Source organism: Lotus japonicus, chromosome 3 (genome assembly GCF_012489685.1).
Source record: "Lotus japonicus ecotype B-129 chromosome 3, LjGifu_v1.2".
In the NCBI taxonomy this organism is placed as follows: Eukaryota; Viridiplantae; Streptophyta; class Magnoliopsida; order Fabales; family Fabaceae; genus Lotus; species Lotus japonicus.
In genome coordinates, this window is record NC_080043.1 from 71,716,730 (window position 1) to 71,859,302 (window position 142,573).

The 142,573-nt window shown below is 35.4% G+C and overlaps 14 protein-coding genes, 3 long non-coding RNA genes and 1 pseudogene across 23 annotated transcripts; 7 read left to right on the top strand and 11 right to left on the bottom strand.

Moving 5' to 3' along the window:
* Nucleotides 1–26,833: 26,833 nt before the first annotated feature.
* Nucleotides 26,834–32,267, bottom strand: LOC130745655 (7-dehydrocholesterol reductase). The gene is made up of 13 exons (XM_057598015.1): nt 32,053–32,267; nt 31,744–31,969; nt 31,609–31,664; nt 30,626–30,728; nt 30,479–30,544; nt 29,841–29,954; nt 29,213–29,339; nt 28,868–28,968; nt 28,559–28,684; nt 28,374–28,438; nt 27,959–28,040; nt 27,793–27,875; nt 26,834–27,131 (listed from the first exon to the last, which is right to left on the bottom strand). Exons 1-13 carry the CDS (start codon nt 32,151–32,153, stop codon nt 27,065–27,067), a joined length of 1,317 nt encoding a protein of 438 aa, XP_057453998.1. The 5' UTR covers nt 32,154–32,267; the 3' UTR covers nt 26,834–27,064.
* Nucleotides 32,268–34,258: 1,991 nt separating this feature from the next.
* LOC130745659 (uncharacterized) lies at nt 34,259–36,066 on the bottom strand. 2 transcript variants are annotated; one of them, XM_057598021.1, is made up of 2 exons: nt 35,213–36,066; nt 34,259–35,030 (listed from the first exon to the last, which is right to left on the bottom strand). In XM_057598021.1, the coding sequence occupies exons 1-2, from the start codon at nt 35,473–35,475 to the stop codon at nt 34,817–34,819; spliced, it is 477 nt and encodes a 158-aa protein (XP_057454004.1). In that variant the 5' UTR covers nt 35,476–36,066; the 3' UTR covers nt 34,259–34,816. The 2 variants fall into 2 exon arrangements, with proteins under 2 accessions (XP_057454004.1, XP_057454003.1); XM_057598020.1 differs by having other exon boundaries at nt 34,259–35,036.
* A 130-nt stretch (nt 36,067–36,196) lies between these two features.
* LOC130745658 (uncharacterized membrane protein At1g16860-like) lies at nt 36,197–41,192 on the bottom strand. The gene is made up of 5 exons (XM_057598019.1): nt 40,976–41,192; nt 39,482–40,436; nt 39,038–39,193; nt 37,318–37,529; nt 36,197–36,665 (listed from the first exon to the last, which is right to left on the bottom strand). The coding sequence occupies exons 2-5, from the start codon at nt 40,355–40,357 to the stop codon at nt 36,473–36,475; spliced, it is 1,437 nt and encodes a 478-aa protein (XP_057454002.1). The 5' UTR covers nt 40,358–40,436; nt 40,976–41,192; the 3' UTR covers nt 36,197–36,472.
* Nucleotides 41,193–45,924: 4,732 nt separating this feature from the next.
* On the bottom strand, nt 45,925–51,751 carry LOC130744648 (uncharacterized). The gene is made up of 2 exons (XM_057596816.1): nt 50,109–51,751; nt 45,925–49,990 (listed from the first exon to the last, which is right to left on the bottom strand). Exons 1-2 carry the CDS (start codon nt 51,749–51,751, stop codon nt 45,925–45,927), a joined length of 5,709 nt encoding a protein of 1,902 aa, XP_057452799.1.
* A 2,388-nt stretch (nt 51,752–54,139) lies between these two features.
* On the bottom strand, nt 54,140–56,265 carry LOC130745660 (ylmG homolog protein 1-2, chloroplastic-like). Its single transcript, XM_057598022.1, has 2 exons — nt 55,475–56,265; nt 54,140–54,411 (listed from the first exon to the last, which is right to left on the bottom strand). Exon 1 carries the CDS (start codon nt 56,160–56,162, stop codon nt 55,503–55,505), a length of 660 nt encoding a protein of 219 aa, XP_057454005.1. The 5' UTR covers nt 56,163–56,265; the 3' UTR covers nt 54,140–54,411; nt 55,475–55,502.
* A 5,461-nt stretch (nt 56,266–61,726) lies between these two features.
* LOC130745661 (uncharacterized) lies at nt 61,727–70,348 on the top strand. 4 transcript variants are annotated; one of them, XR_009021839.1, is made up of 20 exons: nt 61,727–62,206; nt 62,287–62,666; nt 62,777–62,821; nt 63,120–63,201; nt 63,298–63,366; nt 63,466–63,636; nt 63,717–63,782; nt 64,244–64,312; nt 64,401–64,508; nt 64,657–64,724; nt 65,024–65,254; nt 67,185–67,279; nt 67,445–67,539; nt 67,609–67,650; nt 68,626–68,766; nt 68,844–68,907; nt 68,990–69,039; nt 69,678–69,765; nt 69,840–69,891; nt 69,971–70,348. XR_009021839.1 is itself a non-coding variant. In XM_057598023.1 (20 exons), the coding sequence occupies exons 1-20, from the start codon at nt 62,003–62,005 to the stop codon at nt 69,974–69,976; spliced, it is 2,100 nt and encodes a 699-aa protein (XP_057454006.1). In that variant the 5' UTR covers nt 61,727–62,002; the 3' UTR covers nt 69,977–70,348. The 4 variants fall into 4 exon arrangements, 2 of the variants coding, with proteins under 2 accessions (XP_057454006.1, XP_057454007.1); XR_009021840.1 differs by having other exon boundaries at nt 68,844–68,892; XM_057598023.1 differs by having other exon boundaries at nt 69,704–69,765.
* Nucleotides 70,349–73,915: 3,567 nt separating this feature from the next.
* LOC130744649 (probable polygalacturonase At3g15720) lies at nt 73,916–76,215 on the top strand. The gene is made up of 7 exons (XM_057596817.1): nt 73,916–74,062; nt 74,181–74,318; nt 74,704–74,883; nt 75,088–75,295; nt 75,466–75,547; nt 75,633–75,741; nt 75,889–76,215. The coding sequence occupies exons 1-7, from the start codon at nt 73,916–73,918 to the stop codon at nt 76,213–76,215; spliced, it is 1,191 nt and encodes a 396-aa protein (XP_057452800.1).
* A 926-nt stretch (nt 76,216–77,141) lies between these two features.
* On the top strand, nt 77,142–78,043 carry LOC130742503 (uncharacterized). The gene is made up of 3 exons (XR_009021170.1): nt 77,142–77,402; nt 77,477–77,528; nt 77,608–78,043. It is a non-coding gene; the product is annotated as an uncharacterized LOC130742503 (long non-coding RNA).
* A 7,444-nt stretch (nt 78,044–85,487) lies between these two features.
* On the bottom strand, nt 85,488–86,057 carry LOC130744650 (uncharacterized). Its single transcript, XM_057596818.1, has one exon. It carries the CDS (start codon nt 86,055–86,057, stop codon nt 85,488–85,490), a length of 570 nt encoding a protein of 189 aa, XP_057452801.1.
* Nucleotides 86,058–86,812: 755 nt separating this feature from the next.
* LOC130744651 (protein FAR1-RELATED SEQUENCE 5-like) lies at nt 86,813–88,003 on the bottom strand. Its single transcript, XM_057596819.1, has 2 exons — nt 87,905–88,003; nt 86,813–87,787 (listed from the first exon to the last, which is right to left on the bottom strand). The coding sequence occupies exons 1-2, from the start codon at nt 88,001–88,003 to the stop codon at nt 86,813–86,815; spliced, it is 1,074 nt and encodes a 357-aa protein (XP_057452802.1).
* A 1,600-nt stretch (nt 88,004–89,603) lies between these two features.
* Nucleotides 89,604–90,495, bottom strand: LOC130744652 (uncharacterized; annotated as a pseudogene).
* A 2,135-nt stretch (nt 90,496–92,630) lies between these two features.
* Nucleotides 92,631–96,129, bottom strand: LOC130745664 (uncharacterized). 3 transcript variants are annotated; one of them, XR_009021843.1, is made up of 5 exons: nt 95,644–96,129; nt 95,477–95,542; nt 94,996–95,121; nt 93,224–93,320; nt 92,631–92,993 (listed from the first exon to the last, which is right to left on the bottom strand). It is a non-coding gene; the product is annotated as an uncharacterized LOC130745664 (long non-coding RNA). The 3 variants fall into 3 exon arrangements; XR_009021842.1 differs by having other exon boundaries at nt 95,634–96,129; XR_009021841.1 differs by having other exon boundaries at nt 95,477–96,128.
* A 1,384-nt stretch (nt 96,130–97,513) lies between these two features.
* On the top strand, nt 97,514–100,265 carry LOC130744653 (heat shock 70 kDa protein 15-like). The gene is made up of 2 exons (XM_057596820.1): nt 97,514–97,620; nt 99,508–100,265. Exons 1-2 carry the CDS (start codon nt 97,514–97,516, stop codon nt 99,866–99,868), a joined length of 468 nt encoding a protein of 155 aa, XP_057452803.1. The 3' UTR covers nt 99,869–100,265.
* LOC130744654 (probable polygalacturonase At3g15720) lies at nt 99,903–102,574 on the top strand. Its single transcript, XM_057596821.1, has 5 exons — nt 99,903–100,004; nt 100,532–100,556; nt 101,786–101,867; nt 101,953–102,061; nt 102,209–102,574. Exons 1-5 carry the CDS (start codon nt 99,903–99,905, stop codon nt 102,572–102,574), a joined length of 684 nt encoding a protein of 227 aa, XP_057452804.1.
* A 951-nt stretch (nt 102,575–103,525) lies between these two features.
* LOC130745666 (putative glucose-6-phosphate 1-epimerase) lies at nt 103,526–107,558 on the top strand. The gene is made up of 9 exons (XM_057598028.1): nt 103,526–103,716; nt 103,975–104,049; nt 104,500–104,556; nt 104,639–104,799; nt 104,960–105,100; nt 105,718–105,820; nt 105,918–106,017; nt 106,435–106,678; nt 107,207–107,558. Exons 1-8 carry the CDS (start codon nt 103,624–103,626, stop codon nt 106,647–106,649), a joined length of 945 nt encoding a protein of 314 aa, XP_057454011.1. The 5' UTR covers nt 103,526–103,623; the 3' UTR covers nt 106,650–106,678; nt 107,207–107,558.
* A 968-nt stretch (nt 107,559–108,526) lies between these two features.
* On the bottom strand, nt 108,527–110,575 carry LOC130745667 (uncharacterized). Its single transcript, XR_009021844.1, has 2 exons — nt 109,933–110,575; nt 108,527–108,928 (listed from the first exon to the last, which is right to left on the bottom strand). It is a non-coding gene; the product is annotated as an uncharacterized LOC130745667 (long non-coding RNA).
* A 2,694-nt stretch (nt 110,576–113,269) lies between these two features.
* On the top strand, nt 113,270–117,719 carry LOC130745665 (4-coumarate--CoA ligase 1-like). The gene is made up of 5 exons (XM_057598027.1): nt 113,270–114,378; nt 114,656–114,854; nt 116,803–117,016; nt 117,249–117,354; nt 117,450–117,719. The coding sequence occupies exons 1-5, from the start codon at nt 113,383–113,385 to the stop codon at nt 117,567–117,569; spliced, it is 1,635 nt and encodes a 544-aa protein (XP_057454010.1). The 5' UTR covers nt 113,270–113,382; the 3' UTR covers nt 117,570–117,719.
* A 10,752-nt stretch (nt 117,720–128,471) lies between these two features.
* Nucleotides 128,472–130,169, bottom strand: LOC130745668 (mitogen-activated protein kinase kinase 4-like). Its single transcript, XM_057598029.1, has one exon. It carries the CDS (start codon nt 129,744–129,746, stop codon nt 128,625–128,627), a length of 1,122 nt encoding a protein of 373 aa, XP_057454012.1. The 5' UTR covers nt 129,747–130,169; the 3' UTR covers nt 128,472–128,624.
* Nucleotides 130,170–142,573: the final 12,404 nt, after the last annotated feature.

Here is a 142,573-nt window from a genome sequence, read left to right on the forward strand (position 1 = left end):
TTCGGTTTTCTGTTTTTCTGTGTTGATACCTTAGGCTGCAAGTCACCTTATATAGGAGGCTGCACGAATGATCACAACTATTCGAAAATAAGTCACGATTTTTCAAACTAGGGTCACACCCGTTCGGGAAAATTTCTAACGGGGCGCTGCCCCGCACCCCGCCCGCTGGACCCCAGCCAGGGGCTCCGCCCCTTGGACCCCGGTTCGTATTCGCGGTCAATTATGCGTTGGCTCACCGAGCGTGCAATCCGCACTAACCTGACTCGATTCCGAGCCTAACGCGTAATTGCATCAGCCTATAGTAGATCACATTACTACTAAAATACATTGATGATTCTAAAATCACCAACAATATCTTGGTATCAAATACAGGATAACATGCTTTAGGAACCTGAGTCTCTTTGACTTGGACCAACATGTTGATTGTGGAGACATTTGAAAAGCAAAAGTAGTTTACTTTGGAAAGTAATATTTTATTTAAATTTGCGTACTTTGATCACCAACCCCAATTCCCTGAATGTTCATCTTTGATTCAACCACTTCATAAGACTTGGCCATCATTTAGTTAAGCTACAATTTTCTCATCAAGAGTTCAAGAGAATACCGTTCTTGAAAGGAGTGAATGCAAAGTGTGACCAAATTCATGAAAAAGCTCTTCCAGTTCGTCGTGATAAAGTCCAGCATCCCATGAAGTTGGAAAATGACAGACAATAGCTACAATCTGCAAAATTACATAAATCAAGCAAATTCAATAAGCATACAAAGCATGATATACAAGAAAATATGAAAATGAATCCTAAATGATAATCTATTGACCTAAATTACTCTATACATAATTTTTCATATATTCTTAACATTAATAAAGAAATTTTTACATACTGGAAGTTCATATTCAGTAGCAGAAATTCTGCGAGCTTGTCTAATTGAATAAGTACAACCGCTAGTACCACTCTTGTTCGCTCTTCTGAAGAGGTCGAGGTAGATATATCCTAAGTCGCCCTGAAATGAGAAAAAAAAAAGCAGAACAGACATAAAATCTAGGCAAACCAATAAAAAAATATAGAAATAAGGAAAATAAAAATGCATAAATCATATAAATAAATACCTCTTCAGGATGATGAAGAGATAATTTGACCACATCATCGTGCCAAGATTCACCAGGTGCTAGATCCATCCGATAAATCGTTGCACCAAACAGTGACTGCACTATCACGTTCAAACCGTCTATGCAGTTCCACATAGACAAATGTGATGAAACCTGCATGCATGATAATTGCATTACTAACAACAAAACAAACAAGTATGCATCAACGGCAAACTATTAGAGTATGTCATATAGATTTAGCACTATGAGTATTGAGCTGTCATAGCATTGGTTCTGTTAGTGAGAGTTTGGACTTAGTTATCTCCAAACTCGTCACCGACCAACAACTTTTGTCCTTCGGGTGTTTATTCCCGAACTTCTTCAGAAGATTCTTCTACTGCTCCTCCTGGATCTTATCATGGATCCACAGGAAGGGGTAATGGATGAGGACGTGGAGGCAAAGGATAATGTCCAGTGTCAGATTTGTGCTAAGATAGGGCACAATGCCACTATTTGCTATAACAGGCATTCCGGTGGTGATGGCTACGGTTCTGCTTGGCCACAGATGTACCCAAATGTTCCTTTTGATGGTCAAAGAGCACCTGTTCCTTGTGTTGGTGCTCCAGGAACTGAAAACTATGGCAGAACTTCAGTTCAATAGTAAACTGAAAACCATTCAGACTGATGGTGAAACTGATTTCAAACCCTTAACTAACTTTCTGCACTAACAAGGTGTTGTTCATAACCTGTCCTTATACTCATCATTAGAATGGATCTGTAGAAAGAAAGCATAGACATGTTGTAGAGACCGGTTTAACACTTCTTAGCACATGCTCAATTACCAATGAAATATTGAGATCATGCTTTTACTTCAACTGTCTATCTAATTAACCGAATGCCTACCTATGTTCTTCATGCCAAGTTTCCCTAAAGTGTTCTCTATAAAACTAACCCTGCCTAAAAAAATTTAAAGGTGTTTGTTTGTGCCTGCTTAACCGAATGCCTACCTATGTTCTTCATGCCAAGTTTCCCTAGTGTTCTCTATAAAACTAACCCTGACTTTAAATTTTGAAAGGTGTTTGGCTGTGTCTTCTTCCCTTTACTAGAGTGTGTTTTTCATTCAAAAATGTCTTTTCAATCAAAAGAGTGTGTTTTTCAAGGGTACTCCTCACAACACAAAGGCTCTAAATGTCTTGATGTGTTTGGTAAAATATATCTGTCTAACGGTGTCCTTTTTAAGGAATATAGGTTTCCATATCCAGAACTTTATCAGAAACCTACATCTGGACCAAAACTTCATCCAAGTTACCCTACCAATATTCCCTTTTTCCATAGGTACTTATAATCTTCCTCATACCCCAAGTGCCCCTTCTCTAGTTCCCCCAGTCTCTGCAACACAGCAAACTCCTCAAGACGGTTTGTCTACAAATCAGGGCTCCTTTTCCCTTCTCTCAGTTTCTGCAGCACAACATATTTCACCAGACAATTTGTCTGAAAATCAGAGTTCTCTTGCCCTGGTTCCTGTTTCACATCCAGGTCCACAACCCATCCTTTCTTCTCCTCTTTCTAACTCTGTGCAAGCACATGCTTCACAATCTCAAACACTTTCTGCAACATCATCACAGCCTGCAATATCATCACAACCTGGTAACTCAGTTACTATTACTGAAGTTCTGCCCTCTTCTCATGTTTCAACCTCCTCTAACACTCATTCTATGATTACAAGATCCAAGTCAGGAATTTCCAAGCCTCGAGTCAATCCTAATCTATTGCTCACACACATGGAACCAACTTCAGTAAAGGATCCACTTGCACAACCTCATTGGCTTTTAGCTATGAAGGAAGAGTATGAGGCTCTTTTAAGAAACAATACTTGGACTCTTGTGCCCTTACCCCCCAAATGGAGCTGCTATTGGCTGTAAGTGGGTCTACAGAATAATAGAGACACCACAGGGAGCAGTTGCCAAGTTCAAGGCTCGCCTTGTAGCTAAGGGTTTTCATCAGCAGCTAGGCTGGGATTATTCTGAAACCTTTTCCCTGTTGTTAAGCTAGTAACTATAAGGACAGTTTTGACTCTAGCAGTGTCTAATCATTGGGAAATACAGCAAATCGATGTTAACAATGCTTTTCTCAATGGACTTCTTCAAGAGGAGGTTTACATGGAACAGCCTCAAGGCTTCCAGCATCAAGATAAAACACTAGTTTGCAAACTTAATAAGTTCATCTATGGACTCAAGCAGGCACCTAGAGCCTGGTTTGAGGGGCTTGCTTCTACACTTTTGAGCTTTGATTTCAAAGCTAGCATCTGTCATCCATCACTGTTTCTTTTGCATAGGGACAAGCAAAGTCTTTTTGTCCTAGTCTATGTTGATGACATTTTGATCACTGGCAGTTCTATATCAGCTATTCAACAGTTAATTACTCAGCTGAATGTGAAGCTTGCCCGAAAACAGTTTGGTCCAATTGATTATTTTCTTGGGATAGAAGTTAGCAGACTAGCAGATGGATCACTTCTTCTCTCTCGATCCAAATATGTAAAGGATCTCTGATAGGGAACGACCCATCAGATTCTGGACAGCAAGGAGCAGCGGCAGTCAACACAGCGCGTAGGAAGAGTACGCGTGAACAGTAGCACGCATGAACAGTAGGAGCAGTTAGGAAGTTACTATTTAATTGATAGTTGCGTAGTTTATTATTAAAGCAGTTAGTAACTGTTCTGGTTTGAATTTAAGTTAGATAGTAGTTATATATTGGGGGTTGGGTTTGAACTGAAGGGTATTCTATTAAGAGGTTGTGCGTTTTATGGAGAAAGACTGGCTCTCGAACATCCAGAGTTTGTATAATTATTCCTAAGTATTCTGTTCCTATCAATCTCCTACACAAAGCTTATGACTGAAGCAAAAGGTATCTCCTATGATTGGGAATAGTAAACTGACAAAGTTTGGAGCAAATTATGTGCAGAATCCTACTTTTTTTAGATCTATAGTTAGTGCTCTGCAGTACTTGACCATTACTAGGCCTGAGATCTGTTTTTCAGTAAACAAAGTGTGCCAATTTCTCTCCCAAGCACTGGAAGAACATTGGACAACAGTGAAGAGAATTCTTAAATATCTCAAAGGCACACCAAGCCGTAGCTTGTTGATTCAACAAACCAGTTTACAAGCTAACAGAATCTCTATAAACACTATGTGTGTGCTTTTCACATTGAATGAAATACAAATTATTCAGAATTACCCTTTCAAATAAAAGCTTGGTATTTACCTTAGACTGCAAGTCAGGAAAATATGAATCTAACACTTTCTGCTTGTAATAAGCTTCACTCCAAGGCATAATATTTCCATCAGCTGTGAATTTTTTGAGAAGTCGTAGTTCCTGCAAGGGAAAATGGAAATCCATTTAACAAAATACACACCACTATACGCTCCTTAGAAAGTATGAAAAAAACTGAAATCTCTTATGTACCTCTGTAGACTTTGCTCTTACAATGTCACTCATTTCTGTTAAAAAAGCCCCAACAACTTCTACTGATGAAGCCATGGTATGTCTAAGAGCTGCTTCACCATACGACTTGCACCCCAACATCTGGATCAAATAATCAGAGGTTATAAGCAATGAGTTAGGAAGTAAAAAAAAAAAAAAAACGATTAGAGTCAGAGTGTCAATTACCTGAGCTTCCTCATTGAGACACGAAACAAACTGCCGAAGGACTTCAACATTTCCTAGTGGTTTGGAATTTACCTCAAAGTAGACCATTTTCCTAATCTGAGAGAACTATAAGTTAATTACGTACTCTAAAGAAAACTTGCAAATCATTAATATAAGGTACAGTACATCTTCATCTGGTAAATGCTTCAGCACATCCATTGCATTTTCTTCGTTGGTTACAATTCGAAATCCTTCTTCCACCGATAAACACGCTCCATATGACAACCCAGATCTTCAGGGATCCGTGAAGAGGGATAAACGTCAACATTACCAGGGTCTTGCTCAATATTATATCTGAACCTAACCAAACCAAACAAAATGCAAACAGATCAAGAGCACAGTAAAAAAAGACCTACTACAGCCATGTTATAGCTATTATTTAGGAGATCAAGCTATGATGCACATATTTGAAATATTTGACAAGTGTCATCAACTCCTATCAATTACAACTGACAGGAATAAAGCTAACAAGTCAAATTCAATTATTCATTATGGGGAGCATTCTTTTAGTCTATGTTTGCTCTAGAATTACTTACTCTCCGCATAGTCGAGAAATCTCAACCCGTAGACTGTCCCGTCGATGCCTTTTCTCTGCAAAATGCAAAAAGTAGGCATCATATGAAGAAAAGAGGAAAAGTTCCTCGCAATTTCTTTTGAGAACATAACATGGCACTAGGAATAATGTGGTGTTACCTGAGCAAAGCAGACACCCTCCCTTTTCAAACTCGCTCTTTAACTTTGAAACAAATCTCTGATCTTCCTCTAAAAGTGTATGGAATTGCTTCTCAAGTCTCTTTACTGCGTCATAGAGAGGAGAATTCCTGAGTAGCTTCTATAAAAAAAATATATTAAATATTTGACCATGACTTTTACATTAAAATAAAAATTAAAAATTAAACATCACCGGTGAACTCACACTTTGATATTGAGTCATTGATTCGAGTGACCTCTTAACCCGGGTAGTAAAGAACCTGAGGTATGACATGAGAAAAAATCAATATCATTCTCACGGCAAAGAAACTAGTTAATTTACCCACCACGCAAAAAAAATAAAAATACAAATAAGTTAAACGTTGAAACCAACTTAACAACAACCTGTCAGGATTAGTTGCTAAACATAAAGTAGCTGCCCGAGTAAAAGTATGCACCTGACGAAAAAAAAAGTAACTTAAAGTAATTCATAAGCAATAGCAAAGCTAAGAGTGAGCGTGTACAGCTACAATAAACGGCGTTACTAGTGTAGCTTTGATGGGTTCACACTCCCAATATCAATTGATTCAAGGTTATATTTTTTGAATTCTTATAATTCTTTTTTTATATGTGTTTACAGGAAAAACGTCTAATTTTTTATTAAGAACAAAATAAAAATCATTTAATTAGTAAGAAAGAAAATTACTAGTATCTTAATTAATAAAAAGAAAATTTACTAGCTAGTATCTGAAAAATGGGCAAACTTACAATGCTAAAGATGTCATCGAAAGCTCCAATGACTTCTGTTGGTGAAAGGTTCTCCGACTCAGCCTCACAAATGTGTCTCACCAACTTTTCTGCCCTGTCAAAGAAATTGAAACGAAGTGTCAAAGAAAGAAAGAAAAGAATGAGATTGACAATTAAATGTTGAAGAACTAATTAATACCTTTCAAGAGAGTATTGGAAAAATTGTCGAAACCCATCCATACCGTTGAGATGCTTTGAAAGACCATATAATCCAGGAGCAGAAAAGTGGTGGCCAGTACATTAGGTTCTCTGTGAAAAAAATCCATGTAAAAATTGTAACTCAGTGCAGATTTTTTGACAGAAGAAAAAAAAACAAAAAAGGCTTACAAATACTAGCTGTCGCCTAATATGCACTAGTATAAAATCATTCTTTTTACAATTTAACCACTTCCATGATCTAAACTTGATTAAATCCAAGGTCTTCTCAGCACACACCAAAACAGAATTGAAAATAGCATCATTCCTTTGGAGCCAGATTGACCAAACAATTGCAATCCATACTACCCACCAACCCCGTTTTGATCCATATGACAGATTGTGCACATGTTGAGCGAAGTGAGATTTTGGTTCTCCTAGACAACTGACCTCACTCCTAAACCTCCGTTCAAACTCCCCAAGCAAAAGTATAAGCCCTAAATCCCTCCACCACATAGAACCCTCACCTCACTTGCCTGATTTACCAAAACCCACCTCGACCAAACTTAGAGTGAGCTTGATGCAGGGGCCAGTGGAGACGAAGCAGAGGAGCTCTTTCTCCGACCACCATAGTCGGCCGTCATCGAGCAGAGCAAGCGGCGTGACGGTGCCGTTGACGGTGGTGACCGGAAAGATCCATTTGCCACCGTCGAGTTAGAGTTTGGAAAGAGGGGGAAATAGGTTTCACAATGGAGTGTGTAAAGATAGGGACTGTTTTGCAAATAACCTAAATAAAAGTAATGAAATCTACTCACTTACATCAGACAAATGTGTGTAGAAGAAAATAACTGACCGGACAACTTAGAGCAGGTAAAACTTCAGAGAAGATATTAAATTAAATGGAAACTTACCATGGTAGTGGTGAACAAGGAAGAAGCTCCATTCCTACTAGCAAATCCACTTTTCCACTTCTTCTCCTTCAAATACAAAAAATAAAATGTATCAAAATTTTAAAATAACAAAAAGTTTTTGTTTTTTTTATATTCAAGAGTTGAAAATAGAAGATAAAAAATGTTGCATTTTTATAACTTCATTCAACCCAGAACAACATTGGATAACAAAAAGGTGACATTTTTAAAACTTCATTCAACCCAGAACAACATTGCATAGTAAAAAGATTGCATTTTTATAACTTCATTCAACCAAGAACAACATTGCATAGTCAAAAGGTTGCATTTTTATAACTTCATTCAACCAAGAACAACATTGCATAGTAAAAAGTTTGCATTTTTATAACAATGAGAGAGAGATGAATAAAAGATTACAATAGCTCCATTCAGATGACTCAATAGAACTCTCCAACTCATTGCCCTTCTTCTTCTTCTCCAACTCTCTCACTCTCTTGTTAGTTTGTATTTCTATTTCTGTTTTGTTTTTATCTTTGTTTTGTGGCTGAGTTGTGGTAATGTGACACTAGAGCTCTAGTTTTACAATTGCGCAGACGGCAAATGATCAAGTTTGCATTTTTATAAGAATGAGAGAGAGAGATGAATAAAAGCTTACAATAGCTCCATTCAGATAACTCAATAGAACTCTCCACCTCATTGCCCTTCTTCTTCTTCTCCAACTTTCTCACTTTCTTGTTAGTTTGTATTTCTATTTCTGTTTTGTTTTTATCTTTGTTTTGTGGCTGAGTTGTGGCAATGTGACCCTAGAGCTCTAGTTTACCAATTGCGCAGACGGCAAATGATCTTACTTAATAAAAAGATAACTTACTAGCTCGTATCTAAAAATAGGCAAACTTACAATGCTAAAGATGTCAACGAAAGCTCCAATGACTTCTGTTGGTGAAAGGTTTTCCGACTCAGCCTCACAAATGTGTCTTACCAACTTTTCTGCCCTGTCAAAGAAATTGAAACGAAGTGTCTAAGAAAGAAAGAAAAGAATGAGATTGACAGTTAAATGTTGAATAACTAATTAATACCTATCAAGAGAGTATTGGAAAAATTGTGGAAACCCATCTATACCGTTGAGATGCTTTGAAAGACCATACAATCCTGGAGCAGAAAAGTGGTGGCCAGTACAGTAGGTTCTCTGTGAAAAAAATCCATGTAAAAATTGTAACTCAGTGCAGATTTTTTGACAGAAGAAAAAAAACAAAAAAGGCTTACAAATACTAGGTGTCTCCTAATATGCACTAGTTTAAAATCATTCTTTTTACAATTTAACCATTTCCATTATCTAAACATGATTAAATCCAAGGTCTTCTCAGCACACACCAAAACAGAATTGAAAATAGCATCATTCCTTTGGAGCCAGATTGACCAAACAATTGCAATCCATACTACCCACCAACCCCGTTTTGATCCATATGACAGATTGTGCACATGTTGAGCGAAGTGAGATTTTGTTTCTCCTAGACAACTGACCTCACTCCTAAACCTCCATTCAAACTCCCCAAGAAAAAGTATAAACCCTAAATCCCTCCACCACACAGAACCCTCACCTCACTTGCCTGATTTACCAAAACCCACCTCGACCAAACTTAGAGTGAGCTTGATGTAGGGGCCAGTGGAGACGAAGCAGAGGAGCTCTTTCTCCGACCACCATAGCCGGCCGTCATCGAGCAGAGCAAGCGGCGTGACAGTGCCGTTGACGGTGGTAACAGGAAAGATCCATTTGCCACCGTCGAGTTAGAGTTTGGAAAGAGGTGGGAAATTGGTTTCGCAATGGAGTGTGTAAAGATAGGGACTGTTTTGCAAATAACCTAAATAAAAGTTATGAAATCTACTCACTTACATCAGACAAATGTGTGTAGAACAAAATAACTGACCGGACAACTTAGAGCAGGTAAAACTTCAGAGAAGATATTAAATTAAATGAATACTTAATGTAGTAGTGGTGAACAAGGAAGAAGCTCCATTCCTACTAGCAAATCCACTTTTCCACTTCTTCTCCTTCAAATACAAAAAATAAAATGTATCAAAATTTTAAAATAACAAAAAGTTTTTGTTTTTTTTATATTCAAGAGTTGAAAATAGAAGATAAAAAATGTTGCATTTTTATAACTTCATTCAACCCAGAACAACATTGGATAACAAAAAGGTGGCATTTTTATAACTTCATTCAACCCAAAACAACATTGCATAGTAAAAAGATTGCATTTTTATAACTTCATTCAACCAAGAACAACATTGCATAGTCAAAAGATTGCATTTTTATAACTTCATTCAACCAAGAACAACATTGCATAGTAAAATGTTTGCATTTTTATAACAATGAGAGAGAGATGAATAAAAGCTTACAATAGCTCCATTCAGATGACTCAATAGAAGTCTCCACCTCAGTGTCCTTCTTCTTCTTCTTCTCCAACTCTCTCACACTCTTGTTAGTTTGTATTTCTATTTCTGTTTTGTTTTTATCTTTGTTTTGTGGCTAAGTTGTGGCAATGTGACCCTAGAGCTCTAGTTTTACAATTGCGCAGACGGCAAATGATCAAGTTTGCATTTTTATAACAATGAGAGAGAGATGAATAAAAGCTTACAATAGCTCCATTCAGATGACCCGATAGAACTCTCCAGCTCATTGCCCTTCTTCTTCTTCTCCAACTTTCTCACTTTCTTGTTAGTTTGTATTTCTATTTCTGTTTTGTTTTTATCTTTGTTTTGTGGCTGAGTTGTGGCAATGTGACCCTAGAGCTCTAGTTTTACAATTGCGCAGACAGCAAATGATCTTACTTAATAAAAAGAAAATTTTCTAGCTAGTATCTAAAAATGGGCAAACTTACAATGCTAAAGATGTCATCGAAAGCTCCAATGACTTCTGTTGGTGAAAGGTTTTCCGACTCAGCCTCACAAATGTGTCTCACCAACTTTTCTGCCCTGTCAAAGAAATTGAAACGAAGTGTCAAAGAAAGAAAGAAAAGAATGAGATTGACAATTAAATGTTGAAGAACTAATTAATACCTTTCAATAGAGTATTGGAAAAATAGTCGAAACCCATCCATACCGTTGAGATGCTTTGAAAGACCATACAATCGAGGAGCAGAAAAGTGGTAGCAAGTACAGTAGGTTCTCTGTGAAAAAATCCATGTAAAAATTGTAACTCTGTGCAGATTTTTTGACAGAAGAAATAAAAAAGGCTTACAAATACTAGGTGTCTCCTAATATGCACTAGTTTAAAATCATTCTTTTTACAATTTAACCATTTCCATTATCTAAACATGATTAAATCCAAGGTCTTCTCAGCACACACCAAAACAGAATTGAAAATAGCATCATTCCTTTGGAGCCAGATTGACCAAACAATTGCAATCCATACTACCCACCAACCCCGTTTTGATCCATATGACAGATTGTGCACATGTTGAGCGAAGTGAGATTTTGGTTCTCCTAGACAACTGACCCCACTCCTAAACCTCCGTTCAAACTCCCCAAGCAAAAGTATAAACCCTAAATCCCTCCACCACACAGAACCCTCCCCTCACTTGCCTGATTTACCAAAACCCACCTCGACCAAACTTAGAGTGAGCTTGATGCAGGGGCCAGTGGAGACGAAGCAGAGGAGCTCTTTCTCCGTCCACCATAGCCGGCCGTCATCGAGCAGAGCAAGCGGCGTGACAGTGCCGTTGACGGTGGTGACCGGAAAGATTCATTTGCCACCGTCGAGCTAGAGTTTGGAAAGAAGGGGGAAATTGGTTTCACAATGGAGTGTGTAAAGATAGGGACTGTTTTGCAAATAACCTAAATAAAAGTAACGAAATCTACTCACTTACATCAGACAAATGTGTGTAGAAGAAAATAACTGACCGGACAACTTAGAGCAGGTAAAACTTCAGAGAAGAAATTAAATTAAATGGAAACTTACCGTGGTAGTGGTGAACAAGGAAGAAGCTCCATTCCTACTAGCAAATCCACTTTTCCACTTCTTCTCCTTCAAATACAAAAAATAAAATGTATCAAAATTTTAAAATAACAAAAAGTTTTTGTTTTTTTTTTATATTCAAGAGTTGAAAATAGAAGATAAAAAATGTTGCATTTTTATAACTTCATTCAACCCATAACAACATTGGATAACAAAAAGGTGGCATTTTAATAACTTCATTCAACCGAGAACAACATTGGATAGTAAAAAGATTGCATTTTTATAACTTCATTCAACCAAGAACAACATTGCATTGTCAAAAGATTGCATTCTTATAACTTCATTCAACCAAGAACAACATTGCATAGTAAAAAGTTTGCATTTTTATAACAATGAGAGAGAGATGAATAAAAGCTTACAATAGCTCCATTCAGATGACTCAATAGAACTCTCTACCTCATTGCCCTTCTTCTTCTTCTCCAACTCTCTCACTCTCTTGTTAGTTTGTATTTCTATTTATGTTTTGTTTTTATCTTTGTTTTGTGGCTGAGTTGTGGCAATGTGACCCTAGAGCTCTAGTTTTACAATTGCGCAGACGGCAAATGATCAAGTTTGCATTTTTATAACAATGAGAGAGAGATGAATAAAAGCTTACAATCGCTCCATTCAGATGACCCAATAGAACTCTCCACCTCATTGCCCTTCTTCTTCTTCTCCAACTTTCTCACTTTCTTGTTACTTTGTATTTCTATTTCTGTTTTGTTTTTTTCTTTGTTTTGTGGCTAAGTTGTGGCAATGTGACCCTAGAGCTCTAGTTTTACAATTGCGCAGACGGCAAATGATCTTAGTTAATAAAAAGAAAATTTACTAGCTAGTATCTAAAAATGGGCAAACTTACAATGCTAAATATGTCATCGAAAGCTCCAATGACTTCTGTTGGTGAAAGGTTTTCCGACTCAGCCTCACAAATGTGTCTCACCAACTTTTCTGCCCTGTCAAAGAAATTGAAACAAAGTGTCAAAGAAAGAAAGAAAAGAATGAGATTGACAATTAAATGTTGAAGAACTAATTAATACCTTTCAAGAGAGTATTGGAAAAATTTTCGAAACCCATCCATACCGTTGAGATGCTTTGAAAGACCATACAATCAAGGAGCAGAAAAGTGGTGGCCAGTACAGTAGGTTCTCTGTGAAAAAAATCCATGTAAAAATTGTAACTCAGTGCTGATTTTTTGACAGAAGAAAAAAAAAACAAAAATGGCTTACAAATACTAGGTGTCGCCTAATATGCACTAGTATAAAATCATTATTTTTACAATTTAACCTCTTCCATGATCTAAACTTGATTAAATCCAAGGTCTTCTCAGCACACACCAAAACAGAAATGAAAATAGCATCATTCCTTTGGAGCCAGATTGATCAAACAATTGCAATCCATACTACCCACCAACCCCGTTTTGATCCATATGACAGATTGTGCACATGTTGAGCGAAGTGAGATTTTGTTTCTCCTAGACAACTGACCTCACTCCTAAACCTCCATTCAAACTCCCCAAGCAAAAGTATAAACCCTAAATCCCTCCACCACACAGAACCCTCACCTCACTTGCCTGATTTACCAAAACCCACCTCGACCAAACTTAGAGTGAGCTTGATGCAGGGGCCAGTGGAGACGAAGCAGAGGAGCTCTTTCTCCGTCCACCATAGCCGGTCGTCATCGAGCAGAGCAAGCGGCGTGACAGTGCCGTTGACGGTGGTGACCGGAAAGATTCATTTGCCACCGTCAAGTTAGAGTTTGGAAAGAGGGGGGAAATTGGTTTCACAATGGAGTGTGTAAAGATAGGGACTGTTTTGCAAATAACCTAAATAAAAGTAATGAAATCTACTCACTTACATCAGACAAATGTGTGTAGAAGAAAATAACTGACCGGACAACTTAGAGCAGGTAAAACTTCAGAGAAGAAATTAAATTAAATGGAAACTTACCGTGGTAGTGGTGAACAAGGAAGAAGCTCCATTCCTACTAGCAAATCCACTTTTCCACTTCTTCTCCTTCAAATACAAAAAATAAAATGTATCAAAATTTTAAAATAACAAAAAGTTTTTGTTTTTTTTTTATATTCAAGAGTTGAAAATAGAAGATAAAAAATGTTGCATTTTTATAACTTCATTCAACCCATAACAACATTGGATAACAAAAAGGTGGCATTTTAATAACTTCATTCAACCGAGAACAACATTGGATAGTAAAAAGATTGCATTTTTATAACTTCATTCAACCAAGAACAACATTGCATTGTCAAAAGATTGCATTCTTATAACTTCATTCAACCAAGAACAACATTGCATAGTAAAAAGTTTGCATTTTTATAACAATGAGAGAGAGATGAATAAAAGCTTACAATAGCTCCATTCAGATGACTCAATAGAACTCTCTACCTCATTGCCCTTCTTCTTCTTCTCCAACTCTCTCACTCTCTTGTTAGTTTGTATTTCTATTTATGTTTTGTTTTTATCTTTGTTTTGTGGCTGAGTTGTGGCAATGTGACCCTAGAGCTCTAGTTTTACAATTGCGCAGACGGCAAATGATCAAGTTTGCATTTTTATAACAATGAGAGAGAGATGAATAAAAGCTTACAATCGCTCCATTCAGATGACCCAATAGAACTCTCCACCTCATTGCCCTTCTTCTTCTTCTCCAACTTTCTCACTTTCTTGTTACTTTGTATTTCTATTTCTGTTTTGTTTTTATCTTTGTTTTGTGGCTAAGTTGTGGCAATGTGACCCTAGAGCTCTAGTTTTACAATTGCGCAGACGGCAAATGATCTTACTTAATAAAAAGAAAATTTACTAGCTAGTATCTAAAAATGGGCAAACTTACAATGCTAAATATGTCATCGAAAGCTCCAATGACTTCTGTTGGTGAAAGGTTTTCCGACTCAGCCTCACAAATGTGTCTCACCAACTTTTCTGCCCTGTCAAAGAAATTGAAACAAAGTGTCAAAGAAAGAAAGAAAAGAATGAGATTGACAATTAAATGTTGAAGAACTAATTAATACCTTTCAAGAGAGTATTGGAAAAATTTTCGAAACCCATCCATACCGTTGAGATGCTTTGAAAGACCATACAATCAAGGAGCAGAAAAGTGGTGGCCAGTACAGTAGGTTCTCTGTGAAAAAAATCCATGTAAAAATTGTAACTCAGTGCTGATTTTTTGACAGAAGAAAAAAAAAACAAAAATGGCTTACAAATACTAGGTGTCGCCTAATATGCACTAGTATAAAATCATTATTTTTACAATTTAACCTCTTCCATGATCTAAACTTGATTAAATCCAAGGTCTTCTCAGCACACACCAAAACAGAAATGAAAATAGCATCATTCCTTTGGAGCCAGATTGATCAAACAATTGCAATCCATACTACCCACCAACCCCGTTTTGATCCATATGACAGATTGTGCACATGTTGAGCGAAGTGAGATTTTGTTTCTCCTAGACAACTGACCTCACTCCTAAACCTCCATTCAAACTCCCCAAGCAAAAGTATAAACCCTAAATCCCTCCACCACACAGAACCCTCACCTCACTTGCCTGATTTACCAAAACCCACCTCGACCAAACTTAGAGTGAGCTTGATGCAGGGGCCAGTGGAGACGAAGCAGAGGAGCTCTTTCTCCGACCACCATAGCCGGTCGTCATCGAGCAGAGCAAGCGGCGTGACAGTGCCGTTGACGGTGGTGACCGGAAAGATCCATTTGCCACCGTCAAGTTAGAGTTTGGAAAGAGGGGGGAAATTGGTTTCACAATGGAGTGTGTAAAGATAGGGACTGTTTTGCAAATAACCTAAATAAAAGTAATGAAATCTACTCACTTACATCAGACAAATGTGCGTAGAAGAAAATAACTGACCGGACAACTTAGAGCAGGTAAAACTTCAGGAAAGATATTAAATTAAATGGAAACTTACCGTGGTAGTGGTGAACAAGGAAGAAGCTCCATTCCTACTAGCAAATCCACTTTTCCACTTCTTCTCCTATAAATACAAAAAATAAAATGTATCAAAATTTTAAAATAACTAAAAGTTTTTGTTTTTTTTTTTATATTCAAGAGTTGAAAATAGAAGATAAAAAATGTTGCATTTTTATAACTTCATTCAACCCATAACAACATTGGATAACGAAAAGGTGGCATTTTTATAACTTCATTCAACCGAGAACAACATTGCATAGTAAAAAGATTGCATTTTTATAACTTCATTCAACCAAGAACAACATTGCATAGTCAAAAGATTGCATTCTTATAACTTCATTCAACCAAGAACAACATTGCATAGTAAAAAGTTTGCATTTTTATAACAATGAGAGAGAGATGAATAAAAGCTTACAATATCTCCATTCAGATGACTCAATAGAACTCTCCACCTCATTGCCCTTCTTCTTCTTCTCCAACTCTCTCACTCTCTTGTTAGTTTGTATTTCTATTTCTGTTTTGTTTTTATCTTTGTTTTGTGACTGAGTTGTGGCAATGTGACCCTAGAGCTCTAGTTTTACAATTGCGCAGACGGCAAATGATCAAGTTTGCATTTTTATAACAATGAGAGAGAGATGAATAAAAGCTTACAATAGCTCCATTCAGATGACTCAATAGAACTCTCCACCTCATTGCCCTTCTTCTTCTTCTCCAACTTTCTCACTTTCTTGTTAGTTTGTATTTCTATTTCTGTTTTGTTTTTATCTTTGTTTTGTGGCTGAGTTATGGCAATGTGACCCTAGAGCTCTAGTTTTACAATTCCGCAGACGGCAAATGATCTTACTTAATAAAAAGAAAATTTACTAGCTAGTATCTAAAAATGGTCAAACTTACAATGCTAAAGATGTCATCGAAAGCTCCAATGACTTCTGTTGGTGAAAGGTTTTCCGACTCAGCCTCACAAATGTGTCTCACCAACTTTTCTGCCCTGTCAAAGAAATTGAAACGAAGTGTCAAAGAAAGAAAGAAAAGAATGAGATTGACAATTAAATGTTGAAGAACTAATTAATACCTTTCAAGAGAGTATTGGAAAAATTGTCGAAACCCATCCATACCGTTAGATGCTTTGAAAGACCATACAATCCAGGAGCAGAAAAGTGGTGGCCAGTACAGTAGGTTCTCTGTGAAAAAAATCCATGTAAAAATTGTAACTCAGTGCAGATTTTTTGACAGAAGAAAAAAAAAAACAAAAATGGCTTACAAATACTAGGTGTCGCCTAATATGCACTAGTATAAAATCATTCTTTTTACAATTTAACCACTTCCATGATCTAAACTTGATTAAATCCAAGGTCTTCTCAGCACACACCAAAACAGAATTGAAAATAGCATCATTCCTTTGGAGCCAGATTGACCAAACAATTGCAATCCATACTACCCACCAACCCCGTTTTGATCCATATGACAGATTGTGCATATGTTGAGCGAAGTGAGATTTTGGTTCTCCTAGACAACTGACCTCACTCCTAAACCTCCGTTCAAACTCCCAAGCAAAAGTATAAACCCTAAATCCCTCCACCACACAGAACCCTCACCTCACTTGCCTGATTTACCAAAACCCACCTCGACCAAACTTAGAGTGAGCTTGATGCAGGGGCCAATGGAGACGAAGCAGAGGAGCTCTTTCTCCGACCACCATAGCCGGCCGTCATCGAGTAGAGCAAGCGGCGTGACGGTGCCGTTGACGGTGGTGACCGGAAAGATCCATTTGCCACCGTCGAGTTAGAGTTTGGAAAGAGGGGGGAATTGGTTTCACAATGGAGTGTGTAAAGATAGGGACTGTTTTGCAAATAACCTAAATAAAAGTAATGAAATCTACTCACTTACATCAGACAAATGTGTGTAGAAGAAAATAACTGACCGGACAACTTAGAGCAGGTAAAACTTCAGAGAAGATATTAAATTAAATGGAAACTTACCGTGGTAGTGGTGAACAAGGAAGAAGCTCCATTCCTATTAGCAAATCCACTTTTCCACTTCTTCTCCTTCAAATACAAAAAATAAAATGTATCAAAATTTTAAAATAACAAAAAGTTTTTGTTTTTTTTATATTCAAGAGTTGAAAATAGAAGATAAAAAATGTTGCATTTTTATAACTTCATTCAATCCAGAACAACATTGGATAACAAAAAGGTGGCATTTTTATAACTTCATTCAACCCAGAACAACATTGCATAGTAAAAAGATTGCATTTTTATAACTTCATTCAACCAAGAACAACATTGCATAGTCAAAAGATTGCATTTTTATAACTTCATTCAACCAAGAACAACATTGCATAGTAAAAAGTTTGCATTTTTATAACAATGAGAGAGAGATGAATAAAAGCTTACAATATCTCCATTCAGATGACTCAATAGAACTCTCCACCTCATTGCCCTTCTTCTTCTTCTCCAACTCTCTCACTCTCTTGTTAGTTTGTATTTCTATTTCTGTTTTGTTTTTATCTTTGTTTTGTGGCTGAGTTGTGGTAATGTGACCCTAGAGCTCTAGTTTTACAATTGCGCAGACGGCAAATGATCAAGTTTGCATTTTTATAACAATGAGTGAGATGAATAAAAGCTTACAATAGCTCCATTCAGATAACTCAATAGAACTCTCCACCTCATTGCCCTTCTTCTTCTTCTCCAACTTTCTCACTTTCTTGTTAGTTTGTATATTTATTTCTGTTTTTTTTTATCTTTGTTTTGTGGCTGAGTTGTGGCAATGTGACCCTAGAGCTCTAGTTTTACAATTGCACAGACGGCAAATGATCAAGTCTGCTCGTTTTGCCACAGATATTGAGGTTGTGTGCAGTGTAGATGACTGTTTTATTCCTTTTTCAACCTATTTTTCCTTTTTGTCCTTGTCAAAGCTCTTTCATATATGAGGAAATTTCTTTTTACTTAATTTTGTCTCTTACACCTTCTTTTTTTTTTGGTCAAAGGTGTTTGGAATAAATACCCAAAAGGTTACCAAGCGGCACTTACATCATGTGAGAATAACTCTCAAGGAGCGTTACGCAATGCAAATACATAAGAAAGTGAGGAACAAGCATGCTCACTCAAATAACAAGCTGAAACATCCCAGCTAAACCATGATGCAAAACCCTAAAGGTCATACAAAGGCCCCTAAAAACCCCAAAAATTAACAGAAATAAACCAAGCGACTTCTAAGCGATTTTAATCATCTTTTACAAATGGCGCTTCCAAAATTACAACACAACCGACTCTGCCGGGGCTGCACATCGTGGGCTTTCAAGGACGCTTAGCATCAGCCACACCAACTGGGGTCAAACTGGCAGATCTGAGAACCTGGGGAGAAAAGGAAGACCTTTGAAGATTCCACAACAACCAACAGCTAGCATAGCTGAGAATGGAAAAGGAAGGAGACGATGGGGTGGTAGTGGAAGCAGCGGTCTTTACAACGGTAGCAACGGCGAGGCACAGCGGCGGAGATGAGGCGGAGACGGGGTGGAGGTGGCGGAGAAGATTGCAGGAGTAGTGGTGAGCCAGATCCGATAGCTACGAGTGAGGAGGGGAGGCGGTGGTAGGAGCTCGTCACAAGGGCGGCAGGGGTTACAGTGGAGGGAGAAAATGGTCACGGTGGTGGCAGGTAATGGTGGCCTCGCCGCCAGAGGTGGGGAACGGTGGACGGCGTTGGTAGCAGTAGATGGTGTGTTGGAAGTAGAGGAAGGAAAACAGAGATGAAAGGAAGAACAAAACCCACTTATTTGGGTAGAAAATCCACCTAACCTAAAGTGGAAGAAAATCCACCTTAAAGTGGAAGAAGACCCACCTATTGTGGGAGGGAACATCTACAAAGTAGAACAAAGATCACCCTAGAGGAGAAGGAACCCCCCAATGGGGGAGGAGACCCCCAAAGGGGGGTGGCGGCTGCTCACGGTTCTTGTGCCCTAGCAGAGATTTTTTTTTAGGAGAGTATTCACTCTCTTACACCTTCTATATTGTCTCAACTGGTTGGATATTTACCAAAAACTGTTTGGATAACAGGTTTGGGCCTATTGCGTGGTGTCTTTTGAGCTCAAAATTCTTTGTTGAGGGCTGCTGGATTCAATTGTAATGGGGTGGGGAGGGTGGATTTATGCTTTACTGTATTTTGTATCCTGGTTGTTGGTTGTGTAATATTTCAGGTTTGATGTACCGGGTTTATGAGATTGTGACTAGTTGATTTTTAATAAATTTGTTGTGTATGAGGCTATATTGTTGTGTACACTTTTAATTTAAAACTACATTGTAAAATAGCGAAACTTTTATTAAAAAAAATTTCTATTAATTTTTACATGAAAAGCATTTTCATGTAAAATGTAGTTTGAACATAAATAAATATATATTATACATGTATTAATGATTTTTAATCTCTACACAACATGTTTCCATCATCAAATTATCATACCTTTATATATATTTCCTTTTAAAACTTTTAAAAAGTTATGAAAAATGTAATAAAATTATATTGAATCTATATTTTAATTTAGTTTTAAGATGACATTAGTTTCATGTCAAATATTCCTAATTGAAGTTTATAATGATTTTCTTAATAAAAAACTATTACGGTATTTTAAGGTTTGATTCAAAATAATTATTTGTATTTCCTTAATATTTTATCTATTCAAAGAATTTTTTTCCGTTATAATGAAGACCAAATATCCCGTAAAGAGTGTGAATCCTAGTAAGTTTTTTTAAAAGACGACTCCTAATAATTGAATACTCATCCTAGAGGTTCAAACAATCATTTTTTTATTCGGGCGCAGCACAAAAAGTTTTCTCGTGTTTAAGACATGCATCAACACCTTACTTTTTTTTTTTGGTATATCTAAAAGATAAATTACATCTTTCAGTGATTGATCTCGAGACCTCTCCTCCCCAACCGATATGTCTCTGCAGCTCTTATCACTTGAGCTATCATACAGGAACATCAATACCTTACTTTAGCAATATCTTCAAATTCTAAACTCACTTTTTGTATAAAATTAGAAGTACTAAAATTATATAAATTTATTTTTCTATTAATTTTAACATGAAATACAAATAATTCAATATAAGATAGGCTACAACGTAACTTATTCATGTTTTTGGGCTTCAGGAGAAGATCATTTCTGCTTTGTAAGCAAAAATTGCCCAAAATTCTGATGCCAACATCCTCCATTACTCCTCCATCATCTTCAACACCATTAACATCTTTACCGAAAAGCAATTCTGCAAAGATGTTTTCTTCTTCAACCCAAACTACCCCAGAAAAAATCATGTCAAACTAATAGGCGCTGCCATATTGGAATTTTTATCATGTACAGTTGATAAATACAAAAAATAATTGCAAATGGCAAACCTGGCAAAATATTACATTGAACTGGACTTAGAAACTCACCACTCGCAAGACCTCTTTCTTTTCTTCACAATTATTGGGTTCAGAGATATTGACTTTCGAGGATTTCAAAATCTCCAATTGGAAGCAAAAACAATATATAAAAAGAACATATAAATCTTACACACACATCATGTATAGTTTTAAAAATTATACATATACACTTTATAATATAACCTCTCAGCCACTACATTTAAATCAGGCACCGTTATATACTTATATATGCAAGCAAAATGGATTTAAAAGAATGGATAAGTTTTTCTCACATACTATTTTCAGTATTTTGTCAAAACATCACAAAAAGAGCAAATAAATCATGAAGTTAATGCATTGAGGAAGCAAGTTTTTTTTTTTTTGAATAGGCATTGAGGAAGCAAGTTAATATCTAAAAATGAATTAGTTGAGTTCTCAATACATAAAAAATGGCATTGTCTAATTAAGAATCCTTGCTGCAAAACTTCCTTGTACTTCAATACATAAAAAATGACATTGTCTAATTATGAATTGTTTTATATAATAAATAATAATGCCCACACAATTTTTTTATTTTATTCAAGTAGTAGTATATATAAAGCATTTGCAACCAAAAAATGACATAAATCTGTCTTTGACCAGTGTTGACTCCGTGCTTCTAGTCGTTGGGGTTACTACTCCCTCCGGTCCTTTTAATAAGAAAAACTTGGACAAAATCACACAAACCAAGGAAACTAATATTTTTTATAAAATTAACTACTATGCTTAATTCCAATGATGTTTTTTCATTTTTACAAGAACAATCATGCTAATTATCATAAATGTTGATCATACCTATTGGGTGTTTGCAATTTCCCTCCATATTTTTGTATTGGGAATAAGTCCCTTTGCATTGGTATTGATTATTTGACTTAATTTTATAAGAGTGTCTTATAAAAAGGACCAAGAAAAATCTCTAAAGTGTTTCTTATAAAAATGATCGGAGGGAGGGAGTAGGTTTGAATCCCATCGGCGGACTTTTTAGAATTATTATTCCTTTTCTCTCCCTTTTAACTAGCTTTTAGATTTTTTATTAACAAGAACATTCATGCTAATTATCATAAATGTTGATCATACCTATTGGGTGCTTGCAATTTCCCTCCATATTTTTGTATTGGGAATAAGTCCCTTTGCATTGGTATTGATTATTTGACTTAATTTTATAAGAGTGTTTCTTATAAAAATGACCAAGAAAAATCTCTAAAGTGTTTCTTATAAAAATGATCGGAGGGAGGGAGTAGGTTTGAATCCCATCGGCGGACTTTTTAGAATTATTATTCCTTTTCTCTCCCTTTTAACTAGCTTTTACATTTTTTATTAACAACAACATTCATGCTAATTATCATAAATGTTGATCATACCTATTGGGTGCTTGCAATTTCCCTCCATATTTTTGTATTGGGAATAAGTCCCTTTGCATTGGTATTGATTATTTGACTTAATTTTATAATAGTGTTTCTTATAAAAATGACCAAGAAAAATCTCTAAAGTGTTTCTTATAAAAATGACCGGAGGGAGGGAGTAGGTTTGAATCCCATTGGCGGACTTTTTAGAATTATTATTCCTTTTCTCTCCCTTTTAACTAGCTTTTAGGTTTTTTATTAACAAGCTTGTTTAAATATGTATTTATTTTCTCTACTATTATCTAAATATTTATTCAAGTATTTATCTACATCTTTTTATCTATATCTATATATATGAAAAGAAGGTTTTCTTCTAGAAAACCTATGCCACATGGCACTCCCCAATTCATCCAGTTTCCCTCCAAAAAAAAATATATCCCACTTTTTTGTTACAACATATGATGATGACTCTCCCTATTTAATATCATTTAATGCTATGATAATTAAATTACAAAAATGCAGAAACATGGAAAATTTATTTTCAATTTGATTAATTTTTCTATTTTTTATGTAAATTTTACTTGAAATACTATTTGAAAATAAATCAAATATTAGGATAAAAATAAAGTTTGAAAATATAACATAAATAATCTCAAATTAAAAATTATATACATAGAAATTATTTTTAATTAATGTAATTAATATTTTATTTTTAAATATTGCGAAACTTCAAATTTTTAATTTTTAATTTCAATTTTTATGTAACCTTTACTTGAGACATATGGGTTAGGGTGATCAGGTCCAGAGATCAATCATTGAATGGCGCAATTTATATTTTCAATGTACTAAAAAAATAATAGACGAACAAATAAAAAATGTTTTTTTCAAATAAATAAATAAAAATTAATATTAAATTTGATTAATAATTTTAATATTATTTTGGAGGTAAAAACAATGTTAAATCTACGTTCGAATTTTGAATTTGTTTTGAAGTAGTCATTCAATTGAATGTCTCCAATCACAACTAAAGTCAAAGTAATTAAATTTTAATTAATGGACCATCGAATAATTACTCTTTTAAAATTCTGATCAATGCATACTCATAATTTTTGCATTTGAAAATTTATGCATTCTAATCAAATGCAGAAATATAATCCCAATTTTAGAAAAACACCATTTTGAGAAGAAATTTTCAGAAGACTACAAACTCAAATTTGGAATTGGAAATCAAAATATATTGCGAAATCAAATATTTTTTGCATGTAAATTGAATTAAGAACATAATTCCTTCATTTTGAATTGGGTAAAATTTTGAAGTTCATTATCATTATTATTTCCTTCATTTTTAATTTCATTAAAAAATATTATTGACTTTACAATCTTTTTTTAAAAGGCTACTTTACAAATTAATCATGGTTTATTAATGATAATGAAACAGATACGGTAATTTGCTGTAACAAATTATTTTACGGTTTATTATAAATAAACCACTAAAACTGAATTTCTTAAAAGCAAAGCATCATCTTTTTCCTTCACCTTATCAATGACTTTAGAGATAATACATAATGAGTTCAAACGTTGATCCTATACCTCCATAATCAAGATTACTAACGATGGAAAAACTTTGATGATAGTCCCAAACATAAAATATTCTGACCAACTAGACTTAGTCGGCATGCTCCTCATGGATGCTAAGGTTAGTTTATTAAAAAATTAATATCGTATGTATTTTAGTAGATTTTCTTCTTTTTTTTCCTTACTTGTGCGAAAAAAAATATGATGTGTAACAAGATCTGAGTTTGTTGACATTTTTTGAAAATTCTGATGTGTAACATGGTCTGAGTATGTGGACGTTTTTGAAAAAAAAAAACAATGAGAATTCTTCCATAAAAAGTTTTGATTCTATTACATTTGTTTAGGGTGGCAAAATTCAGTGCACGGTCTCGAGTATCCACATTGCAAAATTAGAGTCAACCTTATGAGAGGGGTTGTGCTACAAGATTCTCATGATCAACGTTGATATCAATAATTACAAGTATAAATCTTGCACTCATCCCTCCAGGTTGTACTTCAATTTGACCACCGCAGTTAAACCAATAGAAGGTTTACAAATTATCTTTTATGGGTTTAATTCACACTGTATCCTTCTATATTTGAACGATGAGAAATTGATCGGTATGTCTCAAACACATTTCTATTTTTTTCTAGAAAAAAAAGATCATCATTTTCAAGATTTTGATGCAAATGTTATATGTGTTGTCATAACCAAATGTGAACTATCTGATTTCAAAAAATGAGTTACTAACAATCAGATATACTTCTCTTAATCCTCTTCTCATCCCCCTCCTTCTGCTTCCGACCCCCTCTCAAGGAACCCATAGAATTATATATGTTGTTGTTGATTTGGATGCTCTAGAGTAAGTACTATACTTTAACCTTCTTGTGATTTTTTAAATTTAGAATATATATTTATTTACTTTAGCGATTAAATTTTAACGGAAGTGAAACTCGAGGTGTACATTTTGGGAAAATTTCGCTCAACAATTTTTACAATATGTTGCTGAAGAACACGATGGTCCAGTTGTTCTTATTTTGAAATGATTTGAAAAGTTAGGTATTATATTTAAATATACATCAAAAAATATTGCTAAAATATTTGTTGAAAAGTTGATCATATCGTGCGTGCCTAATGAGGAATTGCTTAACTGAAGTGAGAGATGAAGATGGAAAATATTTTATTAGAAAGTGCAATTAGGGTTACCATAGTGCTACAGTTAGGTGTCTACTTTTCTTTTATGGCAAGTACGACTTTCATTAAATCAAAACAACAAATACATCAACAAGAATAAGAGAACTAATAACTGGAGGGAAATTATCCCACCAACCCCTATTAGGAAACTCGTGGGCCAGTGAATCTAGCTTATGAGCCATTTTGTTACCATCTCTTTTAACATGACTTACATTTAGGTGTCTACTTTAAAATTATGCAAACATATATTAAATCTATCAATAGATTTGGTAACAAATAATATATACAACAAATTTACTATTCATGTTTATGTAATACATTATTAAAATATGAATTGTGTCTTTATCTTATAATTTTGAAAATTAGGCTAACAATTCACCCAAGCAAAGTGAATTGGACTATCATGTGTTGGAACTCCAACTTCAATTGGCATGATGATTGTTGTGAAAGCAAAGACTAGAGTTGATATTAGTAACGATACTCAGATATCTGTAAACAAGGTTCCAAAAATGATTAAACAACAAGAAGAATAAATTAAAGAGAGATGAGAAAATTTCAGTCTTTTAAATTTATTTTTAATAAATTTATATTTTGATTTAGCAGTTATCATTGTTTGGTGATGATTGAAGACAAATTGATTTTTACTTTACAAGTTTTGTTATTTGCACAATTTTAAAATTTGGGTTCATTTATAAATTCTAAGTTATATTATCTTTTATTATTTTGGTTGTTTTCAAGATAATAAGAACTTCAATATGGTTTATATTATTTGTTTTTATTTTTCTCAAGAATGAGATTAATTGTTATTTGATGTAAGAGATAGATTAAAATATGCAGATTATTTTATGGAAAAATAAATATAAAATTTTAACATATCGAACCCATTAGAGGTGGAGGCAGTGCCTCTTGGTTATTAGCATTAGAAATTTCCAAGGAAGCACAACCGTCCAAGACAAATGGTGTTGAAGATTGTTCATATTTTAAAATCTGGAGTTTAAACATGGTGAGAACGCTTAAAGATCATTTTCACGTTAACATCAGATAAGTTCCACCATCGCATCTACCCACACCGGTTCGCCTTGAAAGGAAGAAGCATGAAGAAATTATATCTTTTACCTTTAAAACAAAAAAAATCTATCTTTATGGATTTAAAAAAACAAAATTCTATCTTTATTCATTTAAAAAAATAGTTATATTCCTCATATACTTTATTTAAGTTAGTTTTAAACTTTTAATTTTAAAATTCAAGTGAATTATAAACAAATTTTGAGTTGAAAAGTTGAGCGAATTTAAGTTCTATAATTTAAAAATCTTAATTTTTTTCATATTTAAATAAGTGAAAATTTAGGTAGATTAATACACAATGTTCACTATTAAGAATATATATATTTAAAAATTTCAAAAAAAAGAATATATATTTTAAACAATTATTAAGATATATTTACTTTAAAGATAAAAAACTTAATATTACATAAAATTTAAATTTTAAATAATAAAAGTCACCTCGTGCAGGGCACGGGTAATTTCCACTAGTATACATGAAAAGAAAGTTTTCTTCTAGAAGACCTGTGCCACATGTCCTTCCTAAATAATTCATTTTCCCTCCAAAACAAAAAAATTCATTTCCACTTTTTTTTGTCACATTAATTGCTATGTTCAATAATACCTATGGCAAGTTTCAAAAAAAATAATTATAATACCTATGGTAACATACACACTAAATTAATAATTTTGAAAAAGAGTTTATAAAAATATAAACTTAAAAAAAAATTATTTTGAAACCGGTAACTTCAGTTATTTTATTTTTTGTTACGCTTAGAAGTTAGAAGTAAAAAAAAAATTAAGAATACAACATCAGTATTACTTATGAAAACTATCAAGGTAAGGAACATTAAAAAAAAATATCAACGTAAGAATATTAGTTCTTTTTCTAAAAAAATAATAATAGTTCAAAATCATATTATTTTCAAGTCCTCCAAATTCTTAAAAAAATGAACATCTTTAACCGTATTTCAGTTCATCTATTATTAAAAATTCTTTATTAGATTTAAATTTTTCGAAAATAATCAATTCTGATTTTATTTTCAAATTTTATTTTCTAATATCTAGTTATAGATAAACACAGCTCTAGAATGAAATAGAAGTCACAACATTTGCTAACAAGATCTCGCTCAATAATTCTCAGCTAATTCTAACTTGCATCTCAAGTGCACCAAGTGGAGGTGGTCAACAACAAAAGAAGTAACCATGGCGTCCTTAGCTAACACACGGCATAATCATTCTTCAGTATATTCCCGGAATGATTCTGTAAGGAACCTTGTCGCAATACAGTTTCCAGTACTTGCCATACCTGCAAACAAAGAAAATTTTCAACTCCATGTCCACGGTTGCTGACCATAATAGAATGCAGTAGTTTTGGTTTCTATTTAACACCTGTATCTATAGATAGCTGATATAATTAGAACTGAATCTGTTAGCATTGGTCAGACAGTTGTAACAGAGAAGCGGAGGTCACTCAGCTATAACCCATACTCTCACATTGGATAAATATTACTTGCACACTACCCATCAGTAACGAAAATCTGAGTTTCAAAAATCTTTCTTCTCTCATACTCTATCTACTTCAAACCAGAACCAAAAAATTTCTAAACCTTTGGTAACAAAATGTTAATTCGACTCCATGATAAATAAATTAGTGGTTTCAAGAAACCATACTTTATATTCTTTATAACTGTTCTGCACTCAATATTCCTTTTGGTACCAACATGAACAGAAACGTTCTTTAATTTATGCGTCTTTTATTAACAATGCCATGCGAAATTGAGATGTTCTAAAATTCTATTGCTTTACAGTTTACACTAATGATTTGTATACTTCAGAAACAGCCCAATCCTGGTTGATTGGTGGTATATTGTTCATTTCTTATTGATAAGAAAAATGGGAGACTGTATCCGACTAACAAGTCAAAACTCACAAAGCAAACCAATTAAAAGATATAACAGAATGCTTACTTGGATCTGCATCGATCGTCATCCCTTTTTGCTCGATCAAAAAGAAGGATGGTAAGAAATATCACATAGAAGTAAGGTAAAAACTGCACCAGAAAAAAGAAGCTAAGCTTAATATTGTCTCAAATTTTCAACTTGTACTGTTGTTCAGAGAAAGAGACACCCTTACATGATTGAAAAGAGCTGGCACTGTCCAGAAGAAAGCAGCTAGTATTTCAGGGACATAATGAAAATGACGAGATAATCCCCACCTACAGGTACTCAAAAAAACGTGAACCGTTATTTTCTAAGACAGAAAGCGTTTTCTTCTAGTCACATTAGATATCAAAATCCAAGGCCTCTTTTGAGTTTAAAAGCCACCTATGGTTAAAAATAACATTCACACCTAGATATAAACTATTAACATCAACTTAATGGAATCATAATATACTTCAAATCAAATGTCCGGAACCAGCCCCAACAAATGGTGAGCTTAAACTCGTCAATCACGGGAGGCATGTATGGTCTCAGTTCTCCAGTAATAACCATTCTCCCCCAATAGTTGCCACACATTTGTGTTTACAGAATTATAAGTGAAAACTTACCATCCAGAGGTTAAAAGAAGGCTTCTTTTTGTTTGCCCAGAACTAGTAGTATATGAGGCCTCTATCTGCAAGTGCATTTTCATCATGGTTACCTTGTGTAAGTCTACTGGAAAATATTCATGTAAGTATTCCAATCTCATACATTCCAAATGAAAATGAAATAAGTAAATTCTATGAATTTAGACCTTTGATGGAGCTTTTCCCCAGACCAAGCATTTTCCATTTGTCCGACGAAATTCTTGCCTTTGCCTGTCACAATCATAGTTGATGTATATGCAAAGAATGCCAGCCACTAAGATAAAAAGAGCAAGCTGGAAGACAAGAAAGAAAGACAACTTTCAGTAAAATTGGGGAAAGATTATAATATATATTAAAAGTAAGGAAAAATCTGCTGGCAACACCACTTCAACAACTCAACCCTATCTTTTCATTCTGTTCCCCACTCACTGTATAACTATAACAAACCAGCAACACAAACAGGATGGGGATTGTACCTGGGTGCCAAGATTTACAGGATGGTTGACAAGGTACATTCCAGGAGAAGTGTACACAGATGGAACCCACACCAAACAGCCCCAGCAAATATAAAATCCAGCTGCCAGATTTAGGTGTTTTAAGATTTAGTGAGACGATAAAGAAGTTTAAATACGATGTGTGCAAAGAATTTAGCAATCATATATATCATGGAATGGAAGATATAGTCTATATCCATGAAAACTGGAGATCATTCTTTTCTTGAAGATAAAAAATACTAGTCTTCCTAACAACCACTCATACTTCGATAGAACAATGGGAAAGAGTAAGTGTGTCACAGAAACAATAATAAAGCACGTGTATACCTCGATCATGTGCAATATCCATTGTGTTCCAATATCCAGCTTCCCACCAGAAAAACTTGGTAACATACACCAGCATTAATGTAGTATTTACAAGCATCGAGTCAGCTACTTTCCCATTTTCTTCATACTATTAAGACAAGAGCACATTCATTAGAGAATTAACCATAGGGTGGATATATCATACAACAGTAGTATTCAAAAAATAACACATTCCAGATTTATCTGGTACTGGACCCATCATCACATCTTATTTATGGAGGTTGATAAGTCAGCATCATACAGTCATTATATCCAAGGCAACTAAGGAAGTCAACCCACATAAAGATAAACGTGATTCATATCCAAAATCATAGATGAAATCTTATTACAGTTTAGAAGACAATACAATACAAAAGTAGATGATCCCGAGCTTCTGTTACAGGGTCACCTAACCACCAAGGCCCCCAGGCTTGTGCTGTTTCTACAAGGAAGTATCAGAAACTACAAATAGGTAATCAAAGGATAGCTAACTGTGTAAGGCAACTAAATGTTGGACACTACAATCATTAGCTTGATCTGATACAAGAAGACATTATCTGATATTAAATGACTTCAATACTAATACAAAGAATATAAACAGAGACTAAACCTGCTTTATGCAATAGGTTAGTGCAAGAACAGCCCATGACATCATTCCAAATCTACAGTTTGTGAAAACTTTTATGTCAAAATATTTTCCAATGCGTGGATAGAGCTCCATACCCTGCAAGAATGGCTATAAGTTAGGTCTCATTTGCCACATACCCTGGGCTGTTATTGTTCTTATAAAAACAAGTCCCAACAGATAAAATTTTAATTTCTCAAGCATTTTCTTCATATATGGTGAAAATGGTAATAATAATCATAAAACATGGAAACATTTCTAGAAGAAAAATTTCAAAGCACACTGGCATCATGGATGCAACTTTAATGAGACCAGACGGACAAAGTATTGATACTTTCTAAAAGAATTTTATATGCATTGTCTATGCCTTCTTGGTCTAGAATAAGAGAGGCAGTAATTTTGAAGAACGGTTCATTGCATCAACAGTCCTCTAGAGGCATGACAGCAACAAGTATCAGACTGGGGAGACTGGGAGAATTATCATGCTGCCCCTCACTTTTATTTATACATTATTTCCTCGTTCACTTTCTCTTTCTTCAATCTTTTTCAACATTTAATGTATATAAACACGTAACTTTTTTTTGAAACTGTTTAGTCAAAGTAAAAAGAAGAGATTAGTTTACCCAGTAAAAATCAATGATTATGTTCCCCGAGGAACCAGAATCCGTGGAAGATGGTGCCAAATGACCCTAGCAAACATAACACTCTAGTTAGAAGTTTTGAATGTAAATCATAGGAAACAATTTACTTCTCCTATTTCACTGTCTCACTTTTATGTATAAGAGAACACAAAAGACCAAGCTCCCAAAGATCAAGGCTGAAAATATCTCTCCCAAATGATCATAAACAATTGTAGGGTTGAATATCCCAAACCTGAAAAATACATACAAAATTCGCAAGTCATCTTCCACAAAAAAAGTGAAAAGAAAAATCTTGCTTTGAAGGAAAAGCTTGTATTGTAACACAAATTTCTTACAGAAGAACACACACTAACTTGGACTTTTTTTATTTTTTAGCCTTTACCAGGACAGGCCTACCTTCATTAAGATACAAAATTCAAAGCCATAATCAATTGGAGATACCAGCTTTGTTTTTCTTTTTCCTTTTTGTGTTTCACCCAATATATCCATCACACACGTGAAATAGCCTCCAATATTCCAAGTTTTGTTCCCAGTGAACATCTAAATTATGTATTTATATCTACTTTGCTGATTCTCTCTCTGTTTTTTAGGGGGAGGGGTAATAAAAACTGCTGATCTTTGTGCAAACATTCAATCAGTTTATTCATAAGTTGCATTTTCAAACATAACACAGAATACTTACTATGAATTGAGATCTCTAATTCATAGCCAAAAATTAATTTTATATGACTTCATTACTTTCCTCCTCTCAACTAACACCAACAGCAAAGACCAAGTAAGAGTCACATGCTATGATTACCCCTAATAGAATTTTTCTCTCGTATTTAAATGTTGTATTTGCCTCCCTAAAAAAATCCATCCTGTCTCTTTTGATTCACAATTCATAATTCTGAATAGTGTGTCAAATTTTCGCCCGATTCTCATTTTCTTCGGCTCGAAACGGATGAATGTATTATAAAATGAATCAAATCTAGTATCTCCCCCAGTCAACTAATCATAAAGGACCATAATCTCATTTCAGCAATTAATAAACATGCTAATAGTGGTAAACAAACTAGAAATGCAAAAAGAGACAAACAAACAGGGTTGAAATTTGAAAACATTAAACGCACCACCATAAACCAAGATAAGTAATCAAAGTCACTAGATACGCTGCAACACCATTCGCCTGAAACAACAACACAACATTGAATCATTGATCCTATCAAGTTTAGAAAGAAGAAGAGAAAAGAGAAGTGATAGTTGACCTTGTAGACAGGTACGTTGCCGGCGGGGGAGACAGGGCCGTGAACAGTTTTACCGGGGAGAAGAAGCTGAAGCGCGGCTTCAAATGCGGCGTAGACGGCGATGATTTTGTAAGCGGTTGCAGAGGGTTTGGGCCATGAATGGAGGAAGAAGGTTTTGACGCCGGTTTGGTTCAAGTTGTTGAATGTTTGTAAAATGGATCCATCGGCGAGTGTCATGGTGTACCATCTGCGTGAAATTGACGAAGTGAGTGAGATCTGTGAAATTGAGGTGAAATGAAATGGATTGAATCGAATCGAATCGAATCTTACAGGAGGATTACGAATGGAGGACAGAGTGTGAGGAGAGAAATCATGGAAGCGTAGGTGACTAGTGGTGAGTGAACAATTTCACTCTTCTTCGTTTCCCCCATTGTCGTCTCTTCCTCACTCGCTCGATACTCTCTATTTCTCTCTGATTGACTTGCTGTGTGTGCTGTGACCTGTGACTGTGAGTGACAAGAAGACTGGGGGATGACTATAATTTAAATTGGAATTATATGGGAAATGTTGAATATAAACCAAAAGGAAAATGTTCTGTTCTGTTCTGTTCACACAAATTTTACATTCTTGTTGCATTATGGAAAGTAAGTTATATTTTCGTAAATATGTCTGTAAAAAATTCCAACTCATGTCACATGTGTCAGTGTCATCATAGTAGGATCCAACTCATTTCATTATTCATTTTTTATATTTTTAACAAATTCATTTTTTTATATAATTTATTTATACTTTGAAGTTTGAACCCATCAATTAGAATAAACTACTACACCAATGAATCTCTTTTCCAGAAAAATAAAATAAAACCAAGAACTCTAATCCTCAATTTTGAATGTTATGTAATTCTATTTCAATTTAGGACCAGAAGTCCCACCGCTGCATGATAACCACTTAAATTATTATTTAGCATTCCATAGATTTTTTGGATAGGCTAATCAGCAGCCATAGTCGTAAAAGGAAGTGCTACTGCTGCCTGAAACCATTCATTCCGCCAAGAAAAATCAACAACATTCAAGCCTATGGGAAGCAGCGTTCGCAACTTACTATATACACGCAACAAGAACCAAAAAGAAAAACAAACAAAGTTAAGGAAACAAGAAAGAAAATTACATGTACACAAAACGATTGGTTGGGGGTGAATCAACAGGTGGGATAGTCACCAAAAGCACTTAAATTATTAACAAATGGTGGGACTTCTGGTTCTAAATTGAAAAAGAACATTTAAAATTGGGGATTAGGGTTCTTAGTTTTTGCCTTTTTGGGGAAAAGAGGCTTGTTGTGTAATTCATCTTAATTGATGGTTCAAAGTAGAAATAAATAATTTAATAAAATGAATTTGACAAAAGTATAAATAAAAAAATTAATGAAATGAGTTGGACCTACTATGATGACACATGTGACATGAATTGAAATTTTTTAAAGGCGTATGTAATAATAGTATAATACCACTGGGACACATAGATTTGGGTTATTTAACTCATTTTTTACCTAGGGTCATTTAGACAACCCCTTAAACCAAACATAATAAATTTAAAATTATCCAACCCCTCCTGCCCTTATGGGAAGTAAAAATGAGTTAACTAGTAACTTACTCATTCACAAATATAATAGGAGTAAGTTAACAAATCCTACACATATATTCATTCTTGAACCATCAGCAAACAATTATGTCTTTTCACCAACAAAGTATTTATGCAATAATGAGAATTCATTAACATCTTTTGAATTGTGTTTTAAAGTGTGTTGTATGAAGTCAGACTATGTTGTTTATTGCTTGATGGTTCTTGAGTTGAAGGGCGTAGTGCTAGAGAGCAGCATCTTTGACATTGTGTTATTCTGTGACTTATAAAGTGTGATCCACCCTAAATTACATTGCGACACAATGTGGAAGGTGTTATTCTACTCACATTATTCTCACCGGCTCAGAGACTCTCAAGCAACAAACAAAGAACACTAAATTGATATAAATGTTCAATATGAATTTCTTTCAAAATTGAATTTTAAAACTATATTAAGGAATTCTAATCATATAGTAAATATCTTATCCATGCAACTTTATTTTTGTAGAAAAATACACAGACACACACAAATATACATTATACAAGCTAGATGAATAGGAATTGTTGTGTTGTCTCAACTGACATAATAAATAAAAATGTTAAAGTTCTTCTCATGAGTGACATTTTCATCCATAGCATAAAAAGTTGTCATTGTCATTTTCTGACAATCTAGACAGTAAATAATATATCAATAGACGCAACCATTTATAAGTTATTAATAATCTAGATCATCACTAAATTAGCGACAGTCAAATACGTCCATAAATTACAGACAATATAACTTAAGAAAACCAACGACATAATTTTAAAATTAAAAGTGACTATCACAATGAAGTGTTTACAAGATTATTACAATGAAGTGTTTTAGTGTTTACAGGTCTGATGTGACTATTAGTAATTCTTTGATGAAAAGGTGTCAATGTGTCATTAGTGACGAATTTTGATTGTTAAAGATGGCGTTAGACCATCATTAACAATGAGTTTTCTTGTAATGATACAATGATGTCACAAGTAAAAACAAATGTCATCACATTCCCTCTAACTAACTAATAGTCTTCCAAATCCAACATACATTTATTACTATGTATTTGATATTTGTACAGTGTGTATTTCATTATTACATATTTCTAGCATCTCTATCATTTGTAAATTTCTTTGCCATTACTCCAATACTCCATTAGCTATTATGATATAGCAATTCAGGGGAAATGCCGAAATGAAACTCCACAGAATTTACTCTTCTACAATTGTGTATCTGCCACGAGAACTAGAGCTAAAGAACTTGAACCCGAACCATCAGTACCAATCAGCTGCAACTTTTTACAATGCATAAGTCAGCTTCTTATTATATTGAAAACAATTAACCCTTTTACATATACATTTAACATAACATTAAACAAAGAGTACTTGACAGAAATGAAATTACAAAAAAAACACTTTTCTATGGAGATGTTCAATTGTTCATATGTTAGACAAAATTAGAGCTCGTTTGGACGTTTTCCTTCCCCCACCTCCGAGGAGCTTCTCTTGAGTTTCTCTTTTGCCTTCTGCATGGTATCCCCTGCTATGTCTGCTGCTGATTTTGCTGTATCCTCCAAGGTAGCTTTACTCGTTCCTAGGCTTTTAGCTAAGGCTTCTTTCACCTTCTCCCCTGCTCCATTATTTGCCATGGCTTCGGGTTCTTCTCCTCTCCTGAAACTTAAAAAACCAAGAAAAATTTATTCATTACTTCCCATACTACAAATTTTCAATGAATTAATTGTTAAGTTTGTCCAAGTGTGAGAAATGAAGCAAGAAATTTACACACACACATACAAAAACTATATAATGTTTTCCTTAAAAATTAAATTTAAACTAACATGTTGGTAGCTTACTCTATATTGGGAGGAAAGACGCGCGCATATGCTTGAGCAACAAGCGCCTTAAGCACACCCCAGTACTGGCCAACACTAAAAGGAGAAAATGCTGATGAATAGATAGAATAAGCGCTTCTCAGTTTGTGCCACTGCCAGAATGATTCTTTCTTCCCCTGCTCAGCTTCATTATCATCTCCAATTCCATTGGTATTCATCATTGAGAAGCTTAACAAAACCAACAACACTAGCAATATGTGTTTATCCATACCGCATGAGCACATTTAAAATTGGAAACTGAGGAGCCATTACCATTATTTAAAGCTTCCTTCGGCAATGTACTAGTGTTAGCTTTTGGACACGTAGTGGTTTGTGATTTGCACCACACTACAAGTACAAGGTATGAGTACACAAGACGTGGCATCTCTACGTTAATGAGGCTTTGTATATCTTACACGTTTTCACTTTCCCCATTTCTTTACTTTATATGACTTTTTTAGTTTAGAGGGGTGCTAGAAAAAAATAATACTAAGCAAACAATAAAATAAGCATCATTACATGATGCGTGGCAGTTTTAATATATAGATGTTATTCAGAATGATGTCTATTGACATATGTAAATTGATATGCACCGAACTATCGCTTAGAATGGCACACTACTTCCATCTGGTAGCCAGTCACGAATTGTGCTTGCAAATTGCAACACTCAAGACAAAGCTAATTCTTTAAGAGGGTTACTAGAAAAAACTTTATTGGGTGGGGGGATAAGAAATGTGACTATATTCTTTTAAAGATAATGAGATTATATTCCATTTCATCTATTTCAATCACATTTCACCAGTCCAAACACAGCCGAAGTCTTTTGAATGGGGGAAATAGAATGAAAAACATAATGCAAACATATAACAAGATAGAAAAAAGGATTGATACAGATGATGACAGCAAATAAAAGTACTGTTTGTTTATACTCAATCTTTACCAGCAGTTGAAGACACCACTTCTCACTATACGAAACCACATCCATTAGAAAGTCCAAAATTCTTAGGAACAATAAATGAATAAGAATTTCCATTAGCTATACAATAAACTAGGGAGTTGAATTAAAACAAAAGAAAAAATATCACCGATGTAAATGGTAGAATCATCACACTTACCAACAAGACTTATGCTTACAAAATACAAATAACCACCACCATCACCATCACCACCACAATCAACTTTTGACATAGGAAGAAATGTTCCTTTAAAGAAGAATGCCTAAGAGGTTACCAGGGAGGGTAACTACACTGGAATGACATCAACCTTCGATGTATCTTCGCATCTCAAAACAATACCCTCAAGGCTAGCTGGAAATATACATTTCGCCCATTGGCATCCGGTCGTCAAAGGCTCAGGAGGAGGCACAATCATCAGCACATTGTCATTTCTTTGAACAACTCCCATTACGCTCACCGTGCTACCTTCTTTGATGTACCTGCAAAAACATCATTGGCAGTTTCATAAGAACCCCCCATCCTGGGTTGTCCCAACTTAAATTTCTTGATGCATTTTTGCTTTCATCATCATTCCTATGATAATGCATAACATGCTATGTACAGAGCTAAACTTGGTATTTCGCCAAACTGGCTCACTCATGACTTTGGCATGTGGAAGCTAATAAATGTAGTTGGTAGCAAGAAGTTCAGCATAAAATAAATGTCATTGCTAGCAACATAGGCTAGTTTACCTTTGCCCCAACAACATATGGAAATAATTGAACCTTAAGAAGTTCTCATTTACACTAATACTGACTATAACTTTCAACTATTCAACAAGATAAAGTACTTTACCCTTCTTTTCATCACCGTTTCTACGGCAATGCATAACATGAACTATGTACTGAGCTAAACTTGGTATTTCACCAAACTGACACAATCAGGACTTTGGCATGTGGAAGATAATAAATTATAAATGTAGCTGGGAGCAATAAGTTCAGCCGTCAGCAAAAAATAAATGTAATTGCTCGCAACATAGGCTAGCTTACCTTTGCACCAACAACAAATGGAAATAATTGAGCCTTAAAAAGTTTCCATTTACACTAATACTATCTAGAACTTTCAAATCTTCAACAAGATAAAGTACTTTACCCTTCTTTTAATCGCATAATACGATCGTCGCTAGAAAGCTTTCTGTCTCCCAACCATTGAAGAAACTCAGGGGACATGTCTTTATTGGCTGGATTAACATCAATTACAATGGAATCATCAACATAGGGAGTCACCCTTGCACCATAGCCTGTTTTAACCAATGCTCTCAATCCAGATTGGAAATCAGAGATGTAAAAGTCAACCACATGCCTCTGCATTGAATAAAATGCAAGGCAAAACATTAAAGAACTACAAGTTTCAAATATTAAAGCTGCAGAATCCCCAAAATACACAATTTACATCCTGATACAGGCATGTATAGTCTACATTAAGGGATGGAGCCTAGACATCCGGCAAAATCCCCAAAATACACATATTTTAAAATATTTATGAAAAACAAGATGATAATAAGAAGCTTAACTCGACAAGTTGACTCCAGACATCCATAAAGGAAAACAAACACAATACGAAAATACACTTGAGAAGGGAATATTATTGTTAGTCAACGTGCACATAAAAACCACAGTAAAAGCCCGAAGAAATTGCTCATTCAAATGCAAGAAAGAAGTGCATTCGATGTTAGAAGATAACTGACAAAAAAATAACTCCTTTGAACAATTAATTAGAAATTCTATTTTTTCTAGTTTCAAGAGAAGCCTAAATGGAATATAGAGAGAAATAATAATCATAACATTGACTTTATCCTTTTAATAGCTAAAACATTGGTGGTGTCATCGTGCAAGGAGCTACAAGAAACCAAATTTTAGCATTATAATAGTCATTTCACTCATTTGAGAGCCTCCTTTCCGTTGGAGCTCAATGGCATAGTTGTGTATCCCTGGACTCACAAATGTTTACTACTGTGATGAAGTATGTGAGCCTTCCATCTTAATAATTTTATTACAACATGAACAATTTTGTGAACTTAGGTATAGTTCTTTTAAGTGCTGGTGTTATACCCCTAGTAAAATATAATGTGTATTATTTCCAAACTTCTGTCATCTCATCATCCCTTTGCTTCCCTACTGCTACCACTCCAACTCTTTTCTCATATAGACTATGTTTGGATGGTGGAAGGAGATGCATGGAACATAATGGAAAGGAGCTGCGTGGAACAAAATGAAAGAAAAAAAAATCTTCCATTTAGACATTTTACAATGAAATGGAACAAAGCTTTCACGAATCAATTATCCCAAAAGCTAAAGTTGTTGGATGAAAACACAAAAAAAATTAGATTATATTTCTAACACATCCCTATCACGCAATAGCCCATTGGGTTTGAAACATGGACAAAGCACATGCTCACTTGCCTTGTGTTGCAATTAAACTTTTATATTGTAACACGGGGGGACATCTATATTATAATAAGGGGGAGGGGAAGAGAGATGATCGAACTCCAAATCACCTGGACATAATTAAGTGTATACATTCATTGTACAGACAATTAGTTTTGCCCAGATTCATGGTATATAAGTTAGTTAATTCATATTATGTAATTAGGGAAATTGAGATCCATGCATTTATTGTAGATTAATATCATGTACTTTACACACAGTTCAGTACATGCCTCTCTTGTGTACATTCATATAAGCAAAGCACATTCAATACAAAAATAATTTACCTCATGTCCAAAGCATATCAAGAATCCTGAACATTTTATGGAACTTACAGAAAACTTGGCAATTCAAAAAGAAAAGATTGAATAGATTATTGCAATTACCTCAGTTGAACGAAGTCCCCATGTAAAATGGCGATGTTTTGGATTAGCTGCTTTTGAATCCCATCCTCGATATTCAAACAAGCTTGTGGATGTATATACACATCTAGGAATTTTATGAAAGGAGGACTCTAGTGGAACATTTCCGCAGGTAACCACCTTAAAAAGGTAAATAAATCAATGGTTTACTTCCCTCTTTTATGCATATATATCAACATAAACAAGAAGCAGAATCATACAATTCCAGACAAGAGACACTAACAAACATTTCCAGAATTGATGTGTTGCATAAAAACCACTTATCTACCAAGAAATAGATGAAACAAAATCATCAAACATGTTTAGTTAAGTTTGGATGAGTATGACTCAGGACTGTGTTTTTGCCAGTTCTATATGCTTAATGATTTGTATTATTATACATGTATACGTCAATATTAAGTTACATACCCCAGAAACCTTCACAAATTGCCCATTCTTGGCAGTTCGAAGCTCTGCATCAGGATATTGAGAAATGAAACCAGCAATGGCTTTCCTTCCGCAACAACTATTCCAAGTGAATAATGCAGCAACCACAGCAAAAAGAACTGCGACAACACTAAGGAGTATGGCATTGTGGACAGCTCCAAGAATAAAACCGCCAGCAATGAATCCCATAAGAAAAATCAGAATCACAGACCACAATATTGGTTTAGGGAAGTTCCTCTTGAAGGAATATTCATCATCTAAACTAAGAGTAGTCACAGCTGGATTGTGAGCCACAGAGGAACTATGTGATTTCATCGATCCTGTAGTCTCTAACGGACCAGACACCTTCCTAGGAGCCCCAGATGAATTTAGCGGGCCGGATGTAATCAGACCAGTCGTAGGAAGAACAGGAGGTATCGGCCCAGAGTTTTGGCGTGTACCTCCACCAGATTGAGGGCCAGATGATTTCTTGATTGGTTCCCCGTGTTTATTCAGCGGGCCAGAGTTGGTCTTTTTCATTGAGGCTGAACCGGACATTCCTCCGGCAGCGACATTACCAGATGTGACATAAGCAGAGCGAGCCGCCGCATTTTGCATGATAGGTCCAGAGTGAGAAGCGGCGCCCGCAAAGGATCCCGTCCTAGAAGGAGCATTACTTAAGGGACCAGACTTTCTAGATTTAGAGCCATCTGAGGGGATGTCAAACATTTTCCCCAATTCTCCCGATTTCTTGATGTCACCGCCAGTATAAGGCATGGCAACTGAGCTCATTGTCGGTGTCCTTTCTTTCGGCTGTTCAGGACGGCCCGATACATACAGGCCATTGCTTAGCTGATGAGATGGGAATCTTGAACCCATCAGGCCTTTTCAGAGCAGCCCAAAAGAGGCAACTAAATTAGAAACAATACCCGTCCGCCGAGCAGTATTCAGAGTAACACTGCAAAACAGTAGAATGCAAAACAGAATTTTAGCCATAATTTGAGGCACTTAATTCTGATCTAATAGGAGTCTCACAATAAACACAAAGAAGAATATAATCTGTTCTAGTGAATAGTGAGTGCATCTGGTTCCTCTTTGTTAATTTAATTCACAACAAAATCCATTAAGAACTTGACTATAAAACTAGTCTATGTTTAGTGTTTCTATTCAGTGAGTTTGAAATTTGAATGACCCATTAGAACTATAGTGAAGTGTCAATGAAAGAGAATGCGTAACAAACAGATAATCAACCATATTCTATGCAAAATTGAAGACGAAATCGCTGGATCTAAACGAAAGAGAAACACAGGAGTGATGGATCTCCGTGAAAATGCAAACAAGTAGAGAGATCCATCCATATAATGCAATGTGCAGAACAAGAACAACGAAACCTGAATCTGATATCAAATATAGCATACAGAGAACCGAAATCGAAGTGAGTGAAACCCCATTTGAATGCAATGAGAGAAGATCTGAAGAAAATTGATGAAGATTTACCTGAAGATTGATTGAAGAAGAGAATCAGAGAGAGTGGTGATGGTGATTCTGAGATCCCATTTTGATAGCAGTTGCCATTTTCTCACTTTCTCTCTCTAGAGTTCACAGACACAGTTGAGAGTTGAGACTTCACTTCTCTCTCTACAGAAGCAACCACTCGCTAATAAAACTCTCTCTCTCTTGAAAGTTGAAACAGCTGCAACAACTGGTAGGTTGTCTCGTCCCGGAAAAACCACCAAACCAAGCAACATATCATATGAATGAATGATTTATTTTTTTTCCCAAATATCATTATTATTAAATACTATTAACTCATCATACACATAACCTACTAGCTCCTCTTCATTTTTTTGTTATTCCAACCCTTTCATACATTAATTCATTGATGTTAATAACCAATCCAACTAATCCATTTCTTGTTTATAAATGTATAAAAATTTTGTTGTTAAATTTTTCTCGCAATTTCGATCTGTTTGCAATGAATGTCACATTAGAACTCTCAAGTTTTTCGTTCAAACAATCATTTTTTATCATGCGACGGGCACCCATTAAGTATATTAATCTCATATCACATAAAAAATTATTAATTTCTCTATATTTATTTTTATGGTAAATAAATTAAAAATAAACAGTTGATAAATGATACTTCTCTGTTTTCTGTTTTCTGTTTATAAGTCATTTTAAACTAATTTTTTAAAGATTAAAAATAAATTACTTCATTTATTTAAGTATTTATCCATATTAATGTTTTAATATCTCTAAGTGATAGTGACCTTAAAGATAAAATATGATTTTATAATGTAGAAATTTTGTTTTTTTATATTGGAAATATAATTGCACCCTGATTAATCATTAGACCTCCCTCACTCAAACCATATGTGTCCTAACTCTTCTCACTTGATATATTAAAACAATATAATGTATCAAACCAATTTAATAATACTGTAATCAGGGTGCATTATTAAATTGTTTTAATGTTGAGTATTAAATATAAGGGTGAACATAGAAAAAGATAACTAATGTTTTATAAATATTGTAAAGTGAATTATATTTTAGAAAAAAAATCAAAAAATCAATTATTGACAATGAGAGTAAGGTTAAGCCTTCCTTTAGTTAGAGTTCTCATACCTTAAAAGTGAGATTTTGTTTTTATTTTTTTATCCATAATAATCCTATTTAAATCGAGTAGGATTGTCTTTTACAAATAATACCCGTTTTTTAGACAAAATAGCAGAATCTATTTTTTTATATATTACTTAATCGCACGAAAAGAAGTATCACTCATCTAACCGAAAAGCCACCTTTAAATGGGCAAAATGAAGAGTTGGTTCTAACCTCACAAACAAATTAAACGATTTTTAGTAATGAGTTATTTTATATTTTTATATATGCATTATGTCATGTTATGAACATATATAGTTTTTATTTAAACCACGAGTAGCCTAAATAAAGGATTACGCAGTTGCATATTCATAGAGACTCATGAGATCTATATATAAACTAGAATAACTTCAGGTCAATTGATTTACTCATTGGTGGCATCTTAAATGAGTAATGTTCCTTCCATAGGATAGACTTCTCTCATGTTAAAAGGCAAGCTAACAATGTTGCTCATAATCTAGCTGCCATAGCATATGATTTTCCTTCACATGAATGGTGGGACTCTCCCCGGAAATTGTAGCTCATGCTCTTTTTGTAGACACTTACTTTGCTTAATGATAAAGGACGAGCTTTTATTAAAAAAAAAGTTCAACTTTACTGCAAAAAGTAAAAAGCTAGCTATAAGCGAAAGAATTATTTAGTCATATTTTTAGTTAATGTGAGATTTTAATAAAATCATTATACTATAAGTAAGGGTAAATTATCATTTTAATCTCTCTGGTTGTAATTAGAAGGTTAAATTTTCGTCCGTAGCCCAAATTTTTTTTTTACTTTTGCCCCTATGTTTAGGGAAATGTTGGGATTAGTCATTGCTTAAGAGTTGAGCTCCAGAGACATTGTTTAGGGGATGACCAAAGCTAACACAACTCAAGTGTTCAATCCCCTAAATCAAATACCCGAACTAACTACACTGATCTAATCCCTCCCAAATCAACACAATAACCTAATTCGAATAGAAAGCCCTAATACATTATCACCAATAACATTAACCCTCAAAATCCACAACACCCTTTCACTCATAAATAATCTAATCCATAATCTTGATTTCATCTTCCCATCAAACCTCATGTTCCCATTTCATCTTCCTCGCCTTCTCATGTCATTCCCTAATCCTCATCAATCAGCACCCATCTTCTAACCAATACAAAAAAAAACCTAAAACATCCTTCCAAATACCCAAAAACCAGCCTCATCAGGTGAGGAAGATTGATTGATTTTGTTTTGTTTGGATCAAATGGGGAGTTTTGAGTGATTATGAAGCATTTAGAAGACTTGTAACTTGAAAATTGCAACGAGACACATTGTAGAGGTACTTGTCGTGGAGAAAGAGGTAGAAGATAAAGGAGGATAGGCCTTTGATGGTGATTAGGAGTTGGTCGTGGGTGGGGGGTTGAGGTTGATGAGAGAATGGTGTGACATAGGGATGGAAATGAGACTTGGCTATGAAGAGAAGGAGGAAGAGATTTTGATGATTCTGAATGATGGTGATTGAAGTGATCAACTCGTGGTTACAGGTCATGTGTGTTTTTTTGGTCCTGTGTTTGTAGGTATTGGGTTGACTGTTTTGTTTTGTTTTTTAGATGATGGCTGGATTTGGTTACACAGGTTGAGGAAGAAGAAGATGATGAATGAAGAAGAATGTTCTCCACATGGGTGTTTTTGTCATATGGTGGCTAGGTTTTTCTAGTTTTGCTTTTAAAGGGTGCATGTGTGAGTTTCAAGTATTTAGAATTTTTAGTTTGTAATTTTTAATTAATAGTTTAATTTTAATTATTAATTATACAGAGTAAATTAAAAATTACATATGAGCGTGTCGCATTACATCTAGCTCGACACTAAACAACGTCATAAGAAACAAACCCTCCTGAAGACTAGTCCTAACATTTCCCTAAGCACATGGGCAAAAGTAAAAAAGAAAACTTTTATGGACGAAAATTGAATTGTATTACGAACATAGAGACTAAATTAATAATTAACTCTTTGATTAAATTAAATGTTTATTATCTAATATGAGGACTGACTAGAGATATGATCAGGAAAGTCTTAGATACCGAAAGACAATCCTCACTAGAGATGGAAGTAGGCTACTCTTCATTTGGCTTTGCTTAAATAGGTCGAGCATGCTTAAAATACTCAAGGCCTGAGTTTATCAAAGGCTTTTTTTAAGCCTAAGCATAATCTATTTTGAAGCCTGGTATGACCTGATAGCCTATTTAAAAGCCCGTTTCATTGTAATACATTCAAGGCTGAAAATTTTACATGTCAATAAACTTATAAACTAATGAGTTAAAATACAATAATATGATTATATGGTCAAAATCAGTAGTCATTTTCTAAAGAAGCTTATATATAAATCACTATATAGTCTCACATATTTAAACATATAAATAGTTCAACAAGTATATAGTTTTAAAATATTATAATAAAAATATAATGAAAATAATAAAATAAATATATTTATTTATTTAAATAGGGCGGTAAGTTAGGCTTGTAACGCTTTTTGCGTGGCCCAAGCCTGACATTTTTAGCTAAATAGGCTTTTAAAAAAAGCATTGGCCTTATCTATTTAGGCCCAGTTTGGAAGAGCTTATTTGAGCTTATCTGACAGCATAAGCTTTTATGCCAGTGTTTGGGAGGGCTTATGCAAACAGCTTATGGGCTTATGACCTGTCATAAGCTATTTTCAGCTTATTTTCAAAGCTACTCAGGATAGCTTATGAAAAACAGCTTATGCTTATATACAGCTTATTTTTAATTTATTTCAATAAATTTTCAAAAATAGCTTATGAATAAACGCTTATGTCATAAATAAGCGCTTATGACCATAAGTGCTTAATTAAGCTATTTTTCCAAACGGGGCCTTAGTAATTTGGCCTGGTCTTACCTGAGCCTGACGTATGCGAGGCCATAGGCCCCTGTCGGTGGCCTAACCTACTTCCACCCCTAATCCTCACCTCTTGAGGTAGCTTTTGGGGTGGAGTTATATTTTCCAAATTCTAATATGGTATAAGAGTCTATCTCGAGTATGTTAAGTGAAGACCACTCGCAAATGTTCATTCATGCATATTTCGCGCTCTAGATGTCCAGTCCCAGGCGTGTATATATGTTGAGAAATTTCACATTGGCTAGAGATATTACCAAAATAGTCTTTATATATGGAAAAACAACCTCACATCTTGAACTAGATTTTGAAGTAGAGTTTAAATCTCCTATATTATAATAGCAAAAATCATTCGATGTTTGAGCAAAGAAGTTTTACACTGATATTCATATAATAAATTCTAACTTTTAATTAACAATTAAAATTCTGCACTTTATTTTGTAAAATATATGCATCATTTTAAAAGAAATAAATCACTTAATATGTTTGTCTCTTACTTTCTGAATTAAGAGATGCTTGTTTTTAACTATATGCATCGTCTATTGAGATAATCATAATCGACCAGGTGAAATCCAAAGATTTCTCTAAGAGTGTGTCTCTTAAAGATCAAAATTTTCGACTTCAAGGATTCAAACAACCGTTTTTAACCACTATGACCGACATCGACTCATTGAGTAATTAGAGAGGTTACTAAAAATGCCCAATTCATTTCAAAATAAACTATTCAAAAAGAGAAGAAGCACAAATAAAAATACAATAAACATTGTTGAATATTTAATTTTATTAGTTGTTTTTCTATTTTACATTTTAAAATGTATATTATCATTATTCTTTGAAAAAACATCAAATAATCCTTCTTTTTTTTTTTTTTTTTTTGATAATGTGGAGGGCTTAAAGCCCAAGAAAACTACACAAGCCTTGGGGTAAAGACCCCAGAGGCATCATCAATCAGAAAAGGGAGCAGGGGGGGAGGGATTTGATCTTCATCAATTAACAAATCAGGCTTCCCATAGCAGTAGCTTGCAAGATAGTCAGCACTCTTGTTAGCCTCTTTATAGATGTCACTGAAAGTGACCTTCCAGTTCCTTGTAGCCAAATCTGAGATTTCCTTTACCAATCCTGCACAGGGATGGTTCACATCACAGTGGAGGGTAATTAGCTTAAAGGCTTCACTGGAATCTAATTCCACAGTCAGTTGTTGGGGTTTCATCTCATATGCTATCTTGAGGCCATTAAAGACTCCCCATAATTCAGCAAAAAGAGGGTTGCAAAAGGCCAGGTTGTTGCAGAACCCTTTAATAAATTTTCCTTCCCAGTCCCTGATAAGGCCACCACACGTTGCTTTCCCAATACTCTCTCTCACCGACCCATCTGTATTCAACTTCCAAACCCCGTGATCAGGCTTAACCCAGTGGATGGTTTGTTTCCTGCAATGGAGATTGTGGACTGTGGTCGGTCTGGCTAAGTTCCTAGTTATCTCCTCAGCCAGACTATAAATCAAGATAATCAAGTTGCAGGGGAGAGTGATATGATTGTTAAAAATCAAATCACACCTGTCCTTCCAAATTTGCCAAGTAGTTAGACCAAAAAGCAGAGGCCAACTGAATCTACCTCGATACACAGCATTGCGCCGCAAGTTAAAATTTAACCAGTCAGAGATGCCCTGACTATAGAATCTGCTCCAATCCCTGGGAAGTAGGAAGGAATTCCAAACTTGTTGGATGAAAGGGCAGTCACGAATGGCATGGATAACAGTTTCATCAGCAGATAAGCAGCGAGGGCAGGTAGCATTGGTTGACATATTCCGCTTCATCCTTTCTTGATTGGTGAGGATTTTATTGTGAGCTACCTTCCATAAGAAGCTTTGAACTTTTGGGGGGCCCTTGAATTTCCAAATAGCTTCAAAAGATGGGTGAGTATTCTGGTTCTCCACCTCAAGAAGCAAAGGATAGACAGAATTTATGCTAAATTTGCCATCTGGGTTTGGCTTCCAACTCAGAAAATCTTCTCCTTTTGTAGGGTCAGGAGGATTAATGGTGCACACTTTGTTTACAATAGCAGGAGGGAGCAGGAGATTTAGAGTCTCTCTTTTCCAGTGACCATTTTCAGCATAATAGTTGACAGGTAAAAATCTGACCCATTCAGGAGAGTCTTCAGGGATGTAGTCAGATAGGTTACCAAGGGAGATGTTCCAGGTATCTGACCAGAAAAGGGTAGTTTGACCATTGCCCACACGCCATAGGGATCCCAGGTCAGCAATAGGCCAAGCTTTGCAGATGCCTTTCCAGGTCGGGGAGTCAGTGGATTTGGGAATAGGCACTCGACCCAACCTGGGATTAAACTTGTACTTTGCCAAGAAAATACTTACCCATAGGCTAGACTCACTCTTTTTAATGTTCCAAGCCAATTTGGTCATAAAGGCTCTGTTTATAGAGTGGAGATCCCTGAGACCCAAGCCACCTTCGCTTTTGGGAGAGCAAATCGTTGACCAATTAATTAGATGACATTTCCTCGCTTCCACTGTGGATCCCCAGATGAAATCTCTGCACAATTTTTCAATGTCTTGGCAAACACCCATGGGGATGGGAGTTGTCTGCATAACATAAGCCGGGAGATTGAGCAGGCAAGTTTGAGTGAGGGATACTCTACCAGCAAAAGATAAAGATTTTGCCTTCCAACCCGACAGTTTCCTCCTGACCTTGTCAATAAGAAAGGAGAAATTCTCCTTTATCATTCGAGAATGGAGAAGGGGAACACCAAGATACATTCCCAAGTTGTGGGTTTGTTGGATACCCAATTTGGAGGCAAGTTGCCCCGCAATGACGGCATTCGTGTTTTTTGAGAAGAAGACTCTTGACTTGGCCAGACTCACTTTTTGGCCAGAGGCATCACAAAATTTGTTAAGAATGTTGTGGATTAAACTTGCCTGATCATCTGAAGCTTCTGCCATTAAAATCACGTCATCAGCAAACAGGAGGTGAGAGATAGAGGGTCCATGTCTACCCACCTTGAAAGGTTTCCAGCTACCAATTCCACAAGCATCTTGGATGATGTGGGAGAGACGTTCAATGCAGAGGACAAAAAGGTAAGGGGAGATGGGATCCCCTTGCCTAATTCCCCTTTGGGGATTGAAATAGTCGGTATAATCCCCTTGCCAAGCAATTGCTATAGATGAAGTGGAGACACAATTGTATATGATGTGAATGAAATTCTCATCAAAACCAAAGAACTGTAAAGTATCTTCAATGAAAGGCCATAGGAGTCTGTCATATGCTTTTTCGAGGTCTAATTTGATAGCCATGAAGCCCTTCTTCCCTTTTAATGACCTCAAGGAGTGAATCATCTCTTGGAAACTCAGGATATTATCCATAGTGCTGCGCCCTTGGACAAAGCTGGATTGATTTACAGAAATCAGATTGGGAAGGACATCTCTGATTCGGTTGGCCAGAATCTTTGTCACCACCTTATAGCTAGTGTTGCAAAGGGCAATTGGTCTGAATTGGGAGACACGTTCAGGGATTTGGACTTTGGGAATAAGAGCCAAAACAGTTTGGTTCACATTCTTGATCAGAGCAGGATTGGAGAAGATGTTTCTGATAAGACTGATTAGGGAATCCCCAATGAGATCCCAGTTCTGTTTGAAAAAGACTGCATGAAATCCATCAGGGCCTGGGGATTTCAGATTTCCAATACTGAAAAGCGCTTTTTTCACTTCTCCATGGGTCACTAGCTTCATCATCTCAGTGCTCTCAAGGCCGCTAAGCTTCGGAAAAGAGGAGGAACTACACAGACTATAGGGAAGTCCCTGGTCAGTAGAGAAAAGGGACTTGAAGTAATTAACAATCAACCTTTTCAAGTTCACGCTGTCATAAGTCCATTCTCCCTCTTCATTGAGGAGGGCCTCCACTTTGTTTCGTTGTTGTCTAGCTATAGTGCTTTGGTGAAAGAATTTAGTGTTCCTATCACCCAAATTAAGCCAGTTAATTTTGGCTTGCTGAGCCCAGTACAACTCTTCACTTCTCAGGATGGTTTCATAATCAGTCCATAGTCTCTTTCTCAACTTCATCAGAAAAGGATTTGGGTTCTGAACTATCTTCTTCTGGATGCCCTCCATTCTGGCCAGGAGCCTCTTTTTGGTGCGGAATATGTCTCCAAAAACCAGTTTATTCCATTCCATGAGCGTTTCAGTACAGTTTGTGATGTTTCCCTGCCAAGAACTGGAAGCTCTCCAATTATTCTTAATCAGATCCTGGAATTCTGGATGTTGCGACCAGGCAGCCAAGAACTTAAAAGGTTTTGGGCTCCTAGTTTCTACATTGAGTCTCAACCAGAGGGCACAATGGTCTGAGAAAGGGAGAGGAAGATTTGTTATAGAGGCTGCAGGAAATCTGGTCCTCCATTGGGCATTGGAGACTGCTCTATCAAGACGCTCAAAAAGATCACCCCTCTGCCAGGTAAAATGGACACCTTTCGCGCCAAGATCCTCCAAGTGGGTGATGTTCAAGCATTCCTGGAATTTGTTAGCAGCCTGACGGTTGAAGGGGGCACCACCCACTTTTTCTGCCTCAAAAAGAACGGAGTTGAAATCTCCAGCAACGAACCAGGGGCCAGAGGTCTGGTCCTTGAAGTTCACAAGGTCATTCCACAGGGAAACCCTCATCCTTTCTTGGGGATGAGCATAAACAACAGTAAGGTACCACCCTCCCTGATCATTAGGATTAACATGGAGGTGAATGCATTGCTGGTTTAAAGCCACTACTCTGATTGAGAACATGGATTGCTTCCAACAACACCAGATACCTCCAGAGAAACCGTTTGCATCAGTTTTTGTTATACTGTCAAAGCCCATATTGGAGAGGACTTTATCAGCTTTCTCACCACTTATACGAGGCTCAAGAATGGCCACAAAACCCAAATGATAGATTCTTGAACAATCCTTAATAAAGCTGGTAAAATTCTTTTTCCCAGCCCCCCTGCAATTCCAAAATAAGCAATTCATTAAAACAATTGGAGATAAGACAGGGAAGGTACCAAAACGCTGGCTAAGGGAAAGGAGTTGGGTTGCCCTCTCCCATTAGAGCATCCCCAGACTGGGCTTCTTGCAAGGAATCTTGCTTGCATCTATCACTGCACTCCATGTCTGCTACTGAGGCATCTAGACCTTTCTGCTTCATGAGGGACTTGATGAAATTGAGCTCCTCATAGGAAGGAACGTAGGAACCACCTTGAAGGCCATCTTCTGGGATTTTCCCTGATTTAAAATCATCCCACATCTTTTGTTGAAATTGTTTCACCGCTGCCAGGGCTGCAGATTCTTCCCTGGTGAGGTAATGAGTCACCTCCTCACCTTTATGGATAGTCTGCATGTCCTTGTTTTGCTGCATTTCTTTCTGAGGTTGGACCCTCTCTTGGTTCTGATTCACTATCTTCTGTTGGGTTGCGATCCTACCAGAAGCTTTATTAGCTTTTATCCCAAGCCCACCTTTGGATTTGGGGGCATCTTGTTGCTGATGGTTTTCTTGACCAGGATGGGGATTAACGTTGATTGGCTGCTCCCTAGGCTCATCATTAGAGTTGAGGGCTGAGAAACGAGATTTGTTACCATGCTGGTTAATGGTTTGGTTCAAGGGTTTAAGAGGCTTCCTCTTGGGTGGTTTTTTAACCAACATCCATGGGCCAAAGCCACTAGGAGTGTCATTTTCCACTTCAGTCTGTTCCTGAATCACCTTAGATTTTGGTTGATGATCCTCAGACGCTGGCAGCATTGGATCATTACCCTTAGGGGAAGAGGGAAGAGGGGTGGGAATAGTCCTCTCTGGGCATCGATCACTCTTGTGGCCATATTTTCCACAACTGAAACATATAGCATGGAGACCTTCATATTCTAGTCGGTATACCTCTCCTAGAGCAGTGAAAGTGGGAGAAAGCTTGCAATTCAGATCAATTTCAACACAGATTCGGGCAAACTTAGCACGGTTGTTAACAGATGTGTGGGTATCAATCTTGAGCATCGTCCCTAGTAGGGATCCAAGGCGCCAAAGGAATTTTTCATTACAGAGCTCCACATCAAGTTCTGGCAACCTGATCCACACCGCTATCTTCCTGGCAGCTTCATCATTTGCCTTGAATCTAGGTCTCCATCTCTGCACCAGTAGGTAGTGGTCTGCAATCATCCACGGGCCCTCGAAGAGAGCAACCCGGTAATCATTTTCAAAAGCAAAGCGAACCAGATAGTAGTCCTCAGCAAGGTCAATCACCTTAATGTCCCCTTCCTTTGCCCAGATTCTGTGGAGGCGCTGGTCCATCCACCTAAACCCAATTTTCTTTCCCAGGAGCTTCACTACCAGGGTAAACTTCCATGGGCGACACCATTCTTCATATTCTTCTAAGGAGACAGGAACAACGGGGTTGAGGCTGAAAGGCTTCCTCTCATCCTCAAGTTTCATAGATTCCAGATCATCTCCAGCGAGTTCTTCCCTAACTAGGTCAACAATTTCTTGGGGGGAAAAGGGGGTGAAGGATTCCCCAGCAATCACTTTATCCTTATAGGACATCTTTGATTCCTTTTGCAGACCTTCCAATCTGGGATTATTCTCCTCCAGTAGATCCATTTCTGAATCAAAGACAGTTACACAATCCGTCGTTTTTACCTTTTTGTTGCTACGGTCTGCTTGGTCGTTTCCTTCACAAGGTGCTTTGCGGGGATCCCCGCCGGGGTGGAGCGTCGTCGTCATCAGAGCCTCAGCGGCGCTAGGGAAAAGGGCAGCGTACAGAGGGAAGAAAGGTTTCTAGAGAGAAGGGAGAGATTCTCTCTCTAAAAGCGGCAACATTTTCTCTATGTGGTGTCAAATAATCCTTCTTGAAATTACAAGTATGAAACACTTTTTTTTAGTGTTTAATTTTTATGCACTGATGTAAAGTTTTTTTACACCATCAACCAATCAAATTTCCAAAATGTAAGAAAATATTTTATTTATTTATTTAATTTTATTAATTAACGTGACACGTCCTTAAAATCTAATTGATTGATAGTTACATTGACGGTACATCATCATTTTTTTTTTTACTATTATTTTGAGAGAGACCATCTGTGTAGATGTCATATGGGGTTTGGATCCTCATATGTATTGCATTTATTTACTTGACAGACCTATATTTTAAGTCGTATCTCCCAGGATATTATGCGCTTTTGGCGCCTCGAAATGGGTTTTTTTTTGTCTTTATCTATGACGTCAAAATTTAATGTTGGTGCTAATGTAAAGAGATCGCACAAAGTTGACCCAGAGTAATTTTAGATTGGTTCTATAGAAGAAGAAAAAAATGACAGGAAAAAAGAAAAACATGTTCCACCATTTTGTCACAAACATTTGTGTCCTTAAAACAGCTGGAGCCTGGAAGGTATGGATTTTGATTGAAAAGGTACAAATAAAATTGTCCTCAGTTGAGTATCACGCTGTTCACTTGAGGACCTGTATAATTTCCGTCGATGACGTATCTGTATAATTTTTGCTACATATACACAGTTTACTTGAGGATCTTAAAAATCAATTTTCGCTTTCCCTATAAAGTGAAGCATTCTTTCAAAAAAAAAGAAGACGAAGAAGAAAGTGAAGCATGCTAGCTAGCTAGCAATTTTCAAACTATAAGAATAATTGTGGTACTTTGAAGAATCGTGGTACTTTGAAGTGAATCAATTTTCATTGATTAACTATTGTAGTTTAATATTATTGCCAATTATATATTCCTTGTACATACCAACTGTATGTAAGTATATATGATCTGTATACCATTACATGCGCGCAAATGGTCAACATTGATGTCTACTCGGCTTAACTCAAGATCAGGCCAAATATTCAATTCCATGTAGTGTCTAGCTACGGTATTATATAATTGAAAAAAAAAACTATAATAGCTGGGAGAAGTGAGAAGGGTAGTGCTTGTATCTGAAATTTGGAAGGCACTTATCCCTACCCTCCAACTCATAAATTATTATTCTTATAGTGTAGTATGACTTCGGTTCCTAGTTCCTACTTACTCGGTTGCTTCCATAATGCAAGGACAGATAGTAGCAACATAGTGCTATATGACCCAAAATATTTTATATGAAACCCGAGTTAAAAAAACAAACAACCAAGGAGGTTATAATATGGGGATAAATTAGGATACATGACCAAGTAAACAATACTTGGTTAAACATTGTATAAAGGTTTTAAAAACAGAGGACATTACCAAACAAAAACAAAGAGTCAAACACTTCTCCACAAACCGGCCCAAAGCCCACATTCAACAAAACACAAAGAGAACATGGTCATAACTACTCGCTACTTAAGCTTTTACCCACTAAAATCATTGGAAATTTCTCATCTAGTTTTGTGAATTGTGTTTCCATGTACGAATGGTTCGTTCTTTCTTGTGATTTTGTGTTTGCAAAAATGGGTATAGTATTTGAGTGAGCTATTGAGACATAGCCACTTTTCCTCTTTCGATTTCTTAATCTTTTCCTCAAGAAAAATTATTGCGTTACAACATGGATAAGGTTGGATCAAGGATGTCATCACATTGATTAACTTCTTTTTTTCACCAAACCAAATATTAAAAGCCTATGAAAATATGTGAATTTGATTCTCTCAGTCATCAGTCATCACCCACATCAACCTTGCATAAGAAAGGACTCTAACGATAAACTAACTTGGTTATCAATTTTGGAAAACTAAAACAATCAGACACTATTTAGAGGATTAATGTATAGATATATGTTACCACACCATTAAAATCAAATCTCGTAGGTAAGCATCGAGCACCAATACCACGCTTAAGAAATTGACACTGAAGTGAAGTTACTCACTCACAAGTCACAACTTACGTGGGACTATTCATTGATGAACTGATATAAGAAATAGTTATACCTAATCATATCAGTGTATGTTTAGATTTTCATAACATTCATTCAAAAGCACTTTCTTGAGAGACATGAATTTCTCTTGAAAGAGCGTATATAGATGGACTTTTGATCTGAACTCAAATAAGGAACATGTAATCAGAGTAGGAGTATCTAGATTGCCATTGTAGCATATGCATACCTGTCCCTCTCTCTAAGCACCACAACCAAGATTGAACAGGAATTCATGCAAAACCAGCAGCAGCCTGCAAACTAGGTGCAAAGCTCATAATGAAGAAATTTCAATTCAAGTTAACATGCCATCCCAATACATTATTTTAAAACAAGATGCAAAGACCTTAAACCACATATATGACTACCAAAAATATACCGATCTATCCGAAAATTACTTTGTATACAGACGACAAACTTTACCCTATGCTTCTAAAGAGTCCTTTTTTCTACATTCTGCCAGTGTTGAAGATTCTGCTAAGAACATTTTGTGGCAGCCCAAACCTATAAAAAAAAACCACCACACTTGTGGTTAAAGTACATCCACACTAACAAATTTGGATCCAAAATTACATGATATAAGCATAACATGAGGGTAACAGAGACGACAGTGGCAACAAAGGGAAACTTTCAGCAACTTGTATAAATAGGAAATCATCTCAAATGCTACTATATGCTCTAAGTCCAACTTGTGAAGAGAGACTTTGAAATGTAATGCTTAACTCAGGCACTCATCAAGAAACTAAAAAAAACTCAATTTGATTTCTTCCATGTATGCAAGGACAGGCTACCGGAAGTTCATTAGTATACATGCTACACAAAATGAGCCAGTTATCTTATCATAGCCTCTGTTTAGTACACCCAAACACATCATACACAAAGATGTAAAATGGGTTGATTATGCAGTTCAGTTATAAATTTTTTCTAGAAATTCCACCACTTGAAAAGTGCTCATTTTCTTCATCAAATGCAAATCAGCAGTGCTTGTTGATGCAGAGGCCCAATTTAAATTATCTTATAACTTACTAGACTTGCTTAACCCCGATATGTATATGCTTCATAGCTCACAAAAAAGCCTTTATAAATTTAAAGACGCTTATGGAGAAATCTCAAAACGTTGACAGCAGAAACTAATTTCAACTTACGTGGGAAGCTAGTCTCATTGCAAGATCATTTTTATTTTTTTTCTTTTCTTACAAGTGCTTGATGAACATACTATAACTATGTTGTTTTATGGTGTGATTGAGAAAACAGATTAATTGCCATATGATAAGCTAATTTGATAAACTTATTGAAATAAGCTGAAAATAGAATATAAAAGCTCTTATTCATAGATAGGTCAGGTCATAGGCTATTAACATAAACTCTCTCAAACACTTACAAGTGTGTTTATGCTATAAGATAAGCTCAAATAAGCTCTCCGAAACAGGACCTTAGTCTACCCTTTCAGATAGAACCATAATGCCCCACTTCTCTTACATTACATCTATGTTCTGTTCTATAATTATTCTCCTTTACTTATGCACACCAAATACATGTAAAAGGCAATGAAATGTGAAAAGGGTACCTCATGTGGGTGTAGGAGAAGCAAAGTATCAAGTCATAGCAGTCTGAAGAATGGAGCCAAGAGTACCCAAAACCGCAAAAGCAAGAAGAGGACTAACATCAAGCGTATCAAAAACAGGTGGAATGATATTCCTGAACAAGTTCAGATAAGGATCACAGAGGTCTCGAATTGCAGACAGAGGCTGACGCTCCCAAGGGATATTCGGGAACCAACTGAGCAAAACCCTAACCATCAAAACCCCACTGTAAATATCAAGCCACTTCCCCAACCCCGCCGCCACAACCGTCAACGGCGTGTTCAAATACCCCTCAGGACGGTCCCGCAACGACGCGAAGAACAGAGAAGAACCACCCACCGACATCGAAATCGCGCCGTTCGCAAGCGGCGGAATCGCCTTGGCGCACAACAGGGCCATGCTCAATAAGGTTGTGACGGTGCGAGTGGAACCGGAGAGTGTGGTATGTGCTGATTCGCGAATTTCGCAAACGGGTGAGTTTCTCTGATTTGTCGTCAGAGAACAGGAAACGGTTCTGGTTTGGCGGTGGTTGTGGAGAAGGCGCGGAAGGTGGCACTGTGGTGGGTGTGGGTGCCGCCGGCCAATCAGACATGGAGGAGATTGGTTCTTTGCGGCGGAGGGAGTGTGAAACGCGATGAGACGCGCGGAGGCCATGGTCATTGTCGCTGCCATCTCTGGAAATTTGAAGGGTTTCGAAATTAGGGATTAGGCGAGAAGATAGATATATGTGTTTCTTTCTTCCTCCTCCTCAACCTAAACTTTTTGTTTATTTATGTAGATAAATACACGGGAATTGTCCAGAACTAATCAAATGATTAAAAGTTTTTTTTTTTTTTTAATTTTAGACTTTCAAATTATATTATTTTTGTTAATATGTGGAGTAAAGTGTAAAGTAAATGAAAGAGAATTACAAATGAGATTGAGATAATGTTTGGAATCCAATTCCAATGGGATTTAACTATTTTAGTTCTCAATTTGAATTAATGAAAGATATTGCACTGGATAGTGCTCTTATGGAAATGAGATTACTTGGTTCTCCTTATTTCTAATGGTGGTGCGCAACCTTGAATGGATTAGCTTGCGAGATGTAGTGGCATTGACAAGAAGGTGAGTATATATGTAGAAGACACTTCGACCCTCAAGCGGGTGAGAGAGTAAACAGTGAATCTCAAAGTTTGAGAAGAACTAAGAGTATTGTATATGAACAATATGTTAGGTAAAGAACGACTATACTTATACTTATAATAGACTTAGAAGCTATCATAATTGTTTCTGCAAGTCTCTACAAAGCCTTGTAGAAGATATTTCGAGAGCAAGGTTGCTCAGCCCTGAACAACCTTGTTTGATTGTTATTGAATGATTCGTCATGTGATCATATGTCTTAACCAAGACGAGATGTTCCTTAATTAAGTCAACTAGTCAAGAGTGGAAGAAGGGAAGAAAAAAGGAAGAAGGTAGGAAGAAAGAAAGAAGGGAGGAAGAAGGAAGATGGAAGAATGGAGAAAAAGAGATGAAGAAGAAGTAAGGGAGTTCATGAGTAAGAATGAATAAAAAAATTATAATGACCCGCAAAATAATTCTGCATAGGTTTAGTTAATGAGCAACATGCCATATAAAATAGTGATGTAAGCATTCACTTGTTAAGTTAGCGCTTAACAAAAGTTATTAAACGACATAGATTAATTTCATACCTTTCATTGATGTTAGGGACTAAAATAAATTATAAATTTTAGAGGGACCAGTTTAAATTTGTTTTAATTTTAAAGAGACTAAAAATATGTTTTTATATTAGATTATTTTGGTGTTCATCAAAGATTTTACAACCAATAACTAGAGACTAATCTCTTTGAAGATCCATAAATAAATCACCAAAATGAGTATGACCTCTACCAACCATTATGTTTATCATACACACGGCTAAAACTCAAACTCAAACCTCAGTAAGATCATTTATACCAACTTTGTAGAATGTTGTGGTCAAAATGTCTACGATTGTAAATGATAAGGGTGCATAATTTTTCTTTTTTTGTCCGAGGCTCGAGATATGTAAGATAACACTACATGAGTGATAAAAACATGGGGGATTATGATTTAAATGTTGGAGATGTACTGAGATTTTGTAATAAAAATGATTACACTATTAAGGGATGTGAAAATATTTTCAATTGAAGAGGGATTTGATATGATTTTGAAATGAAAAATAAAAATTAAGGGATGTGACCCTTTATATTTTGTTTGTTTAAATAACTGTAATAAATTTTACCTTCTATTTCTCAATGTATCCTACTACCAACAATCATTAGATTAATCCTTCAAAACTCAAATATTACGATAAATGAATAGTTTTATTGTAATAAATATTTCTCCATACGAATCAGAACAAACTCTGGACTAGAAAACCTTTTATTTATTAAACCCACAAAACCATTGTAATATTCAATTATTTATAATGCATACACACATTATTTCAATTTTTATATTTATTTTACAGAATATTTTAATTTAATATTGATTAATATTGTAAGACCCAAGTTTTTAAGCTTAGAATAAATTAGAAAAATTTCCGATTCACGAATAAGTTCGATGTAACGTGAAGTAAGAAAACTGGATAAACGTTTATTAAATGAAATAAATGCATGGAGAAGATATTTCACGAGAAGGTTAAGGACAAGATTCGAATCGATGGAACTTATGACGCAAGTATTATTCGTTTACGCCTAGGACAAAAACCTTAGGAAAAGATTAATTTAACCCTTGGAACACTATAGGAATAAATTCCAAAAATCTTCAAGAGGAATATAAGAATTTCTCTTATTCCTTTCCATAACAAGTGTTTCGATACGAAACCCTGGAATGTACGAAGGTCAAATTCCAATACTCGGAAGTTTGCCGAAACTGAATCACTGATAGTTCAAGAAACCTAAAATCAACCGACGATGAAGACTTTTTCTATTCGGAGCTTCAAACGAAGATTCCACACGCGTACACCTATTTCTCTTGATGTTTCCAATCTTTCTTCAGAACGAAGTTTTCTCATTCGACATCAACTGCAAAAAGTAGTTTTTCGGGTAAAATCGATTTACACCGACTTTGGATCGTTTGATTTAATTCCAAGAAACCTGTTTTGAGTTCTGGAATTCTGTCGCCAGAACCTATCTTAGAATTCACAGAGGAATGCGCAGGAAAAATCGGAATCGCGAAATATTCATTTTTCCGCATTTTCCAAAACCTATAAATAGCTTGAAAAATGAAAAAAAACAAAAACATCAAAAAACCCACACACACGGCCGTGAGCAAGGAGGAGGAGAGGAGGAGAAGTGATTTTTTTCGTTTCTTGCCTGATCGTTCCACAGTTCGTTGTTACGCGTAGGCCTCGAGGTACTGATGCTTTTCCTTACCTCTGATCGTAAATTCTGTCGCTTTTCTCTATGTCTTTCTGTGCTCAAAGTTTTGAGCTTTTTGTAAAACTGTCCAAATAACTCGATCTCTCTATCTAAACTTATTCCCTGCGTGCCCCTGAGCATGTTTAGCGGATTACATTTCGCCGATTCTCGTCGAATCGCCGCCGAATTTCAATTCTGCTCATAATACCCATTTTTTGCTAAAGTTCCGTCCTTTGGGCTTAAAACTCTCGACTAAGCTTAGCGTTAGTAGGATTAGTCGTCATAATCGTCGTTGGCGTCGACCTCATCTAATTTGTTTTTCGAAATTCTGATTTTGAGTTTCCGAGCTAAAAATATTGACCAAAATACCCATGCGAAAATTTTCGATCCGATAATTTTTCTGAGAGTTTCCCTGGCCTAGATATCGCCTAAGAATACCTAGGAATTGATTTAGATCGAAGAAAAAATTCGGAAACCCTATTTTCCATAGTGGCCGAAACATATTTGTTAGGGTACCGTGTCCAAAAATAATTTTTGAGTCTCTACGACCTGAGCCATTGCGTAGCTCTTTCGATTGTCGAAATTTTGGCGTTGGTTTCGTGTCATTCCGAGTTCTGTAGCTCGAGTTATGCTCGTTTTAGCGAACGAAGTTTCCGTTGTCAATTTGTGCCTAAATAGGAACTCTGAAGCTTTAGAGGATTTCTTTACGGTTTCGATTAGTGTTAGTAGATCGTGTTGCTCCTAGTGAAGCTTGTGTTGATGATTGCGTTTCCTTGTTTTAGGTTCACAACTTCCATGCCCAACTTCTACTCACGAAGGTAAGGGTAACTCAGTTTTAGAGCGTCTTTGAGTCTTGCCTGCATTTATCGCACTGCTTGCGTTTGAGATGAAGATGTTTATATTGATTGGCATTGGATTATGATTATTATGCTTGCAATGTTGTATGCTTGCTTATATTGACTGTTTCTGAGGCTTGTGCCAAATGTTTTCTGAAGGCTTCGGCCGAGTGAACTTATTGAGACGTGTGTCTCCGTTTTCTAAGAGGCTTTGGTCGTTTACTGGTTTCTGTCATTGAACTGAGTTGGTATGCAATTGAATTGATTTATGTTCGTTGATAATAGGAATAACATGTGGTTACTCCGAATTAATAATTGGTTTGAGCATTGTTGTTGACTGACTTGGCATATAGGGCCTAAGCCTAAGAGGCGATCAGGTGATTGTGTTCACCTGGTTGTCCTGCCTTGTGAGGCGATAAGCGGCAATGCGGTGGTTGTGTCCACCCGAATGTCCCGTCTTGTGTGACGTATAAGTGGCGGTCAGGTGATTGTGTTCACCCGGTTGTCCCGTCTTGTGTGACGTATAAGTGGCGGTCAGGTGATTGTGTTCACCTGGTTGTCCCGTCTTGTGTGACGTATAAGTGGCTGTCAGGTGCTTGTGTTCACCTGGTTGTCCAGCCTTGTGTGGCGCAATAAGTGGCGGTCAGGTGATTGTGTTCACCTTGTTGTCCCGTCTTGTGTGACGTATAAGTGGCTGTTAGGTGATTGTGTTCACCTGGTTGTCCCGTCTTGTGTAACGTATAAGTGGCGGTTAGGTGATTGTGTTCACCTGGTTGTCCCGTCTTGCGAGACGTTATTGTTTGATTGATATTGTTGATATCTGATTTGATGTTGTATTGTCGAGGTTGTCGATATCTGAATTGATATTATATTGTTGAGGTTGTTGTTATCTGATTTGATGTTATATTGTTTAAGTTGTTGATAGTTGAGTTAATCTATATTGTTGAGGTTGTTGATATCTAGTTTGATTTATATTGTTGAGGATTATTGATATCTGATTTATCGTTAAATTGTTGAGGATTGTTGATGCCTGAATAAATGTTATGATGTTAAGTTGTTGATATATGAGTTGAGTTATGATGCTAGTTCATTTACCATGCTAGGTACTTAAATTTGAATAGCATGATTTTCTCTTTTATACATGGTAATTGCATAGAGTTAACCCTTTCTATTTGCTACTTGTTATTTGAGCGCTTAACGCTATTTGGCGATGGAGATCCTTTCGCCGAGGCTTAGCTGCTCGAGTTGGAGATCGAGTTGTAAGCGGTGGAGTAGAGTGGTGAGAAGCAGCTTTGCTTCTCTTCTTGTGGACTGTGTTTGAGTCTCCCTTTCTTTATGAGAACTCTGTTATTAAAGCCTTGCTTCCGCCACTGTTAAAGTGCGCATGTTTATTCTGAACCTTACTATGGTGTTGTAAGCTATTATTACTATATATCGGGAAACAGGTTATTTAAATAAAGTTATCATGTGTTTCCAACCCTATGGTATTCATTCTCATTTTCAAAAAAAAATACCCTTGAATTTTAGGGATTGCAGAATAATCCTTAGACTTTGTTAGGTTACTAATGTGACTTCTCAATTGAGAAATTGGAGCGTTACAAATATCTCAATTTACTTTCTTAAAAAAAATCTCAATTTACCGAAATGTAATACATCGAATATGCATCACTACAATAACATGAGTTTAATTGTTAGGTACTGTTATTAAAATTATTTATTACACAAACGTCCAATAACAGAATGTCATGTGTTCAAAAGCATTTGCGTTCCTTTCTATTTCAATTAAATTTAAAGCTTATTTTTTGATTTTGCGGCCCATCATTATCATTGGTTATGAGTGTAAAAATCTAAAAACATAATCATGTTTTATCTACTTTGTAAATAAAAAAATGAGATATTCTTAGTTTTATATTTTGATTTAATACTCTTGTAAAAGCAACAATATTTTATCCTTCAAAAGTAGCCCGACCCTTTAAAAGTAAAATATTGTAGTATTGAGGAAGGAAAAGTGGGTTGTTGGTTGCAGGAGTAAAACGAAAGGAAAGGTGGCGGGAGAGAAGAAAAGAAACAGAACAACACTCATCTCTTGCGGCCACCCAATAAGATCGGAAGTAACTGATAAATAAAACAAAGCCCATTAGTTTTTCTTTCACGAGAAACTTGCCGAACCCTCACAATCCCAATTACCCTTTCCCTCTCTCTCTCTCTCTCTCGTGCCCTGCGTTGCATCGCGACTCATCACATCACACTTCTCACTCTCTCATTCATCCTCTTCAATTCAATCACAACCACCATGAAGGACAAAGAAAAGGAAAAGGAAAAGGAAAAGGAAAAGGAAATGGAGAAGAAGAAGTACCCCATTGGTTCTGACCATTACACACTCTACGAAGAGATTGGCCAAGGTGTCAGCGCTTCCGTCCACCGCGCTCTCTGCGTCCCCTTCAACGAGGTCGTCGCCATCAAAATCCTCGACTTCGAACGTGACAATTGCGATCTGGTATGCATCCAATTCCAATTCCAAAACCTAATCAAATTTCAAATCCAATTCATTCCTTCATTCATTCTTCATTTCCACAGAACAACGTTTCACGTGAAGCTCAAACAATGGTTCTGGTGGACCACCCTAACGTGTTGAAATCGCACTGCTCCTTCGTCAGCGACCACAGCTTATGGGTGGTGATGCCGTTCATGGCGGGAGGATCGTGTCTTCACATATTGAAAGCCGCGCATCCTGATGGATTCGAGGAGGTTGTTATTGCAACCGTGCTTAGGGATGTGCTCAAGGGTTTGGAGTATCTTCACAACCATGGTCACATTCACAGGGATGTTAAGGCTGGCAACATTCTCATCGGTTCGCGCGGCTCGATTAAGCTCGGGGATTTTGGTGTATCTGCTTGCCTTTTTGATTCCGGTGACCGGCAGCGGTCCAGGAATACGTTCGTCGGAACGCCTTGCTGGTTGGTTGCTTTGTGATTTGTTCTTCATGCACAACAAAGAATTAGTACTATTTTTACTTGTCTTCTTCTATGTCGTCTCAATCTTATGGACACCGATTCCTTTCTCACAGGATGGCACCCGAGGTCATGGAGCAATTGCACGGTTATAACTTCAAGTATGTTCTGTTTTCTCTCTTTTTTTTGAGCTAATTTGGATAAATTTCACTTGTATGAACAGAAAATTTGAAATGATCTTAGAATGGATATGAATCTTGTAAATTGGTGAACCCTTAATAATTTTAGAAGCTTCACCATTCAACTTTGCTATGAAAACTTGTAAATTTGTAAGGGATTTTTCGTGTTAAGAAACCGAATCAATGAGCTGTAAAAGCTAAATCAATCTGGGTTGTTCCCCCCTTTCTTCATAGTTGTCTATCCTAAGGTGTTGCTAACATTCACTTCAAAATCTTCCAGAGCTGACATCTGGTCATTTGGTATAACTGCATTGGAGCTTGCACATGGTCATGCTCCTTTCTCCAAGTTTCCACCATTGAAGGTGTGCATATTAATTAAATGTAACATAGTTTGCTGTCTCGTTCGATCATCATACTTGTTAATTATATAAGTATAATTTCATAATTAAACTGCCCAGGTATTGCTTATGACTTTGCAAAATGCACCCCCTGGCCTTGACTATGAAAGAGATAGGAAGTTCTCTAAGGTCAGATCAGCCCTCAATGAATACAGGATTTCAACATTAAATGATTGCTCCTACAAATTCAACTCTTCTACTTCTAATATCTTTCTTTATTCTTTCCAGTCTTTCAAGCAGATGATTGCTAGTTGCTTAGTAAAAGATCCTTCAAAGCGACCCTCTGCAAGCAAGTTGTTAAAGCATTCCTTCTTTAAGCAGGCTCGCTCCAATGATTTTATTGGACGGACACTTTTGGAGGGGCTACCTGCTTTAGGTGACCGCATGCAGCTCCTAAAGGTTCCATATTATTACCACAAACTTTCTCCTGCCCCATTATGATAATTTAATATATTTACAAGTTGATTTCCCTATCACAGAGAAAAGAAGAAGATATGCTTGCACAAAAGAAAATGCCTGATGGGGAGATGGAGGAATTATCACAGGTAGGAATTACGATTTCTGATTACTTAGAAAAACTGCTATCATTTGCAAGCACGAGAAAGTCACTAGCTGCTTGCTTTGTAACACATCTTGTATTCCATTCCCTAAATATACACCGCTTAAATCCAATATATGCTGCATATTGTCATTGACAACATCACTAGTCCTTATCCCCTCTTACCAGAAGAGCTAGTATCGCTTTTTCCCCTGTTCATGTATTCAGCATGTGTCATAGCCTTTCAAAATTCTGCTCATGCTTCTTTGTCAGTCAATGTCAGGCAAACTTAAGCAGAGTCAGATAATGTCTCTGTGATTATGTGTGTGTGTGTGTGTGTCTGTACACTATAAACGAAAATGTGTTGTATTGGCATTGACAAACTAAGATGAGAGTGCATTTGATAGGTAGCTTATCTTAACCAATTTGATTGCAAGCTTATAACACCTTTGAGTCAATTTCCTGTAGAATGAATACAAACGAGGAATTAGTGGGTGGAACTTCAATCTTGAAGATATGAAGGCTCAGGCTTCCTTGGTATACACCATGTCCTGTCTTTTCTCCCTCACATTAAACATGTGACTCCTGAAATTACAGAATTTCTAATTAGTTTTATTTCTTCTAGATCCATGATTTTGACGATGCTATGTCAGACATCAATCATGTGGGAAGTGCATCTTCTTTAGCTACACTTGATGCACAAGATAAGGAATTGCCAAGTGCAAACCATATGGTACTTATCAGTTTTTTTTAAATATTTATTAGGACTATACTGCAGTATATTTATAATACCTATATTTTTCTTTCTCTTCGTTTTCTTCTTTTTCTTTGTTAATAAAATATTTTTTAGTGCGATAGTTCTAATGGTTAATGTTTCACAGGAAGAAAATGAAATGCAAAATCAATCAGCTTCTGTTCCAGCAGTTGATTCTTCTGTAAATGATGCCAAGTATGTGTCTAACATGCACAAAGTAGTAAATTAAACTTTTTTTAATATTTTGAGTGAGAACTTTTGAGATTATAACCACATGGGCTGATACTTTTGTCTAAAGGGCTTGGGATCATTTATTTTTAAATAAATGATGCCTGTTTCTACAGTTGGAGCTTTTGAGATTATAACATTTTGGGTCAATGCTTTTGTCTAATGGGCTTGTGATATTTTTTCACAAAATAAAACTACCTGTCTCTACAGTACTGAAAAGGATTGATCACAATAATCCAATTATTATCATGTTTTGCCCTTTCCAGGTCAAGGTTAGAAAAATCTGATGATGACTCTAGCATCACCAGTTCAAGCCATGAACCGCAAACATATTCTTCCTGTCTTGATGATCAAGTGGACAATAATTTGGGTGAAAAATCTGAAATAGAAAATGGTGGAAGATTCTTGGAGAGCATGGCAACCCATTCTTATCATAGAAGAGGATGTTCATCAAGCATCTTACCTGAAGTTACTCTTCCACCTATTCGAGCAGAATGGTGAATACTAATATTATGCACTGAGTTTTTTTTAATATATTTTTTCTGGTGAATTGCATTAAAATTATTCCTGAAAACTGCATTTGCTTGTCACATTGGTTATTGTCATAATGGCAAAGCTGCGCATTTAGGCTGTGATTAGGCTCTATTTGGATTTCCTTTGGGCGAATGTGCTTTCACATTCACCCAATCTAATAAGTGCATTCTGTTGGGTGAATGTGTGTTGGAAACCGTGATCCCGATTTATGGGGTACCAAATGTTGTTTTGAACTGAAAACCAAACATGCACTAAGCATGTTCTATGGCTAAAGTAGATCTGTCCTGTTTAACATTCCTTTTATGGTCATACAAGCTTAGTCATCCCAATGAAAAAAATTGGGCTAGCTTCATTCGTCCGTCCTCTAGGATTGACTGAACCTGGATCTCAAGTCATTTTACAGGTGCTGAGTGCTGACAAAAAAAGTCATTACACAAGCATAATTTCCAGAAGATAACCATTTCATGGCATGTCACTTCCATTCATATTCCAGAATTAGTGCCAAAATATGCCTAATCCAGTGTTTCAAATATTGATATATAATATGCTGGTTAATTTGGTGTCCGTCATCATTTTCTATGTTCATTTCATGGTTGTTTTAACAGCACTGAGGGATGGTGAATCTTCAATTTCACTATATTAAAGTCTTTCATGCTCTTCCTATTCTCTGGTAAAATTATCTTTCCAATTTGAAAAAGAGGGAAAATTTCAGTGACCACTCTCTTTGGATTATTTTTAATGAAAAAGGAGTACTTGAAATTTGAAAATAGATGTGTGATTTGATAAACTAGATTAGTATATCAAACTGTTATAGCCCCATATTTTTAATTTATTCCATTTAATTTTGTAAGTAAATTTTCCAAATTAATGATATTAATTTGTGGTATGTTCTGGTTTGTATCGTCATATGTTTTGGATACAAAATTAATATTTGATCAAAGGGAGTACAAAACATATAGTACTTAATAGGCATTTTTGCCCACTTTTTATAGTTAATTGTATTCCTTTATAGAGATGTAGAAGATTAAGTTTCTCCCCACTTCCATTATATGGAAAAAGTTCCTTTTGTTATTTAGTTATTGGACTTCGACAGTTCGACTAATTACTGCAAGTAGGGTGATTGTTGGTTCCAATGTTTTTCTCTTATATAGTTCAACCAAATGGCTTTGAAATTTGACATCAACCCTTTCATGTTTGTGATTTGAAGTAAGGGAGTCAAAGTAAATGCAGCTACATACTTTGATGGATATTCTCTATGAACCCAGTTTGATTTCACTGTCTCTGAAGCATATAAATCCTAATTTTCGTCAGCTCGTCTTTTAATTTTTTTGTTCAGAGTCTTAAGAGTTAGAACTCTATCCAAATATTGAAAAGAAATGCAAGTATTGCATTCAAGAAGTATTCAACCATTTCATGGTTGTGTTCAATGCATATTAAGGGACAACACAAACTGAATAACATGAATCAAGAAGTAGTGACACAATTTGTTGTTCTGTCTATTATTTAGTTATCAATGCAAAACTCACTACTTTTCAATGGGTATTTTTAATAACAATTATGAAGATGGACAAGGGGGTAAGATAGATAGGAGCCAGGTTGTATTAACTGGCTATTCTTCACTAGTGTTCAATGGGGTATACCCAAATTAATGGGTATTTTTAATCTTTTGGGTTTTGAATGGTATGTACTTGGGAAGAGTAGTTGTACCTTAGTGTTTTAAGTAATAAATATTTACTTTTATTCTTTGCTTCATTTTTTTTATTCTCTCCCATTATTTTTTTAAACATAAATTTAAAACAAAATTTTTTGACATTTTCTCTTCGTTATTCTTTACTCTTTAGTAAATATAACATATGATTTATCAGCATTAATATCTAGCAATATTATTGACAGTGAGAAGCCACAGAATCTGCTGCAGAACATTTCAATTCCACAATCAGGAGAGGATGTGCTTACTGAACTTCCTTCTAGAGCCTCCAAAACTTCAGGTACCTGCTTAGTGCTCATATTATTTCGTCTGTAAACATGTATTATTGTCAACTTTGAGGGAGTACCGCATTTATTTAAAAAAATATTGACATATATTGGTGAGTTCTTGAAGCCCACAAGGGACAACACCCGCTTTTCCTTCTAATTAATAATTCTTGTTGCAGCTACTTCTGATGACACTGATGAGAAATCTAAGATACCGGTTGTTCAACAGAGAGGACGTTTTAAGGTTACATCTGAGAATGTTGAGCCAGAAAAGGTGAGTAATAACTTTTACTTATCATTCTCCTTTCTTGAAGGCTGAATACTAAGTGGAGTTTTCTTTCAGGTTGCTCCTTCTCCTGTGCTGCAAAAGAGTCACAGCATGCAGGTTTGTGGTTTTGAGGTTTGCTTAACAGTCCCTTTTTTAGGAGGGGGAAAATCCTAAAAATACAATTGCTGGTCTATAAACCATTATACGGTCGAAACAGTCTTTTAAACCTGAGTTATAATCTCCCCTTATACACAGATTTGAAAAGATGTGTTGACTGAATATTTCAATATAGTTAGACCCACAACCAAATTCACATTTCTAACTTCCCTTTGACTTTATGGACAATGCATCAAAATTAGGAACTTAAATAATTCCAAGTCAAGCATTTGAAGTTCATGCTTAATCTGTGGAAACGTGTGTTTAAGATTGACTAATTTTTTTGACGAGTCAAATTTTAAACTTTAACTTGGCCTATTAAAAAATATGAAGCTTGAAATTTTCTCGTTTTGACTTGTTTATGGTTTGATTATCTTTATCAAGTTTCTTGTGCAATTATATTCTAACTTTGGCAGACAAAGCTTCAACTTCTCATAAAAAATTAAGCTTAACTTCAAATTTTGGTTGTTCTTTGAACATTAAGTGCATGCTTGGAATTCCTTCTACAATTAATTTTGAAGTCAGGATTAATTATGCAGAGAAACTTCTCTGACTAACTTCTGGGTTTCAAAATTGATTCGGATAAAAAAGAAGCTGATCCAAACATGTTATTTATAACTCAAATAATTCATGAATAGCTCAACTCATTTCAACCTTACTCACCATGATGGCATTTTCATTTTACTGTTATTATCAATCGTTGTTCCATTTGGCTTGGGCATTGATGGTGTTTGGTTAGCAACTTGAAAGATATACTATCATTTTTTTATAGAGAATGAAATTGTTATATGTTTAGTATTAAGTTCATGAGGTTATCCTTTTATAAGGTATGGGTCTATCATAAACTATTGAGAGTAGTTTATTGTATACATATATCAACCAGATATTATTCCTAATTTACTGAACATCTCATTGAAATGACATCGGGTTATGTAGGTTTTTACCCAGCATACTGCTACTCCTCTACAATCAAATTTACCTTTGTTATCAGCATCTGATGCTTCATCATCAAATCTTTCTGGCTGTTCTCTGTTCCCCATGTTGCAATCTGTGTTGCAGACAAATATTATTCAAAGGGTATGTTCACCCCATGGTCGTGTCTCCTTCAGCTAATATCCAAGAGTAACTGTTTTTTGTTCGTAATCTTTTAACAGGAGAGCATTCTAAGTTTAATGAAACAAATTACTGTGGGTGACTCTACAGGTTCAACCGCTTTCTGTTGAGTATTTTGTTTAGACCATTGTGAGTTCTTTTTTATATGAATATTTCTAAATTCTTATTCTTGTTTGTAACCGTGCAGCTGATGGCGCAAGTAACACAGCACCAGTAGCAGGGATTGAGAAATCTTTGGTATGTATTCATAGGGCTTAATTTTTATCACTAAAACTTGATACGCCTGCTTGAGAACCATGTACATTTGGCTGCTGTAACGATGTTGGACAACAATAATGCCAGCTTAATTTGGAGGTTTTGAATTTTGAGTTTTTTAGTATTAAGGACTTTTTCAATTTGCAAAGTTGCAAGGTTAGCTCAATTACAATTGCAACAAACCAGTTAGGTATTTTCAATGTTCTTAGGGTGCAATTTGTCTAGTCCTGCAAGCTGGAAATATTTTCATTTAAAACCTAGGGTAGGCCAGATGTAATGGTCAGTTACTTCACTGTGCTTTTTGGTATGCTAGAGGTCAATTGGCTGTCAGATACCTGAAAGAAGGAGGAGTACTTACTTCCTAGCTTTTATCTTCCTGAATATTGTTGGTAATTGGTAATTGCAAAATCTTTGCAGAGTAGTCATCGAATGTTGAACTTTTTCCCATGATCACAAATACCATTGAACTTAGCAAGGAAATAAGTTGAATTGTGAATGCAACAAGTTTGCTTTCTGTGTTACCTGTCTAGAGATATCTTTCTTTCTCTTGCTTTTTTTATTACGAAAATTTTAGTTACTTGAATGACTTTGTATCTGCTTTTCCTTGAATTACTTTAAAGGAAACATTGGTTATGCATTACTGCAGCTTGAAGCAGCTCACGATAGGGAGAAAGAGTTACTTCATGAGATAACTGAACTGCAGTGGAGGTATTGTATTATAAAATATATCTGGATTATATGGTAAAATATGAGTGTCTTGAACCTTGCTTTGTCACATATAGGCTCTTATGTACCCAGGATGAGCTTCAAAAATTAAAAACAGAAAACGCCCAGGTATCAACATTTACTTTCCCTGATAATTCTAAGATCTGTTTTGGATTATGGATTTGACATTCTAACTTGTAAATCTTAGGTGTGATTGTCTTTTTGGAATCGACACTTGGATTTGGATTTCAGAAGTGATTCCGTTGTTGAATGCTTGGATTTCTCAAATTTAAATTCTTCATGGACACCTAAAACATTTAGGTGCAAGAAGAGAGGAGAATTTTAACCAGTACTAATTCATTGACTAGATACGGAGTGGTTTGCTACTTGTAGTTTCTTATAGGTGATAATAACTTTGTCATAGTTCTCCTGTTAGTGCAGATTCATTGTTGATAATCATTTTGTAAATTATTTTAGCGTTATTTCCTCCTTGTAAATTATGACGCACGTGGAACTTTCTGAACCTATCTATACCCACGCTTAGATTCATTTAATTCAACCAGATACTATATTCTTTAGGGTATAAGCGCTATAAGATTTCAATACTTGCCCTTCCGTGTAATAAATCATGATCTTGATATTCATTGATGTTTTTTTGGGATTAATTTCATTCCTAGTCTCTACTCTTTACTATGGTTATTAATCTCATTTTGAGTCCTAAATCATTTTATTTGAATTTTTCTCTTAAATTGTCTAACTATTGAAATTCATTCCATTAAAACTATTTCACCTTAGACCCTTATTTCTTCACGAAAGTATTATAAATTAAATTATGTACATCATTCCGAAGCATCTTTTATTCAAAACCTAAAAAGTGAAATTAGATTCCATTAAAAATAATTAAAAACCTAATTCCCCTTCCCCTCTTAAAACCCTAATCTCATGTTAAGAAATCTTTTATATGATTTCAACAAATGTTTCAAAATTTAAGCATTCAAATATTATTTTAAATCATTCTAAATCTTTCCAATTGCATTCTAATAATTAAAATTTATATTATAGACAACGGGTAGCATCAATGTATTTTTTTTTCGAGAACATTTAACTAGAGAAGAGTCTAAGATAATTTTTAAAGGGTTATTTCAAATTTCTCAAACCCTTGGTCATTTCTTAAAAAAAAAAAAAAACTCTCAAACAAGAAGAGAGCTTCTAAAAATCTCATTTTCCCTCATCTCCCCTTCAAAGCCCTACTCACAAACATATGCTAAAGAAATTTATGTAATTCGACCGAACAAATTTCTCTTTAAATAGTTCCTTTTGAAAATGATTTGGTGAGGTGTGCAATTTCATAAACTTGAAAATTGTGAGAAAAAAAAGGTTTAAATTTTGATTTTTTTACGGATTTAAATTTTATATTGTTATGAGCTATATCACCGCATCTTTATTAGTAAGAAATGAAGTGGATGAAAAAAAATCAAAATAAATGAATGAGAAAGGAGGAGGGACATAGACACAAGCCAAACTTGACTCATTTTTACTTGTATGAAAGTCAATTCTATATCTAAATTGAATCATGTACCCAAACAATCTAAATTAAAGTTTTAGTTGGATTTTTTAACCTTTTTTTTATTTTTGGCATTTTTTTGTTTTTTTGTTTATTTTATTTTCATAATTTTATAGTTTAGTTTTTTTTTTTAAATGTATTAGTAAAATAGAATATTCCATGTTGGAGGGACTTGCATAATTATCATTATTGCCGCGAGGAAGGATTTTGGATTGCTGATCATTTATTTGTGAAGGAATTTCATGGAATGTTGGCTATGCTGTGCATACTTTAAAGGGATCATGGAATGTTGCTGGGTCTTGGTTGTTGCAAATCTGGTGGCATTGGTGCGTACAGTGGAATTGCACTAATTTTAGCTTTTGTGCTTCTTGTGTATTGTACTCCTTGGAGATTACCACTTGGTTATAGATTTTTAGTACTCTTTTTCCTTCATCAGGTTTTCTCAAGAGGGTTTTTCCTGGTAAGGTTTTAATAAAAACCTGATCTCTATAATCTTTCTCTTAGGAGGTGGTGGGTTCATCTATTAGTGGGGATCATTACTTTGTTTCTGTAAATTACTACATTGTACTTCTCTTTTCATTCTTTCTTCTTGTATTGGGTTAAAGTACCTCTTGTACTTGCTTGTCAAAAAAAAAAAAAAACCTCTTGTACTTCACTTCAATATATTTCATTTTCTTATCAACAAAAAATCATACTAATATAGTAGTTTCTATTTCCTAGGTTGTTCTTTGGGTCAAACCCTTCCAACTTATCAAATTAAAAAGTTATAGAAATAAGACTTTTTCTTTTTAAAATAACTCAATTTTAATCCATCTAAATTATTATTTTCTCTTGAAAAATATGAAGACAATATTTATGTAAATTATTTTCTGCTCAAGTTAACTAGTGGCGGATCATCTTCAAGCCTTTTGCATGCACTCAGGTTTAAAGATAAATATTTCCAAGTCTAAGGCCATTACTTCCAAGGGTGTTAGAGTGGAGATTCGTGACGAGATTCAGACCATCGCTCCTATCCCTTTTGTCTGTGATCTAGGGCGTTACTTGGGTTTTCCCCTAACAGGAGGAAGATCCTCCAGAGCGGCGGTGGGGTAGCTGCCGTTAACGTGTTTAGCAGCAAGATCCGAGGGGGGAACGGCGAAAGGGTCAATGGGTTTTGAATGGTGGTTAGATGATGGAGTGGGTTGATTTAGAAACGACGCGAACTTGAAGTCACCGAAGGTCTCATCATCTTCCTTTGACCCTTTCTTCAAATTCTATTCCACCACCCCAGAAACCCCAACCCATAACCCCCAATCTAGAGAAATCAGAAAACGAAAACCCTAACCTAAGACTCTCAATCCAGAGATTTTCAATTGATTGAGTGTGAAAAAAGAAGAAGATGTACACTGAAGTTGATGAAGAATGATGATGATGATTCATAAAGATGTGAAAGTAGAAAAAGAAGAAGAAGGGTGAAGAAGAACGGTGAGAATGATGATGTTGAATTGGTTTTATTTAGATGTGTCAATTAGATTAGTTTATTAGGAATTAGGATGAAGGGTTTTAATTAGTTTAATTATGATTTATGAGTTATTTTTGTAATAAAAAAATTATGGGTTTTTCTTTATAGAATTTAAATGAAAAAGATAAAACAAAAGCCACCTAGGACGTCATTAATTGATGTGGCAAGTTCCACATCAGCTGGCGGAGCTCCGGCATTGGCCAATCGGTCGGAAGGACCAAAACCAATCATTTTGCCAAAACGGGGGACCAACTCCCACCTTTACTCCAGCGAGGGACTAAAGTCATATTTATGACAAAGGTTGGGGACCAAAAACTGGATTAAGCCTTATTTTTATTACAAAAGGAAAGTTTTCTCTTTATAAATTTAATCAAATTAATATTTTTTTCAGAAAACATATAATATTATTATTTTATCTAGTTTCGTGATTGCATTTTCAAAATATTAACAATTTAACATGCTTTACTTTATTAGTCATTATACAGGTCTAACGTCTAAATGAGTTTTACTAGAATTGTAATAGACATTTTCAATTTCTTGGACGGAATCAGAGAATTAATACATGAAATAACTAAACCATAGGTCCCTTAAATCACCAAAATGTAGTCAATGAAATTAATTTTCACAATGCAAGATTTGAATGTCAAGGAAAAGGAATTTTGAAGGAAAGTGGTATGATGACATTAATAACGGCTGAAGATTTAGATGATGCAGCTCACAAAGCAGTGAAAGCAGCTTACAAATGAAGAGTTTACTTCTGTTCATCAAATTCCAAAATCACTTTAATTACACATGGTTAATATTATCAAAGCCGCAGTGGTTATCAAAGCATTTCCAATAAGTTAATGCTTTTCAAATTATGTTGATGCATGCACATGGTTAATATTTGGTTCTCTTTGCACTTCAAGATACCGACCCCTTTCTGGTTCCAAAAAAGAAACATTTGAATGTCATTAGTGCTCATTACAATTTTCCTGCATGGAATGGTGTTTCATCCAGTATATATAATAAGTTACCATTCACCATTTTTCACATCAAAAGTACATTCCAGCTTCAAAATCACCTCAGAGAAATTTTTCCCCACCAAGATGAAAGGTCTATTTTCTGTGATTTTTATGTTGTTTGTTGCTGCTACACCTAGCTTGTATGCTAGAGTAACACCCAATGCAGGATCTAGCAGCTTCAATATTGTAAACTATGGGGCAAAGGGGGATGGGCAAACTGATGATTCACAAGTATATATGTTTTTACTTTTTACTATTCTCATATATTATTTGATATAATAAAGTTTTACATTTTTATTATTTAGTTTTTCAAATTGAATCTGACACCATTCTAATTAAACTTTCCAAGGCTTTTGAGAAAGCATGGCATGATATGTGTAGTGCAACTGTAGGCACCCCAACTCTTCTCATACCGAACGGAAAATCATTCATGTTACAACCTGTGTTATTCAAGGGTCCTTGCAAAATTAACAGTATTAAGATTGAGGTAAATGAATATGAACCATGTTTTACTAGCTACTAACATTTAGTGATGTTTATAATATACTCCTTATATTCTCATTTGTTATTAATCTCATATTCTCATATGAAGCGGAATTTCAAGCAGGTCGTGGTTTCTTTACTGCTTCATGTTGTTTTTATTCTGTTTTTCCCTATTGCTGTCATTATGTTTTCATGTCTCTTGTTGCTTTCTTTTTCTTTTGATCTCTTCTCATTTCTCATTTATATTTGGATTAGCACCCTTGTGCTATATTTAAATGCAATGTCATATATCTATATATATATATATATAATAGTTCATAAAGTTAAAAAAAGTTTCTTAGCCCACAATAAATCAAGTCTTATATCATATATATTGTTTTGTTTGGCAGCTTCAGGGCACTCTTGTTGCCCCTCAAAGTGCTGATGCTTGGAAATGGCCAGATAATAATAGGGGAGGATGGATAAAATTCTCAGACATAAATGGCCTTGTTATTAGCGGAGGAGGAACATTCGATGGACAAGGTGCTGCATGGTGGACCAAGTACCCTAAATACTCTGATAGGCCAAGTGTAAGTACTTGAAAAACATGTAACCCCATAATTAATTTTCTTTTTCTTTAAAAATATGCTGAATGTATCAAACCTTCAATTAACTCATCATAAAACATATATTTATTAAGGACTCTTCTTTTTATAAATCAACTTTATCAAAAAAAAAACTAAAATATTATGTTAATACGACTAATTAACTATGAAAATGATTGACGTGTGCAGGCCCTTCAGTTCATTGGCTGTAAGAATCTAGCACTTAGCGCGACGAATCACATCAACAGCCCAAGAAATCACATAAGCATAGATTCTTGCAGTTACTCTAGCATTTCCAACATTCATATTAATTCCCCGGAGGGAAGTCCTAACACTGATGGGATTGATATGTCAAAATCATCTAACATCCTCATTAAGGATTCTACAATTCAAAGTGGTAATTAATTCATACATTATACTCTTCACTTCATTTTTCTATCCTACACCATTACTATTTAATTTCATACTATTACCCTATATTTAAATTGATGTTTAGAAAGCTTAAAAACAAAACAAATTAAACATGATTTGTTTCTTTTCCTTAATTAATAATTTTTATACATACAGGAGACGACTGCATTGCCATCAATAATGGTTGCTCTTTCCTAAACATAACTGGTATTACTTGTGGTCCTGGCCATGGCATCAGGTCAATCCCCTTACTGTTGAGATTATGTTATTGATATCCTTGACTAAAATTTAAACTCACTTTGGATTGTGTTGTGGATCTTTAGTGTTGGGAGCCTTGGGAAAGATGGAAAGTTTGAGACAGTAGAAGAGGTACATGTGAGAAATTGCATCTTCCAAGGAACAAAAAATGGAGCTAGGATCAAGACATGGCAGGTAACAAATCGACTATAATTCCATTGAAATTCAAACATTATCGTTTTGATTTGTCAAAAAAGGGCAGTTGGCTCTAGTATTAGATGAACTGCTATATATAAAGAAACAAGTGATTAAATCTCAATCATTTTATGTGTTTTTAATTAGGGAGGATCCGGGTATGCCAGAAAGATAACATTTGAAAATATTATACTCAATGGAGCAAAGAACCCTATCATCATTGACCAAAATTATAAGGATTTTCAACATAATGGTCCTGCAGTGAAAGTGAGTGATGTTACTTACCGTAACATCACAGGAACCACAGTTTCCATGGAGGCAATCTCATTGAATTGTGACCCCGTTGGCTGCACCGACATTGTATTAGATCATATTGACATAACCTTTGCATCCGCAGGGAAAAGTGCACAGTCATTGTGTAAAAACGTTAATGGGACATTCACTTCATGTATTCCAATTGTTAACTGTTCTTGAGTTGAGACTAGCTGATTAGGGTTTCGAAGTAGTTAGTAAGACCCAATGCATTTTGCTGTGTTTACATCTCTTGTACTAAGTTAAGTTGCATTGGATTCTACATTTCTATAGTCCAGAAGAATCAGCTTTGTACTTTTGGGCTATTGGTCCCGTTTCAATAAAATACTTGATTTAGTGCCAAAAGAAATAAAGATATCCTTGACAAGTTGCACCTTTCAAGTTTCAAGTTCTAGACATTGAAACTTCTTATTAAGAATTAATGTTGCTAGATAACTTATTCATGTGTTTGATTATTGATTATTGATATGTTAAACTTTTAATTATTGTTTAACTAGTAAATCTCTAATGTGCAGATGTATTTAGTAAACTTTTCCCCTTTCAATTTTTCACTTCAAATCGTTTTTCATACGCATGACTCAAGGATCAAACCTATCAAACTTTTTTGATAATTTGTTGATAATGGGAACTAATTGGTTAAGGAGTTGTGGTCGAGTTTTTTTTTTTTTTTTTTGTTTACAAGTGGGAATGCATATTATATCCATATTGTGATTGAGACACTATATAATATACAAAATACAAAAAACATTTAATATGTGTGCCTCAAAATTGAAAAGGACGAAAAGATAGAGTCACTTTTTCGTGATGAGGTATTATTGGCTATATATATATATATATATAGTTGAAAGAGAGGTGCGTATCATAGGATTGTTTCTGATTCTCAAGAAACAAAGAAATGTCACGAGAAACCGTGTACGTGCAGCAGTGTAAGGGCGTTAATGTCCTGGACAAGATCATTCTCAGGGAAGTTCGTGGTTTCTCTTGCGAGGTATAATATTATTCTCATTCTCATTCTCAAAACGCGATTTCAATTTCAATGATAATTCCATTCTTTGCAGAGTAGTCATCGAATGTTGAACTTTTTCCCATGATCACAAATACCATTGAACTTAGCAAGGAAATAAGTTGAATTGTGAATGCAACAAGTTTGCTTTCTGTGTTACCTGTCTAGAGATATCTTTCTTTCTCTTGCTTTTTTTATTACGAAAATTTTAGTTACTTGAATGACTTTGTATCTGCTTTTCCTTGAATTACTTTAAAGGAAACATTGGTTATGCATTACTGCAGCTTGAAGCAGCTCACGATAGGGAGAAAGAGTTACTTCATGAGATAACTGAACTGCAGTGGAGGTATTGTATTATAAAATATATCTGGATTATATGGTAAAATATGAGTGTCTTGAACCTTGCTTTGTCACATATAGGCTCTTATGTACCCAGGATGAGCTTCAAAAATTAAAAACAGAAAACGCCCAGGTATCAACATTTACTTTCCCTGATAATTCTAAGATCTGTTTTGGATTATGGATTTGACATTCTAACTTGTAAATCTTAGGTGTGATTGTCTTTTTGGAATCGACACTTGGATTTGGATTTCAGAAGTGATTCCGTTGTTGAATGCTTGGATTTCTCAAATTTAAATTCTTCATGGACACCTAAAACATTTAGGTGCAAGAAGAGAGGAGAATTTTAACCAGTACTAATTCATTGACTAGATACGGAGTGGTTTGCTACTTGTAGTTTCTTATAGGTGATAATAACTTTGTCATAGTTCTCCTGTTAGTGCAGATTCATTGTTGATAATCATTTTGTAAATTATTTTAGCGTTATTTCCTCCTTGTAAATTATGACGCACGTGGAACTTTCTGAACCTATCTATACCCACGCTTAGATTCATTTAATTCAACCAGATACTATATTCTTTAGGGTATAAGCGCTATAAGATTTCAATACTTGCCCTTCCGTGTAATAAATCATGATCTTGATATTCATTGATGTTTTTTTGGGATTAATTTCATTCCTAGTCTCTACTCTTTACTATGGTTATTAATCTCATTTTGAGTCCTAAGTCATTTTATTTGAATTTTTCTCTTTAATTGTCTAACTATTCAAATTCAATCCATTAAAACTATTTCACCTTAGACCCTTATTTCTTCACGAAAGTATTATAAATTAAACTATGGGCAAAGGCTACGGTGCACAACCGGCACATGTTGTGTATGGGTGCATGAGCGAAAATAACCGTTGGATATAATAATTAAATAAATGAACGGCTGTGATGCATTACCAGGTACTAGCCATGTATGTTTCACTTTTAATTGTTGTTTCCTCCTTCGGAATTAAATAAATTGCAAAGAAGGCTCCTACATAATTGCTGTAGTAGGCTCATGTGAAATTGCAAATTGACCCTTTATTGTAACGGAACAACCCGATCAAACAACCACCATTTTTCCCTTCTTCATTATTCGTTATCCCACCTGCAACTTAAGTTGGGGGAGGTCGACATCAACCGATTTTGTGCCAGATATTAAAATCAATCAACCCAGATCATGATGCACACTTGAACTCATGATGCATGAAGGAACCCAGATCACCATTTGTGAACCAGCCCGGAATCAAAGACCCCGAGCTTGTTTCCTCTGGTTGGACCTCTCTGAAATGGGGTGAGGGTGAGGGTTAGGGTGAGCTCGAAATCAACCCAGATGGTTTTCTAGACATTCGTTTGAAGTGACGACACCCGATGCATGAATCAATTTCGTGGCTAGATCCTGTGGCTGGACCTCGATGAAAATTCGTGAAAAAGGATGCAAGACATGGAAAGAGATGTTTGAAAACTTGACAAGAGGTTCGTATCCCATCTATGGTTGAAAACATTGCGATTTATGGTTTTTTGTCCTTGCCTAAATTTTCCCTTAACTAAATTTATTTTCCGTTAATTTGTGCATGATGAATGCAATTGAATGTGCCTAAATTTTGCCTTGGTTTGAGCATGATGAATGTAATTGAATGACTAATTGGGAGTATGAATCGCAAGATAAAGTCTTGTATGGGTTGTATGGGGTTGGTGATGCAAGATAAATTTTCCCTTGTTTTCAATGCCTTTTATTGCAGTGTAGTTAAGTCATTTTGTGAGAATCATGTGGTGCTTGATAGTGCTTGATGTAATGGTAAATTTTGATCCATAAATCAGTTTTCTCGACCAAATCTGGTATTGAATTGATAATGTTTAGTTCTAATGGTCATATGTTGATCTTGTTGTCCAAATGTGAGAGTTCATGAGCTTAAATGTGAGAGATTGGCTTGCCAAAATTAGACTTCCTACTAATTCAATATTTTGCAAGTGATAGGAGCATGTGATTTGAAACCAAGAACCTCATTTAATTAAAAGCATTGCAATAGCTAAGTACAACCCCAGTACAACAGCAAAAAGACCCTTTCCTACAAAATAAATGCCCATATTACATGGATCCAAAAGACTGGGCATTATCTAATCTCATCAGCTCTTAATTGGACTAAATAAGAAAAGGGCCAAGAACACATTGGGCCACTTAGGACATAAAAGACAACACAAAGGCCAAGTACACATTGGGCCAACTAAATAAAAGACATAGACATAAACAAAACATAGGACAAACTACATAAAAGACAATCACATTTTTGTGTTGCAATAGGATTCAGCCTTCATCTGCAATTCTGCTCTGCACTGGTTGTGTAATCCTTGCAACAAGCCAATGCAAATCTTCATGCGAACTGAATCTTCATCAATCTACATTACATAGGCAAAACCAAAGATGGTATAGTTTAGGGCAGGGCCATAGTTTAGTGACTATGGAGTATTTATGAATAGATATTTTGGACTTAGAGAAGAAAGTTTTAATTACCTCTCCACATATGTGTGGATTGAAAAAATATTCCATATCCATCCAATGAAGGACCCAAACTGCCGAGTTATAACTACAATGTAATTAAAATGGTCCTGTTAATTCCCTCATGAAGAAAACTAATTGCAGGAAGGAAATATTGAAAGTGATATTTACTATCTTTCAGGTCCAGTATTGTTGATCCCATCAACAACTGAAATCTCCCATCCTTCCGCTCCAAGAAGTTGAGTTAGGCTGTTTGATGTCATGTATTGACTGAAAACAATCTGAGATATTGCTCCACACTAGGAAAACAAAAAAAATGTGGTTATGAATATCTAGTGTAAAGTGAAGTTAGATCTACTCTAGTAGGGCCAACTTGAATAAAGCTTCTTACCAATCCCCTGATAGTATTTTTTCTTGTCAAATCATTCATACTCATACAACCTGATTCCAAGAAGTAAACCATTTGGTCAGTGACAAAAATTACTGCCATGTACCAAAGACCACAACAATCCTCAATGGGAATGTAAACCTAATCACATTTATCATGGTTATTGTTCCCATGTGTAATAACTTTTTGATTATGCAAAAAAGTACTTTGATTGAGTGACATACATAGTGTAGATTATCAAATGCTGGCATCCAGTCTTTGAGGTATTTCTCAGTGAGTGTGATATGGCTTGTCCCTTTCATAACATCCACCTGGAAGATTACAAAGAAAAAAGGAATATTTAGGCTACTAATGAGTCTTTGAGGTATTTCTCAGTGAGTGTGCTAGGGTTTGCCCCTTTCAATGTTGTTACATTACTTACCACAAATGAGGGTGGAAAAGCCCACACTGTTGGTGTAGGTGTCAAGCTTTGGATCCAATTGATTTTCAAGGCCATGAACAACACAATCTAAAAAACAATAGTGTTAGGCATCTAGCTCATGCATGCCATTATCTATTTAAGATTTATGAAAATATTTATGAAAATATCTTTCTTGCCAATATCATAAGCTCATGGCATGCCTATTGTAGCAAACCCTCAAGTTACCTCTTTCTCCACTATGACACCTGGACACAATCGTTGAAAATCCTTACGTGTATCATAAGTCTCACCCATGAGGAATAGAACTTCGCTGTAAGTGTGAGTAGTGTTTCAAAGTTAGAATCGTTTCAATGTCCAATGTGAATTGTAATTTGGAAGCTTTTTTACCTTGGATCCAATGTATTGCTGAACACATAATCAGCAAGGTTTTCTTGGTCAGTGTTCAAACCCATTTGTGTAGTTGGCATGAACAAATTTGTCAAGTTCTGTGAACAAAACACCATAAACATGGAATGTTAAATAATATCATAAAAATTAGGTGTTAAGTTAAGGTTTAGGTAATTCCAACACTTGTTTAACCTTAGGAGAACATGGTGACACACTTCTTAGTACATCACATGCAGGTTTCTTTCCCCTAGCAACATCCTTGTTTCTGCTACTTCCAGGTATTTGTTGATCAGGTTTTAGGTCAGCATCCACAGATGAAGCTGACTCGATCTTAACCTTTTTGTTTCTATTATCAGTTGGTGAATGAGTGAATGACAACCTCCTTGCTTGAAGTGCAGCAGAGTTGACAACATTAACCTGTAGATATTCATTTCATGTCTATTATTTTACCTTCCAACACTGAAATAAAAAATATACTATGTCAAAATGAAAGTAATACATACAAGGGTTTGATGGGGCTTTGCACTTTGAACTCTGCGGGAAGCACTACCAACAACCTTCTTGGTTGTGAACTTTTCATGTAGGAAGGTCTTTTTAACATTTGGTAGTGAAATATGCATTCTGGACACATGGTTGTCAGCCAAGTTCACTCCTTCACCATAATGAGTAGCATCATCATCATCAGATGATATGTCCATTATAACCTTCGAGAGCACAGGCGATGGTGGAATTTCCCTGCTTTGTTTTGAGTGTTTAGGTGTTAATGTGGTTTTTTGTTTGATCCTTGAAGGAGGTGTAACATGCACCTCCTTTTTTTGTTTCCAACCATATCAACTTTTGGGGTCATTTGGAATCTTGAGAATGCGTTGGATGTGTTGGATTCATGTAGAGTCAGAACCTGTTTCAAGTCCTTAGAAATAGTTAGGCATTGATCTTCCATAGCTTCCATACGACGCTAAATTCCCTACACAAAAGTGATATCGTATGGTTTAATAAACACATGGTGATAATTTTGATTGCAAAATAATGATGTGGTTGATATTGTAGACACACCCGGATGCATGTATTTTGATCACAGATTGCATTTAAAATCCCTTGGATGCCAAGACTTATTTCATTCCATCTCTTTTCCATTACCTAAAAAAGGGTTAAAAAGGCAAGGATGTTATGGTTGGTGAGTTAGAGAAGAAGTGAGGAATGGAAAATAGACATAAGGGAATAGAAACATACCACCATCAAGTGGTCCCTTCGAGCATCGAATTGAATGCAGTCCCCCATTCCTTCTTGAAGATCTTGTCCCCTCTCACCATTCTGATTTGAACTGCTCATGTTAAACCAAACCAACCAAGTAGAGGTTCAGAGATTGAGTTAGTAAGTGAGAATGAAGAGGTTAATGGTTAGTTGTGCCATCTACTTATACAAGAACATGTGGCATCCAATGCTGGTGTACTAAACCGTAGATAAGCAAGGATTTTGGAAATGTTAACTAAGGCCAATGGTGAGTGAATGACAAAAGAAGTAGTATAGGTTAGAAGGCACAATACCATTTGTTTCTACTTTCATGCATGCATTTATTGCATGTAACCATGTATTTGACGTTGGGTTGATGCGTGGCCACCCTCCTCAAGGTTAGTCAACTAGATTATGTCAAATTCATTGAGATTACTTTGAATTTTCCTCTCCCTCCATGTAATTTACTTTCAACTTCCCTCCATATGATTTGTGAGAGTACTTTGAATTTCTTTACTTTCAAGTTCCCTCCATCTGGATTTTCTATTTCCCTCCTTCCTGGATTTTGTATTTCCCTCCATTTAATTTGTTTGACTTCAAACGCCCCACTAAGTTGCCCTCCAAAACCATAACAAGACAAACACGGTCTCTCTCTTACCTACCCGTTAGTCAACAAATTTATGAGGGGTCCATGCTTTTCAGTATTCAATTCCTTTTGAATACACAAGCCAATCCCGTAAAGGGACTCCCACCATATATCCCCTTAAATATGGACAAACCTTCTTCACAATGTCCTTCATTTTCTTTGTGTTTTGCAACCATGAAAAAGGCAGTCATCCCCTCTTAGGACTCCCACCACATATCCCCTCAATTTTGAACGATTTTGGAGATGTAGACTTTGGGATGTAAGTTACATTTCAGCAGAAAAAAAATTTTCTTGAAAAAAAAAAAGTGCAAAGTCATGCCTAACTCGTTGTTTTGCAGTGTGAAAAATTATGTAATTATTTTCGTTGGGCTGCAAGTGATGAGTTGGAGCGTGCACAATTACAAGCAGAGATTGAGTTGATGAAAGTCCCCATTCAATTGGAAGAAAGCAATTCAAGGGTTGCTAACTTAAAAAATATACTTGAGGCTGAAAGATTCAATAGGAATGTAGCCTTAGTGTTCTTACTTGTCCTGCTTAATGATGAAAGTTTTCAAATTATTTATGATTTTTTTTAAAATGATTTTTTTTTTGACACTACAATTACCCAAGGTTATTGTGGATTGGTCTAAATGGGTTTTAAGGTCTTAATGAAGGTGCCCTTAATGAAACTGTTTCATATATGCCTCTATTCCTTTGGGAAATCAATTTATTCATTACATCACCAGTGAATTTCTGAAAGACATTTGATGTGTGGTACTGTCTGGCAGCAACAAGTATGTCAAAGTCCAAATTATGGCACTCATATCAGTTTTTTTTTCTTGACATAATTACTCTGAAAAGTCTCAAGGCTTGGTCTAAATCATCGCCCCTCACAGCCAATGTCCACTCAATAAACTGTCAATCTTATAATTATTCCACCCCTAACCTATAGCCATAGTCATTCAAAGCGGCTTCAACTTCCCATTTTCACCACATTTACTCCTTCTCCCAAAAAAAACCAGTTTTATATAAACCGCACCTCAACCTTCATTCTCCTTCATCATCTCTTCACTCCTCCTTTCACAACCAAAAACACCATGGTCGAGGTCAAGCAAGAGATCATAGATCTCAGTTCTGATTCCGATGATGACATGAACATACCACCTGGTCCTGGCTTCAATAGAAAGATTACCTCAAGCCAAGCCTCTGGAAGACAAACCTTGGTTTGGTTCCTGCCTTTTGTACTATGATTCTGATGTGAATCTGTTTCTTTGTTTTCGATTTTTGCATTTTCTTTACAATTTTTTCATGTTTCTTTAAGTTATCTCACATGATTTCTCTATGTATGGTCAGCCTCTCAGGGCCTGGTTTGTGAAGAGGTACATGAAGAGGAGCATAGACAAGTGCACGTTGATAGCACCAAACGGGAAACGCTTTCCATGCCCACTGTGCTGGCACGTTGTTAATAAGAATCAATGTGCTGTTGGAAAGGGATGGTATGAAGTCGCCAAAACAATTGGATTACGAAAAGGCCAGCGCATCCATTTCATGCCAACCCATGAATTGCATGTTTTCAACTTCGTGATCGCTCCTGTGTGAACTTGTGTTGGTGCCTATGTGTCTCGTCTATGTTGTTGATTTCGTTCCTTGTGTAGTTGTGTTGTTTTTTTCTTCTTCTGTTGCTTCATCAATGTGTCTGTTGTTTGGAATCTGTTAATGAAATGGGCACCATGAATGGAAATGGAATGGAAGTAATCCTGTTTTTTGTTAATTATTATTGTCTCCAAGACTTGTTTTTTTACTGTTGGTTCAACAATGTCTCTGTTGTGGCCTCTGTTGTTTCAATTTTCCAATGCTATGTTAATGAAATGGGCACCCATGAATGGAATGGAATTGAAGTAATCATGTGAAATGGGCACCCAAGGCTATTATGTTCTTCAATTCAACTTTCTGAATTGGAATTGAAGAAACCTATATAAGTGTGGTCTACCTTCTTTCAAAACTTCATCTCAACCAATGTTAAAAACTACCGCCTTTGATCTAAACCCTAAACTAGTATGTTAAGCTACTAAAAGAAATTGTGGTCAGAAATCTTGATCCAAAAGAAACTATGCAATTCATGCATTTTGTGGATCCACAGGAACTAATCATTTCATGCACTTTGTGGTGAGGATTAAGCTACTAAAAGACATTTATCATAGGCATAGGCACCTTAAATAAACTACAACCACAACATTCATAAATAAAGAAGTATCTCAGTGATAATTAAGAGTTACAACCCAAATAAAAAAACAAAAGTCTTCCATTCATTATGAATTCTGAAGTCTCCCATTCCATTCCTTTCATTCCAAGTCTTTTTATACACATTCCAACTCAAGTGGACTGCCACTGAAATCAACAAAAGAATTGAAAATAGGTTAGTCAACAAAGAAAGAAAAGCAAAATCCAGTATGTAAGCAAATTATGTAAATGCCAAAGGGCTTACCAACATTTCAATTACTCATCTTGATCCACAACACTACCCAACATTTGCATATGATTCTTCTTGGGTAGGCACAGTATCCGCATCAGTATTTTCTGTCATCTGGCGTGCTTTAGTTGCAGTCTTGCAAGTAGTTTTATTATGACCATATCGGTGACATTGTGAGCACTTCCTACTCCCTTTCCTCTTGTTGCCTTTGTTTTTGCCAGCTGCACTTGACGAACCTGGACAACCAGTACCTTTAGTCCTAACAAAATTAGGATCTTTAAGGCCAATAAAGGAATTACCCAAATCATCAACTTCTTCATCACAATTCTTGATTGCCCTTGACTTCAATTCTTGCATAGCTTTTGTCGCTCGATCTCTTTCATTATGAAAATCTTCAAGCCTACGACAGGCAAATGAGGCTAATTCCCTGTATTGACTCATCAAGGCACCATACCTACTAATCAAGAAGGAATCCAAGTGTTTTGATCCTAACATTGCATTCTTGTCCACATCATCCTTTGCAAACTTTGTCCATCTCTGCAGGACTAGACATTTTGGCAATTCACAGACATCAAGATAAACAAGGACTGCAAGTACATGGTGACAAGGAAGACCCATGGATTCCATCCTTTTGCAAGCACATTGGAAAAAAAACGTAGACGGCTGAAATGAGACATGTCACTCACGTCCAGAACCACGATATTTTGAAACCAAAAATATATACTGGCTGGATGTTTCTTTGTAGCCTACAACAATGGAATCTCCTGACCTATGTAGTGCAGCACGATACATGGAGAATATCTCCCTTGTAAAGACATTGGCACCAGACCTCTCAAGATTTTGGAATTTAGTCTCCAACACAGCCTCACCATAAGATGAATTAAAGTCAGCCTCAATTTCTTTATACCTAATATGATTCATCAACCTGCATAAGTGTTGGGTCAGCTCTGTTATATTACACCTTGAATTAACAAACTTCCCAATTTTGGAATGAAGACCCTCACAACAGGATGTTGTGCGAAATCCAGCAAAAAAGTTGCCACACATATGCGATGCAGCCCACATCCTCCTTTTTTCATACATTTCCTGAACCCATCCATTATCATGTAACTCAAACTTATCCACCATCTCTGTCCATTTTTTTTTCATGTCCCTATGTCATAATACCCAGCAAGCATGCAATGGTTGAATGCAGCTGTAAATTCAGGATTATGCAAGTTTGAGGTTGCATTCCGACTCAAATGCCAAGCACAAAGCCTGTGATGGGATTGAGGTAGCACACACTTTATTGCTTTCTTCATTGGAATATCCCCATCTGTGATGACTGACGTAGGTGCCTTGTCTTTCATAACTTCCATTAGTCTTTGGAGTAACTAAACATACGCAGGTTCCTTTTCATCCCCAACAATTGCAGAAGCAAACACAATGGTTTGTTGATGATGATTAACGCCACAAAAAAACACCAGAGGACACCTATACTTGTTTTTACCGTACGTGGCATCAAAAGCAACCACATCACCAAATGCCTTGTAATCAATTTGGCTCATTCCATCACTCCAAAACAGGTGCTCCAATTTACCTTCACTATTCTCTTTGTACCGAAAAAAAAGCTTGGGGTCAGATATTTGTAATTGTTTCAAGTACTTCAATGCGGCCACACCATCAGATTCATGTTCTGCCCTCTGTTTTTCTACTTGATTATAAATGGCTTTCTGTCTAAAACCAACATTCTCATAACCACCTGACTGCATTGCAAAGGAACTAAAAATATCATGTGCACCTATACCAGCCATCCTCATGTTATTCATTTGCACAACATCAAACTCATTCATTTTCCTATAAGCAGGTAACATTCCACAAGATAGTCCATCCAAAAGTTCATGATTATGTGCAAATGCAAAAATAGTCACATACCAATGTCGAGTAACAATATGGATGTGGACTCTGAACTTGGCTTCACATCCTAGCCTTGTCTCATTGTTTGCCCGTCGCTTTCGGTCTTCCATGTTTAAGCAGCTGAGTCGATGTTTACCTTCGCTAGAGCACACAAAGGTCTGCTGCAATACTTCATGACTTGTTTTGCTCCGCAGAATACTGCTTCTACGAACTGAGAACCCATTCACCCTTCCATACCAAGTATAGAATAAATAAGCAATATCCAAGCTAATAAAGCTCAGCATTGAGACTTTTTCAGGACAAAAATTCTTAAGATCAATCATTAGGATGTCATCTTCATTGTTGATATCTATTGTTGCATCAGTACCATCAACATGGGTTTCCTCTTCATACTCAAAGTCCACACTACACTCTTCTCCATTTTTATCTTCCACATTCAACTCATCCAAATCCTAAGACAAACAAAATTACAAAAGATAAGACAAACATACATGCATATCTATGGCACCCATTTCTATCTATAGCCATATGACACCTGCAATTTTTTCATGGATCAATATGTTAATTACCTTTGACATTTTATCAGCATCTTTCAACGACCTACTCTGTTCACTGTTTCCATTCAAGCATCTCGTGCCACCATAGCTGATCTCGGTTGAGTTTGCCATTCCAAATCAACAAACCTAGAAGCTCGAATGAGATGAGGATCAAAATCAACAATCAATTCAAGTAAATTAAACAAATAAATGGAGAAACCGATAAATGTAGGCAAAATTGAAAATGAAATACGATGAGGATGTACCCTGGAGATAGTGGACGAAGCTCAGATGCCTAGAGATAGAAGATGAAGCTCAGATCGAATGATGGAGCTCAAATCGGATGAAATGTGCGTGCCACAGGAAAGAGAAACTACAAGGCACAAGCTGAGGGAAAGCAACTTATGCAATTTTTTAAGTCAACCCTAACGGACCCGGTTTCTTTTAAAAACCCCGTTTTTCCGTTTTGCCAATATTACAAATGTATTTTTTTATTATTAAAACTTTTTTTACCGGTGGTAACCGGTCAACTCGCTCATGCACCCATACACAACATGTGCCGGTTGTGCACCGTAGCCTTTACCTAAACTATGTACATCATTCCGAAGCATCTTTTATTCAAAACCTAAAAAGTGAAATTAGATTCCATTTAAAATAGTTAAAAACCTAATTCCCCTTCCCCTCTTAAATCCCTAATCTCATGTTAAGAAATCCTTTATATGATTTCGACAAATGTTTCAAAATTTAAGCATTCAAATATTATCTTAAATCATTCTTAATCTTTTCAATTGCATTCTTAATCTTTTCAATTGCATTCTAATAATTAGAATTTATATTATAGACAACGGGTAGCATCAATGTATTTTTTTTTCGAGAACATTTAACTAGAGAAGAGGCTAAGATAAATTTTAAAGGGTTATTTCAAATTTCTCAAACCTTGGTCATTTCTTAGAAAAAAAACTCTCAAACAAGAAGAGAGCTTCTAAAAAAACTCATTTTCCCTCATCTCCCCTTCAAAGCCCTACCCAGAAACATATGCTAAAGAAATTTATGTAATTCGACCGAACAAATTTCTCTTTAAATAGTTCCTTTTGAAAATGATTTGGTGAGTTGTGCAATTTCATAAACTTGAAAATTGTTAGAAAAAAAAGGTTTTAAATTTTGATTTATTTACGAATTTAAATTTTATATTGTTATGAGCTATATCACCGCATCTTTATTAGTAAGAAATGAAGTGCATGAAAAAAAAAATCAAAATAAATGAATGAGAAAGGAGGAGGGACATAGACAGAAGCCAAACTTGACTCATTTTTACTTGTATGAAAGTCAACTAGTGTTTTTACCCGTGCGCTGCACGGCGAAAATTGAATCTGAATTTCTTACGTTATTAACAGCATTGTTTCGACAATGAAACTAAAAACTTAAGATTTGAACTACAACATATATGTTTTGTTGAACAGAAAATTCAATTGTACCAAATTGAAACAAACAATTTAAATAAAATCTAAATTGAATCCGACAAAATACCAATATTTCAGCAATATAATTCAGCAGTAAGAAGGCTCAATTACAGTATCCCAGTTGTTGCTTGTTCTCCCTCATTGAATTAAAATTCATTGTACTTGCAACAGTTTGGAAAATGATTAATAAAGTTAAAGAAAAAAAACAGGAAGCTAATTACGATGCATAAGATACAAAGAATTTTAAAGTCTAAGTTACCAAATCTAACCATTCATATGTTATGGAATACTTCTTCGTACACGACATTCTGAGTGCAATTAGAGACTACCCCTTTGTCATCCACAATAAGTATCTTCAACCCTTTTCTAGATTTAACTCTCGATAAGGCTACATATAGCTGAGCGTGCGTGAAAACAGGCCTAGGAAGATATAATCCAATATGGGATAAAGATTGACCTTCGCTCTTATTTAAAGTCATAGCAAAACACATAATTATAGAGAACTGCCTTCTTGAGAATCTGAATGGAAGGTCAGTGTCAGAAGGAGTTAAGCTCAATCTAGGAATATAAACTGGTTTACCTGATTTTGTACCTGATAGAGAGGTAGCAACCATAATATACGACGTCAAAGCAGTAACCATCAATCTAGTGCCATTACACAATCCAACAGACTGAACTAAATTCCGAATCAGCATGATAGGAACCCCAACTTTTAATACAATCCGGTGGTTTGGAATACCAGAGCATTTAACATCATTTAGGAATTCAGGAGTGAACCATTCTAATATATTATGCATCTATATTAGAATCTTCATCCGACCTACACAGAGTATCATAACTCAAATATTTTGTTTCCTCTCCAGGAATCATAGACAACATGAAGTTGTTAACCTATTCAACACTTTCAAGAGTGGGGGCAATGAGTGCTCTTTGTTCAAAATATGCATGATTTTCCAAATTAGCAACAACTTCTGGATAAGAAAAATCTACTAATTCAAGTAAAGGATTATCAGACTCCCTTACCAACAAATCAGAGGGAATCTCTATATGAGAATCATCATCATTGATTGGCTTAACTATTTCATCCCCTACTTGAAGAAGCCAATCAGCAAATTCTTTGATTTCCATAGATGAAGAAGAGGAAGCAACATGTTGTAATCTCATGTTGATAGTTAACTTAATTACTTTACAATACTTCCGTAGGTAGGTTGAATTTACAGTAGAAGAAAAGGTGGTTGCAATAGAGCCTAGTGGGGTATAAGGCTCTATTCAAGTGGTAACTTGAACAATAAACGATATATATAGTTTTGTAAAATGCTCCTTCCCGTGATCAATTATCATGTTAGTTTTGTATTAGTTTTAACATGAAAATGTTTTCATATAAAATGTCATCATATAAAATGTTCCTCTTCATGACATTTTTAGCAAAAACGATATATATAGGATAGCAAGCTTTCTAACCATGCCATATCAACTATGATGCTGTCATACAAATCTATTATATGAAACGAATAGAATCACAAAAAAAAGATAAAAATAATCAAACTTATAAGGCTCTATTCAAGTGGTAACATGAACAATAAAATTTAATGATAATGTTCATAAAGGTGGTTGCAATAGCACAGTGAAAATAGTACGTATGGTCCAAATAATAAGACTCGCTTTTTGAAGAACCTTGTCGGACATTACATGTAGATATTTCGTGGATTAAAATAGGAATAGAAAATCTAGAGTGAGCAATTCTACCTCCAGGTAATAATAATGAACCTTGTCTAGAACCTAAGTAGGTTGAAGATATTTAAAAAAAACATAAATTGAAACTCAATTCTAATGTTTTGTCTCATAAACCCATTTAAAATTAGCTGAAATTATATTGAATTTTTTCTATTACTTTATACATGAAAGTATATTATGTAAAATGCTCCTAGCTTCCCGTGATCAATTATCATGTTAGTTTTGTATTAGTTTTAACATGAAAATGTTTTCATATAAAATGTCATCATATAAAATGTTCCTCTTCATGACAATTTTTTAGCAAAAACGATATATATAGGATAGCAAGCTTTCTAGCCATGCCATATCAACTATGATGTTGTCATATAAATCTATTATATGAAACAAATAGAATCACAAAAATAAAAATAAAAATAAAAATAATCAAACTTATAAGGCTCTATTCAAGAGGTAACACGAACAATAAAATTTAACGATAATGTTCATAAAGGTGGTTACAATAGCACAGTGGAAATAATATGTATGGTCCAAAGGAAGAATAATGATTGTAATAAAATACATGCTTATAGATACTTCATTTCATACCGAAAATTTCTCTCTAGTAAAGAAAAATATTATATTTATTAAAAAAAAAAAGAAAAAGGGAAAATCATTATTCGTCTGCATTAAAAGCATTGTTCTTCTCAAAAGATTAGACTCTCTACTATAAACTTAACTTTTAATTCTTTCATCCCTCATGGTAAAACCACTTCTGCTACTATTCTTGTTGTTTCTCTTGAACCCACTTTTTATGCAGAACACTTTCTTCAGCGTATACAAAGCCTGGCCATGTATTGGAAAGAGTGGAGCTATTGAAAAAGTAAGGGTATAATTGACAAATTGTAACCATAAAGCATCAAAATGACAGTTAAAAAGGAATAAAAAAATTCTTCTAAAAGGACACTTAAAAAGGAACGAAGGGAGTACATTCTCATTCAATTGACCAAACTACACACACATGAATAATCTACCTGCAAATAATTAAGTATGAGCTATAATCTAAGAGAAGACACTGACTGATTAGAAGTTGAGAATACTTCACCAGGTCAGTATAGAACTCCATCTCTTATGTTTGGATCACATGTTTTCTTTGGATCACATGTTTTATTTCTTTGGATCACATGTTTTTTTTATAGTTCATTAATAAATAAGAGCTATTCTAGAAATATGACCCCTTCACTAAAATTATATTAAAAGTTATCATATTTTTAGTTTAAACATAAATAAAAAATTAGGTTTTAATCCCCTCTCACTCGTGAGAGCTTTTTCCCTTGAAACTTAACCATAAATTAGTGTACAATTATATAAATAATTTTACACTTTATCCCATAAATTAAATATAGCTACAAATTCATAATTCATGATAGCATTCAAGTGGATAATGTGTGTTCAAGTATTGAAATGCTAAGGGGTTAATTGAAGTGAAGAGAAACATTTAATGATGCAGGCTTTTAAATAAGTTATAATTTTTTTGCTTATAAGAATAAAAATTAAACAGAAAAAAAGTGTCTACACTACTAATTCAGTGACCTCTAATGTAAAAGTAATTTGGTGCAACCATTGGTGAAGTAGCCAAAGGTTTTAGATAATTCTCTGCATCATTAACAAAGCCAAGTATTCTTTGGTAAATTTAAGTTGAAGTTCCTTGACAAACAATTTTCCAAAGATTATCTATCTTAAGTTGCAGGGCTTGAAAACCTTCAAGTGGCAATATCAATCTTCAAGTTCCTGCTTAATGCCTCCATGAAACACACTGGTTTTGGGTAATATCAGGGATGACAATATTCCATAACCTACACCACTATAAAGAAGCTTTGAAGATCCCTTCCTTTCTCATTTTGGCTGTTGAGTCTCCCGTCAAACATATCATTCATTAGATCACCAACCATCTAACAACAACCAAAGAAATCAAAGGAGAGATAAAATTTAATAAATAAATTATGCATATATTGTAACCCTGTGATAATATAATAAGAAGTCAACATTGAAAAATTGTAATAAAATTTCATTATTGCTCATCTTATCCCCAAGTTACACAAATAATAATAATTAGGACAGACGAAATTAAAAAAATAATAATAAAAAAAGGACTAATAATATAAGTTTATTGAATACCCACCCCTCCTGATCTAGCACAATAGTGACTCTCTTTTCAATTTTTCCGTTCTTTTCAAACTCTTACTCTCCATTGGACCCTGTTAAAATTCCAGTAGCATCTGTACATTTAAAATTCATTGTCAGAAAAATTGGAAGTCATGAGATAGATGCAGAAATAGAGAACGTATAGTACAAAAAAAATATACCAACTAAAAAGGAGGGATCAGGATCTCTGAACATAATGTCAGATAAAGGAGTGAAAGAGTAAGGACTCTTCGTAATCACAGTCTTGGGAAAAAAACGCTTGGAGAATTATTTTAGTCTCCTTGGGCCATTAATACAAATTTCATAGCATTAAAAAACATGCGAAGAGTTAAATTTGAAATTTGAAATTTCATACCATTAATACTTTGAACTTTGAACACAGACTACAATATGTGTATGATTCATAATAGGTTGATAGTAAATATTATTATTATATTACAGAAACTAACATATCTTTCTTTTATTTTAAAAAACTAATTGTAATATAAAATTTTCCGCTGGGTTATTCAAATTAAAACAGAATTAATAACTATTTTTTGAAATGGAAAGGAAAAAATACGCATGCGAAATAATTTGTCTCCTTGGTCCCATAAATACAAATTTCATAGCATTATTAAAAAACTTGGTGAATGGATAAATCTGAAATCAGTTTCAAAAAAAAATGTGAAATCAGAATTTTTTTTACACATGTTTAAATATTTATTAATTTAAATTGGAGAAGATATCAGATATTTTAAGAGGATAAAATAAATTTGAGAAGGAAATTTTTTACTTTGAAAAACTTTTAAAAAACAGTTACTCATATTTAAGTTTTAGAATTAATTATTATTATAATTTGAAATGGAAACTGAATTAATAACTTTGAAAAGGGTCTAAATATGAAATTTAAAATGAAAAAACTATTAAAAACAATACACCCAATTTTTTTTTTCACTCAAAAACTAAAAGCAAGCTCCAGGAAGTGATGTCTCAATCGAAGAACAACTGATTAGCTACATAAGAGATTTAGTTCCTTAGTTGTCTGTCATGTAATAGCCCGTGTTCATTCACCAATCCCACATAAAAAGAAAGATTAACTTGTTAAGTAAAAAAAAATCTTGGTAAAGCAAATTTATCACCTTTTCAAAGAACAAATTGAAGATTTAAAAGGAGCTAAAAGAAGCAAAGGATAACTTAAAGAGGCATTGAGATTTGTTACTCTATCTGTTAGACTCAATTAGCTTATCAGGTTAACTTATGCACTTGCTTATAAGAATTTCCATATATTCACAAATATTTTTCACAAAGCTTCTCAACAAAGCTCACTTGATGTATTACACAATGAGAAAAATAACTTCTTTATAGAAAAGAATCTCGCACAATTTTTTTTATAGCATTTACTACATTTTTTAATCTTTTAACTGCATTAAAAGCATTTTTTTGAAGTTCATGCTCTTTAAATTGAGTTGAGGTTACATTACTCTTCAATCAGAATATAATGTTTTAACAAAGAGTAGAAAACAAATAATTTCATTACAAAATTGAAATATCAATTACTTTTTAATGGAGTGTAGCAAATACACATTTGAAGAATACATTACTTCTACACTTGCATTAAATTATCATCTTTACATTTCACATAGAATAGAAGAGCTTACCTAGAACAAATGGCCAGAGATGACCCAAACCTAAATTAACTTGTACACTTGATGCTACTATTAGTGCGGTCTTATTTTAATATCTGATGAATAAGATGCCACATTCACTTACCTTTGACAAATTCTTTCTTGAAAACCCTTTTGGGTTTGCAAAGCCAGCTGTAGGGTGAAGCTATTCATGTGTCTTTCATGACCAAAATTTCTCAGCTCAATTAAATCTGCCTTATTCTGACATACCCTAGCAAAAAATAGACAACAATGATATAATTAGAGTTCTCACTAAAACTTGATGCTACAAAGATTATGGGACCTATATATATGGACTCAACAAAACAAACTTGATGCCCTTGCTTCGTTTTATGGTTATCTCCGGAGGTTGAAATAAACCTTTTTTAAATGTGACCTGCTTTCAGTTAGAAATTTTTAAGGAGGTGGGATTTTTCAAAGTGGAAGTTTAATATTTATTTAAAATTTGAAAAGATAACCCACTTGAAAATATTTTGTTAATAGACGTGTTCATATAATTCAGATTTGTCAAAAATAAATTGAAAGAAACGTGAGAGTGGTAAAGTAAACGACAAAGGACAATCAACCTGTAGCATTGAGCACCTACGCTGGTCCTTGACGCATGCAACTCCGTTAGACAAAGAATGCTTCATCTGGAAAATAATTCAGCAAATTTGATGAGTACAAATAAAGAAACTTTTTAGTATCAAAGATATATTGTTTTGAACTATAAACTGAACATACATTGCCTAACCTCAGTTACCATCTCTCAATCCTCCATGGTCTATAATTTAACATTTTAAAAAAAATCTAACAGAAAAATAGTAGTATCAATTGAAGAATGAAAAAAAAAAACAAATCACCCAGATAAAGTGAAAGACACACAGTTTTCCTTCCTGGTATAAACAATCTTTTTCATAAGGGCCATACAATTATAAAAAAAAAAGCTAATAAAAACTATTGTCATTAGCAAACTTAAAAGTAAATAAATCCACCAAGTAGTGAAAGGACATCTTCATAATCAGGAATCTAAAAAAAAAATGGAGAATAGCCTGCTGTATTAATAGCCTTGGGGATAGCAGGTTTGGAGGTCTTCTTTGGGCTTTGACACTACTTCCGAACTCTCCATGAAATTCCTCTCTACTGGTCATCTTTTATTAGGATTGAGAAACTGTGAAGAAATAGGGAAAGAGAAGAAACAAAACGAAATAAGTAGGTGTGTGAGTTGATGATGAAAGTTGCATGTATGAGTCCATAATTTATAGAAACAAATGGAAGAGTACTGAGATTAAAGGCTCATTATTATTGTTTCAATCGATTTAAAATATATCAAAATACAATTTGAATTCAATTGTGTTAATCCATACATCGAAGATGACAAAATGGGTTGGCAAAATGGTTGCATAACCTTGGTCCAATAATTGGTTTAAATGGAGATAAATATTGGTGATGATCTCCAAGAACAATTACTTGACCAAACACGTTTCATTGCTCTAGTCAATTCATATTAGTAGTTTTGAATTCAAATAACCACTTAAAATAACTCGTGTAAATAAAAACCAACCATGGAAAAATGGAAGCAGTTAATGGTAGTGGGATTTTACATAGTAGAAGTTAAATATAATTGACTAATTATGTGGTGGAAATAATCATAGTTTATCCGTTTTTTTATATTTTTTAATATGCTAAAACCTGATTGGTGTAGAGATAGGTAGTGGGATCAAAATTTGAGCCCAAAATTAATGTTAGATATATTGCAGATTAAAAAAATCAAAAATAAAATTAATTAGATGGCTTAATACATACTTACCCTTCAATAAAATATGAAATATCAATTGAGCCATTCCAAAGTTTCAAAAAATTAGTAATAATTCCAAGTTTATGAAAGGTATTGAGGAAGCTGTTGACTATTGAGTGAGAAAGAGATAAGAAACAACTTTCAGTCTTGATAACCACCCAAAATGGTTTAAATATGCATTTGAATTAGAGATAACTATAAAAAAAAATTGAACTCAACTATAAATTGTTAATATGCAATTATGCATTGTGATTCACTATAAGATTTTTTTTAACTCAACTATTAAAAACTATTAATTAAACAAAATGATTTTAATAAGTTTATATTTTTAAATAAACCGATTTTTTTTTGAAGATCAAAGCATTTTTTAGAGGATTTAATAACGGATTTAATACGGATTTTTTTATAAACAAACCGAATGAACCTAGAATTAAGGAATTTTAAGAGGTTCAAAGAATTGGGCACGAAAATATGCCTTTTTTTTTGAAACAGAAATATGGCTAGTCTTGCAGTCTACCTAGAAAGGGAATAAATAAATACTGCAATTGGGTTGAATGAGATTTTGAATAGAGAATTGGGCTACTTAAATGACTGAGAGAGAAGGAATAATTAATTTAGAATTAAAAAACGAAAAAAATGAGAAAAGGACATGTATCTAGGAATGGAGGGAAGAGATGTGAGGAAGACACATAGGAATTCCACGTAGAAATTGCAATAGAAATTTGACCACCATTAGGACATATATCTAAGAAAATTAATGTTAATTGCACATATAAATTTGACCACCATTAAATCCTCAGTATAATTATATGATGAGACCGAGATAATGGGGGAGAGAAAATATGATAGAGATAGTGGGAGAAAATATGATAGACACATAGGAATTCCACTATGTGCATTCATACAGCAAATATTTGCCTTGCACATGACCAGGTATAAAACACCAAAGGGAGCTTGCAACATATTATGCATACTGAAGAGATCCAGAGAGGACTCTGATTTTGATACAAAATCTATAGGGATTTTACAGGCTCACAATGGTGACCTACCAACCATTTTAATGTAAAAACTTAGAATCTCATATGTCCAAGATGCTCACTGATAGAGTATAGACAACACTTTAAATGTTTCATGTCCCGAGAAGCATCCTCTATAGAAGAAAGAATTGCGACACTAACAATATATCAAGGGGAAAAGTGATAATAAGAAAACATGAACAAAAAAGCACACCTCAGGTAGCAGCCTCCATCTCTGTCTTTTGCCAACCCAAAATCAATTAACATTGCCTGAGCAATAATGTAGTTATTTATTTTAAAATTAATAATAAATCACTGGAAAAAATAAATTATTATTCAGCCTAGCAATTATCATGTGAAACACATTACATACCTAGCAAGTACGCCGGATTGAAGCATGTATTTTGCAGCCCTAAATAAAAACAAAAAAGAACAGTAAAAAAGGATTCTCAAAACATAAACCCATAAACATTGAGGAGTATAGGGTAAAAATGTAACCTTGGAGTCCATCAAAACCATCTCCAACGATGAAGGAAGCTTAGATCCAAAGTAGCTAGGAGTTAACCACAGCCTTACAACCTTCACAACAATGACCCAAGTTTCTTTGGAAGCATCAATCTTGGACACATCATCAACTCTGAGAGACATTTCAAGAGGGAAAGAAGAACAAATTATGAAGAAGATAAACACTTAATTCAGAAGGGACTGTGGATGAGGGCATCACAACACAACTACTTATATAGAAGAAGACTCTACATGGGTTGAAACCTTTGGATTTTCATTTCAAAAAAAGAATTATAAACAACAAAATAAGGGGGGATGAACAAACCATTATTGGGCACATATAGAGAAAAACAAAACACAAAGTCCCAATATCCATTAATGGGCGTGAAAAAAAAAGGGAATGGAGAATGGAATGTTGAGCCAATCAATGGAGGATAAAGAATTTGAAATTTATTCTGATAATAAGGAAGAGTGGTTCACATATATCAACGTGAAAACATAATGTGAGAAAGGAAATAAAAAAAGGGAGAGAAAAGGAATGAAATTAAAATTAAATATTCTTTAATAAATAGAAACAATTAATTACTTAGTGGGGCGGAATAAATAAAAAATAGGGAATGGAGAAATCCATTCAAAGGAGGCAACTAATTTAAAAAAATTCGAATATTAAGGAAAAAGGGACCAGATACATAAACTGTTTTTCAACAGCATGAGAAAGGGGAGGAAGAAGAGAGAGAAAAGGAATGAAGATTAATGTTAATTGTACATTGAAATTTGTCCAACATTAAACACTCAGAATAATTCTATACTTAAGCCAAGATAATGGGTTAAGATAAAATTAATGGAGATAGTGGGAGAAGAGGGAGAATGAAGGATGGAGGAATAAAAATGAATATAATAATCCTTAAGGGACACGTGTCGAGTTGTGGTGCAAAGGGAAGGGAATAAAATATTGCAAAATATTCAAGAGCTGAGGTTTTTGATAATGACATGCTTGGAATGTTACTGCTTTAATATATATATAGATAGATTATATATCTAAATCGAATCATGTACCCAAACAATCTAAATTGAATCTAAATTAAAGTTTTAATTGGATTTTTTAACCTTTTTTTATTTTTGGCATTTTTTTATTTTTTGTTTATTTTATTTTCATAACTAGTTGAATGACCCGTGCAATGCACGGGTGACTGTTATTATATAATATCTAAAATTTATGTTTGAAATTTTTTATAATTTTTTTTGTTCATAAAAAGCTTTTCATAATTTTTCATTGCACAAATATATAAATGTTTGTTAGAAAAAACATACAAAAGGTCTTAAATGAGTGTGTTGAAGCTGAGAACTGGCTTAGGGAGAAGAAGCAGCAGGACTCACTTCCAAAATATGCCAATCTTGTACTCTTGTCCGCTGAAATAAGAAAGAAAGCTGAGGCTGTTGATAGGTTCTGCAAGCCGATTATGACAAAACCAAGGCCAGCCAAGCCAGCTACGCCGCAGACACCACCAACCCCACCTTCTAAGGGTGGTGAGCAGCAGCAACCTCAGGGGGATGCTAATGCCAACACTCGTGAGAATGTAGGGGATAACGGTAATCAGGCCCCACCAGCTTCTTCTGAACCAATGGAGACTGATAAGCTAGAGAACTCAGGCTCTACCTAATCTTTTTATGTTGGTTTGTTCTCATCTCAAGTTCATGCTAGACTGGTGGGTAGTGTATATCTACTACCTTGTGTATGATAATCATATCAGTTCAGTTTGGCCTGGAAAAGTGGTTTTGGTTTTGGGCAGGATCACAGTGAGTGGCTGTCTGGTGTAGAACCCTTTGTTTGTTGGCTGGTTAGTTACTTGAGTTTCAATCAACATTATTATGATGGTCTCTAGAATCCAGACTTTTTCAAAAAAAAAAGGTTTTGAAGAGAAAATTATTATGTTTGGTCTGTCTTCCCAAATGCGGTGGGAATATGCCAAATTGACGTTATCCAAGTTTATAGATTATGTGTAACCATTTTTAGATTATAATGTTACTTTCCCCTACAGGACCTTAATTTCATTTTATGTGGGATTTTCACTTTCAAAAAAAAATAAATTAATCTCTCGCAATTATGACATGGGTGTGATGAAGGTCAAAAGTCTACCTAAGACATTGACTCCTATAAATTGAACTCTCAACCTAAAGATTCAAACAATCACTGGTTAGAAATATATATTTAAATTTGATTTTTTATGGATTCTATATATTAATATTTCATAAAAAATAAAATGCTAATGTTAAGTGCGAAAAATCTTTTGGATCATTATTTTACATAAGATATTTATGTTTAGAATCTTGTTAATGAGAACTCGTTTGGTATGTTGTATTAAGTATGATAGTATAAACTTATACAATACAATACATTATGAGTTTATTCAATATTTGGTGTTAATATTCTATTGTATAAATTTATTCATCAATCTACTTGTCTACATAAAATGATGAGTTATTTAATCCACCATATAAATGATGAATAAGATCTGATAATATTGTGACATATGAATTACTTGTGACCACCACCACTCTCCACCATTGCCACCACAAATAGTACACATTCCGCCATTGTCATGCCATCGCTGTATCGCTATCGCCACCACCAACCACTGCCAACTCCACTCCCATAAAGACCACCACCCTTTACCACCGCCTTACAACACTGTCACCACCACTGTCACTGCCACCACCGCAACGAACTCCACCACACACCTCCCCCACCACCCTCCACCACCGCCATTACCACTACCACCACTCTATTGCCACCATCCACCACTGCTGCCGCCACCACGACTACCAAAAACACCACCCTTCGCATTTGCCACCATAGTTGTCGTCTTTGCCACTGTCATTGCCGCAACCACCATCCTACAACACTACAATAATCACTATCAGCACTACTGTCGCCGCACTACCACATCCATATTCCTTCTTAGAATTGCTTCCACCACCCCCACTATTGCCACTACTACAACCATCACCCTTACTCCATCATTCTATCACAACCACTACTTCCACAACCACCACCCTATGTCACCACCACCCTTCACCACTGCTACGCCATAGTTTCCACTACCGCCCTTTATATCACATTGTCAATACAACCACCACAAACAACTCCCGAACCCCCTAATAATCGCTTCCACCACCCTTCACCGTAGAATATACCATCCAAATTATAAGGTACATAATTTTGAATTTTAAACATCATAATAATAATTATTATTATAATAATACTAATAATAATTGTAATTGAAATTTTAATGAGACAAATAAATCATAAACAATGAATTTAATAATTTCATTAATATCATCAATATGTTTAAAATTGAAATTATATTATGTATAAAAAAATATGTAGATGAAGTCATTTTTTAATGAAGAGAAACTTAGTCAACATGGTGGTGACACATGACATGGAATAGAGGAAGAATAATTCTCTTTTTTATGTATAACATTAAATTTTCAAATAAGTATTGATCATTTTTTGTTTGAAGTTTTCGAACCTTATTTTGATTTATGTTAATAGTTAATAATTTTTATACATACAGGAGACAACTGCATTGCCATCAATAATGATTGCTCTTTCCTCAACATAACTGGTATTACTTGTGGTCGTGGCCATGGCATCAGGTCAATCCCCTTAATGTTGAGATTATGTTATTGATATCCTTGACTTAAATTTAAACTCACTTTGGATTGTGTTGTTGATCTTTAGTGTTGGGAGCCTTGGGAAAGATGGAAAGTTTGAGACAGTAGAAGAGGTACATGTGAGAAATTGCATCTTCCAAGGAACAAAAAATGGAGCTAGGATCAAGACATGGCAGGTAACAAATCGACTATAATTACATTGAAATTCAAACATTATCGTTTTGATTTGTCAAAAAAGTGCAATTGGTTCTAGTATTAGATGAACTGCTATATATAAAGAAACAAGTGATTAAATCTCAATCAATTTATGTGTTTTTAATTAGGGAGGATCCGGGTATGCCAGAAAGATAACATTTGAAGATATTATACTCAATGGAGCAAAGAATCCTATTATCATTGACCAAAATTATAATGATTTTCAACGTAATGGCCCTGTAGTGAAAGTGAGTGATGTTACTTACCGTAACATCACAGGAACCACAGTTTTCGTGGAGGCAATCTCACTGAATTGTGACCCCGTTGGCTGCTCCGACATTGTATTAGATCATATTGACATAACCTTTGCATCTGCAGGGAAAAGTGCACAATCATTGTGTAAAAACGTTCATGGGACATTCACTTCATGGGTCACTGAACTCTCTCTTCCCTTCGCTCCTTTCCTTGTTGGGGGGAGACACCTGCTTCCTTAGCCTGAAAGATGGCTCGCCTACCTCTATTGTATTGAGTTGCCCCCTCGGTCTTGAACTAATGACTCTATCAATTCCATGTCCTATTCTCTGGGTATAATGAATACCACGCCGAACTACTTAACTTAAGCTTAAGGGCACTGGAAGAGTCTAGAGCGACTCTCTTCGTACTGCTAAGGAGAAGGTGCGGAGCGGAAAGGTAGAAAGGAAGTAAGAAGGGAGGTCACACTGGTGCCAAAAAGACAAAGATAACATCCTCCACCAAAGAAAGTAAGAAAAGCAAGACTTCCACCCCAGGGATACCGACTAAAGATTCCCATTGTTAACTGTTCTTGAGTTGAGACTAGCTGATTAGGGTTTCGAAGTAGTTAGTAAGACCCAATGCATTTTGCTGTGTTTACATCTCCTGTACTAAGTTAAGTTGCATTGGATTCTACATTTCTATAGTCCAGAAGAATCAGCTTTGTACTTTTGGGCTATTAGTCCCGTTTCAATAAAATCCTTGATTTTGTGCCAAAAGAAATAAAGATATCCTTGACAAGTTGCACTTTTCAAGTTTCAAGTTCTAGACATTGAAACTTCTTATTAAGAATTAATGTTGCTAGATAACTTATTTATGTGTTTGATTATCTATTATTGATATGTTAAACTAGTAAATCTATAACGGATCTATTAGTAAACTTTTCCCACTTCAAATCGTTTTTCATACACATGACTCAAGGATCAAACCAGTCAAACTTTTGTGATAATTGGTTGATAATCGGAACTTATTGGTTAAGGAGTTGTGGTCGACTTATATTTTTGTTTGTTTACATGTGGGAATGCATATTATATCCATATTGTGAATGAGACACCTTATAATATACAAAAAATATTTAATATGTGTGCCCCAAAATTGAAAAGGACGAAAAGATAGAGTCACTTTCTCGTGATGAGGTATTGGCTATATATATAGTTGAGAGAAAGGTGCGTATCATAGGAATGAGGCCATTTCCATTTCCATTTTTTTCATTCAATTGATTGATTGTTTCTTATTCTCAAGAAACAAAGAAATGTCACGAGAAACCGTGTACGTGCAGCAGTGTAAGGGCGTTAATGGCCTGGACAAGATCATTCTCAGGGAAGTTCGTGGTTTCTCTTGCGAGGTATAATATCATTCTCATTCTCATCCTCAAAACGCGATTTCAATTTCAATTTCAATGATAATTCCATTCTTTTGCAATTTGCGAATTGCGACCACCGCATATGTTTTTGAATTCTTGCAATGAATTCACAATTGAATTGAATTGAATTGATGGCTATTTTCTTGATATGATCCATAAACAAATGAATTAGTACAATGCAATCCCTAATTACAGAAACAAATGAATTTTTCATTTTATGGATTGTGTGTTTTCATGCAGGTGTATCTTTATGGGGGTCAGATTACATCTTGGAAGAATGAACTTGGGGAAGAATTGCTCTTTGTCAGTGGTAAGGTAAGCAATCACATCATCCTGCAGCGTTATCTTACTTTTAGGTTTCATGGATCTTCCCGTGACTAGGTTGGTGATGGTGATTTGCCTAAATTATGATCCATTTTTCCCCTTTCACGCATGTCATAATCATGAATAGTAGTATTAGAATGTGGGTTTTTTATTTGGCAAAAAGAATTAGAACACTTATATCTTAGACATTCAAGCATATATGTAATCTAAATTATACTTGTATCGAGAAAATTTACATAACTAGTTAATTAGTTTCAGTTAGATACGCGTCTTAAAAGGAAGTGACATGACATCGTATATTGATCGGTTAAATTCTAAATGAATCAATATGGTATTTCTAGTTTTTATGGAATATTGTCAGGAACCTGATTATAGCAGTTGATTCATCTCCAGTTTGGGTTTAATACTGTTTGTTATGTTTTTTTCGATGAATCACTGCAGGCTAATTTTAAGCCACCGAAATCTATACGTGGAGGCATTCCGATATGCTTTCCTCAAGTATGTGTATCTTCTTCTTGAGCTTCTTTATTTTCATTCCATTTAGTTTGTTTCTTTAAGTAATTCTTCTACACAAATGCAGTTTTCAAATATGGGCTCTCTTGAACAACATGGATTTGCAAGGAACAGGTTATGGACCTTAGATCCTAATCCCCCACCATTTCCAACAAATAGCACCAGCAGAGCTTTCATTGATTTGATTCTTACGAACTCTGAAGAAGATACAAAGAATTGGCCTCACAGGTATATACCCTAACTTAGATAATTACTGTCACTGTCAAGAAGGGAGTTTGATATTCTTAAACCATCTCTGTCTTCCTTTGTATTGTACTCACCCCCTCTCCCCAATCTTTTGGTTTAGTAACTTGGATTAAAAGAATATTTTATGATAATTTGCTCGCAGATTTGAGTTTCGCCTGAGGATAGCGCTGGGACCTGGAGGAGATTTGATGATGACATCTCGCATTCGAAATACAAATACAGATGGGAAATCCTTTACCTTCACATTTGCCTATCATACATACTTCTACGTTACTGACATCAGGTTTAATTCTAGCCTTGGATACCAAATGATATATACATCTTCTAATGTCTCTCTTTACTCATGCAGTCATGCTCAATTCATGTTTACAACATGATCTTCTAATAATCTTAGTCAAGTGGCATACAACATGATCTTGCCTCATTCTCTCTTTAAATAAGTTTGCTCATTGCTGATTAAAACATATAATGTCATAAGTTGTTTTATGGCGTGGGAAATAGATAAATCCTCACCGACTTTTTTCATTAATAATTAAATTTGATATTTATGGAAAAGAAAAAACTATAGTGCCCGTCTTTTACTTTTTATGAAATTTTGGAAACTTTAGTGTCCGTCATTTATGTTTGAATACAAATACCTTATGCTTAGCCTGTTCTTAATAAAAAGGTACAAAAATCTAAAACATTCTTGAACAACTTTTAAAGGTATGAGTTATTGTAAATTTGAATATGTAACATTTTTGTATAATAAATTTTTTTCAGACATTTGCATCACTGAGTATTGTGGTTTGCATTTGGTTTGCATTTGGTCTTGTTTAATGTCTCATCACAAAATTGTGTTCCACTGGGATTTAAGACTTGCAATGTTTGCAAGCTAATTGCCACCTTGCTTATTTTCAGTGAAGTTCGGGTAGAAGGACTAGAGACACTGGATTATCTGGACAACTTGAAGAATAGAGAGAGATCTACTGAACAAGGGGATGCTATTACATTTGAGTCTGAGGTTAGCTTCTGTTATAAGTGGAGTAGCTTCTTTTGTTGATTATATTTTATTGGTTCAATTAAGTAACAGTTGCACTTTGGTTTCTTTGATGGTGAAGGTGGACAAAACATATGTAAGTACGCCCACAAAAATTGCTATCATAGACCATGAAAGGAAGAGAACTTTTGTATTGCGGAAAGATGGGCTTCCTGATGCTGGTGAGTTTAGCCGTATTAACATCCTTCCTTATGTACATGTTGATCGTGATAAATTTGATATGAGATGGTGAAGGTTTTGAATGAAATGGTTGGAGAAATGAATGATCAAGGATCTGTACAACCTTTATCTTCTGATACTCAATAGTCATGGATACTGGATAGGTTGGGTATACATATATTTGGCAAACAATAACCCATTCAGGAAATCTAATTTCATTGAAGTTATATCTCAGGATTCCTTTTAATGTTACGTAATTGACTTGTTCATATTCTGTATTGAAATTGTGAATATATATCTATCCAAACTGCAGTTGTGGAGACTTGGGACAATGAAACTGGTTTTGTCTGGTGTTTGTGGTATGGTGTTGGAAACAAGTTTGTTTCAGTGTGTAATAGTAATGCCAATTTTCTCTGCAGTGGTATGGAACCCGTGGGACAAGAAAGCAAAGACTATATCTGATTTGGGGGATGATGAGTACAAACATATGCTCTGTGTTGAGGCTGCTTGTGTAGAAAAAGCAATCACTCTCAAACCTGGTGAAGAGTGGAAAGGAAGGCAGGAAATATCTGCAGTTCCTTCGAGTTATTGCAGTGGCCAACTGGACCCCCGGAAAGTACTTTTAAATCACTAGAAGAACGGTTCAGTTGCATCTTCGTACAGGTACTTCACTGAATCTTGATGGATTGCAAAAGTTATATCAAGTTATTATGAATTTTATTAGATAATGTTTGATACCAAATTTATTTCCATTGGTTGGATTTTTTGGGTGAAACTAACCTTACAAAAGTTATTTTGTAACTTCATATATAAAATGAAACACAGGATTAAGGATTTACTTATATTCTTAGTCAGAGATGGTCACCTGTCCCATAGAGTTTCCAGTGTTGCATTATTTGCATTTGTTGCTTGAGTTATATCATGAATGTCATGTGATGTTATTAATCCAGTGAATTATTATTTTTAAAATTTTTTTGTTCTGACTTTCTGTAGAAAGACAGCTTTAAGCTATCAATTGTTTGAACATTTTTTTCTGTTAGTGCAAGAAAATTGCCAATTGGTGAATCAGTAAATTAATAATATGGACTGGAAGAAAATTTTCAATCTATTATTGCAACATGGTCCCCTAATCCCTTCTTTTTTCTTTATCAGGGTTTGATGCATTTACTGATTTAAGTGAATTTCTTGTAGGATCTTTGATGCGTTAATGGTGCTGTCATTCTCGCTCAGATTTTCTTCAGGTTCAAGGGGGGGACTATCTACAAAATTGTCAATGTCGCTTTTGGCCTTGAGTATGTTCAGCTGCTTGGGGCAGAGATGAAGTAGGTTGCTGAAAAAAGAACTTGGTATTTGTAGATCTGCCCAAATTTTTCCTTTAGGAGAATAGAACATTGCATCCCTAGAGGCATATATCCTCTTTTATTTGAAGTTTGAACTTTGAACACCCGTCCCTTAAAGTTAATAGTAGTTGTATAATTTTGTTCTTATTCTTTTATTTGTTAACCTCATTTCACCTGTTTAGGAAACATTTCTCGGTTTTTTTCTTGATACATTGCATTGAATATGATCAACCAACGCTATCCAGTTTAAGGGGTTCCTTACTAAAGGCACTTTCTTTCCGTGCTTCTGAAGTCCTCATAAATTTCCATTAAGGGTATCTTACATTTTTTGGGGGGAAGACTATCATCAATTTATGATTGTGTATGATGTGTCGAGGTTTGTCCCTCCTTCCTTCACCTTCTTAAGACATCATTGAACCAGATTTTAAGAAATAGTAATCGATCTATTTACTTTTGGTAAAGAAACTAATACAGTATGGAGGATAGACAACTGTGAAATTGGTAAAGGATGACACCGTAATCCTAATTTATAACTGAACTTCTTCCCATTTTTCCTTTTCTTTCTGCTGAAGTATTCTTCTTTCGGATCCTCTTCTTTCTGCTTCTTTTTAGTGCGTGGAAAGCCATCTTTCCTCGCGGGTTTCCAGAATTATGCTGAAAGTAAGGGGAAGACTGGGGAGTCGTTGGAGAATAAGTATAGGGGAACCGGTGATAATAATTTGGAATCAGGAATTGGATTTTTGGAATCAGACTGCTGGGCATAGTGCCCAGCAGTCTGATTCCAAAAATCCAATTCCTGATTCCAAATTATTATCACCGGTTCCCCTATACTTATTCTCCAACGACTCCCCAGTCTTCCCCTTACTTTCAGCATAATTCTGGAAAGAAGCAGAAAGAAGAGGATCCGAAAGAAGAATATTTCAGCAGAAAGAAGAATACTTATTCAGAGGAAAAAGGGGAAGAAGTTCAGTTATAAATTAGGATTACGGTGTCATCCTCTATGTTCTTTTTATCTATTAGGCAATTTTATAACGTATTTGAATCAACTTATGTTTTCTTAGAATCAACTCTGACATTCAGAGGTTACTCACCATAGTTTCTGATCAAAATTGATTTTGTCATTAGAATCAAAATCAATTGTAGAATGTTACCAAACATGCTACTCTACGACTCGATCGAAGTTCATGTGTATTAGAAAAGCTCTTGGCGTGGCCTATACAAACATTGGTGTATTTACATATCATTGTCATACGGTACTCTACATTTTTCAATTGTGAGAGAGAAAGCATGATGGGGTTGTGTCATCAACTCATCATACTGATTTGGACTTAAGTAGTAAAGACCATGTATTATAACTATACCTCTGCAATGCTGACAATGAGAAGACACTTGCAGAAGCACTTCTAGTGATAAAGCATCAAAGTTGAACGTTGTTGGTTAAGTGTGATTGGATTCTGAAGCTTCACTATGGTTGAACCATCACTTTCTGTTCTTTGAAGCATTTCCCACATCACTTGTACGTCTTCATACTCACAAGTCTGTACATCATCATGAAGCTTAAGCAGCCCTGCCCCTGCACCAAACACCAAAATGCACTATCAGTAACACTAGTCCCTTTGAGATGCATATATTCTTAGTTAATAACCATCACTACTAGATTCTCAAAAAAACCATCACTACTAGAATATACTTATAAGAGTAGTTTTATTGCAGCATGTTTAGATAAGCTTTTATTCCATCAGAATTAATTTTTAAAACTCAGATATAAGCATTGAATCAATTATTAAAGGATTTTCAAACACTTCTCATTTCTTATATTCACATAAATGTAAACGCTATAAAAATAAGTTCCCAATACTATATAGTATATACTATTTTAGATCCTTTTCATTTATATAAAATATCAGCAAAGTATATGATCATTTATAAAGTTATACAGAAGACAATTTTACACCATCCATTTGTCTGTTCTTTTTTTTAAAGGTGATTATTTATAAAGTTTATATCCTCTTGAAATAAAAAGGTAAGTAGATTTGATATTTTAGGACAAAGAAATCATTCTAGACTAATTAGAAAATGAGAATTTAGAATATTCTTATGAAGATGCTTGATGTTAACCTTAGTCCACAGGCATCACTAAAATGGAACTGAAATAATAGAAGGATGTTTTTCATGGCTATTTTCATAATCACGTATAAAATGTATTTCAATTTTTTAAAAATGGTACTGAAGAATATGCGAATCCTATCTTATCCCTCCCCTTTTGGAGCCCTGAATCAAGACTTATTCAAAGTAAAAACAGAGTGATTCTTAGGTTAGAGCAAGCCATTTTTCTTGTTCTTCTTCACCAACTACTATCATCACCATGTTAACAAACACTATCTATTACTTCTAATACGCCATATATCTTTTTAAGAGATCGAATTTGACATAACATGAGAAGCTACAAAAATTGTTTTGGTACAATTTCAATTGATTCATAATATGAGGCATGAGATGCTTGTGTTGGAGTATGAGAGACAAGGGAAAGAAGAAAAATAAGAGGTTGATGATGAGGGAGATGAAGATTGTACTGACCAGTCTTGCGAGACTTGAGTCGAGCAGAGAGAGCAAGCCAAACACGCCTAACAGGAAAAATCATCTTTTGCCAAATACTCACCACCATCATTCACCTCCTTAGTCCTTACTACTCTTCTTCTCCTCTTCTTAATGATTCACATCGACCACTCCACGCTCTAACTCACTACTCTATTGGAAATCACTTTGAAGAGGGTGGCTTGTATTGGATTAGATTGTATATTGGCAATCAATCATCACAATCTTTCTCTACCTTTTCAGGCAAAGTATATATCAAAACCTTAGATTAGACACCTTACCCCTTTTACTTGGAAGAGAGAAAAAGACACTTCTGAAACACTATGCAATGACTTTCTATGAGTGTGAGAGTTCCCCCATCCAGTGAGCAATATTACAAATTCATATACAGTGATAGTGCTCCACACCACACACATTTCATATCACCGACGCTTAATGTTCAATATCTAATACTATATTATTATTGCTAGTCCTATTCTAACCCATACATGCAATTTTTTGTTTCAGATGTATGATTTCCCAGTAATTTATTGTCCATTAATAACGATAATGATATAACTAGATCTATATTAAAGTGAGGTCATATTAAAATCATTCAATTTATTCAGATTGCCGTATTATTTCAGTAATTCTCGGATCAACTAGACATATGGTTCCAACAAGTGTCAAATAAAAATAAAAATTTTGGCCGGCAAATTTGAATGGCTAAATGCCAAAATGGAGAGCAAACCACAACCGCTCAGTTTGAACCACGTGTTTGTTCTGTGTTTAGAAATGAAAGGCCAGCCTCTTACTAAGATTCTATGTTTATACCGGTTTTGGTCTATCTAAATTTTTTCATTTTGTCAAATAACTTAGAATATGTCATATTAAGAAGAACTTATTTGATTTTCCGAAGCACAAAAAAAGGAACTTATTTGAGTTTATCTTTATCACATAAGTATTTACTTAAGTGCTTGAGAGAGAACTTTTTTTGCAACGAATGTTGTTAAGACTCAACTTTGCAACAAGATCGAAGATGACATTCTCATAAAGTGTGTTTGTTAGTACTGGCATGGGTAGTCACGACGTCAAACCCATAGCATTACAACAAAACATCATTATCATGTTGAGTTATTTTATACCGTGATAGACATGCAACTTTAAGAACTTAATGATCGCTTTGGTGAGATTAATACTCAATTGCTCCTTTGTTTGGCTTATTTGGATCCGTGTAATTTGTTCTCTGTTTTTGATAAGGCAAAGGTGTTGAAATTTGCAAGTTTTTATCCAAATGAGTTCACTCCATTTAATTTAGAGGTGTTTGTTGTCTGGTGATGCACTAGATTCTTACATCATCGGTATGCGTAGGAATGATGAATTTACCTCTTTAAAAGGACTCCAACATCTTTCAGAGAAGTTGGTTGAAAAAGGAAAACATATTGTTTATCCACAAGTTTATCTTCTTATGAAATTTACACTGATTTTGCTTGTTGCTATGAATATTGTGAAAAATAGGTTGCGTAACCGAATGAGAGATACATGGATGAACGACTGTTTAGTTACTTACATTAAGAGTGATGTATTCAATATCATTGACTTCGAGCTTATTATTCAACGATTTCAGAATATGAAATCACGTAAAGGACAGTTATGACTTGTATAATTTATTAGTATAAACATATTAAAGTTATTTTTAATTATTTTTATCGATGTGTTCGTTTGAAAAATTTGAACCCCTAGCTCCGGGTCCTGGATCCGCCACTGAATACATCCCGGTTAATATGAGGTTTAGAATTAGGGCTCTTCTAGATTGGGCCCTAAAAGCGTGGGCTAGCGATTATCATATTGTAAAGGCGAGGTGACGAGAATGAAGTTTGCGGAGGAGAAAAATTCAGTAAATACCCTTCAATCGTCGTCTTCTATTGTAGGTCGTATATTTTGTTATTCCTCTCATTACTATTTATTATTACTTTAACATGTTTATGTTTAATAAAAAAATAGATAAACATGAAAGATAATTATTTTAAGATAAAAATAAATTATTTTAAAAATGTTTTTCTCCATGGCTATCAATATTCAATCTTGTTTTTCTTTTGGAAAGGAATATATATTCAATATAAATCTTGTGTTGAAATACAATGGAACAGTTTTAACTTGTTTTACGTTTAATATCATTAATGTTTCCTCATTAACAAAAAACTGCATAGAATGAAGTAAACGCTAACGTTACGAACCTGCACATATCTTCTATAATCTCCCCACTAGTTCTTCATGACATTGCAGCTATTCCCCGATCCAACCTTCATTTTTCTTGCACGTTCCGACTACTTGTTTTTCTTACTATTCTTCCTTTCTTTACATTTTGGAACCATAGTATATATTCGCTCAACAAGGGTTTATTGATTAATTAACCCTGTTGTCACACGAGATATCATTATGTGTATGAGTTTTATAAAACATGGTGTGAAAAGAAAAAAATTATAACCTTCTTACCATTCATGCAGCCTTCTTTCTTTTGAGTTTTGGCATGAAGATCGCTAAGGGCCCGTTTGTATTAATTCCAAGGGGAACCCAGTACTTCCTGTCCCATGATGCCGAACTTTTAGGTTTCAGATAGTATCCAAACAGGGAGTAATTAAATAGATGCAACAGAAAAAGCCCACGGTGAAGTAAAGGCTCTGGCCCAGTAATCCATTAAATCAGCCCATGGGCCCAAGTCCATTTAACCACCAATACCGGACGGTGGGTCATGGCGCGGTAGGTGAAGAAGATAAGTGGGAAATAGCCGAATAGGGAATCTCATCCACACTAACAAGATTGTGTTGCCACTTGCCACAGAAAATGATTTGGTCTTGTGGTTGGTAATGACAATGTTGACAAAAAAAAAAATGTATGATTTGGTTTTTTTAGTTATGATAACAACCGATACTCGGAAGACTAATTCATGACTCTACTGTGAATAAACTAAGCTGAATGAGGCTATGAGATGTTTAAAGAGTTTTTTCTACTAATTAAAATTAGGAGTCGAAACCTCTAACCACTTATTTAAAGATTGAAGTGCTCAACCGCAACAACACACTAACTTATCATTTGGTTTACTTGACATAAAAAGAAGTAGAAGCACAAACCAAAAATATTAGGCGTTTGATTTGACCACACAATTGCATTGCCAAAAATCATAATCCACCACTCTCACCAACTCCTCTAGTTACATTCACACCTCACCAACTATATGTTATCAATTTCCCATTTTATTTATCCTCTTCCAAAATTATTTCCTCATTTTCTCCATTTTGTCCCTCACCAACCACCACCTTAACAAGTCCTATATTACAACTATAGTTCTTGTTCATTTCTCAGGGCAGAGGAATTCAGCTCAGACTCCATAGTCCATATTCATACACACTCACAATTTCCTCTGTTTTTCTCTTCCTCTTCCTCAATCCCACCATGGCAATCGAGAACAAGGAGCAAAAACCAACCAAGGAGGAGTTCATTTTCAAGTCCAAGCTTCCTGATATCTACATTCCCAAACACCTTCCCCTACATTCATACTGCTTTGAAAATCTCTCAGAGTTCGGTTCACGCCCTTGTTTGATAAACGCTCCAACCGGTGACATTTTCACTTACCACGACGTGGACCTCAAGGCACGACGAGTAGCTTCTGGTCTCAACAAATTGGGTGTCCAACAAGGTGATGTTATCATGATCCTCCTCCCTAACACTCCAGAATATGTGTTTTCTTTCCTCGGCGCTTCCTTTCTCGGCGCCATGACAACCGCCGCAAACCCCTTCTTCACCGCCGCTGAAATCGCCAAACAAGCAAAAGCTTCAAATTCCAAGTTGATCATAACACAAGCGTCTTACTATGAAAAGGTGAAGGACTTGGATTTGAAGCTGGTTTTCATTGATTCTCCTCCAAATGGGTACTTGCATTTCAGTGAAATTGCTGATTCTGATGAAAATGAAATGCCAGAGGTGAAGATCAACCCTGATGATGTTGTAGCATTGCCTTATTCTTCAGGAACAACAGGGCTTCCAAAAGGGGTTATGCTAACACACAAGGGGTTAGTTACCAGCATTGCTCAACAAGTTGATGGAGAGAATCCAAACCTCTATTACCATTGTGAAGATGTGATACTCTGTGTTCTTCCCCTGTTTCACATTTACTCTCTGAACTCTGTTTTGCTCTGTGGCTTAAGAGCCAAAGCTGCGATTTTGTTGATGCCCAAGTTCGATATTCATGCTTTGCTGCCTCTGGTGAACAAATATAGAATCACCATTATGCCGGTTGTGCCGCCGATTGTTCTGGCCATTGCTAAGTCCCCTGATCTTGAGAAACATGATCTTTCTTCCATCAGGGTGTTGAAATCTGGTGGAGCACCACTTGGGAAGGAGCTTGAAGACAGTGTCAGGGCCAAATTCCCCAAAGCCAAACTTGGACAGGTGAATATTCATTATATAACTTTTTCTATAGCTATCTGCCGCAAATTCTTGACTCTTGATTCTTACATTAAATGGTTTAAATTGATTAGTCAAAAGCTGAATTGGTCGAAAATTTTATACACTTGTCATTTTACTACTTGCTATTGGGAATAGTAGATGATTCGAATTCCTAATTACTTGTTTAAACTTAAGAAATTGGATTAATTGATTTTCTAAATTGTTTATGATTAGCTTAGGAAGAAGGTAAGGCTAATAAATTGATGATCAATTTTTGCAGGGTTATGGGATGACAGAGGCAGGTCCAGTGTTGACAATGTGTTTATCATTTGCTAAAGAGCCGCTAGATGTGAAATCAGGTGCATGTGGAACTGTTGTGAGGAATGCAGAGATGAAGATTGTGGATCCCGAAACTGATACTTCTTTACCTAGGAATCAACCTGGTGAAATTTGTATTAGAGGTGACCAAATCATGAAAGGTATTATATCTAACTCAAGACAACAAACTTACTCCTATTCATTCATTCAATAATATTAGGAGGGGAAAATGAATAATTTTAATCAAAATTAATTATAATTAGTTTTAAATAAATATTATAAAATCTTAAGAATATTAACATGATGTTTAATTATTTTTTATTAATAATTTTATTTAATACGTCTACTACCATTTAAGTCATAGGAATCTTACATTCGCATGACCAACCGTTTTGATATGTTTGACAAAAAAGATAGGTAGACAAAAAAACAATTTATAAACTATGCAGTTTAATTTGTGGCAGTTCTTGCTACAAACTACATATATTTGAGGTGTTGTCATTATAATTAGGCTTAATTACAACTTTGGTCCCCGATGTTTACCAAAGCCACGATTTTGGTCCCCACCTAATTTAATTACATGGATGGTCCCCGACGTTGTAGGTCGTGTGCAACGTTAGTCCTACCGTTTATTTCTTAATGGAGGAGGCTTACGTGGACGTCTAGTTGGAGAGAAAAAGGAGATCCGAGGAGAGAGGGAAGCACGTGAGTATCACGTGAACTCACGTGAACCTTATATGAACTCATTATACCCAAATCTGAAACCCTAGGGATCTAAATCGCGTTACCTTCTTCGTTCCAGGGAGGTCAGGGGTTTGGGTATAATGGGTTCAGATAAGGGTCACGTGATACTCACGTGCTTCCCTCTCTCCTCATACCTCATTTCTCTCTCCAACTGGACGTCCACGTAAACCTCCTCCATTAAGAAATAAACGGTAGGACTAACGTTGCACACGGCCTACAACGTCGGGGACCATCCATGTAATTAAATTAGGTGGGGGACCAAAATCGTGGCATTGGTAAACGTCGGGGACCAATCAGTACTTCTTCTTTGATCTTAATTCAGTACTAATCCACATTTTAAATTGTAATAAGTTACTTGAAATTTGAAATACGAGTTCACTTATCTTGAATAAATGACTCAATATTTAAATGTGTAAATGAGAGATTCTCATGACTGCATAAAATATACATTTTTAATCAATATATATAAAATGTAGGTAGTTCCAGCCCAGAACAAAATTATATCATCGTTTGATAGGTAGTTATTTTAATCGAGTTGGTGTAACTTACTAACTTATTTGGAAAAGAAAATATGAAACTTTACTGTTTTTTGCACCATCAAATAGTAAATTATGAAGAAAAAATCAAATACAATTAATTATAAAATCATTCATTTTGAAAAATGAATATTCAACGCACCTTGTATTTATCGCTTAGTCTACACCGAACCACGAAAGTTCCTTTGTCTTCAAAAGAACTTCCAGCCTTTGGTTAATGTTGAAGTATTTTAATAAGCGATGACTTATGTTAAGGCATCTCCAACAACAAATCTTCATTTGTCAAGTAATGCTTACTTGTTGTCAAAGTCACAACACTTATGCATAAAAAAGTCATGAAATGAGTCTTGGGTAGCATGCCAACCCTGAGGAAAGTGAGTTCATTCAATTATGTATCATTGCCGAAAACATAGATTTTCACCTACCAACAATATTATTGGCAACTCCACCTTAGTAGACCACACGATTGTTAAAGTATAGTACTTAAATATAAGAAAATGAAGGATAAAAAGCTTTTAGTATTGTCTGCCACTATTATGTTAAAAAAGTACACTTGCAATAATTGATTTATTAAAAAACATGTTGAGTTTGAGTAAACAGTTTAATAAAAAAAAATAATGTTAATAAGTGTTTATTGTTTGTTCATAAACTACGTGCTTTAAGTAATTCATAAAAATAAATTTAAAATAACTTATAAATGGGTCATATATTTATATGTATAAGTTTTCTTTAATACTTGCATAAGTGATTATACTATATGATAAGTATAAATAAACTCTTTCAAAGGTAATAGTATTTTAACAAGGGATTTGTTCTTTGTGTCACTTAGGTTATCTAAATGACCCTGAGGCTACTGAGAGGACTATAGACAAAGAAGGTTGGTTGCATACAGGTGATATTGGATACATCGACGAAGATGATGAGTTGTTCATCGTTGATAGGTTGAAGGAATTGATCAAATATAAAGGTTTTCAAGTGGCTCCAGCTGAACTCGAAGCCCTTATTCTCTCACACCCTAAGATCTCAGATGTTGCTGTGGTCCCGTAAGTGCACCAAATTTTGAAAAATGCTTATAACACTCATTTTAATATTATTATTGATTGATTGAAATTCATATATGTTACGCTTCTAGTTTAGCAAGACTCATGAAATTCAACTAATCAACGAGAAAATGTTACAATTGAGTATTAAAGTGAGAGTTACTTGTATTTCTTAAAAAAATTGTTTGAAAAACGTTGGAAATGGAATCCCTGACACTTTGTAATTTTTGTTCAGAATGAAGGATGAAGCAGCGGGTGAGGTCCCAGTTGCATTTGTGGTGAGATCAAATGGTTGTACAGACACTACTGAGGATGAAATTAAGCAGTTCGTTTCCAAACAGGTAAAAAATAATTAACCATTTTCTGCTTTTTTTATAATTTTTATCAGCAAATGCATCCAATCTTATGATCTTAATAATGTTTGTGTGTTTTGCAGGTGGTGTTTTACAAAAGAATAAACCGGGTGTTCTTCATTGATGCCATTCCCAAGTCACCCTCAGGCAAAATATTACGAAAGGACCTAAGGGCCAAGCTTGCAGCGGGTGTTACCAATTGAATAATGTATTCTCGTGCATTAAGAAATTACACATTATTAGTGTATGATATTAGTGCGTGTACTCGTGCGATGTACGAGAATATATACATCCGATTGTGAGATTTTTGTGAAATAAAATCTTAAAACAATGATACTCCTTCCGTTTCTCAATATTTCTGTCATGTACTTGTGACACATTTCTTAAGTTGTATGTACCCTTTTTTTATACTAGACAATTTTAGTTTTAATTATACTGATTTTAATTTTAACGTGTTATGTTTGAGTTTCTAAAATGTCAGATTTCTACAATTGAAACAGAATCAAGGTTAGATATTGTGACGAATCATCATTTACTGGTGATGGAAGTAGTGAATCTAGTAAGTTCTGTAAAATTCTAAGCAATTATAGAAAAAAGTACATATATAGGAAATCATTAGTTATTTCACTTATTTGTACAGAGTTTTCGTATTGTCTTCTTTCAGATAAAGTTTTAACACAACTACCCGTAAATGATGTAACTAAATTGCGTCACAGATGAGCAAAGATTTTCACTGCTGTTATAGAGGATTTACTAGCAAAAGAAATGAAAATGCTCGAAATGTATGAGAGATTATTTATATACCAATTGCCACCCTCTTTTTCTTTCTCTTGGTTGATTTTTTTCATTCACTCACGGGAACTTGCAAGTTGTAACTAGTACAGGCTATCCGCTATTGAGTTCAGCAGAGCAATGCATTGTGAATTGTGATCGCTTTCAAGCTCTTTTTCCTAGAGGAGCTAAAGTGAAATGCCTCTTATATGTTGGTTACTTAAGTGTTGTAATCTTTTTGAAATAGGAAAATGTTTTCTGAAGGTTTCGTTCAAGGGAGATCTAGTTAAATATCCATGTTTGATTTTCTTTTCTGTTTATTAGGCCTCTGCAGGGAATTTGCCTTAATTATGCACTTCAAAACTCAGCCCAGAATTTTAAAACAGCAATGAGGCTATGGTTCATAATTTGATCCATGATGTTATTAAAAGTAATGGAAAATATAATTTAAATTATAAATCAGTTTTAATTTTTTAATATAGATAACAGTTCTTGAAACTAATGGATAAATGAATTATCTTAACTGGTTTAAGATGTGATAAGCTTTTCAGTGCCATGAAACTTATAATCTGGTTAGTCTTGTAATAAGGCTCAACCTTGTTTCTGATGCACAAAAGTACTGCAACATTATCAAGTTTTCACTTGAAGTTCTTCCATTTCATTTTTTATTATTGTTGAGGATTGAAGTTCATAACTTCAATTATGTTTCATATTGATCATGAGCATCAAATCGATTTATTCCATCAAAGACAGTGAACGCATTGGGGACTTTCTGGATTTCAACCTACAACAAACAATTTTAGTATGAAGTTCAGTGCGCTCATTTTGAAGATAAAACCAAAGATGAAACAAATACTACATTTTGACTCTCAAACAAAAAGTTGACAATAGTTAACTCGTGGTGCAAAGTTCTTTAACTTCTCATATATAGTCAATCTTAACTTTTATTCTGGTTTGAGCCTTCCAATTCAGCATCTGATGGTATCTACAAGCAATCAGTTAAACATTTAAGAGACATATACACATATATAACAAGACTCCACATAAAATGTCACAATTTATTTCTTAAATAAATGAAAATTATAGCATATTATTCTTAACAAGTATTTAGGCATAACCACAAGAGAAGAGAAGACAATGCACAAGCACAATAATTCAAAGTCAATTATCTTTATGAAAAAAGAAAACAAACTTTGTACCCGAAATTGAAGACTTGTTATTGTAGCTCTCAATAGATTATCTCCAACTATCAACCTTAACTCCTTGATAAAATCATCACGAGAAATATGCTTAGCTTGAACTAGAAAAAGACTGACATATTAGAGAATTTCATCAAATGAAGATAGACAACCAAGATTTGTAGCAATTGTATATATACCTTGTACAGTTCATAATGTGCCTAATAGATAAGATCATGTATAAAGTTGACATAATAGAATAATAGATAATTAATGATAAGTCAATTAATAAAAGCAATCCATGTATGACAAAATAAGTAATCTCTGAAATACTTGCATAGATGAAATATTGCAAAAGGGCCATCTTTAAAACATTTGAAAAATATATAATGTGAACTAACTTAAAAAATAGGGTCAAGGGTCATATTAGTTCTTGTGTTTGTAAAAACGTTTGATTTTGGTCCCTCAGTAAAAAAACCGACATTAACTGCATTATAAACCGCCAGAAATTGTAAAAAAAACCGCCACTAATCGTCAATTTTTAGTTAAGGGACCAAAATCAAACTCTTTTACAAACACCGGGACTAATATGACCCTTAACCCTAAAAAATATATAAAAAAGTGCGTAATAATATCCAAGTTGTTGTTAAGTTTTTTTTTTTTACAAGAGGTACTTTACCAAACAGACACAGACACAGACAAAACTAGCCTAATCCTGGAACAAGATGCAATAACAATAGAAGGAGCAACTCGCCAAACACGTCGCGGGTACCATCACAGAGTTGTTGTTAAGTTCAACTTTAAGGTCTCATTTGGGTCAGGATAAAAGAGTTTTATAAAGACATAAAAGGATAAGAGAAATAAATTTTTATACTGTGACAACACAAGAAATCATTCAAATTATGAATGAATATAAAAAAAAAATGATAGAGAGTTTCAGAATATACCTTAGCCTCGAAACATAACAAACAACACACACAGAAAATGCAACCCTGAAACCTTACAAGTAACACCACTGATTTTCTCTCTTTTATTAATTGTTTTGAAACTTTCCGTCAAATTAAAGCACTATTTTTTCCTCTTGTAAAAAAAGCACTACTTGTAATACATTCTCATCTTTGGAATTCCAAACTCTACCATGCTATCAGAATTGCAAAGAATATATATTGTTGAAGAAAAAGAGAAGAAGAAGAAAATGAGATTTTGGTATGTGTTTGTTGTTTGTGTTATGGAAGTGGTTATAAAAGAGAGTGGGGAGATGAGAAAGTCAAACAAGCTTCGTCAATCAAATGGTAGATAATTGGTTGGACTTTATTTATTTATTTGTTTGCATGCAAATTGAAGAAAAATAATTAATATTAATAAAAAAAAAGTCCAATGCAACAAAAACAATGTTTACTTACTGTTTAATCTATATCTATCTATCTATCTATCTATCTATCTATCTATCTATAATATATATAAAAGAAGAGTTCTTGCAGCCTGGAGGGCAATTTTGTCATTCAACAAATCAATGCACTATAATCTAATTTTTAGCATGGATATTTTAGGAAAAGTACACATTATTTCCTAAAGAATCAATCACAGCCGTATATCCTCAATCACATATTCCTTCAGGCTTCAGCCCTTTCCCCTTTCTTTCTTACGTTTCTTTTTGGTTTTTTTTCCGTTTCCACAACCTTCCGTTTTATTTTCCCTTCGCTTCCTTTGTAACTGCTCGGTTTCTTATTAGACAAATAGGGGGCCGCACAGTCGCACACACACCAGAAATAGGGAAAAGAATCGAAGAAAGAAAAAGATCGAGACGATGGCAGGAGCGACGGCAAGAGGGAGGCTCGCATGGATGTTAGGGTTTCTGAATGAGAGGAGGGGTTTGATGAAGGCTTTGATGGAGACGTTGGAGCCTTGGTATGGATCTTTTATTTCCAGATCGAACTTCATTCACCTTTTCGAAAATGGATTTCTGATTTGTAACAAATTTCTAATTTTCGTTACTGCACAAGTCACCTCCGTCAGCGAGATGAAGAATGAGTGTGGCTTCGTGGGGGAAGAGCGAGTGATAGATAGATGCACGCAGGGGGAGCGAAGATGGTGGCGGAAGGGGATTGCTCCAGCAGAGTTTCGGCACGATTTCAAGCATTATACTGTCTTCTTTTTGTCTTCAAACTTTTTAACATTAACTTATAACAGTGTGTTATGCATCTCTGTTCATGTGTTCGTTACATCTGATTTGGTTCTACATAAAATATTTTTGTTATCAATGCTCTTGACTTGAAAGATGCAAAAGCATTCAGTTGAGTAGTGATTTGTGGCTGGGGTGTAAGAAACTTCTATAATTTGCAGGTTCAAGTTTCGTGTAGTCTATGATGGGTACAAAGAAGATTTGTTTCTGATATTAACTCTAATCTCTTTTGCTGTAGGGACAATGAAAAGGGATGGATGACCGATAGAGAAGTAGCGTTGTTCATGTAGTAGATCAAATTGTAAGCTCTTTTGATCCAATAAGTGCTTCTTCTTAGACCGTGTTATTTAGAGGTGAAATGAAAACTATCCTCAATAGTTCATTTTGTTTAGATATATTCTGTGTTGCACGGGTACGGTATTGGGTACGCGGTACGCGATTTTTGAAAAAACAGGGGTACGGGTACGTTAGATATATGTATATTTTTTTAAATATAATATATAATAAAATATACATAATATTTAAATATAAATAAATTATGCAAAAAAAAGGCAAAACGTCGTCGTTTTGAGCCAGGAAAAAAATATAAAGGCCAAAACGACGTCGTTTTGAGCCAGGAAAAAAAAAGGCAAAACGTCGTCGTTTTGAGCCCAGGAACCATTTTTTTTTTTTGGAACGGGTAGGTACCGGGTACGTACCCACATCGTATGCGTACCCGGTACGGGTACGCGGCCAAAACAACCGTACCCATGCAACAGAGGATATATTCAGCTAGCATTGAATTTCATTCATGTGAATACATGGTCAATTCTTCTCATGGTAATACTTTCTATCATGATTTGTTCCATATAGTCGTATATTGGGTCTTATTCCTTCATCACTGGATTTCAGTCTTTTCTTCTGATAAAATTTTCATCCACTTTATGAGGTTGTTCTTTGCTGGGTGCAGTTTATGTGTTTTGAACTCGCAACAATGACATATAGCAGCAGGTTTCTGACTCAAATCTGATCAGGGTGTTAATCAACAGGAGTCAAAAGCTAATGGAACCTGTAAGTTCACCTTCATACCTGTTAAATCTATTTCTTCTATTCCTTTCAATTGCATAATATTTCTAGCCCAAAAAGCAATAAGGTTGCTGCATTAAGCTCCACATATAAAAGATATTCACTCCCAAGTAACTTAAAATGTCAGTTAATTTTACACCCCGTTAGATAACTAATATAGATTGACTGCATCAATTTTTAACCCTCATACAATCCTTCAACTTCCATTGTAACCAAATCACTTTGTCAGTTGCAATCGCTGTCAAGTATGCTGAACAAATTTTAAATTACATGCTTATAAGGAGATGCAAAGAGATGGAAGGCCGAGGGCCAATCAAAAGAAGAATATATTGGATCGATCCTTAAGAATGTTTATTTGTTAAATCCTGAAGTTTTTACTGATAAATCACATAAGTTGTTCACTTCTGGAGCCTTTTCTTTATTTTCTTGATTTGTTTTTCTGGAGCTATTGAAGCTTCTTCCTGATGTCGCTACCCAGTTATTTTCCTCAAAGCTCATGTGGCCAGTGTAAATTCGAGGTCATAATTATATATTATATATATCTTAAAGAAGTAAGAAAATCAGTTTTTTTTCCTCCTGTTAAAAATTGCATGATTTTTAATCAGTGTGGCTTCTGTTACTGTTAGAAATATCATCACTTTTAAGACATATTTTAATAAATTTGTATCATTTCTCCTTTTTGTTTTTTTATTTTAAATTACTTTTTGTTCATAGGTTACATTTTTAAAGCTCAGATTTGTAGCTTAGAATTCACAATCACAAATATGCAATGCATGGTGGATTTCACAAATTAACAATATGGTGAATTTTTGCAGCTTCTGTATTGAGGTATGTAGTCATGTCCTATGTGAAATAAGAGTTTAGAAACACAATAGTTTATATTTTTTAGGAAAAAGTAATTACTATGGCAAATGTTAAAATATGGGGAGCCATCAATCTCAAGATTAAAGTTGTTATGTATAATTTGAAGTTATAAGTATAATACTCACTCATAGTTCTTCCTCTTCAACTCTTATAATTAACTAATGGTTACATAAAATTAAATTCACCCGTTACAAATTGGTCATTTTAAACTTCCCTCATCCGTTACGAATTAATTGCTTTTAATGTTTTCACACATGTTACTAATTAATCATTCTTAATATCTTTCATCTGTTACAAATTAATCACGTTTAGTTTTCCTTCACACAAATGAATCACTTATAATGTCTTATCCGTTACAAATTAATCACTTTTAATGTTTCTTCATCATCTATAGTTACTATATCTCTTAGACTCACCTAACCTCATATGACATTGATTGCTAGAGAATTACTCTCCAGTTTGTGGTCCAAGTTCACATATGGAAGGGAAATATATCATATCCTCAAATGTTATCCTCAACCAAGAAGGTAATGGTTGCATTTTTAAGCAGCTGAGGAACAGACTTGAAAGAGAAATTAGATCTAAGAAACATGAGATCCCACTGATAGAAAATGAATACTGGCATAAAAGAGGGATTGAATTAGAAAATTAAAATTTCTGCCTTCGGACCAAGATAATTGACGTTGAGAGGCTTCATCAAGTAAAACATGGTTTCTGGACAAGTGCTGAATGCCACTGAAAATAAGTAAGTGAGATGGGGTTGTGATTATAATGTCAGATCAGCCTCTTTTGTATTTTAGTTTTGGGTGGATAATATGGAGGGTGGGTTTTCTGATATTCTTATTCATTTCTTGATCTTTATTGTTATGGTGGAGATTAATTTGTCTTTTAATCTCCTATTTGAGAGGGATGTTCACAAATATTTTCTTCTTTGAATATAATTTGATTTTGCTTTCTAGAAAAAAAGTGATGGTTGCATTTCAGATTTTAGCCTGACTCTGCTCATGAACTTTCCTGCAACCCCTTCTCGAGCTGCAAGTTATCGTGCTCCTGAGAATTATAATGTTGTTATTATTATTATTATTATTATTATTATTATTATTATTATTATTATTATTATTATTATTATTATTATTATTATAATGTTTTTAGTGAATACCTACAGTGAAGAGATGACTATGGTTCCCATTTCATATGCAACCAGAATGTTGGAAGTTACATCAGCAAGAAAAGAGTTCAATCTTAAGCTGAACTAATGAACTTCACTTCAACCAGTAGGGATATATATACATTGAGCTCTTTATTTCATTAAGAGTGTACTGTTGAGATGAATATAAAGCTAGAGTCTCTCACATTGAGAGTTGTATACTTGAACATTGTGAAGCTGAATATTTGACTGTACTATTGATAACTGAACATGCTCCACTTTAAAAAATATTCCCTTCAAATGAACCCGGGTCTCAAGCATTTCTTCCCTTTTTTTTCCCACCGTTTTACTCTTCACTATTTAAATATGAGGTTAACTTTGAAGTTGAAAACTTTCTAAAACTGATTGCCAAGGATTTTTTACTCACTAATATGTTCTATATCTGGGTTTGGTGACAGGAAATAAACTAGAATAGTTAGGTGCCTATAGGTGTGACAATGAGTTTAACTCATTTCTTCCTTTTCTTCCCTTTTTTCACTGTTTTACTCTTCACTGTTTAAATATGATGGTTTACGTAGGGATATCTTAATCTTCAAGGAAGACATTTATAATAATGCACATCTTAACCTTCACATATTACTTGATAAAGGTTAATGGTTGTAAAAAAAAAAAACATACATGCGTCTGAATTGAAGGAAATAGTTTTTATTTGATAATTTTATGACATTTGAAGTTTTTTTTTTTTTTTTGAAATTGACATTTGAAGATTAAAAAATGTGATTTTTGAGTGGTGGTACGTCAAAGAAAAATGAAGTGAATTCAAGGAAAAAGATTTCTAGAATTACATTTGTTTTCTATTATTCATGAAATTCATCATAGCTGATCATTATTCTTAGTTGTATTCTTAATGTAATTATACCAAATGAAAAAAATGAGAACTCTCTCTGTGTCTATTATTAAATCTTGCATGCTACTTCATATCTCTGCAATAAACTATCAATGTATTATATTAAAAACAAAATTAAATAAATAACATTTATGATGAAAACCACAAATAAATAAAATAATTGTGCTTCTATAAAACAAAACTAACACATTCATTACAGAAAAAACTTACAAATTTATTTTTCTTATGTATAAAGTTAATAACGCAAATTTAAAAAATATTCATGAAAAAAATGAATATCGTCTGTGCATCGCACGGGTCACAATACTAGAGACACGCATCGTAACGGATTAAAAATTCTCATTTGCGATAGTGATGACAATAATTTTCATAGTATTTCAAAATTAGGTTACAAAGAAGTCTTTCGCAATGCCATATGATGAATTGAAGATCTTTTTACAGGAAATCTGGAACGATACGTTCTCAGCTTTTTCTCAATGTAATTAGACCATTTGCAAAAAAAAGAATAAAATAATTCAGTGTCTATTTTTAACACATTCGTGTTATTTCAACTCCCTGTGATAAATTATTCAATATATATAAAAAAACCATCAATCGAGCATTTAGGAAAATAACAACAACAAAAGTAAAAAATGGCAACTTTATGATTTATTTCTTTTAATACATAAAATAGCTTTAAAAGATAATACAAATTTTAAAAAAATCAAGTGGTAAGAACTAGGGGACATAAGGATTTGGGAGGATAAAAGGTGGAGGGTGAAAGGTTCGAACCCTGAGGATGACTAATTTACTAACAACTAACATTTGCCTATAAAAAAAAAACAAAAGTGAATATCCCCGTGCATCGCACGGGTAAAAAGTACTAGTTGTTTATACAGAAAAAAAAAAAAAAGAGGGGACCACTATCAATCTACAGGATATGGCAATTCTATTTGGACTAATATGCAAGAATAATAAGTGTATTAATGACATTCAAGTATAACCTTAACAGCATATTTGAAAAGAAATATTAAGAGATTTAAGTTTATTTTATCACGGCCTTAAAAAAAAGTTTATTTTTATCACAAATTTAAGTTGCCTAAAAAAAAAGAGTAATCGAATGCTTTCAAATATTTCCATGAACAACATGTTTCTATCTTTGAATTCTATTGTTTTTTTTTTTTGAACTCGATTTCAATTGTTACCTGTTAGAACTTAGAAACAATTTGAAACTATTTCTACGCTATATCTATCCGTTGGGAAAATTATAAAAGTAATAATATCCAGTTTTAAGAGCCGTAAATGCCATAATTTATTTATCATTTCAATAATTATTAATTGAAATCTATTTTATATCCATTATATTTATTTATTGTACCAAAAAAATATTTTTTATTTATTCAAAATTCTAAGATTACTTAATTAACAAACTTTGCCGTTAAATTTAGCTACATTCTCACACCTTTAGTTGGTTAAAGGATTACTTGTGTTAAGGCGAGTTTGACTTTATAGACAAAATCCAAGAAGCCGATGCTCAATAGCCGTCATAAATTACGAAAAACGGAAAAATAACACTTAATAAAACAGTTTTTCTTCATAAAAAATGCGGCAGGATGCGTTATTTCTGTTTTCATACTTTCAGCAGGTATTTCTGCTTTCATACTTTCTGCGAGTATCCAAACGAGCTCAAATTCGGGGCTAGCAGAAGAGCACCCAACATATAGGGATAAAAATTTCGGTATCTACTTGATCTAAAGATGATTTGGTATGCCTCTAAAGTGGATAAATATATCTTTCCACTTTACAGTTCTAGCTTTTAATCTAGTAATGATGGCATCTCAAGTGAAGCCTCTATCCCCACCCTTCCACTATCCCACCCACCCACAATCGGTAACCTTCAAATGGCTCCATTTCCAGCAATTACCACATGTAGAAAATACCGTGATGTTTTTTCCAGTGGAGTTGTAAAAGCCACAACTAAATGGATGAAACCAAACACAGTGAAAGAAGAAAGAAGTGCACATCCAACTCCTGAATAAGCAAATTTGTAAAAAGTAAAAGTGCCCCCCTCCTCACCCTTCATCTTCTAGAGGTTTCAGCACAGATAAAAACTTGGATTCCAATTCATAAAATTAAAAGTATAACCAAAATATGTCAATTCACAACAAATAACAGGTAGTTCAAGTAATTAACAGTGGTGTTAATTGCGATGGCGGAAAGTCAAAATCCCACCACACAGTGACAAATAATGACATAATATAGCCGAATATGGCGGAAATAGCGGGCATATGGCGGGAAGTCAAAATATGGCGGAAATAGTGGGCATATGGCGGGAAGTCAAAATGCGGGAAGTCAAAATCCCACCACATGACAAATAATGACATAATATAGCAGAATATGGCGGAAATAGCGGGCATATGGATATCGGCCATGGCGGAAAGCCAAAAAAACCGCCATGGTGTAGTTATGGCGGATATTTGATAGCACTGGTAATTAAAGAGAAACAGTAGACAACAATGGTGTTGAAACTTGATAAGAGGGATGTCAAAGCAATCAATAACCCACCAAGAAAGGTGCCAAGTTCCTTCTTTCATTCTATGAAAAGCAAGGAGAATACAATGTACTACTTTAGGTTACATACATGATGCATCCATATCCATCTTTCTACCAATTTCGATTAAATTCCAAGAGAAAACAAAGGGTTGTGAGCAAATAAGACCAAGACATTCATGAAAGAGTGATGTTTTGCAAATGTGTACTGTTACAAACATCCTTCCAATCCAAGGAAAAGGAGAACCAAAATGGGGACCCCTGAAAATTCCAAACTCCACAATCATTACCAGAGGATCCCCACTTAGCTCCACAAACCATAGATGACTAGACTAGAATCATTACCAATCTCCTCAACCAAATGCAAGTACCATTTCCTCTCCCTCCTTCTACTCCACCAAACTGACCCAGGTTCATCAGCTACAAACTCATGGGCATAAAAAGATAGCATAACAAAACAGGTGAAAAACACATAGTTTGAAGGATTGGGTTTACAATTTTCATACATAAAGATAAAGGGTTCAATTGCTCCTCATGTTATGGGTAAAGAGAGAGAGAGAGCAAGCATTGATTTAGTTTTATAAAATAGAAAAAATATTACAATAATTTGTTTGACTATGAAGAAAGAGACCTGGGTGGAGGAGGAAGAAGTTGATGAAGATTTGGAGGAGGCTGGTTGTTGTGAGGGCTGGACTGAGCCAGAAAAGGGTGAGCAAGCAATCTGGAAGCTGACAACCGGCGAGAAGGGTCCCTCTGCAAGCACCGGCCAATGAAATCCCTGAACTCCAGCGACGCCGTGGGCGGCGCCTCCGGCGGCTGAGACATACAAATCGCACACATCAAGCTAGCCCAATCACCCTGCCTCCCAACCGCGAACGGAAACCTTCCCATGTAGAACTCCAATATGCTCACCCCAAAGCTCCATATGTCGCCGGCGTAGGCATCGTACTGGCCGTCGTTGATATCGGTGTTTATCCTCTCCGGGCTCATGTACGCGATCGTCCCCACCGAGGAATTGCACGGATCCATGGTTTGATTGAGGATCCGGCCAACCCCGAAGTCGGCGATCTTGACCTGCTTCCTCGAGTTGATGAGGAGGTTCGACGGCTTGATGTCACGGTGGACGATGTGGCGGCGGTGGAGATACGCCAGCCCACGGAGGATCTGGCGCGCGACGTCGGCGAGCTGCTGCTCCTGCGGGATGTGCTTTCCTTCCAAGGATCCTCCATCCATGAACTCCAGCAGAACCTGGATTTCCGCGTTGTGGTCGTACATCTCATGGCACTTCACCACGTTGACATCGTCGACGTCCCTCAAGATCTGGATCTCGCGGTGGATCTGCCGCCGCACGGACTCCTCGTGGTGGCCGTATATCACCTTGAGCGCGTAGACTCGGCCGGTGGTGCGGTGAACCACCTTGTAAACCGTCCCGCCGCTACCGCTCCCGATGCGGTTGAGCCTCTCGAGCTCCGAGAACGGGATCACCAGTTGCTGCTGTAGCTGCGACAAACCTCCTCCTCCTCCGCTTCCTCCACTTCCTCCGCTGCCGCCGCTGCCTCCTGACGGAGGCAGCGGAAGCGGCACCGCTAGGTTGGTGTCACGCTGGGGTAGCGGTAAGGTGAGATGGTCCTTCCGGCGCCTCTGAGGACGCTGGTCTCGGTTGATGTTGTTGTTAGCGGCAGCGCCGGGGGAACCGGTGGCGGAGGTGGAGGGCGGTGGTAGTTGAATCGGCCTCATCTCATTTCTTTTGTGTCTTAGAGAAAATGGATGAGAATGATGGTTGAATTGAAATAAAAATAATGGAATGAATAAAGAGAAGGAGAGTTTATATTATATGATATGATATGAAAATCAAAATCTAGGGTATCTCCATGGAAAAGGAAAAGGAAAAGGAAAAAGAAAATCAAGTGGGGGAGTGAGGAAGAGAAGGTTCGAGGAAGTGTGAGAAGCGAAACGAGAATTGAAGGAGGATTTGTTGTTTGTTTGTTTGCCAGAGGAAGGGGGAAAATGAAGAGAGGTTTCTTGTATTTGTATTTGAGAAAGAAAGAAAGAAAGAAAGAAAATAAACAAGAGTTACTTGGAATCAAAAGAGGAAATCGGGGAATGGGGTCCACGCGCCTCCATGGCCCGTGGGGAACGTGGACCAATTGAGGGGTAGCACCAGCACCACCGTTGTGATCAACATGAACTCGCGAGGATGAAAAGGAAGAGGTGTATAATGTACTGTTGTGAATTAATTATTTATTATTGTTTAACTCCAATCACATTCATTCATCATCACACGCAAGCGCAACAACTCAAATATACACTCTGGGGACATGTGTACTCAACCGTATCATGTATGTAGTATGTATGTATGTATGTGGCCTTGTTCATCTGCCCCAATTTTCACCTCTAATCAAGAGTATAAGTATAAAAGAGAGTAATGGTGTGGGAAGGATTCAACATGGTGACTCTGGGTTCAAATAAAATAAGACAACTCACATAATGTCTAGCAACAAGGTCTTTAAGTAGGAGATTAACACTCTTCTTATATTTTAAGAGATGATATTAAACATCTAAAAATGTGAGAGAAAGTGATCAGTGAGTCCTCAAGAACTCTGTCGGAACTTTGGGGACAAGCTCATGTCTCTGTCTCTGCTGAAGACTGAGCAACCTCATTTGCAGAGTCCTCAATCTGGGTTTGATCATTGTTAGGGCTAACCCTTGACTTCCGTGAGTCATCATTGCTTGATTTTGGGTTGAAGGCGCCACTTTGACATTTGTCTGTTTCTTCAAATTTACCAATGATAGAGACCTGTGAGCCCCCTTTTTGGTAGTCCCGAAATTTGGAGAAAGCCCCACATGTATATCCAACCAACAGGGTTGGTCCTGGCATGTTTTGAAACTATTGTGGATAGAAGATTCATCCATTCAAAAAAGAAACAGCCAAGGAATCTTCTTCAGCCAATGGTGTAATAGTTGTATCCACTATAGATAAAACCACTCCAAACCGTTAGCCCCCTCCTGACATTTATTCCCCCCCCCCCCCCAAGTAAAATCATTGGCACAAGCCGTTACAATGATGTCCTTGCCATTATTTTTGTGTCCATTCTCATTGCATTTAGTGTTCACCTTTGATCCGTTGACAGCTTTGAAATGGTCATCATGGGCAATAAATTGCGTCTCCTGCAAACCGAGTTCGTTAGGGGTAATGATAGTCTCATCATTACGATAGTCAATGTCATTTATGGCCCTAGCATTTGATTTAAGTTATGTAACTACCTCTATTTGTGGTTCACTTGGAGCATTGAATGTCTGCATTTTCTGTTACAACCGGAGCGTTGAACCTGGAGCTAGGACCTGCAAGCCCCCATTTTTTCTTGTTTTCTCGGACTTTAGGGAATGTCTCACATGTCTATCCAGCTAATCATGTGGGCCCTACATGACAGGTTTTGAAACAGCCAAGGAATCTTCTTCAGTTAATGGTGTGACAGTTGTATTGACTAGGGACAAAACCACTCCCAAACCGTTAGTTCCCTTCTGACATTTATTCACCCAATAAACTAATTGGCACAAGCCGTTAATTGGTCATCAATTGTAATAATGGTCATGCCATTATTTTTGTGTCCATTCTCACTGCATTTAGTGTCCACCTTTGATCTGCTGACAGCTATGAAATGCTCATCATGGGAAACAAATTGCGTCTCCTGCAAACCGAGCCCGTCAGAGGCAATGATAACCTTATCATTGCGAGAGTCAATGTCATTTATGGCCCGAGAATCTGCAATAAGTTCTATAACTGCCTCAATTCATGGTCCACTTGGCGCATTCAATTCCTTATTCACCAAATAAATGTTCGCATTTTCCGTTACAGCAAGAGCGATGAACCTTGGGTCGTGGCCTGCTGTATTTTCACCTCCGCTACCACTGCTATGGGCTTCATTTCCTCTCATCCTCTTCTGGTTTCTTCTCATTATCATCCAAGGGCCAAAATCAAGGGTCTCTACTCTTGAGGTTTTCGCCGCTCCCTGGTTCACTACTTTCTCATTCTCAATCGGACAGACATCCATTTTATGGCCAAATTGACCACAGTGAAAATAGATAAGATCGGGCCCTTCAAACTCCACCTTGTACTCAATGACTTCAAGTGTAAATTTCAACACCAAGGTCTTCTAGAGATCGACCTCTACGAAAATACGAGCAAACTTCATTATGTCTGCTTCGTTCGATGCCCGGTTTCTAGCCTTGATTTTTTGGGCATGCTCATCTGCCTTCACAAACCTCCCTAGGGCCTTCCCTATTTTCGATAAGACCTTTTGACCAAAGTAATCCACTAGAAGCTCAGGGATATGGACCCAAACCGCCACACGTGTTAGTTGAACCTTCGATGGGTGAACTTGGAGCTCCACTATTGGGTCACAAGATAATGTCCCATGATAACCCATGGCCACCAGAGAATACATGCAAGTAGTCTTGTCTATTTGAGAACTTTATCAGAAAGAACCCAATCAAGGTCAAACACCTTTATCTCCCTCGTCGGCTGCCAAAGCCTTGCTAGCATGAATTTCAGAAGAACGAGAATTACATGATTTCCTATTAGCTTGACGATAATCAAATTCTTCCATGGCTTGCAAAACTCATTCCTCTATTCCCACGATAGTTAGATCACTAGGCAAAGAGGGTTATGCTCCATCCTCCCCTGGGCATCTCCTAGTTCGTCATCATTGTCTTCAGAATCTAACCCAAAGCAAAACTTAATCACTTCCTCCTCCTTCATGCCCTTATCTCCATTGAACCCCATGCAGATGTCTTTGTACAGAACCACATTCCGCTCCAAAGAAACCTAGTTGCTATCTCAAGAGGACCCATTACCCCCAATATTCCTCCTTTTTGCTTTAAACTCTGTCTTCCCAGGCCCCCATCACCTCCTGCTACCTTGGACCCCGAGGAAGACCCCCTGGAATCGTTGATGCGCCCTTTATCCAGCTTATATATGTTCTTACTTGGGGTGTTGCTCTTCTCATATTTAATTTGCATCATCATTTAACATAATATAGTCAGTAAATTCCCCTTAATGAGGATGTTAGGAATACAATTTTTGTGATGGTCTCCAAATTATTTTTATTCAATGTTAGTGGGAATTGGTAGGAAAATATTTATATATGCTTATTTGAGACATTTTTCAAGATTCTATGATGGTTCAAGTATCAATGGTACCTTGATTACGCTCATTCCAAAATTCGATCGACCCATGAATATCAAGTAGCTATGTTCTATTAGTCTTTGTAACATGACGTATAAGGGGGTTACTAAAATTTTGGCTACTTGAATTAAAGAAAGGTTGGATGACTATCAAGATTGATCTTGTGAATGCATATGACAGCATTTGAGTTTCATTGTGGAAACCATTCATGATCGGGTTTTTGTGGAATGAGGATACTTTAGACGAGTTTTCTCCTACGACGGATATTAGGCAAGGAAAACCTATTTCATTGTATCTTTTTGCGGTGTGTAGGGAAAGACTTTCACATTTAATTACAGTTGCAATGGATAACAGTTTATAGAAACCGGTTTGCATTGTACGAGAGGGCCTTCTTCATCGATCTTAGCTTTTGAGGAAGATTTGATTCGGTTTGCAAAAGCTAGCATGGAACAAGTTATGAAAAGTTCGTCATATTTGAATATTTTATATATGCCAAAGTTCATGGCGATGTGTGAGTAATGACAAGTCTAGGGTATTATTATTATATAACAATGTTCACTCCAATGTTCATCAGGAGATTAGTGATACCTAAGGCTTTAGAAGAATTAGTGATATGGGCAAGTACTTGGGAGTGCCTTCATAAAAAGGTTTCAGAAATAAAATTTTGTACCGTGAGATAAAAGGGCGGCATACAGGTTCAGGATGTTGTGGTTCTATGTCTTGTGATTGAAGTAGGGCTTGGTGATGGAGTTTCTGAGGGGTTTGCGGTTCAAGTCAGGTATAATGGATGTGAAGGAGCTTAGTTAATTTAGTGGTTGGGTTTAGATGCACTTGAACTATAAGGTTTCTAGGAGTGGCTAGTATCATGACACATCGTGGTGCTGAAGTGATGGTTTTTCAGGTGGTACTCGAAGGAGGTGCATCAGAGGAGTTCAGGTCGCTGATTGGGCTGAGATGAGGGTTGGTTTGGTGGATGGTGACAGGAGAGAATGAAAAATTTTAAAAAATAAATAAATATTAGTGAAATTCCAAATCTACCCTAACAATGGTATAAAGTACTGCAACACTTTTCTAAGTGACACACATTAAACACCGCCAATACAATCTAGTACAAATATCATCTAACCTGAGAGATGACTAACTAGATGCATGCAATGCATCCAACTGTTGCACCAGTTCAAAAATGAGATAGAATTAACTACGTCTGTATCAAACCTAAACATCTAATTTTAATTAAAGCCATCAATCTAATAATTAATACTTCTTCCGTCCCTAATTATAAGCTAACATTGAGACTTTTTTTGTGTCACTAAATATAAGCTAACCTTGCAAAAGTTAATATTTCTTTCCATATTCACCCTTGCATTTATTGGTAGTGGAGCACCACCATTAGTAGTACAATGATGAAAAAGTGTTATCATAAATAGGGATAAACATAGAATGTTGTACATTTTTTTTGAAAACCAATGCATCAATTAAGGCTTTCTTAAAAAGTGTGATTTTTACAACTTTAGCTTATAATTAGGGACGGAGGGAGTATTAACTTGACCATTTTTAAATAGAGCTCATTACGCATTAGACGAACTGACCAAGTAACTCCATGCACATCCTTCAACGAGTGGACCATCAATTCTCCCTTGCTCTTTTTTTCTTTAAAAAATGTCAAATTTGTGTTGTAGCTTTGTTGAAAGTATAGACTTCATTATTTTCCTGACAAAGTAAAGAATTTTTTTATGCATTGACGTTGAAATTTATACATGTTTTAAAGTCAACCATCTAACCAAGCCTTCGAACCAGATTTATGTGTTTGTCTCTAGCACAAACGATGCTTTCAATCCCAACTTGGTCTATATATATATATATATGGACCATGCTTGTTTCCTTGTAACTTCCGGCCATGTATGAGTATGACTACAAACCTTGTCATTTGTCCGTTTAATAATCAATTTCTTTTTTTTTTCAAAATTATTTCTCTCAAATTCAAAAGTTAATTAATTTTTTTTAAAAAGTTTATTTTAATTTTAAAATTAATTATACAGTAATCAAACATGTACTAAAAAGTAAAAGAAAAACATTTTATCCCAAACATATTAACACATGCAACAAAAAAAAAGGAAAAAGAAGAAGACCAAAGCAAGCCCAAGTAGCGTTTAGCATTCATTTGGAACAAATAAATATGTGAAGGAAGAATAGATAAGCAAAGACAACACGGATTTATAAATTTTATTTGGTTTGAAACCGAAAGAAAACACAATAAAAAGAAGAAAAAATTGCGAGCTCTACCCATTATGTTTTCTTTAAGCGTTAATTATACGCCACGGGGTTTTCCTATATTTTAACACTAAATTTGATATTTATTCAAATATTACACTCCATCTCATTCGTTACTTATTAACTGTGAACCCTGTTACTAATTTTTTCCACAAATATTTCGTGCGTTTTTTACTTCAACTTTGAGTAAAATTCCTATAAATCTATATTTGCAGGTAACATCGCATATCAATAGTGTAATTTTCTCACATTTTTTCTCTTATCATTTTTTGTAGTTTTTCCTTTTTATGTTCATTTTAATTTTTTTATGCGAGTATTTTAGTTCAGAAAATTGAAGATATTTCATTTTTTTTCAAGTACGAACTTGTCCGAGGCTGAATCTTTCCTGAACGAATTTGAGGTTTCACTCAACTTTTTATTTGCTTAGTTATTTATATTTTTGTTCCCAATATTTTTAAATATATGACAGAAAGGCCGTTGATTCTTTCTCAATTTTTACAACTCCAACTATGGCACCAATTCTACAAACACCGAGTGTAGTTTACTCAAGCTTCACTAGTTCAAAGAGTTACTTGGAACAAGAAGGAAGGACTTCTTTCCTATCTAGTCATGAAATCAGTAGTCAAATTCAGAGGGGATCTCAAGAAAACAATCAACATGGTGTGAAAAAGCTTCAATTCAAATGCATAATATTCCTGAAGAATTGCCCGCTGGTTATGGGTGTCAGATTTCACTTACTTTTATTCTATATACCAAACATACTTCTACTGTTTTATTTTATTTTATTTTTATTCAGTGTTTTATATAAATGAATTTTAGTAGGTGTTTCGTTATATACGTACCATGACAGAATAAATTAAATAAAGGAAATTGTTATTCTGACCCCACATCTATTCAGACCCCGTTAAATTCGTAAAATTTGAAAAAACCCTTTATGAAAAAAAATTCGCTCACACTGTGAAAGTGCGACCAAAACGCACTTGGAAAGTGCATCCATCACGCACTTGGAAGGTGCGTCCATCACGCACTTTCAACGTGCGTTTTGGTCGCACTTTCACAGTGCGAGCGAAACGCACTGATTTCTTTTTTTTTTCTGTTTAATTTCTGGAAGAAATTTGGGACTGACACTTCTTGATTACGGTAATAGGACAATTCTGAGCTCAAATATGTAGTCAGAATCTCCAAATTCCGACACCTTGTAGTAGTCGCTTTAGAATCAGGAGCGGTGCGGTTTGGAAAATTGGACAATTTTTTTATCTCGGATGCGAAGTCGACCAATTGCAAAGTTGAAGAGAAAAACCAAACGATCATAACTTAGGTATTTTATTTTGAATTTCAAACACTTTTTATTCCACCATAAATCTCCAAATATTCTAACTTGATTTACTGTGAAGTCTCATAATTTTTAAAAATCATCTGACATCAGTTCTGTACAAATTTACAGCAATTCACCCTTTAAAAGTGCGTTTACTTCGCACTTATACGTGCGTTAACGACGCACTTAAAGTGCGTGCGTAACGCACTTCTAAAGTGCGTAACGCACTTCTAAAGTGCGTTTATTTGTAGAAAAAAAATTAAAAACGACAGTAACAACTCCCTACAATTGAAAATTTTCAAAAACGACATAAGATGGAGCTTGTGGTGGTGGTGGTGGCGGCGGCAGCGGCCATAGGGGTGGCGCGTGGTTGTGAGGAGGGGTGGGTTTTTTTTATATTTTTTTTCATTAAGGATATTTAAGTATTTTTGCACTTTTTCAGGGGTCTGAATATCTTTGGGGGTCTGAATAACAATTCCCTTAAATAAATCTAGAGTATACAATCTTCATCAACCAAGAGCTATTCATGTAAGGGTTTTTTATTAAAAAAATTAGAATGTTTTAGTTGTTTGGCTAAGTTTTTTTAATTATTTTTTTGTAAAAATACTGTTAAATTGGATATGAATAGTTTTTCTTGGTTTGAAATGTTTTCTAGAAAGAATTTGAAAAATCGATTTATTCTTAAAATTAATCCGACCCAATTCAGTCATTCACTAACTGATTTGTCTTTGTCCATCAACTTTTTTTTTTTTTTTCTGGTTAGCGGTGGAGCACAAATTTTGACGTCATTTTTTTACATAAGGGATGATATTAATTAATTTACAAAAATTTAGAGTTGTCAACTGCTTGCTGTTAAGTTTAATTTGTACACTGCAAAAATGTCCATAATTAGAAGGCACATTTAACCGCAATCCAGAAGCTGGTTCTCTCTCACACATCTATATTGAGTTAGAAAGGTGGGTGTGGCATTGTGAGACATTACAATGGAGTGTTTGGAACGGAGGAGAAGACTTGTATTGTATGGTGAAGGTTCCTCATCTTCTTGGTCCATGTGGAATAGGGACTGGAAATTGCAAATCCCTAAGAATATTAATTAATTCATAGATTAAATCAAATTTTGAGCATGAAAAACTAAAGGAATGGAAAGCTTAGTGCTCATAGCATAGTTATTTCATGGGCCTTCTAGAACTTCTACCAAATAGATATCCATTGCTTATTAAAAAATACACCCTCTTCAGCCGGATACCACAGAGTCCCGAGAGAAACGTTTTCAATAAAAAAAATGGAATTGTTATTCAGACGCCCCCCAGCTATTCAGACCGAATGAATTTTCTGAAACCCGAAATCACCCCTTTCGAACGCACCTTTAAATGCGTGACAGTCGCAGTTTGAACCTCATGTTCCGAGTGCGACACGAACGCACACTGAGAGTGCGTTGGTGACGCACTTTGAGAGTGCGTTAAAAACGCACCGACCATTGACCATGAGTCAACAACCAGTAAAACTCATTAAATGAGTCAATAAGTGCGTCGTTACAACCTAGGGCACCGCAGCTCTATAAAAAGGGCTTCCCAATCCTTCATTTTCACACAAAATCTCTCTTCTTCCTCCCTTCCTCTTCTTTTTTCTTTCGTAGGGCGGCGACTTCACGCTCCTTACGTACCGATGCCGTGGGGGGGATTCTACTACCATGGCTAGAACGGTTGGCCGGGGGCAAATTCAAATTCTTTGTTCTTGGCATATTTGAACCAACATTGGAAACATAAGACTCAAAACAGAACAAAAACATAAAGGCATTGATGTGAGACCCAAAGTTTCGAGTTTAGAATAAACCGAATAAAATTCCTATTCACGATTAGTTGATGTAACGTGAAGGAAAACCTGAACAAGTGTTTATCAAATGGAATAAATTTATGAAGGAGAAAGTTCAGGAAAAGGCTAAGGATTGTATCAAAGTCGATAAATTTTATAGCACGATTAGTATTCGCTTAAACCTAGGGCAAGAACGCTAGTAAATAGCTAATTTACACTTAAAGACACGATGAAAACTAATTCCAAAAATCTTCACAGAAATGTTAGAACTTCTCTTAATTCTTCCTTAACAAGCGTTTCGATACGAAACCCTAGAATGTACGAACGTCAAATTCCAATACTCGGAAGTTTGCCGAAACTAAATCACTAATAGTTCAAGAAACCTAAAATCAACGGACGATGAAGACTTTTTCTATTCGGAGCTTCAAACGAAGATTCCACACGTGTACGCTTATTTCTCTTGATATTTCTAATCTTTCTTCAGAACGGAGTTTTCTCATCCGACATCAACTGCAAAAAGTAGTTTTTCGGGTAAAATCGATTTACACTGACTTTGGATCGTTTGCTTTAATTTCAAGAAACCTGTTTTGAGTTCTGTAATTCAGTCGCCAGAACCTATCTTAGAATTCACGGAGGAATGCGCAGGAAAAATCGGAATCGCGAAATTTTCATTTTTCCACATTTTCCAAAACCTATAAATAGCAAGAAAATGAAAATTTTTCAAAACCCTTCACCCATTCAAACCCCAAACCCGCGAGCACCCAAGGAGGAGGAGGAGGAGGAAGTGATTTTTGTCGTTTCTTGCCCGATTGCTACACCGTTCGTTGCTATTCGAAGACTTCGAGGTATAGATACTATCTCTCACTTCTGATCGTCAATTCTGTCGTCTTTCTCTATGTCTTTCTGTGCTCAAAGTTTTGAGCTTTTTGTAAAACTGTCCAAATAGCTTGATTTTAGTGTCTAAACATATTCCCTATGTACCCAAGAGTACTTCTAGCGGATTACATTTTGCCGAATGTCGCCGAAATGCCGCCGGAATTCATTTCTGCTGGAGAAACCCATTTTGAGCCAAAGTCTCATCCTTTAAGCTGAAAACTCTCGACTTAGCTTAGCGCTAGTAGGATTAGTCGTCATAAACGTCGTTGGTAACGTCCCCATCCAATTTGTTTTTCGAAATTCCAATTTTGAAATTCTGAGCTGAAAATATTGACCAAAATACCCCTGCGACAATTTTCGATCCGAAAATTTTTCTGAGCTTAGATTCGTCTTAGTTACGACTAATGATAACCTAGGAACCAAGTTTGATCGAAGAAAAATCTATGCACACAATTGTGATGTGTGGCCGAGAGCTCCTCTTTAGGGGGAGGAAAATTTTGTTTTTCGAAAACTTGTCTTAACGCGTTAGATTACCGTACTTCGAAGTTTATAATGCTTCGTGTAACCCTAGTACTTATTGTTTGCTGAGTTTCTGACTCATTGTGATTGATTTCTGTGAAATTGCTCTAAGGTTCGTTTGAGGAACGCTGTGGAGTCGGAGAGGAAGGTTGTGAAGGAGAACTTGAGGAGCAAGCTGGAGAACTTACAGGTGAGGGCTACTCACTGAATACTAGCTAATGTTTTAGGTGTCGATGAATTCGACTTGATTTACTGTTTATGCACTTGATTGTGTTTGACTGGGAAAAATGTTTTCTGAGGTTACGGCTGACAATTGATAATCATTTATCGCTTGAATTGTTTTTGAGATTGATTCACATGCTATGTGCTAAATGGTTAATCTAGGATGTGTTGATATTGATTCACATGCTATGTGCTAAATGGTTAATCTAGAATGTGTTGATATATGTGCCATGACTGTTGGATTGTGTTACTTTGAGTATGCAAATACACATATATCTGTTGTACGTCAGAGTGAGGATAACGGACAGTTATGCCACACTCATCACGAGATTTTGGAAAAGTTTTACGGGACGAACAGAGGTTCGGGCCCTTATTCATATTTTAATGGATCGAGACCTTCTCAGGGAATCAATTGGGATTATGGGATCTTTTAAACTCATAAGATTAAAGACAAAACTAAATGGAAACTATTTTACAAGGAAAATTCATAAGACATTAAACAACCTCTAAATCTTTAAATAATGATCACAATCGCAAATAAGAGCTTAGGACTTGATTAATAGTTTTGGAAAATGAGAAGTGTCGCCGAGTCCAAATTTTGAGAAAACTAATGAGTTTCCGTGTATGTTGATACTCTTTTGCTCGAGGAGCAGTTTTGTTGTTCGACTATCTAAAAGATAAGTCGGGAAAATTACTAAGTTTCTGAGTATGTTGATGCTCTTTTGCTCGATGAGCAGTTTTGTTGTTGGGCTATCTGAAAGATAAGTCGGGAAACGGGTAGTTTCCAAGTACATTGGTACTTTTTGCTCGCTGAGCAGTTTTTGACCATCGGATGGAGATGAGTCGGATGATTCGAGAAATCATCATGAGATACTTTTTATAATTAATTGTCTTTTGTCGCAGAATCCACATTTACCTTAGATTATTCTTTTTAGAGACAGTAAGTTAGCTAGAACACGTGACGACGTGACGAGTGAGGTCGGAGACGTTGTTTGGCTAATCACTTTGCATTCATGCACTCATTTTGAGGTTAATACACGGTGGGATGCCGGACCTCGGTGAATTCCAAAATGGTCATAAGACCCGGATTTCCACATAAGAACACTACGGTGATTCTTAGTAGCAGACGGAAATGGCAGACCTACGGGTTCACTGCTGATCTGACTACATTTTGTTTGGTATAAGAGACGCCCGAGCGGAAATGGTCCCACCGTGGCTGGTGTTAGGGCTGACTCGTTGGTGTCCATCCCTCCAGATTGCATCTTGTTCCTTAGCATTGCATTACATGCACCATTCATACTGATTTAGTTGTCGAGTGTATTTGATATTTGTTAACATTGTTTGAGATATGTTAATTGCCATCAAATGTTATTTATTTTCGTTGACAGGATATACAATATATAATGTTGTCATTCATATTTAAGTCTATGTAGTTATTGCTTAAACTTTACCTATTGGATGTACTATTATGTAATTCTTGAGTTGACCCTCGCGCGTGCTACCTGTGTATGGGGGGCTATGTATGCCCTTTTTGTCAGATGTCGATGGCAGATTGGTTCGAGATGGTCGTCCCTTCGGGGGGGACTAGGTTCGAGATGTTGGACCAGGATACCCCGGGCTCATGGGTGGTCGACCCCGCCGGTCACCGAGCTATCTATTCGGGGCGAATAATGGAGGACCGCGTCGACAGAATGGGAAACTTGACGCATAGAGTTTTGAGACGCTACACCGTCAGCTTCAACCTACCACCGGGCATGCACTGTGGCCTTGGAGTTGTAGTACCACCACCACCGTCGCCTGAGGACGAGGAGGACCCTTCGGAGGAGTTGCCTGTAGAGGGACTTCATCTGACTCTAGCACACCCACCGTCGCGGCTGCTGTTGATTTGGGATCGGGTACAGTACCCGCAGGACCAGCTGTGATGACCGATGCAGTCATAGACCTAGTCGTCTTGGATTCAGATTCAGACGACGATCTTGGTGATGCGTAGCTGGGAGTGCTGTGTTGTGCTCCTCTAGTCAGGATTAGGGTAGGAGTAGCGTCGTGGCTCTGATCTTCAGTTTTCTCATTTTGGGGCAGGGTAGGTCCCCGACCTTTAGCTTTTTGTGTGGTTCTCTTAACGGGAGTCACAGGGAGTTGGTCGGACTAGGAGGTCTTCGGGCTGTTTTTGGGCTGACCTACTTTCGTTGGAGGACTGTATTCAGGATACTGACCTTATATTTTGTTCTGTACATATTTGCCGACAGGCACTACTTTCCGTCACTGGAGGATTACTCGTGACGTAGCATGCTACTTACTGTGGGGGTTGTATATATATATATATATATATATATATCTGTATATTAGTCATGTTTATCTTTCGTT

Excerpts from the sequence above, each read along its gene's own strand:
- LOC130745655 (XM_057598015.1), bottom strand. The coding sequence starts at position 32,153 with ATGGGGGAAACGAAGAAGAGTGAAATTGTTCACTCACCACTAGTCACC. Across the intron at positions 30,545-30,625 it reads GTGTTCTCTTATACATAAAA|GGTCATTTGGCACCATCTTC; the intron begins GTGAGACAGTGA and ends TATGTTTGCTAG. Across the intron at positions 27,132-27,792 it reads GACGATCGATGCAGATCCAA|GTATGGCAAGTACTGGAAAC; the intron begins GTAAGCATTCTG and ends CTTTGTTTGCAG.
- LOC130745659 (XM_057598020.1), bottom strand. The coding sequence starts at position 35,475 with ATGTGCTCATGCGGTATGGATAAACACATATTGCTAGTGTTGTTGGTT. Across the intron at positions 35,037-35,212 it reads GTCTTTCCTCCCAATATAGA|TTTCAGGAGAGGAGAAGAAC; the intron begins GTAAGCTACCAA and ends TGGTTTTTTAAG.
- LOC130745658 (XM_057598019.1), bottom strand. The coding sequence starts at position 40,357 with ATGGGTTCAAGATTCCCATCTCATCAGCTAAGCAATGGCCTGTATGTA. Across the intron at positions 39,194-39,481 it reads AATTTGTGAAGGTTTCTGGG|GTGGTTACCTGCGGAAATGT; the intron begins GTATGTAACTTA and ends TACCTTTTTAAG. Across the intron at positions 37,530-39,037 it reads GGGGACTTCGTTCAACTGAG|AGGCATGTGGTTGACTTTTA; the intron begins GTAATTGCAATA and ends TATTCAATGCAG.
- LOC130744648 (XM_057596816.1), bottom strand. The coding sequence starts at position 51,751 with ATGACGACGACGCTCCACCCCGGCGGGGATCCCCGCAAAGCACCTTGT. Across the intron at positions 49,991-50,108 it reads GATTCCTTGCAAGAAGCCCA|GGGGGCTGGGAAAAAGAATT; the intron begins GTCTGGGGATGC and ends TTGGAATTGCAG.
- LOC130745660 (XM_057598022.1), bottom strand. The coding sequence starts at position 56,162 with ATGGCAGCGACAATGACCATGGCCTCCGCGCGTCTCATCGCGTTTCAC.
- LOC130745661 (XM_057598023.1), top strand. The coding sequence starts at position 62,003 with ATGAAGGACAAAGAAAAGGAAAAGGAAAAGGAAAAGGAAAAGGAAATG. Across the intron at positions 67,540-67,608 it reads AGAATGTTGAGCCAGAAAAG|GTTGCTCCTTCTCCTGTGCT; the intron begins GTGAGTAATAAC and ends GTTTTCTTTCAG. Across the intron at positions 68,908-68,989 it reads TACAGGTTCAACCGCTTTCT|CTGATGGCGCAAGTAACACA; the intron begins GTTGAGTATTTT and ends GTAACCGTGCAG.
- LOC130744649 (XM_057596817.1), top strand. The coding sequence starts at position 73,916 with ATGAAAGGTCTATTTTCTGTGATTTTTATGTTGTTTGTTGCTGCTACA. Across the intron at positions 74,063-74,180 it reads GGCAAACTGATGATTCACAA|GCTTTTGAGAAAGCATGGCA; the intron begins GTATATATGTTT and ends AAACTTTCCAAG. Across the intron at positions 75,296-75,465 it reads GGATTCTACAATTCAAAGTG|GAGACGACTGCATTGCCATC; the intron begins GTAATTAATTCA and ends TTATACATACAG.
- LOC130744650 (XM_057596818.1), bottom strand. The coding sequence starts at position 86,057 with ATGGGTCTTCCTTGTCACCATGTACTTGCAGTCCTTGTTTATCTTGAT.
- LOC130744651 (XM_057596819.1), bottom strand. The coding sequence starts at position 88,003 with ATGGCAAACTCAACCGAGATCAGCTATGGTGGCACGAGATGCTTGAAT. Across the intron at positions 87,788-87,904 it reads ATGCTGATAAAATGTCAAAG|GATTTGGATGAGTTGAATGT; the intron begins GTAATTAACATA and ends TGTTTGTCTTAG.
- LOC130744653 (XM_057596820.1), top strand. The coding sequence starts at position 97,514 with ATGGGGGAGAGAAAATATGATAGAGATAGTGGGAGAAAATATGATAGA. Across the intron at positions 97,621-99,507 it reads TTTGCCTTGCACATGACCAG|AAAAAACATACAAAAGGTCT; the intron begins GTATAAAACACC and ends AATGTTTGTTAG.
- LOC130744654 (XM_057596821.1), top strand. The coding sequence starts at position 99,903 with ATGCTAGACTGGTGGGTAGTGTATATCTACTACCTTGTGTATGATAAT. Across the intron at positions 100,005-100,531 it reads TGGTTTTGGGCAGGATCACA|AATCTTGTTAATGAGAACTC; the intron begins GTGAGTGGCTGT and ends ATTTATGTTTAG. Across the intron at positions 101,868-101,952 it reads GGTCGTGGCCATGGCATCAG|TGTTGGGAGCCTTGGGAAAG; the intron begins GTCAATCCCCTT and ends GTTGATCTTTAG.
- LOC130745666 (XM_057598028.1), top strand. The coding sequence starts at position 103,624 with ATGTCACGAGAAACCGTGTACGTGCAGCAGTGTAAGGGCGTTAATGGC. Across the intron at positions 103,717-103,974 it reads TTCGTGGTTTCTCTTGCGAG|GTGTATCTTTATGGGGGTCA; the intron begins GTATAATATCAT and ends GTTTTCATGCAG. Across the intron at positions 104,557-104,638 it reads TTCCGATATGCTTTCCTCAA|TTTTCAAATATGGGCTCTCT; the intron begins GTATGTGTATCT and ends ACACAAATGCAG.
- LOC130745665 (XM_057598027.1), top strand. The coding sequence starts at position 113,383 with ATGGCAATCGAGAACAAGGAGCAAAAACCAACCAAGGAGGAGTTCATT. Across the intron at positions 114,855-116,802 it reads AGGTGACCAAATCATGAAAG|GTTATCTAAATGACCCTGAG; the intron begins GTATTATATCTA and ends TGTGTCACTTAG. Across the intron at positions 117,017-117,248 it reads TCAGATGTTGCTGTGGTCCC|AATGAAGGATGAAGCAGCGG; the intron begins GTAAGTGCACCA and ends ATTTTTGTTCAG.
- LOC130745668 (XM_057598029.1), bottom strand. The coding sequence starts at position 129,746 with ATGAGGCCGATTCAACTACCACCGCCCTCCACCTCCGCCACCGGTTCC.